The sequence below is a fragment of the Xiphophorus couchianus genome, chromosome 21 (assembly GCF_001444195.1).
Source record: "Xiphophorus couchianus chromosome 21, X_couchianus-1.0, whole genome shotgun sequence".
Classification (NCBI taxonomy): domain Eukaryota; kingdom Metazoa; phylum Chordata; class Actinopteri; order Cyprinodontiformes; family Poeciliidae; genus Xiphophorus; species Xiphophorus couchianus.
Genome location: NC_040248.1, coordinates 21,420,213 through 21,522,282, shown reverse-complemented (window position 1 = coordinate 21,522,282; position 102,070 = coordinate 21,420,213). Strand labels below are relative to the sequence as shown.

The 102,070-nt window shown below is 42.5% G+C and overlaps 1 protein-coding gene across 1 annotated transcript; it reads right to left on the bottom strand.

Annotated features, from left to right (window-relative positions):
- Window positions 1-18,345: 18,345 nt before the first annotated feature.
- Window positions 18,346-79,412, bottom strand: zeb1b (zinc finger E-box binding homeobox 1b). The gene is made up of 8 exons (XM_028005284.1): window positions 79,286-79,412; window positions 35,711-35,866; window positions 29,430-29,591; window positions 28,420-28,622; window positions 26,958-27,063; window positions 24,760-26,453; window positions 23,280-23,460; window positions 18,346-21,320 (listed from the first exon to the last, which is right to left on the bottom strand). The coding sequence occupies exons 1-8, from the start codon at window positions 79,341-79,343 to the stop codon at window positions 20,626-20,628; spliced, it is 3,255 nt and encodes a 1,084-aa protein (XP_027861085.1). The 5' UTR covers window positions 79,344-79,412; the 3' UTR covers window positions 18,346-20,625.
- Window positions 79,413-102,070: the final 22,658 nt, after the last annotated feature.

Here is a 102,070-nt window from a genome sequence, read left to right as displayed (position 1 = left end):
ATATCGTGTTGCAGTTGAAGAGAAATTTGAGTTTTGCCAAAATATCAGCAGCTCTCCCCTCAGACCAGAAATGGATGCAAATGTCTTGACGGGTTTCATCGCTGCGTTCGACGGCAGCAGCAGAGGAAGTGTTGAACCCTCAGTCAGCTCTGCAGCTCTCTCCCTCCGCTTTAATTACATAATTGAAATAATCCACTCAACATGGAGATCCTGCTTATTGAATTGACTGATTAATCTTTCACATCCTAATCGATAATTTCCTCTACCTGTTAATTATGAAAATGAACTGCAATTCATTTCTGGAGATTTTCTGAAAAGCAGCCCGACCTCTGACCCCCTGGACTTCCATCAACGTGCCGCCGTCGGTTTCGCCGGAGCTTCTGTCTCTGGTCTGCGGGTCAGTGTGGCCGTGGAGCTGACGCCTGACGATTAATTGATGTCTAATTAGGTAATTGCCACGGTGACAGGTTTGATTAAGAAGCATGAGGCGAAGTGAGCGCTGAGCGAAGCTGTTAGCTTGGAGCCAAATGCTGCTGTTTGTGTTTTCTGTTGGCCTGCCGACAATGGAAGACCAGGAACAAGCCGTCTGCTGATGTTTATAACAGTAGTTTAAAAATGTCATTTATATTTTCCACATTATTGTCTTTTGTTGTATAACGAAAGAAAATAATGTGGAAAATATAAATTACATATTTATAGTTGCTACATTATAAATATGTAGAAATTATACATATTTACATTTGCGAGTCCTCTGTTGATTGGCTAATGTTTTGTGGGTGGGGTCAAACCAAAGCCAACATTTCTATATTGAATTGGCATCATGTCAACAGCTGGTTTATTCCTAGTTTCACCACATGGGGGAGCTAAAGTCTGAACATCATTAGAACTATAAATGGGCTTCTGTGCTGCACCAATATGCTTTAAGACTATTCTGTAAATATTATATCCTAAGACGTTTGTAAGAGGAAATTCAAAATTTTCTATCTTTCAGATTTTTGTAGTGGACAGAAATTCTTGATTCAGCAAAGTTAAGGGAGAGTGTGTGATAATCTGCAGTGTGTGCCAATCTGACTCCACCAGTAATTATATCTGTGTTCTGTTTAAATGTCTCACTTCAGCTCACTAAAGATCAAGTTAGATCAGTTCCTCTGTTTTTTGGGGGGGAGGGTTTCTGAGTATCTCTTTTCTCAAACCTCCAGTCGGTCGTGGCAGATGACCGCTCATGCTCCGCCAGGCTCAGGTTCTGCTGGAGGTTTCTTCCTGTGAAGGGTGAGTTTTTCCTCTCCACTGTTGCTGCATGCTTTAATAAACATAAAATAAACTGGATTGAAGGAAGGAAGTTGAAAGGAAAAGAACTTGAAATGTTTTAAAATGAAAAACAACACCTTGAAGAAAATGGAAACCTGTCGTGGATCTGAACACCTACAACGCCTCAGACTCGGCTAATAATGAACTGCAGGGCGTCCAGTGAAGGTCTGCTGTTTTCTGGAACTATTAGCAGACACTGTTGTAAAGCCAAGCTAACAGCAAATAGCTCTGGTGAAGTCTCACCGTTGCCATAGTGATGTAACTGCACGGCCATGTTCAGAGAAGTTGATCCAGGATCCTTTCTGCTCTGCCAGAAAAGATCTGACTGAACCAGACTGTGTTTGTGAAACAAACTACATTAATCCCTGATGAGATGTTACCATGTAGCTTCAGTTTAATATTTGTTTAATATTATCATTCAAACACAATGAACATCAAGTTATTAGCACTGATTTGGTGTAGCAGGTAAAATCTCTAGCCTTCCCTCCACATCCATATCCTTCAGAACGTTCTCAGTCTACTTTAGATGTTCCCCTTTAATCAGACCCCCCCAGCCCAAACCCACCTCCCCATCTGTTAATTTACTCCAGCAGCTTCGCCTTGCCGCCTCAGCTGCAGGTCCGCTCTGACAGGACGGACCACCTTGGATTCAACAACCGTGTTGGAGGCAGCCGGCACTGAATGGCGCTCCCCTCTGAAAATAAAAACCGCAGGCTGTTAAAGCTCTGAGAGAGAGGGGAGGGTGAGCCCCCCCCCCCAACCCCCCTTAACCTCTCTCCAAATGAGAAAACAATTAGATCATTTCTATAATTCATGGGTGCGACCGCAGCTCGGGGCCCGGCGAGGCCCTGAATGTTTGAAGCGCTCCATATGCTCACAGCGGGCCTGACCGGCTCAGCGGCGGCCCGGTGCCGCTCCGTGGAGGCCGAGGTGTGGGCAGGTAATGTGAGCGAGCCATTATGGAGCATGAAAGATTTATGGATCCGCAGCACTCCTGCTGCAGGTGGGCTGTGGGCGAAGCGGCCGGCCGGACGGGGAGCCTCCACCACTTTGTGGTGAACATCTTTGTGTTTTAGACGCCACTTTCTACCCTCAGCCCAGCCAGCGCCTGATTGGCTGGGAGGCCGGTTATGAAACTCGGTTCATCTCCACTGTAAGCTGATCACGATGCAGCAGCTTCCAGAATCTAAAAGCAACAAACTCGTCACAGAGCTTCAAATGAGCCTTCGCCTCAAATTGTTCACTTTGCATTTTGACGTCCTCTAATGGTAACATGTAATCATTTAGTTTCCTCCTCAACTCACTGTTACATACTTTATTCATACAATAGAAAATGCTAGAAATTAAATTGTGTTCAGAAATAGCACAAAAAATGTCAAGTTTAATAGGAAATCTGTACACATATTGCTTTAAGGTTGAAACCAAATTATATTTAAGGTAAGAAAAGTCGAGGAATGATATATGACTATGACTCTTACATCCAACTAAATTCAAAGAACTCAGTAACAGGTTTCCGAAATGACCTTTAAGAAAATAGTAACACAAAGTGATTTCGATAAGTAACTGTAGTCTGACTACTGGATTTAAATAGCAACGCGTTCGATTACTGGTTACTGAAAACAGTGTTCTGACGTCAGTAACACGTTACTGACATCACTGTAAACAGCACACAGTTTTTCCCTAATTCCAACCCCTAAAAATGTGATTTTGCAACATCTTAAAGAAAATGAGCTGGAATATTAGTTCATAAAAATCACAGTTAACCAAACTTCATTCACCACTAGTGAGCTGATGTTCTTTCTTGCTTGTTTAAGTTTTCCAGTTGTTCTAAACAGAATGACTCTAACATTACTTCATCAGAAATTCCAAAGTTCTTTGTGGTCATCACTCGAGTTTAGGTACTATAAACGGTATCACATTTATAGAACTAATAGTTAACTAATTTAGACAAAAAAAATCTGGCTCTATAATGAAGTCACCCCTCATTGGCCAACCAGGAGGGTATTGTGTTATTTGGCAAATTAGAAATGAAAACACGGAACAGTCACGTGGGATTCCTCTAGGCTCCGTCCTGAGACCTCTGTTGCTCAATATGAACATGCTACATGCTACTGTTTTGTTTGTTTTTTCCATGGTGAGGATGAACACGGGAAAAACCATAAAGGTCGAATGCAGAGTATTCCTACGTCTCTATGCTGATGACACAATTTTCTATTTTAATCATCAAATGACTGCAGTAGATTTGACTCCTTGACTGGGTCTGCATAATCCAAAAACACAGAAATCATTGTTTTAGATTGTCAAAGCAAAGTTAGCAATCACAACTGAGCTGAAAATACAGAAACTTCACCTTTATCACTCTTTCTTTTCATTACAATCCTTTTGTACTTTTTTTAGGAAGTATTCCATGTATCAGAATGTTTCGCTACTATCAGGTCAGGTGCATGGAATTGGTGAAGCCTCTTGAGCCAACACCTGACGGCTCACACACTTCCTGTCCTTCCATCTTAACATAGTTACAGACTGAACAAACACACCTGAACGTCACCCTGAGTGAGAAGAAGCAGCACTTCCTGTCGAAGGCGGTGAGTTGTCGGACTGCGCTCTCATCCTTCCTCCAAATGTGCTGTCAGAGCTGTGTTCCTGCATGCATGGCGATGCTAAGCAAGCGTGTAAGTATTCCAAATGTCAGACCGGCTCGTCGTCGTTATTAATGAGCTTTAGGCAGCCGGAGTGGATCATTTTCCATGGAAATTCAATGCATTTTAAATAGCAGTGGATCAACATTCCGGGCCAGGATTTACATAAGGTAATTGCAGGATGCTGAAAGCACCTTCTAGCTGGCAGGGATTTCTCCCCCCTCCCTCCCCTCCCTCTCCTTTACCTTCAGTAATACAATCAGGTCCATTAAGTAGGCAATAAATACAAGGTAAGACTGTATCAGCGGTCCGTGACAGATAATGGCCTTTCTCCAGAATATCTATTTATTTAGCCGTGGACAGCTCTGCACACCTCAACAGTCAGAGGGGCCTCCTCTTCCTCACCTGCTCCTCCTGCTGTCTGGGAGAATTAAAATGAGTCTTTCTGATTTAACATAAATAAATAAATAAATAAAATAAAAAAGCAGGTGGGGTGGAGGGATGAGACCATGATGCACCTCTCTGAGGTCTACCTGCTGCAGCTGCTATGAGGATCTGGGGAAATTAACAGTCAGACAATAATTTGCAGTGTGTATGTCTGCATTCACAGAGCCGGAGAGGAAGTTTGGAATTTTAAAACCTTTTCCTGCTGATTTAAATATCAACACTGGCTTACCCCAAGGCAGCACTACGATCCTGGTGGTAGTCGAAAACTGTCATTTGAATTGAGTTTTGGGACTTCTTGTTACACAATGATTACACTTTGATAACATTCGGGATTCAGCTTCTTTAATTTTTTAAAAGGAAGTGTTGTTTTTTTTGAGGCCTGGATGAAGATGTGAGCTGGAAGCTGACGGTGACACAAAGTGAAACTAGGTGCTCTGATTAATCTACGGGTGTGTGTGTGTGTGTGTGTGTGTGTGTGTGTGTGTGTGTGTGTGTCTCATTAACACCGTTGGCTCTAGAATCTGTTAGCTAACAGCGCATGTACTCCCCTGCTGCAGCCGGGCTCCGCCGAGGCTGTAATTAGGACATTTCATCCGTAGCCTTTTCAACACAGCTGTCTGATTGGAAGAGACCCCCCCCCCCTACCCCCGCCCCGCTCGCCCCCCTCCACAACACACACCTCCTCCTGTAATTACAGAGGCCCCGGACCCCTGACGCTGTCGCAAACAAGAATTCAATTAAGGGATCAACAGCCACACACACGCGCGCGGCCATCTGCATTTGATGTGATCACGCGGGCCTCTGACGGGGGAACTTTTCCCTCCCTCGCGCCTTCCAACAGGTTCCACCTTCAGAGCGAGGCCCGGCCCGGTTTGCCAGCTCTCTCATAAGCCTATTGGATTTGCTCCCGTGCCAACGTCTTACTTAATTAGCCTGCACATTTTTACGGGCATAAATCGCTTTTACATCACTGCCAGCGGAGCGCACCGCAAAGTGGGTCGATCATATATTATGTTGATCCTCCGCTGGCGCAGTCAAAGCCATACATTACATTTGAATTTGTCGAAGAGCCCAGGGCCCCTAGCATCATTCTTCTTTGTTGTGCTGTCAGTGATAATCTCTCCCCAGGGGGTCTCGGCTCCTGCTCTAGCTTTCTTTTCTGCTCGCTGCCCCCAGATGGGATGAGTAAAGGGACGTGGGGGACCGGGGCCGAGCCAGGAGGGAACCCACTCATATCTCCCCGTCGCCCCCGCGGCCCCTCCCGCTGCTCGAGGAAGCTGCCCACCTTCACGACTTCCACGGACATGGACCCGGAGGAACCAGGATGAGGCCTGTCATAAGCTCTATTTTTTTGTATTTTTGTTGTTCTTCATTGGTTTCTGCCCAAATATGTTTAAATATTTAAACATATTTGTATGATATGTTCATGACTTACTCTCCTCATTTGTTTAATATTAAGACTTTATAGGGTCTAAAATTAAAAACTCTAACTTGGGTTTAAATATATTAATCACAGGTCTTACATTTTATATATGTCAGGTTTTTTTTGGTTTTTTTCCCTGCAGGCTTTTCTGTCAGGCAAAAGTTTAAGACATCTTCACTGCATTCTGTGACTCCAGGGGTTTGAGGCTACTGCTAATATATTCTTGCTAGCTAATTTTTTTTCTTTAGGTCTAAAGTGCACATTTCTTGCCAGTTGACTGGATAATGTCCGTTTTCACCACTGGCTCACTTCTGTTGCTAACTTAAACAATGCCCGGTACAATTTGTGCAAACAAAAAACTTTGGAGCTTAGAGAGCCATATGAAGTGTGAGAAACGCAAAGTGGCATTAAAAAGTCATTAAAAGTCTTAAGTATGACCCAACCAAAAGCAAATTCAATTCAATTCTTGCCATCTTTTTCTAATCAGTGAACGTATCATGCTAAGTGCTACAGGGTCATGCTAATGACGCTCCTCAATATAGAAGTTATCACTGCAGGAAGAAGGCTTTACACCGTGTTCCAAATTATTAGGCAAATTGGATTTAAGTGTCATAAAGATTAAATATTTTTGTTGTGCTATTAAATTTATAGATGGTATTGTGTGTCAGGGCTCTTTGAATCACTATAATTAATTTCAGAAAGCTGGTTGATTAGTTTGTCTGGTGAGCTCAATTAAAGGAAATCTACTTAAGAAGGATGTTCCACATTATTAAGTAGGCCACAGGTTTCAAGCAATATGGGAAAGAGAAAGGATCTCTCTGCTGATGAAAATCATCAGATAGTGTAGTGCCGTATGACAAGGTATTAAAACATTAGATATTTAACTAAAACTGAAGAGTTATCGTACTGTGAAGAGATTTGTGAACAAAGATGGGTTTGTGCAGATAAAGGCATAATGAGGAAGGTTTCTGTTAGACAAATTCATCGGATTAAGGGAGCAACTGTTAAAATGGCTTTACAAAGCAGCAAACAGTTATTTGAAGCTGCTGGAGCCTCTGGAAGCTCAAGGTGGAGGATCCTCTAGAGGCTTGCGGTGCAGGAACCTACTATTGGCCCCCTAACCAGAGCTCACAAGCAGAAACGGTCGCAGAGGGCCCAGCCATACATGAAGATTAATTTTCAAATAGACTTGTTCACTGATGACCGCTGTGCAACCCTGGATGGTCCAGATGGACGCAGTAGTGGATTGGTGGTGGATGGCCACCAATCCAATGACAATTTAATGCTGCACATTCAAAGAATGACTGTTTGCAGTTCTTTATAATCCATAAAATGTTTAGAAAATCTGCTGTGTATAATAATTTGGAACAGTGCATTTTGAGTTTTTTATTTTTGAAAAAAAAAATACTGTTCATGGGGAGTTTTGTTCAGTAATAGTTCATGACTTGAAAATTATACTGACCATCATTTGCATTGACCACTTAGGAAAATCTGAGAAAATATCACTTGCATAATGATTTTGAACACGGTGTATATTAGCTAATTTGAGCTTCTAATATGTTCAAAATTCCACCAGTGAAAGTGCAGAGATATAAGAAGTTATTTAAAACCAAACCATATTTTCTACATGTAGACTTGTCTTTCTTTCAGGCTGCGAAAGAACTTAACACACGAGAGTCAGACATTCAACAGACAACAGGAAGGCTGAACAGAAAGCATTCACATTAGTCACATGATCAACAAGAGGATGTTACCACTGGTACAAACCATGAAGAAGACAACAGGAAGTAGTTGGCACATTTGTAATTGAAACTGAGCTATAGAGAGAAAAAACAACCCTGTGCACACACACAATTTAGAGACCTAACTCTAACTCTGACGTTTTTGGACTGTGGGAGGAAGTCAGAGTATCCATATAGAATCCAAGCATGCACCAGGAGAACACACAGACTCAATGCCCACCCCAGGTTGGAATTCAAACCCGTGCGGCCTTCTTGCTGCAAGGCGGGTAAGAAAGTTACATGATGGGAAGTAATAGTAAAGTTTTGTAGAGCTGAGTTGATTCTGATAGGGAATCTGTGGAGGGAGCCAAAGTTTACGATGATGCAAGGAGAGCCTCAAACAATTGAAGCTAATTGCCAATAAATCCACAAAATAGAAGGTCATACATGTAGGTTAGTAATTACAAGAAGGCTTTGATTGCTGTAATGTCAATGAAAATTTTAGGAAGGGTTTTCTTATGCCTTCCTGAAGAAAATGTAGCTAACACTGATCAGTGATTTAGTTGTATTCCTGTCTCATTTATTGTCAGAAGTAAAATCCTTGGATGAATAAGAATAATTTGAAATCTTCATCTGCCAGGGATTTCAATAATTTTGTCCTACACTCTATGTTGATAGAATGTTGATGTTTAGTCTATTCCAACCACGGTTTTTTTGCTTCCAGATTTTGGAAGTGACTCAGAGTGTCCCCGCTCCGTCTGTCCCTGTCCCAGCAGTGTCTCTCCTTTCCCACTAGGGTGTAGTGAAGAACGCGGATTCATCCTCCGCTGAGCGACCTAGATGCATTCCACCTTCAGGCAGGATTAGCTTCCCCAGCCGTCCACCCTCCCTCCTCTTCATCTTCCTCCTCCACAGCGGAGGGAAAAACAACTAGAGATGTTTGGCTTTAAACACGAGGCAAATCAGCTCTCACTGAGCCCCTAAACACACACACACACACACACACACACACACACACACACACACACACACACACACACACACACACACACTGACGAAATCAAGCTTTTCCACAATTTCTCTCCGGTCCTTTTTGTATTAGCATGGAAGTCATCCATATTGATGCTAGGTGATTCATGTCCCGCCAGCCTCTTTGTTTTATCATTTCTTTCCTTACCCCCTTCATTCATGCTAAGCTTTCTGGGGCTTGGGTGTTGGGGGCAGGGGGGTGATTAAGGCAGGAGAGGTTAGCCCAGGAGTCCATGATGATGGGGCGGAGGCTGGCAGGCAGGCAGGTTCCTCCTCGGGTCCCCCTTGTGACGAGGTGGGGCCTAATTGATTTGTCAATCTAGAACCATCTGGCACAGAAAGATGAAGCTCAACCTGGTGGTAGTGGTTGGGGGTGGGGGGCAGGTTAGGTTGGATTACACTCTTATGTGACACATGTCTTCTTCTTGGGGGTTTTGTCTGATTTTTTCCGGTTGTACATTTGATCCAGGGTCGGTTCCCGCTGCTGTCCCTACACAGTAAAGGGCTAGAGAAAGATGACTGAGACAAAAAGGGGGTTCCGTTTACCCATTGGGGAAAGAAAAAAACTCTCTTCTCCGATTAGCAGAGGGTGGGGGTCCAGCAGGCACGGATCAAAAGGTCAGCCGCCGTTGTCTTAATGAAAACAGCTTGAAAAAACAGGGACAGACAGAGACAGATGGAGAGAATGGAGAGTGCCAGAAATGATTAGTACCTCCCCTCATCATCTCCACCTCTTCATCACCCCACCCTCAGTCTCACCACTTCGTCTTCCTCCTGTCATTTTCTGGTTTTGACCTAAAACTTGGGAGATTTGGAGGGACCTCAACCGTATCCACAGATTGCAGTGACTCTGGAATGTGTCACATGGATTTCTTTGTGTGTGTGTGTGCCACTCTTCACTTCTGTGTAAGCAACAGAGGCGAGATGAGCCACTTTAGCATCCTCGGGGCGAGATGATGTCTCCAAGTGGAAGTCTGCACGTTATTGCTAAAATTAACACTTTCAAGTTGCGCTAGATGACTGGGAAGTGTGGGCGAATCTTAACTTCACAGGAGGCGCTGAAGTGTTGGAGGCTTTATTTCTGCTGGAGATGCACAGTCAGGTAAATGTTTCCATGCTTCCTACACCACCTACTAAAACTGGAGCGTCACCCAGGCTGCACCTAGATACATAGATGCAGTTTTCCTTTTGAACATCTAACCCTTAGTTTTTGTCGTCCACTGGGCTTTACTCTCCATTTCTAGATCGCTTCTCAGATTTCTTAGTTGATGTAGTGATAAATAGTGACAAGGTCTTCATGTTGACACTGAACGTAATTGTCCACAGGAGGCTGGTCCTCTGGCTTAATTTGCCTAATTTAATGACACACTTGGTCCTGTCTTTCAGTAGTTGTGTCTTCATTACAAATGTGTGCAAAACTTTGTCTTCGTTGCCGACATGTAAAAAAAAAACGCAATTGTGGTGTTTACAGGAAATAAGAAACACAATTAAAATCACATTTCAATATATTTCTTTATGTGATAAGTCATTAAAAAACACACATCCTACCACTTCCTGTCGTCATCTTCATGTTTTCTGCCAGTAGCAGCGTGAATCGGCGAAGGTTTGATATCTAAGAAAGACTTAAAAGTGATACTGTTATAGAATCTGTAAGTTATTGTCTTTAATAATGTCCAGAATCAATATTTTTAGATCAGATCAGGACGTCCCTAAACATTAGCATTTAGCATTCCTGATCACCCTAGATTTAAATTATCGTTATTGGAGTCTGATTAAGATCAATACCTGATTATTCCTGTACTACAGTATTTGATTTCATGTCTGCCACACCCTTAGGCATTTTTTTAAAAAGTTACACAATATTTTTGTGCACATTCCTTCATTTATTTTTTATCTGACCAGAAGCACTCTGCTGTACATGTTCGTTACTCAGAATTCGTTTCAAACAGGAAGATAATTGGTGGCGCACCACATCCGACCTACATTTCCTGCAGGAATAATCCTCAATGATTTGCAAATCCTTAAATGCGATAATGGTTTAATTTAAACAACATTCACATAAATACCTGAAATTTCTAAGCTTGGAGTTGTTGCTGTCAGCCTCTCAAGCTAGCTGTTAGCTTTAGCCTCTCATTCCAGCTAATTTTATTTCTGCTAAATGAGTTTGTGTTCTTGTTCATCTGCTATTCAAGCGCGTTTTAGTACAATTAACAAACATTATGAAAAGCCTTTAATAAGGAATCCCAATTCTAAGTCTGGAACTTTCTTTATTGCAGCTTTCAGCTAAAAAAGCAACAATGTTTAACGGCCAAAATGTGACTATTTTCTTTATGCTTTTTTCTGCAGTTAGCCTGCACATTTCACACTGCTGCAAATAAAAGTAGAAACCTGTTGAGGCTGAATCTCAGACACAACAGCAGCTCAGTTGGAGCTGCTGGTCTCTGCTGGTTGCAGAGGGAGGAAGACCGAAACTGTTGATAACTGGTCTATTCAAAACAACAGGTGCTCCTCTTGGCCCAAAGGAGAGGCAGCAGAACATGGTTACTGTAAGGGAGAGGAGGGAATGGACAGACTGACAGGGAACAAAACTGTGAGAGGTGTGAGTAACCAACGGCGTTCTAGAAAAGCTGAGGTTAAAGGTCATTTCTGCTGGGGGCGCCACACTTTGGAGGGAGCAGGAGATCAGGCGCAGCAGGACGAACACGGCGTGGAGACATTCCTACCAGGAGCCGTGGAGGAAGGTGAAGCTGACGGATTTGAGTCAGGCTGCTGACGGCTGTTTCTCTGCAGGGTTTGTTGCTACAGTCAACAGAGAAGGTCCACACCTGAAGAACCGTGGCTGTAACTGTCGAGGTCCGCCGTCTGTCCATTTATAACCATAGACACAATGATGATATGAAACTTCATGAAGGTTTGATTTTAAAAAGTTTGTCATCAAAGCCACATTCATATAGAGCAGCGCTCCTCAACTCCAGTCCTCAGGCCGCCCTGCTCTGCATGTTTTAGATGTGCCTCTATTTCAGAACAGCTGATCCAAATGATTGCATCACCTCTTCTGCAGGCATCAAGTACTGCAGAAGCCTGTTAATCACCCACAGATTCAATCCAAGTGTGTGGCAGCAGGGAAACACCTAAAACATGCAGGGCAGGGAGGCCTGAGGAACGGAATTGAGAAGCACTGATATAGAGCAACATGGTGGACAGGTCACCTGCTGCGTTTCACTGGAATGACCAAAATAAATTTCCTTAAGTGGGTTGTTGTATCAAATTTCCAGACCTCTCAGGCCTCCTGGTTCTGGTTCTCCTCTGCATCAACAGAACCAGCACCAAACATGGAGAAGCAGCTTGTATGAAATGTGCTGTACAAATAAACTTGATTGACTGATTAAAGCTGCATTATGCAGCATTTACAAAAATATGCCTTTTGTATACTTGTTAAAAGTGTCACCTTGTCATAACGGTATAACATGAGAGATCTGTGAAAAGATTGAGCTCCTCCACTTCCTCCCTGAGCTACTATTGCTGTTTGAGAAGGTATAAAAACATCCAATCAGAGCCAGGAGGAGGGTCTTGAAGCTGTCAGTCAACCTTGTGAACACGCTGCTAAAGGTGGAGAAACAACTTACTGTTACAAGAAAACTGTTTATCTGCTCTCTTCAGTGGCTAGGCTAACTAGCTTCAGCATTCATGGCAAGCTCTACTATCAGGAAGAAGCTGTAGTATAGCAGAAAGGGTGTGAGTAACATGTGCACTAGATTGATTGACAGCGCTAACACTCTCCTCCTGTCTCTGATTGGTTGTTCTCACCGAGTCTTGTATTTCTGTGGTTAGCAGTGAGAAAAGGCAGATAAGCTTGATTTTTTTAATTTTATTTTTTCAGATTATGTCTCATACCATACTGTCACGACAAAGAGACAATTTTAACAAATATTTAAAAACCATTGTCTTAAAAAAAAGGGACATACTGCAACTTTGACACTTTCCCATAAACAGCCCTGATGTTTCTCAGGTTGGAGTTCAGGAATTCCTCTTTGGTCCTCAGCAATCCTGGAGGGAAAAAACCACCTGCACTTTAAAAATCCCAAACTATTTCCTGTCCTGAAGGGCTTCTCCAGTTGGAGCGCTAGATTTTTCTACATAAACATTGTTCAGTTTACTGGCGTCACGATGGACTCAGATCTTATTTGCTCCACCAAATAAAGAAAAGCGCTACAATGAGAGGCTCTGTTGTCCTTCAGGCTCACTGGCGCTCTGAGGACAGAAAGGTGAACTTTAAGGACGTGTAAAGAGCCGTCACTCGTCTTTATGAGCTAATCCACTGACCTCCAGGAGCCAATCAGACTTCAGCCCTGGAAACGGCTCATGAAAAGGAAACGGGCTCTTCTGAGGAGGACACTACAATGGGATTACACACACATCGGAGAATCAGGAGAGGGGAAAATCGGATATTTCCTCATGCATGTGTGGGACGACCAAAGCACACAGGAGTGGGTAGCTGTGTGGAGATGTGCTACAGCCGATGATGGTTTGCGTGCGTGTGTGTGTGTCTGTGCACACACACAGGCAGGTGGGTGGTAGCTTTTCAAAGAGCAGAACGTTTAATTGAATTCTGTGCCTCTCCTTGTTATTCCAGTCATGACTGAGAGCCGTTCCGTGTTGTCCCGGCAGTGTGGGAGGGCCAGTCGTACCTGCAAACACCGGATGGTTTACACTCAGTGTGGGGGCGTGTGTGTGTGTGTGCAAAGAGCCAAGGCTTGTGAGGTGGTTGTGGGTGAGCTGGTGTTTTTCTAGCGCAACTGGAGTCCCAATGTGGTAATGAGGAAGGGAAGTGGTGAAAGTCAGCCCTGAACCTCACCCTTAAAAGAAAGCATGAAACTGCCACAGTTATAGTGCTTTATGTACGCGTGTGTGTTGGTGTGTGTATGTGAGATCGAGAGTCAGATTTTGAGAATGCGTTCATGTAGACTGTGTAAAGATCGTCCTTGTTATAAAGCCGGTTAAACAGGACAAAAAAAACACACATTCTGTTTGGCAATTACAAGGACGATAGCTGCCTAATAAAACGAACAGGGTTTCTAAGCAATTACAAGCTTAAACAATGATGCATAAATTTCATTTATAGATAGATTTCACTGAGGCTTATCTTTGAGAAGCACTGTAATGGGATTCAGTCAGGAGGCAAGAGGGGGGAAAAATGACTGTGTGCTCAGGGGGAGGAACGCCTGATTAGGGTGATTGGGGGGGAAAAGGTGACCAGGATTCAGGATAGCTACTCCTTCCTAAACAAGGACACTGAAAACCTTCACAGATGTCAACATGGTTAACGATTGGTTTCACATTACTGAGGCTGAAGGGTAATTCTGGAGGGAGATGTTAAAGCAGCAAGATAAGTACAGGACGATCCAATCAGAGCTGCGCGACACACATACACGCCTTTACTGGCGACCCTACAGTCCTCTGACTGCCAATCAGGTACCAAAGACAACGATATACAGAAAGAAAGGAGGATTAGGCAGATCAAGCACCTCATAGTCTGAGCCAACTGTCAGTGCCTATGGAGCAGGTTGTTCTCCATCACTTTTCTATGCTTGTCTATGTCTGGCCTGTGTGTGGTCCTGAGGCCAGAGGAAACATACCGCCATGTTTAACTAACCACTTTTATATCATACAAGTTGATCCACTGAGATCTACGGCTAGTGAGCTTTTAGAGTGTGTGGCTGGGATGTATGGAACTAAATGGTGGGGCTACAAGGCCCCAATTGGTCTGAATTCTCTGCTACAGTCTTCCTGCAGCCTGTCCAAATGCATTCATTGTATTTTAATGCCAGTAAAGTCATTGTACTCCATCTTCAGTATGTCTTTATCTGCATCACATTCTGCTGAGCTATAGACTTCTCAAATCAGACGGTTACTGGAAGATCACATGGTGCCTTTGGTCTGAATGCACTGGCAGACTCTCTACTACCAAGGTGACATAATACTCATAATTTGGAACACTTTGCAAAAGTTTTGCTTCTGTGTTGAGTGTTAAAGATGGCCTCTCTGCCATTATGGTTAACTCTTATGTCTGTATGCTGATGGGCGTTGATGGACAGCTGATGGTTCGGAGCTCCGGTTAGCTCTCTCTCTTTGGGAACTTCTGCTTGAGGGTTTTCATCAGCTGGAGGTGATTCTAAAGGTTTCTGCTAAACTTTACTTATGACTCTAACCAAGCAATGAGAGTTAAATATTGCCAAAAAATCACTGCAAGCCAGCTAAAGCGGCTCACAAAATCTTACGGTGGCAGAATCCAGTTTTGTGATTGTGACTTGAATGTGTAATTAATTGTTTGACAGTTCTTTTCGGCTGTAAGGACCATAAATTTATCCAGAATGTCTGCCTCGGCGTGTCATTGGTTATTTACTGCAGACGGGTAAACAGATTTTCTGTTATGTATGAGCTTCTGCTGACCGCTGTGCTAAAGCGAAGCTCTGAAACAGTCATTTGTCACACGAATTGACATATTAACCTGCCCCTTTACACATAACCCACACATAACGCCGCCGCGTTCGCGCTGCTATTTAATGCTTGAGTAAATGAACATGATATTTAAGTGACTGCTATTTCCTGAGCTCTGTTTTTTTTTTCTCCCTTCCCCTACTCCTCCTCCAACAGGCTTTTCTCTAAATTTCCCCGGGGAGCCTGAGCCCCCGGGGCTTGGCTCGGTGTCACAGCCCCGGCAGCCATGATACTTCATCAGGCTTTCGTGCCGTTATTGGCAACGGCACCGCATATCCTCTTAGCAGTTATAGCTTTTCAATTTTCCTTTGAAATGCTGAGCCTAGCAGAACATATGGCAGTATCTTGGCTTAAAGTCTTGGATTGAGCCAAAAGCTTGTAAAACAGCCCTGCATTGTGAGCGCACGTGAAGCCACAGGCTGCACACTGTTGACCTTTGTGGAGTTTGTGCGCAGAGCATCAGCTCTTCCCTTACAATTGTTAAAGACATTTATAATGGCTACAATTACAAGAAGCTGTTGGATGCTGTAATGTCACAGTGTACGCTCCGCTATAAAGTATTATTTCACCACCATCCCCCTCCTGTAGATAACTCAAGGGGCCCATTTACCATGATGACAACGTGAACCTCTGCCAGATTGTTCTATCATTCTCTGTCAAGCAGTCTTTCCCCAACACACGTTAGCATAAACTCCTGTAAATGCAGTTGTGTTATCTGGATTTGTTCCACTCGATCAATGGCTGAAGAAGCCTCCACCCTCCCCCACCTGTCATGTGGTAAAACAAATGCACTGAGTCAGCAGCAGCAGCAGCATCAAAGAAAAACATGGAGCTTCTGCCAAAAATTCCTACAGGGGGTTCTTGTGGACAGAACATAGGCTGAAACTGGACTGAGACGGCAAAACAGCGATGGCAATTATAATAAAATATGTTCTCCAACTATTGTATCATTTTCCTATTCTTCCACAAACTATGGATTTTTGGTCCATTCCATTATTAATTCATGGTGGTGGGGGTGCAGGAGGGTTGTTGGGGGCAGGGTGGCCTGCCCTTCTGGAAACCTGATCTGGATCGATGGAGTTGACCTTGGGCTGAGCTGCTACCCACCAGGCTGGACTGGAAGGGTCTGCCTCGTCAGAGGCCTGCAGGTAATTTATTTACATTTGTCTATATTGAAATTAGTTTGACTTTACAAAGTATGGAAACCGATATGATGCTTTGAATGGAAAAGGAGAAGCTATTAACACAATCACGTAGGATCACGTTACTGTCAAAACCACTGAAGGAAACAATAGGACTGATTTTAAAGGGTTAGCTTGATTTTTTTGTTTTTTTAAGTGAAGTTCTACTTTTCTGTAGAAGGATGTTACTGTATTTTGTAGCGGTTCAAATCAATGGGAACTAACAATATGTTAGATAATTATTTTGTTTTAAGTGTGATTATGTTGGTCGAGTCTTTTGGCTGGGCCATTCCAGCTGATTGAGACTCGTCAGGCTCCTCTAGCTACGCCAAGAACGGAGAAAACTTTTGGATTACAGACGGTAATTGTGCAACAGCATCAAAGATGGAATGTTCTTCTGTTTTCCAGGTCTCTGTTTGAAACTTCCCTCTAATTCACCAAGGCCTCCAAACCAGCTGATGAAGTGGAGTGATAGAGCAAACATCTGGCTAGCTTGTTAGCTCCCACTAGCTTCCAAAGAGTTCATGGTAAACTAACATCTTTCTACTTTAAGTAAAGGTAGTTATAACTGATAACACCTTAACAGAACCTCACTTCAAAATAAGTGAGGTTCACCATCTTAAGTTGTCTTCAGGGGCTGTAGGAAAAGTTTCTTAAAAACAAGCTAATTTAACATTTATGTCAGTAGTTAAGTGGTAGTGCTTTAGGTTTTATCATGTTACATTTCGGTGTACATTTGAACTCACATACTGCTGGAAGAACCTTTATTCTAGAAGGTTCTACCCAAATCAGTAATTAAATAAACAGATAGCATGTTGCTGTATCGACCTCAAGGCGCCTGCTGGATTCTCTTTGCTAAGCTAACCAGCTAATCAGCCTGTTAAAGGAAACAAACATTGGTGGCGAACAGAGCAGCATACAAGATTATATGGCTATTGATTTTTATAAAACAACTCTCATGGGAAGAGCTTGGTCGACGGGCAATGATCCAAGATGTAAGGTCAAGAGCTGCTTTTCAAACCTGCTTCGTTCAGAAATATTTACACTTCTGAAAAAAACTATGCATGGCTGAAGTCCAGTAATCCATCCATCAGACTCAACAAATTTGTGTTTAAGACACCAGTTGACATTTGTTATTTAGTGGGTTGCAGTGAAGTGCTCCAAATGGTTGTTCCCATTTAAATCACCCAGGCAGATGTAATAATTAGCTTACTTTGTACCATAAGGTGAGAAGCCACAAGTGGATAAAGTATGTTGATATAAATTGCACATTCTAAATGTTTCAGCAGTTTATGCAAAACTATTTTTACTGAGCCTTTACAACATTTCCATTAAAAAGGTTGTAGTTAATTACCATGAGCCTCCATTATCTGAACTAATATCTATATACTTCTATGTAAAAAAAGAAAAGAAGTTAAGAAAAGAAAAAGGAACATTCAAAGTTTTACAGAAATTTTGAATGAACTACTGCAACCTTCTTGGGGATTGGAGTTTTTTATTTTTAGGAAGCTGGAGGTCAGCTTTGTATTTCTAATCTCTGAAAACTAATCTCTGTTATATGAAGTCTACAGAGTTAGATAATGACTGCTAACAGTCACTGAGGAGAACCCCACTTCAAAAAAATCTGAATTATTTTAAGAGATATTCATTTTTGTAAGTACCAGTAACTTGAACACTCTAGATAGTTGTTCAAATGAGAAAAAAAATAGTTTTTAAAGATTGATAATGTAATATTCAAAGTAATATGTTTAGAAATATATGACTCATTTATTTAAAAGCAGCAATTTTAGTTTGCAAAAGTTTTATGAACAAACAGTATGCTTTTTAAAAGAAAAGTGAATGAAATAAATGTTAAAATGGAGTGCTCATCTTAAACATATAGCTATGGAAGCTTTCAGACATTTTATTTTGAAAAGTAAGAAATGAATATATATTTTAGAATATGTTTTGTTTTCATTATTTAGTCAGTCAAATCATTTTAAATATGTTGCAAAATAAATCGACAAAATATAATTGCAATTATATTTAAATTGTTTTTCTAGCTGTAAATGTTGAATTTTAATTTTAAAATTTTGAACATCATCATGACAAAGCGAGCATGTAATTGATGCATTTTATTGTGACATGGGGAATCATGAAAAAAAAAAGAAGAAATAAAAGAAACAAAAACATTCATTATAAAAAAGATGAGGTTGTTAAAAGGGGGGCATATAAAACTGGGTATGGTTGTGACACTGATGTAAAGGAACAAATTGGCACAAATAAAAACATAAGAACATACGGCAATATTATTTTGGCTTGGCAAAGTCTATGTGGTTAAGGATCATCGTTCAATATGACGGCACACACTCATGCTATTAGACATACAATTAGTTTTCAAAGTTCAGTAGCTTCATATCAGGAGAGGAGAAAGAAAACTAACATGAGAGTAGATGCAGAGAGGTCACAGGTTCCAAATTTTCTGGCTTGCATGGTGAGAGATTTTTTTTTTTCCACCCAGAAGAAGAAGAAGAAAAAAACATTTGTTCAAAAAACATACTTCAGTATGCCGGAGTCTTGTTTTCCAGAGTTGCAGTTATTCACCTTTTCTTCTTTTGTCCATACTAAAATATATTATCGCATTAATACAAACTACAGTATTGTACACTACACTGTGTAATAAATAAGCGTAAAGAAACGTAAAAAAAAAAAATCCGACACATAAATATAAAAGTTCTCTACAACTTAACAGACATACCCATCTTCTCGGGGGGGTTTGGGATAATACTGCCACTGTGGGACATGTACAGAACGCACACAGAAACAGAACGTAAACCAACATGAGGGACGAAAATAATACTGACAGGTAAAAAAAAAACCCCAAACACACACACACAAAAAAAACGTGGTTAAATTAAACTTCATTTTGTCACCTGAAGAGACTGAGGATTTCATGAAGTGTGAAACAAGTGCGCTGAACGAGTTCAGGGAAGGCAGGAGGCGGTCACGATGAGAAACCAATCGTCTTTGTTAAAACAACAGGCTTGCTGATTATTAGTCACTCAGATCAGGAAAAAGAAATCGTCTAAAATCTAACGCATGAATTTGCAGGCTAAGCTCTCCTCTGTCTGCAACAGTGTTTCGGTTTATTGTTTGATTGGGACCCGGCGTTGGCTGGAAGCTTCAACAGCAACGTTCAATGGCACTTCTGATATAAGCATGCTCTCTCATTTGATTTATTTATCTATTCACAATTATTTTTGCATAAGGCTCCAAGTTTGCGGATGAGATCAGAGGTGGTGAGTAAAAAGGCAGACATTTTGGCTTTTCAGTTTCCTTTTCGTGAACGACTAGTTGGCTATTTAAAAAGAAAAAAAAAAAAGAGACAAAATGCAGTTTTTGGGAGCTAATGTGCCAAACTGTTTTAGTGTCCAGATTCTACTAACAAGAAGACCAAGAAAATTCATTAGTGGTTTTTAGTGATGAATTTAGTTGAGGGTTCCTATGCAGTCTGGAAGTTGATACAAGTATTTTCCACATCCATTCATCCATCCCTCATCCATTCATCCATCCCTCATCCATTCATCCTTCCTTCCATTCATTATTTTACATTTATACTAATGAGCCAACAACGGCTTTGGGTTTTGTTTGGGAAGAGTTTAGAATCTTTTCAGGAACCCTCTCTAGTGATGCTCACTTTTTATCACTCAGAAATGGAATTGATCATGATTCGGCCAAGCTTGACTAACAAAAATAAAGAACATCAATACTGCCTGGTTCTAAAACACGTTAGCTCTCAGACATTTCTCTCCTTAAGGCTCTCAGTCCGACCCCAACAACAGAAATCTGAACTGTAATGCTAAACGGTGTGATGGCGCGGCGCGATAATAATACTGAGGGGTTCAACAAAACTCAGCCTGTAGGTAAACTGAGCCACTTGTAGTGCACAGGATTTGTCTTTTTTTTTTCTTCCAACTTAACAAAATACTGACTTTTTTTGTTCATTGGCAATAAAAAGATATAGAAATATCTCCCAACTGTACAGCTTTTAAAGGTTAAAATATGAGTGATAAAATTAGTAACACTGATAAAAAGAAAGGACCCAAGGTGTTTTAGTAATAAAACATTATCTAAAACGTGTCGGCTCTAGCTTCCAAAGTCTGTATAATGCATGTCTTTTGTTCGTTAAAATTCCTCTTCTTCGTCATCGTCTTTCTGTTTTACTAATGGTTCTTCAAACAGAGGGAGACGTTCTCCTGTGGGGAAAAGTCACTAGTATTTTTTCAGGCACACCTGGATTTCTACACAGTAGTGATGTGTCAGAGTGAGCGGACGCCGATCCTCGGCGCGGGGCGAGGAGGGAGTCTGATTGTGTCGCACGGAGAAGCCTACTTCCTGCTTCAGTCTGTGTCTGCTTTCTCCTCTGGCGTCTCCTCCTCGTCCTGAGAAATCCCGCTCTGGTTCGTTTCGCCTCTGCTCTCCTCCTGGACCTCCCCGTCCTCCCCGTCCTCCTCCTCGGCTGCACCTCCCTCCTTATCCGTCACCTCATCTTTGTCGGCGTCGCTTTCCTCCTCCTCCTCCTGAACGCTCTGCCTCATCTCCTCCTGCCTCGTGTCGACTTCCTCTTTCTCCTCCATCTCTAATGTTCCGTCCTCTATCTCAGCCTCCATCTGCTCCTCCTTTCTCTCCTCTTTGTCCTCTTCCTCCTCGTCCTCTATCTGAACCACCTGGATGTCATTCATGTCCACCACTCCCTCCTCCTCCTCCTCGCTCTCTTCGTCCTCCCTGGTGCTGCTCCCTCGCTCGTCTGAGTCCAGTAGGGAGGGCGCCGTGTCCTGCCTCTGCCGCTCTGTGGGGACCTCGCCGTCCTCCTCCGCGGGGCTCTCCCGTCCTCCAGCCTGGCTCTGCGTCTCCTTCTTGCAGTAGGAGTAGCGGTGGTTCATGTGCTGGGAGTAGGAGCCCGAGTGGGAGAAGCGCTTGCCGCACTTGTCGCACTGGTACGGCTTCTCCCCCGAGTGGAGGCGCATGTGTTCGATCAGGTGGTGTTTGTGTTTGAAGGCCTTGCTGCAGATGCTGCACTCGTGAGGTCGCTTCCCTGCCGAGAGAGGAAATAAAATCTGCGTCAGCATGTTCAGATCATTAAAAACAAGCGTAACTTTAAAATTGTCTCAGTTTGCCCCCAAACTGCTTCTGCACTCACACTGAAGCTGAATGATGTGCATTCAACACAAGCCAATGATCCTACTGGAAGCACTTTGTCGCCCTCCGGTGGTGCTACTTTACTGTTACCTTTACCTGTTGTGGTCATTCTGTGTCCACTATCTAGAACACAGCTGTTAAACTCCAGTCCTGCATTGCCGCTGTCCTGCAGTTTTTAGATGTGCCACAGGTACAAAACACTAAAATGAAATAGCTTCATTACCTCCTTGTGTAGATCAGTTCTCCAGAGCCTTAATGACCTAATTATTCTATTCAGGTGGTGCAGCAGAGGCACATCTAGAAGTTGCAGGACAGTGGCCCTCCAGGACTGGAGTTTGACACCTCTGATCTAGAACAAGCCGCCTGAAATGCTGTTGATACATAATTTTTACTCCATGGAATCCTTATCAGTAAAAAACACCGACGTTTTTGTTCCAAGTCTGGATATTTTTTTACCAGTAGATATCAGAACACTGTATAGGAAGGTGATTTTCCTCTCATATCCAATCTGTTAAGCTAAACAACTAAACCTATAGAGTATGTAGCTAAAAAAATGAATCGGCTGAATCTCAGTCAAGTTATTGTCTGAATAATGGAGTAGGTGAAGTTTTTAATGGATCTGTTACAGAAGCACCAGCAGACCTGCTGAAGGCTCAGCTGGAAGCTCTCTCTGAGACATGCAACATGTTCAATTCAATTCAGCTCAGTAATGCTTTACTTAGCCCACAAGGAAATTAAATGTCATGACTCATATCGTACTAATGTCTTCAAAAAGTTGTTGTGGATGGTGACAATGTGGGAAGGAAGGTTCTCTGGTAGCAGTCAGTTTCACAATGACTCTGAAGATGCCTCTGACTGAAGATTGTTTCTGTATGACAGTCTCACTTCGCACTGCTAATCCACCTCATTTGCTTTTGCAGCTCATCTTGAACTCAGTCCTGCTGTATGGTGAGAGATGTTGGAGTAGGGGATGTGACTATTGCTCATAATGATGTATGGAACTTCTTTTACAACTTTGGGGTCATAGTTCAAGTATCATTTTAGTTCTTGAGTTGCTAGTCAGCTGCTCCCGTTTGTAAAAAAAAACAACCCAAAAAACAAACAAAAAACCCACATTGTTGCTACGGTTACGTATCATAACAACTGTCTGAAAGGGAAAACTTAAAGTAGAGGTTTATGTGCATGTTAAACTACTAACTGATTTGAGAACTCAAACAAGTCAAAATACTGTTAAAATAGAATATGCACCAACATATTTAGAAAAAACAATTTCTACTAAATGGAGGGATGAGTGGAAAACAAAAAACAGTCCTCAGGTCCCCCGCATTGTTGCATAAAACGCTTCTACACCCTGAATGCTGAAAGTGTGCTCCATCATCAGTGTATCTAAGGAGAACATTTCAACACAAGCAGCTAGTTTCACCTAAGATGAGGTCACTTGGAGCTGAAAACTGGGCTTTGGAGCCAGGTATCAGTAATAAAGAAAAAGAAAACGCCTCTGAGAGCGCTGACCTGCGCTTGGCCACGGAATCATCATCTTCTAGTGCTCCAAATCACTACCAGAGATCGCTTCTTGCAACACACGGAGCTGTACATGAGAAACTGGCAGTGCAGAGGTGGGGAGTTGGTGGAAATAAATTCTCAGACCTCTTCTGTGAGTGTTGAGTAATGCCTGCTGGAATGGAGGTGTCCACCCTTCTTCCAGCTCAAAATCCCCCTTCGCATGCTCTCTGACTCATGTTTCCAAGCACAACAGTGAGTGGTGATGAGATGGGTTCCGGTTCTGAGGGACCTTTTGTTTTTCTCAGTTTTTTTGCTGGGTTTGTGCTCTGAGTGTGATTTCTGTCACGTTTACCTGTGTGTTCGTATTTGTGTCTCAGTAGCGAACTGCTCTTTTGGAAGATCTTGTCACACAGGTCGCAGGCGTACATGCCGCTGTCCGTCTTCTTCATCTTCTTCCTCGCTGGGCCCGAGTCGGAGTCGTTCAGCTCGTCCACGACCGAGAATCCCTCTGAGCCCAGATCCAGCCTCTCCTCCTGGGAAATGAGACATCGCATTAAGATGCTGATTATCGTTTGGTTTTCCTTTTTTTCCTCACAACACAGTGATTCACATCAGCAGTGAAACTTTGCATGGAGTGATGCTGAGTCATCAGCTAGACACAGCTCAGTCGGAGGAACAGCAACAAGCCCTTCCTGTTCCGGTGGAGCCAAAGGATGACTGGCGTCGCTTGTGTTCTGTTTTACACGGCAGATCTATGCCAACCCATTTAACACTAAAGTATAATACAACAACAGGAAATCAATGCAGCAGGCAGAGGTGCTGCCTTCAAACTGATTCAACAGATCAATATGCTGTATGCAACAAAGAGTAGAACGTGTCCTCTGAGTGGCAGCAAACACACAGTCATGTTTATAGCCATCCTGACTAGTCTCATTAAGTCTCTGGGCTAGAAAGTGCTGTAAAGTTTCAATATATAGTTCCTTGTAAAGGCCTTCATACCTTTTTTTTTTTTGTCATTAATAGCAACTTTCTTATTGGCCAAAATGTCTTACATCCTACATGGATTGTGCGATGGTAGACAATGGTTGTAATGAGACAAAATGTGAAAGAACTGCTATTTTTTGGTCGATACTGATTGTTTTTTGGGGGGTTTTTTTGCTTTAATATAGCAAAATATAGCAACTTTGTTGCAAAATGTATTGACAAAGTTGCTAAGTTGGCAACAGCAGGGTGACCATTGCTAACCGTGAACATGCAGACGTGATATTGTGTGTCTGTCAGTCACACCTCTCTCACTGCAGAGCAAAAGGAGACAGTGGATGACGTTCAGACCTTTGCAGAGGTAGAAAAGATCAATTTCTATTCAGATGATTTTCAATTTTGCAAAATTAAGGAAATCTGGAGCAATTTATTTATGTACCCTTAGTGAAGCGGGTTAAGAGGTGGAGATAGTTGTGAAAGACTCTATCACCTGTTGATGTTGGGTGTTTGTGGCTCTGAACAATGAGAAGAGCTCTGGACTGCATTGCTTGACTGTGTTTTATAATATTTAAATCTAAATTGAACTCTCCTAGTTGCTAAATTCCACATAGAAAATCTCTCTGCACAATCTCTAAGTCACATGTTTGTAAAGCAGCAGCCATACAGTAATAGTAGATTCTAAATAAATGTAATTTGTCTTCAAGGAAAATATAGAACTGCAACTTAAACCTGATTTATTTCCTTTGGAGCCATGCTAAGCTAGCCACTAGCTTAATGTGCCTAATATTCTAAGCACAGTGTAGTTTATAAAACTTTTTTATTAAGACTGGGGGCTATTTAAGGGTACGCACCTTGATTCCATTGAGGTGGATGGTTTCGTGCGTCTCTGTCCCTGCAGGGCTGTTAGCTGTAGTGGTGTATGTGTAAGCCAGCTGGGGGATCAGAATAGTCTGTTTGCTGCTGTTGTTGGTCAGTGCTCGGAGGCATTGCATTGTGGTTACAATATCGAGGGGTTTGGCACTTGGCTGGTTGGCGTACAGTGCGAGGGGGCTTCCCCCCATGGCTGAGAGTGGTGACGTGTCCTTCTTTGTGCAAGTTAAGTTCAGAGGTTCCTCCTCAGTGGTCTGGCGGGAGGAAGCAGAGGGGTAAACTCGGGCTGCAGGCACCATGCTCTCTGCTTCTTCTCTGGCTGGCTTTGGCAGCGACAGGTCCAGGGGTCCCTCAGTGCTCTCAGGGGTGTCGGCTTGGGTGGGACCGCCAGCTGTAAGGTTAAGTGGCGAGGGCGAGGCCGGTGAGCTGTGAGTGCCGTTGACCTCTGCTGGCGTAGCCTCTGTGGGGCTATCCTGACTCACAGATCTGCTTATAGTGGCTGTGTCCTTCCCTGGGACCAGTGATACCACACTGTGAGATTCAGAGGAGTCCTCCTCTTCTGATGGGGGTGTTGGGGCGCCCAGGGATATCTGACCCTGCTGCATTTTGCTAAACCACTTCTTTACCACATGGATCGGCAGACTGACTGAGTCAGAGATCTTGACCAGCTCATCCTTGGAGGGCTCTGCATTTAAGGCGAAATAGGCCTTGAGAAGGGACAGGAGGTTCTTGGGGTGGTTGCAGAGTCCTCCATCTGACAGCAAGGCAGCAACTGCCTCAGATTTATCTAAACTTGCTCCGTTCAATCTGAGATCCTCTTTCTTGCAGTGCTTGAGAGCATGGAGTGCTTCCAGGCCCCCTGGACAGTTCTCACACAGTAGACAGGTTGTAGTGGTCTTTTCCTCTTTTTGCTGAGCCTGGTCCCTGTTGCCTCTGACTGAAAGATCCTCGGGGAGTTTCTGGGACTTGATAGAGTCAACGGCACTCTGAGCCGGAGACACTGGCTCTTTCTTTAGGTTATGGGGTGTGAGCTGGCCCTGGTTGGGGTCCAGACTGTAATTTATAATAAGTTTCGCATTCCCATCCTGGCCTACGATTGGCAGACTGATGGCTGAGATGAGCTGCTGCTGAGGGGGGTGCAGGGTTTGAGTGGTGAGGCCTGAGTTCACCTGGCCTTTGGCGTTGTTTTCCAGCACCTGCCGTATAACGTTACCGTCCACTGCCACCTTGAGGGCATTCTGTAGGTCTGCCAGGTTGATGCTGATGGGGGACACCAACCCCACTGTGGGCAGAACCACCGCCTGTACAGTACCCTGCAGAGGGGCAGCAGCACCTCCGCTGAAAACTCCGCCATTCATAGCGGCCATGGCCGGAGGCGTTATTACCGCCGGCTTGTACTCGTAATCCACGGGCTCCGTCTTGATCTGGTTGAGAGGCAGCTGCTCCTGGAGGGGCTTGCTGTGCTCCAGTTTCTCCCTGATCTGTCCGCAGTGGACTGAAGGGGATGTGGGCAGCCCCGGTGGTGAACCCTGGGCCTGGTTTCTGCTGCCCCCCAGGCGCTGTCTGCTGTTCACTGAGATGACGCTGATGCACTTCTTACTGCTGATGTGGGAACTGTAGGAGCCTGAGTGGGAGAAGCGCTTCTTGCAGTGGGAGCACTCATAGGGTTTCTCTCCTGAATAAAGCCACAGTTTGTGAAACAGAGAGAGGGAAAGCAGAGTCGGCCGGGAGGTGGGGTGGGGGGTGGGAGGGGAAGAGAACAATTTCCATTAGTGAATGAAGCTAAATGAGCAAGCTAGGCTATAAGCGGTGCAGCAGGAAAAAGCTCTAATGCATTTCGATGATGCTTAAACGTTCGTGTAATGGCACCACTGGGAAATGCCCGTCTCTAATTGCTGTCCCATAATGCCAAAAGAAACATGATTACGGCACATTAAGGAGGAGAACCAACACACCGAAACATGATGAAGGAGATCTAAACGCAGGGAAACATAAATAAAACATAAAGCCTGCTTCAACCGAGATTGAAGCATCTGTGGCTAGCAGAGGGGCATGAAAACAACACACTGAACATGACCTGCTCACACACACACACACACACCCACACACACACACACCCACCCCACCCCACCCACACACACACAGATAGCATGCTTATTTGACAGGGCTGTGCTCTCACCACTGTGAATCCGGAGATGCTCCTTCAGATGGTGCTTGTACTTGAATGCTTTGCCGCATTCGGGGCACTTGAATTTCCGGTTGCCTCCGGACTGCGTGATGTGCCTCTGCGAGATAAAAGGTGAGCGGGTCGATCAGTCACACAAGCTATGACGGTGTGACCTTTGAACTCTGATAATTCACATCACAATGCCGTTAATCAATCAAGGGCAAGAGTTCATGTTTATTTGTCGTGCTCGGAAACCAGAGGGCTTTTATGTCAAGTTTTTTTTTAGAAACCTGTTTCTGCAGCAGCTACAGAAGATTTTACAACCATTTATGAAATAAAGATATCAATATTACAGGAAGTTTTGCTAAATAATCTTAAGCCGCTCCTTCTTCTTGTGGTTTGCATTTAAAGAACCAACTTCTGTTTTGTTTTTTGTAATTTAGAATAGTTCTCCAATGTTTTAAGTATTTCTACAAAGATTGCTTGTCTCTGATTTAGGGTAGAGACATCTAACTCCTGCTGTGAAGATACAAGACAATGGATCTTCAATTACTTTTCTGTTGTAAAGTTTTTGATTAATAACCAGCAGAGAAGCATAGTGGATATGCGCTATATGCACTGTGCTGCCGGTAAAAGAGGATCTCATGGAAATTTCACAATATCAAGAAGATGGTTTAGTTTAAAAAATTATCAGGAGATCTGGAAACTTAAAACTCTGATTCATGATTGGGACTCTTATTTTGAAGTGTGACAGGAAGCAGTTCTTTAGTTGTCCCGTTGTATGAGTCATGTAGCAAGGCCTTCTCCTGGCTGTGCCTGAAAGTTCTCTGTTATGAAAGCTTTCAAGATTCCTACACCACTTTTAATGGGTTCATGTAAATAATTTTTTTTCTACTTCATAGAAATATAAATAAATAAATGGAGACAAAGTGACAGAAAATAACGACACAAAAGCTTTGTATCTACTTAGTAAATTTCTGCTGTCTCTAAAGTATCTTTTGAGAATCTGGTGCTACAGTTGTAGAAAAAAAATCTCTAAAATACTTAGATTGATCAAATATAATCTACACTGAACATTGATTCTTTGACATTCCATTTAATAAAAAACAAACATGAACATGTTCAAGACCATGTTAGATTGGTGTATGGACTGAACAAACCATGTCTGAATTATTTTTACTACTTACTAAGTCTTTTATTCAAGGTTTTCAATGTGATTATAGAATTTTTTTTCTCAAATTGTTAAAATATCAACTCAATACTGTATATTTTTTGCCTCATGGGCTGAATGGATTGTTTAAACTCATAACTGAGGAAATCAAAACATTAAATCTGTCCTGTGACTTATTGTGGCTTTCAGAAAGCCTAGAAAACTATTAAAAAAACAGCTTTAAAATATTTCTACAAACTCTCTCCTTGGAAACAAGATACAAAATTAGCTTTCGGCATCTAAGTGCCAAACAGAACTTTTTACCTGATCTCGTCCTCCCTTATGAACGCTCATATGACGCTCCAACTGAGCGCGGTATGCGAAGCTGTAGCTGCACTCTGGGCAGCTGAAGCTCTCCTCTGTCTTCTCATGCCGGTACTTGATGTGCTCCTTCAGGGAGCTGTAGCGCTTGTAGCCCCGCGCGCAGTACGGGCATGTGAGCAGCTGGGAGAACGAATCAGGGGTTCCTGGATGAAAGAAGAGAATAGGAGGAGGAGACAGCGTTAAAAACACATGTTGGGAAACTCTTTGATGTTGCGCCTGAGCGGCCACAGTAACGCTGCTCTGTGATTTCGCCGATCACTGAGAGATCCTCCCCTACAGGTAAACAGCAGCCAGGTAACCAAGCAGATCAAAGCTGGTGTTTGCTGTCCTTGGCTGCACTTTGATTTCTCTTCATGTTGTTTCCACATATTCTGACAAGGAAAATAAATTACAGTTTTAGACTCTTGAGATGTAGCCATGTGATTGCCTATTGTGCATCAGGAGTGTGTGTAAGAAAAAATGAGGCTGGTAAACATGTCGCCCACCTGCACCTGAGCTCCAGACCAACAGAGGGTTTAAGTTGTTCTCTTCCCACACAGGTAAAGCATTACCTTGTTAACAAGTGATGTATTAAGCCCCCCACCTCTTCTTGGGGTCCAGGTGAGAGCTGTGGCTGGGAATGCACACACATTATCACCCAGGTAGCTGTGAGTCAGAGTTCGCATGAACGTGACAAATTTACTCAGGTGTTGCCATTTCTGACACTCCACTCCCTCCAACCCCCTCAGTGGAAGCAGGTAAAAGTTAAAAGCCCAGGAGCCGTAGGGGCTGTAATGATGTCAGAGGCTGGTGCTAATGGGGGGAGTTAACACCTGAGGTGTAACAGGCAGCAGGTAGAGCCATCCCCTCTAGAGGGGGTAATTACTAGATAGTTGTAACAGCGCGAGAGCTCAGCAGTGCAAACAGTGAAGTGTGACTGAGGACAGTGCCTACGGCGTGATGTCTGGTACCGTTCTCGTCATGGACGCTGGCATCGGGGGTGCCCTGGCGCTGGAGGTCATCGTCTGGGGCCTCTGGGTAGATGATGGCCGTGTCTCCTTGCTGGAGCATCTCTTCCACCAGGGCGTCCGTGCTCACGTCATCCTCGCCATCTGAAGCGCAGTCCTCCTTCACTGCAAAGGAACAAACACACACACTCGTTACAGACTAGCCTTCATTGATCGCTAGAGCAGAACGGTTTTGGCTCTTGACACATGCCATATGTGATCATGTCGTAAAATCACAGAGTATGCCATGGTTGGAGCAGCTCCTACAGTCTGGGCTCTTGATCATCCCATGTTCAGCAGACTGGAAAGAGGCATGCAGCGTCAGGAAGAAGAAGAAGAAAAAACATCCCGACATTCACAAAGGGATGAGAAAACTCATTAGCATCAAAGGCCAGGGGCGACGGTGAGCATGGCGTTCTTTGTAAGAACTGAATGGCAAATCTCTATTAACAGTGTTAGATAAGGTACTTGTTGTGGCTGGAACTGATAATTAGGTGACGAATCTCCTCCTCCAACGTTGCAGCAGACAGAGACGAAGCGGGAACGCTCACACGATCTGTGCTCTCAGGTGAGGCTCGGCCTTCAGACCAACTTTGGCAAATGAGCCGAGCGTGTTCTTCCTCCGCATCACACGAGTTCAGCTTGGAAGCGGCGCACACGCTCATTATCGGAGCGTAACCTGAGGACTGAGTTTAGTAGGCATGAAAGCTTCCTTCCTTTCTCTTGATCTCGGTTCTCCCCAATGTTACCTGAGGTGGATGCAGAAACCAGGTACAGCACGTCAGCAATTAAACAGAGCACCGCTCCTCTGTGGATGTGTTAGTTTGCCTCTGTGGATCATTACGGAGAATAATTACAGGGGTGAGCTCACAGCTAAAAGCAAAGTTAGCCTGCTGTGGATACAACAGTGCTGTTTACTGGGCAGATGTTTCATGAACTCCCTCTGCTCAGCGGAGATTGGAGAATTGTGTTTGGAGAACTGCGTACAGTGTGTGTGTGTGTGTGTTCATGTGTGTGTGTGTGTGTGCGTGTGTGTGTGTGTGTGTGTGTGGAGAGACGGGGCCAGCTGTGTTCTCCTCAGAGATGGGAACAGGTGTAGCACTTCATGACTCACCGACGCACAGCGAATACCAGTACTCTTACAAACAAGTCTCGGTCCAGCTTCCTCTGCGGCGCCTTGACAAAGCCACAGAACAATGCAACGGCAGTCATTTGTTGCTATGGTTATAGAGGACTGCTGGAAGAAGCCTGCTGGCCTGTTGCAGACCTCGGAGAGATCATGAGGACAAAGAGGCCGTCTTTTTATGAACATGTCAGCGTGGGTGTGTAAAGTAGGAGAAAGCAGCAGGTGCTCAGAAAGGCCCATCTTGGAATTTGTATCCTGTACTCGGGATACACACAGCTTTCCTCCCACGACCCGAGCAACATCACTAATACCCCGAGACACATTTAACACATTCCACCTAACATGTTAAGGGAAACACTCTGGCAGTCTGGGAAACACTCCCTGGTTGTCAAGTTAAGGCTTACAGAGGATTAGCAACAAGTAAATGCAGAGCTTCGAAAAAGTATTCATACCCTGCCAACCTGTCATAAATCAGAGCTTTGGAAAAGTATTCATACACTTAGAATGTTATGTTTTTGTTTTATTACAACCACAAACATTTGTACAAAAGGCCCATGGTAACTCTGGAGGAGCTGTTCAAATCCACAGCTCAGTTTGTTGACAGCTGTTGTGCAATTTATAAATCTGACATTAAGAGAAGACTGGAAGGAAAAAAATCTGTAAGAAGTGATGTCTTGTGGCACACATGAGAACGGTTTTGGTGATGGAAGATCTCTGGGTACGCCACCCCATGGTAACATATGGTGGTGGCAGGATGATGGTGTGGGGATGCTTTTGTTTGGCAGGGACAAGGATTTTTGTTAATGCGGAGATGAATGCATTTCTGCCAGAAAACCTGCCTGTGGCTGTAAAAGACTTAAGACTGTTTCTGGCAGGACAGCGACCCAAAGCATACAGCCAGCAGAAGCATGTCCAAAAGTTAAAATGGCCCAGTCAAATTCAGACATAAATACAACTGATGATCTGTGGCACAACTTGAAAAAGTCATGAGTCTCCCAAGTAGGATTGTGCAAAGAAGAATTGGTAAGACAGTCATTTTCTAGGAGGGAAGCGGCAATAAGTCGTTTCTCATTTCTTCAGTTTTTCTGAGATCGGCTATCAGTCGATACTTACATGAGAAACTGATCTTATCCAACAATCTTGTCTACCACCGCAGAGGTCTGAAAATGGATTGAAACGCAGATGTAACCACCAGGTTACGGCTGCAGGTGTGCAGTTAAAAATAGTCACTCCATTTTCCTGCTATAGTTAGCGACTTTTCAGACAAAATGAATCACTATTGGTCAAAATTGGAATTGGCATATGTGACGTTTTATAGATTGTGATTGGGCAGAAAGCTGTTACCTACCCCAAAACACTTGAAACTTTCAATTCAGAGTTATGCACTACTTCCCCAAATACAAGTAAAATACACTGAAGATTGATGTTTTAACATAGCAGAATGAGACATAAGGTATGAATACTTTTCACAAAGTATTACATCCTTCCATCGAAGCTCTCCATCCATTTCTAAATAATGTTAGCGAGTGACGTGGTGCTAAAAATGTCAGGAAGTGCTGATCAGGCTGGGATTTGCTCCCTCGGCCGCATTCAGACACACCGATTCACCTCAAGGCTGCAAAATGTTGAGCCTGTGTATGTGTGTGAAGTGAAGTGAAGTCCCGTTTGGGGCTCTGTGGTGCAAAGGCATGACAGGCTGTTGTTTTCACTCCTCGCCTCTGTGATTCGTTTGCCTCACTCGGCTCTTTTTCAAGTACAGAAGAGGGCCAGGAGGCGTTGCAGCCTTGCTGAGGTGGCTGTGTGTTATCAGGCTGCTCCCCCTGACATGAAACATCACGCAGGCCGCTTACATGCTGACGCAGGGATGTGAATGCACCGCTGCACACGTGGAAGATCAGTTAAAAGAGCTCCATAGAAGGTTCAAGAGAGAATGTCAGCGCATGTTCTTGTGAAAAAAAACAGCAGACCACCAAGTTTCTTTTCTTTTTCTCTTGCTTTCGTCTCTTCCCACTCTCCCTACATCTCTGCAAAATGGCCAGCCCATGATGCATTTCCTGTCCTGTCCAACCCATGACCTCACTATTTCCTGTAGCAGTACATCCACAACATCTCATAGATTCTGTCTGGTGGGGCAGACAAACAAGACAAAGCCTTGTGAAAAAGAATCTAAAATATTCAACAGTGGTGGGGGGAACAAATGCTTTACTTTATCTCCAGCCATTGGGAGACATGAAGAATTGTGAAGACATGAGGTATTCCAGAATCAGGAGAGGAATGATTTGCTCATCCTTGGCTGTGTGCTATCAAACATGCATCTCTTTCCAACCCTTCTGAAAATTGTGTATTCCAGTGTCTTTCTGACATCATGGTAACACAACAATAGACACCGTCAATCCTTGAAATGGTTTGTCACGTAAAATCCCAATAAAAAGCAATGAGATTTGTATCAAAATGTGAAAGAGTACAAGGGGGAGGGATACGTTTGCAGGCACAGAGAGAAACTGCCTGTATATCCAGACTTTCTCCATCATTTGGTGCCTCTGCTCTCCAGCTCCACCCTGCTCTTTCACTCAGATGTAATCATTCTCTCCTACTCATTAAATGTAAAGGAGAAGCCCTCCTGGGTCAGCGCTCCGTCTACCTGTCCCTCCCCCAAGCGTAGTCATACCCCAACGGTGGGCTGCTCCGCCTCTACATAATCACTTAGGAGTCAATGAGTAATGACAGTGAGGTGGGGGCCTTTCATACCCTTTAATCAAGAAGAATCATTCAGAACAAGAAGAATAGTCAGTAAGGATATTAAAAAAAGAAAGAAAATGATTTGAGGTAAACAAAGTTAAAGTGCTGAAAAACCACCTTTCTGGTTTTGGAGAGCTGAAGTCTCGTGAGAAGGGGTGTCAAGGCTTTAATTTGAAGCAAACCGAGCTGTGTGAAGAAGAAGATTGCTGGGTGGTGGTCAGATTTTCAAGGCCACACCAGAGAGTCTGTTCTCCCAACAGATTAGACGAAAGACGTGTTTGCTTAAAGAGCCGAGGCTTTCCCCGCGTTTCATCAGTCCGATCTGCGGAGAAGGCTGGACAGTTAGGAAGAGCAGTGAGAAGACCAGATCAGGCACAAACATGGAGCGCCGCCAGCTCACTGAGCTGTTTCAGTGCAGCTCATGCTTTTGAAGTGTTTAATGTGCTCCATCCTGAGCCAAAACCAATGACATTATTCTTCCTCCAACTTTCCTCTTATGCAAGGAGGTGTAGCTGGGGGAGTCGAGCCGAGGATGACAGCAGAGTCTGGGGAGTAGGTGGCTGCTCTGTGCGCAGGTCTGTGGTTTGACTGTGCACGTACAGCGTGTGTGCCAGCGCAACTGAAACCATGATGCTCGAAACCGAAGCAAATTCATCTGAGTGGAATTTCTAAAACTCTGCTCAGACCAAAAGTGAGATGTCACTGGTTATTTTCAGATGTGTTGGCTTGAACTTTCCCCACCCTGTTGCCCATGTTTACATTCATGTACATCTGTTGCTAAGAAAAGTATAGTCGACATCTTCAAAAAGAGAACTTTGAGATTTTTGTACCTGATTACCTGCCATATGTGCAAGTCACAGTTGTTGGCACCCGTCTGTAGCTACCTAGGTGACCTCATGCAATGGAGAGGCCTTGAGCCCGTGCCGACATCCTTCAGCACCCGCAATTGTTTTGGAGACGACAGAAAGGGAGGGAATGACGGGCTGAGGGGGGAACTTGACATCAGCGCTTCCTGTGGTAGTGAGCTGCTTCTGATGCCACTTCCACTTGGTTCGAGGTAAAAAGGAGTTCATGGCGGTTCCCTGTATGCCCACCAGTGCTGTAAAGCTTTCCACCAACACTTGGCTTGAAAGGCTATTTTGTGTGCCTGAAGGTCTCTCTGTGTGTTGGCATTGTCTTTGTTTAATATCATACTTCCTGCCTTAGTTTCAACCCCTCTGCATGTAGTACCTGTTTCCTTACTCTCTGTTTCACAATGAGACAAAGACCGCTATATAACTATGTGCAGATGTTAGGGTGGCATTTCTCAACTTAGACTGTATCTCTTCAGCTGAGATCATAATTGGATCAAAACCCACCTGCAGAAAATAATCCAATCCTCCAGGGATCCCCCAGGTGTATGATAATCCTGGCAGCCTGCCAGGCTGCTTTACATGCTCCCGCCAGGTTTATAGTTGACACACTGAACTTGAGGGTGAGCTCACCAGTCACACCGTACGCGCCCTTGCGCACTGTCGCAGTGCCGGGTATGACGGCTCGTTCTCGGAGAACACAACACGTGTACACATCAAGTTCAGACACACTGCTTGCTTGGCTCGAGAGTGCTCAACGGGAACTTTTAAAAACGCAACTATAACTCAGCCTGTGGTGTGTTCTCAGAAAAAAAGTCAATTTTCAGTGAAAGGTGGCAGACATTTAAACAGACTGGTTATAATACAATAAACACTTGAATTTTGCACCCTTCAAATATGTTGTTAAAAATATAATTGTTGTAACACCAAGCTGATTAGGTTGGGAGTTGGCGTAACCCGTCTTAAGGACGCACAATGTAACTGCTGCTCTGGTTCCACACTGATGGGTGTGCAGTGGCTGCCTTGTTGGAGAAGAACTGGGCTAAACAACGAACTCATCAAACTTGGAAAATGAAATCATTTATCATGAGAACTGTAGGAAATTGATGCGCTTGACTATGAACTCTCAGCTGTCCATGGGCAGACTCCGGGCTGTACGCCATTGTATCGGGGAGCTTTTTACACTGTACATGAACCTGAACACGTCGTTCACTGTGGAACTCTGTAGTGGAAGCATCATAGTGTGGGGATGAAAGCTGGGAAGATGGATGAAGCTAACTACAAGCCAATCCAGAAGGAAACTGATTAGAGATTACAGAAGAAATTGAGACTGTGGTGGAGGTCTATGATCAGAACTACATTGAAATTTGTGGTTGTAACATGACACAAGGTGGAAAAGTTCAAAGGGTGGAAATAACTTTGCAAGTCACTGTAAGAGCCATGGCATTATGACCACCTACCGTAATAGTTAGCAGAAACGACAGCTCTATTCACTTTTCAGCGGTCAGAGAATAACAAGAGGTTCTCACCTGGGTCCCAACTCGGCACGCTCGGGTGCTCTTCATCCGGCAGGGTGCTGTCGCAGTCTGCCCCGTCTGCGAGGCTGCCTTCCTCCTCCACGATGTGCAGCTTGTCCTCATCGTCTGAGTCTGAGCCTGCCTCCAGCACATTGTTGTAGTTGGTCACTGCACAAGGAGAAACAAGATCACAGCTTGGAAAGAGTACCATGGTTCCTGACTCTAATTCGAGTGCTTCATAAACATGATGAGATGTGTGTGGTCTTTAATTATGAGTGCTGGGAGTGAAAGGTTAAAAGCTGGCTAGGTTAAATATATGTACCATGTCGTTTTAATGTCAAAACTATTAAAGGGACTGGTTGTGGAAGCAGAGGGGGCAGGGAGCTGGAAACACCAATTAAACAGAACGTGGTCGGCCTTAGACAGATGAGATGAAACTTGAAATGACCTCCACAGGGAAAAGATTTGGATTAAACAGCTAAGACACTGACAACCTGCTGAACAGGGGCCTCTTTTAGGTGTGACAACCAACCCTGCAGCAACAGGCGAGCAGAGAAAATTCACACTTGGACATGCAGACACACATGCACATGTGTGTGAGATCACTGGATTGCAGGCTGAAGTGGTTTCAGGGCTGTGTGGGAGTCGGTGTGATGTGGTCGCCTGTGTTATGGGCTGAAGGAGCCAGGAGGCGCGCAGAGAGGCGGCCAGAGGAGCGAGAGAGAGAGAGGGTTATTACAGGGAGTAAATTTTCCTCACACACCCCATCCGTTTCAGCAGCATGTGTGTTTGTGTGTGCGCCGAGCGTGTTGCTCCGGCATCGTCTTTTCATTTCCACAGTGTTCCTCCATCTCTCAATTCCTCCTGGGCTTCCATTCGCCCCCCCATACACACACACACACACACACACACCCTCCTCCTGCTGCTGCCCTCCAGCCTCCCTCTGTTCCGCTGAGAGAGCTACAGATCCTCTCGGAGGCCAAATCAATTCTCCAGTGAGAGCAGCTCAGTCAGCAGAGGGCCTGGGCTGCAAGCGCTCCAACTACCTCTCATATCAACACTCGCACCGCACGCAGCGCTGGCACATCCACACACCACCTGCATTCACTCACTGAATGCGGACTGCCAGTACAAAGCACCTGAGCGTAGTGGAGTTTTTTTTCTCTCTCCATCTATCTCCTCTCTCCCTCTTCGCCCACCTCTTTCTGAAGTGGCTGAAGGAGGAGGCGTATCAGGTGGAATCGCGAGCCTACGTTTCAATCAATGAGAATTGTTCCGGCGAGCTCTCTCGCTCTCTCCCATCGCCAAGCGGGTCATTATGGCCGTCCGGCGTTCGCAGAGGCTCGCTGGAAGGTTCAGGCTGAGGGGGAGGCGTGGGGGCGAGGAGGAGGGAGATGTGCTGTTGTTTGTCGAGCGGTTCGTAAGGGTCGTCGCCGCTGTGCTGCAGCTGCGAAATCCTGTCAGGTTCATCAGGACGGCCGTTTCATTCTCAAACTCTTTACTGTCGTTCATTCAATATTCACCTTTTCCTTGTGATATGGATACTTTTGGTGTCATGAGAGAGATGAAAGATTTCAAAATATTTTACAAACTCAAAAACTGGGTTGTGTGTTTGTGTTCAGCCTTTTACTATGACAACCTCAAAGAAAATTAATTAAAAGTCACCAGATCAGCAATTCAAACTTAGTCCATAATAAAGAGTTAGGTTTAAACACAGAATCCAGAGCCTAGAACATCTCACAGAGCTCTGTTATCTAGCGTATTGTTCTATGCTTTGCTTCATACAGAGGGTCTGAATCCTCAGCTGTCAATAAACTATTGCTTGCTGAAGGTGTTTACTCCGTTGAAATTTGAAATGACCAGATTTTATTTTACCCAATCACTAATGTTTGGCCGTAACATATGTAATGTGGCAGCTCGACTTTGAAGAAGACATTCTGAAATGGGAAATTGTGTGTGCTGCAAACAACCTCATAAGAGTAGGGCCAAGACTTTTTTGCCAGCAATAACATGTCTTATGCATTCCTCTTGTTGCGACTTTAATTGCACAATATTTGGCCAAAACGAACTGAACAACTTCATTCACTTTTTCCGCTGCCATTGCCAAACTAGAACCCTGTATTGGCAAACTACAATTTTAAAGCAGTGCAGAAACCACCCAGGATTAAATATTTACTGAGAAATCAAGCTCAATGGGAGAAATCCCAGACTGAGCACTAAAGGGAGATGAGAATGAGAAGTTGCATAAGAAGCCAATGGTCAGGCTAAATACGAGGTGATCCTGGTAAAAAATCAGTGAGACTGTAAAAGACCTTAGACTGGGGTGGAGGTTATTTCATACATACAGCCAGAGCTGCACCTTTGAGTGGTCCAGTCAAAGTCCAGTCCTAAATTCAATTGAGTACTTATGGCAAGCCTGAAAAGAAAGTGCTATTCATAGATTTTCTGTTTAGTCTGAGTATATTTTGGTTATTTTACACAAAAAGAAACTTGTTTGTAAAAATGCACAGCTGATAGAGGGATACACCAAAACACCAGCTGATGTATCTGGTGCAAACGGTTTCTCTAAGTAAAGCACAACAGGTCTAGTGTTTCTCATTTTTGACACAGTTCCTTCACTAACATTCTGTAACAAACTGTACCTAATAATTAGGTGGCTTCTACTTTTGCAAGGCCATCTATCTCTTGACCATGTATTACTAGACATATTTTACATCTCTATTGGAGAACTCAAGAGCCACAGAGGAGGATGCCACACACACAAACTGGTTTTACACAGCATCATGTGACACTTGTCCATAATCCTCCTTTCTCCCTCTCTTGGTGCCTTCCACTATCTCCTTTCCCCCTCTGCCCACTTTCCCCCCGGAGCGATTCTGCCAGGTGATGTATTGTCTGTTCAGCAGCCCCAACAGGGTGCAACACTTCACTTTGAGACAGAAGGTACTTTAGGATGATTCTGAGAGGCTGTTTAGGGCCACAGCCACTCAGGTATGGAGCTGAGGTCAGCGATTACAAAGGCAACAGTCCCCAGCAGCAGCAGTGGCGAGAGAAAATGACCAACTATAAACTGTAGAGAGAAAAATCAATTCGCTGGTGTTTGCAGCAGCAGCAAGCGGGACAATAAAGGCGGGAGCCTCGAAGTGCGGCAAAGAGACTGAGTAAAAGAGTCAAAGGATGGTGGTGTGTGTATGAGATGAAGGGGAGGGGTGTCTTCCTGTGCCAAATGGTCGGCCTCGTTGAAACAAAAGTGTGTGTTCCTGCACGAGATGTAACACCTTGCATCAACAAAGGCTGCGGTCCCTTTTGGCTGACCGGCTGAGCGTTTGGACAGCTGGTCTCATTAGCGCTAACATGCTAGCACGCAACAGGAGGATGACTCCTACGCATCTGAGAGAAGGCATTGGGAGGTGGAGGAGGTGATGAGCTTACTTTCTGAAAAAGTTTGCTTTTCTACATAGGCTGCAATGTGTTTAACACCTGAGAAAATAGCACGGCTCAGATCCCAGCTTCACAACACCCACACGCAAAAAGATCACATCCTGTAGGTCTGGGTAATAAGCCACTATCAACACAAACTCAGCACTAAACATCCACCGATAGGCTCAGATTTTGGCTCATTAATAACTCGACTTATGAACTGGTAAGACATGTACCAGACTGTCCATGTCAGACACACCTAAATAAGCCAGCTGTAGGGGGAGGAGGGACATGTTGTTATGACACCTGCCAGGCTGTATCAGTTACCAGCACCAGAATGGGTGACTGGCTGGTCCAAAAACAGGTCCAACATTACTCTGGTGGGAACTGGGGGGGACACCTTGGCAAACTGTCAGCAATACAGCACATGAAATGCCATATGTCCATTACTGCAGGTTCCCTTGTTGGTTCTGCCTGACTCCCCCTAATTGTGTAAACTCTCCCGTTCTTATTTTAGTTTCTCGTTATGTGATCCGTTCCTGATTGGTGAATCATTTCAGGAATTAAAAACCTCTGCAGACGAGGTCTCCAACTGCAGCAGATTGCTCAGTTTAGACTTTCCAACACTGAGACATGCCAGATAAGATAGGAATATCTCAACCTCTGTGGGAGGAAACAAATCTCATGTTTGGAGAAGTGTGAATGACTGGCCTAATAATTTGGACAAAGGATAACACATACAGATTGTGAAGACACATATTAGTGTCTGAAAACAGATTGTTCCTTGATTCATTACCTTTAAGGACATCTGTTAGCAACTTGAAACCTACACCTCGTCTGTGCAGCCTGATGGTCCTGAACCAGAATGTGTACGAGGAATGTCTGGAATGTCCAACCAAAACACTTTTCTCTGAGTTTGGCTCTTAAAGCCACATATCAAAGCATGTGCTTTCTTCCTCCGCCTAATGTCATTCAACTGACTGACACATATTGCAAGGTCTGCTGTTGCCCTGCCTGTGATTAGACAGATTGACTCATTGTAAACGGCAGTGACTGCTTGCTTGCCCTTCTACCTTTCCTCTGTGTCTATATTTAGCCTCGGTACAGGCTCCCTCGTTGAGGTACTCCACTTATCTCATTCTGAGCTCAGGGCCAGGCAGACAGTGGTAAAACGACCACAGGCATCCTCATAGAGGACAGAGTCTGCCGTCACAGAGTCTGCCCTTGCGGCTCTGCAATGCCATTTTCTCAGGAAAGGCAACCACTACAATAAACCCAACTCCTAACCAGAACAAAACAAAGCAGTGCCATTCAAAACCCTCAAGTATGCCGTCTCAAGGTAAGGCGCCTCACTCAGCGCAGAGGTAAAGGCTGATGGTTGTTGTTGAAACAACAGCCTTTCTCTTGCCGAGTCAGGAAGGTCAGCTCAAGAACCAATAATAACAGAACAAAAGAAGTGGGGATTTTCGTAGTTAGCTAGTTCAAAGGCTCCTTTAGACTTACGGTACCAAGTCCCTACACACTGCCAGACAGAGGGCGCTAGATGGTTTCCTGCAAAGATCAGCAGGATCAAAGGTCACAAAGTGAACAGTATGGCCTTCATTGTAACAACCCTATAGATAAATCTCTAAGACTTCCCCAGGCAACATCAAGTGATTCTTACTCATCAGGCTGAGATGGTAAAAAGCAGAACCTTGACAGTGAAAATAGCCCTTGGCACTCCTGAGTATTAGTCACTCTTTTATTAAGCATGTACCTGCTCTCCAATGTTTCTAAACAAGTCAAATGCTCTCTTGATATTCACTAATAAACAAATGGTAAGTCAAAATCAACAACCTGCGGAGATGAGCCCTCAGTAGGAAGCTTTTCAGAGGTGATCAGGAAGACAATGGACCCTTGTCTTCCTAATGAAGCTGATCAAAGTTTCAGCATGTGAGCTAATGAGCCTCCATGGGTCACTCGACCACCATCTGATGAGCACTTTTTTATGATAACACTAATGCTAATGGTAGCTATTGTTCTCTTAATCTGCATGATGATACCTGGAGCTGTGAAGAAAGTCAGTGGGTGTTAATGAGTGGAAGGGAACGAGAAAAAGACTGAATTGTGCCTCAGAGTTTTTCAGATTAAAGAAGGAGCCTGTTAACCTGGCCTATTGCGTTACTCTGCCAGTCAGGCCACGTGTTTTATTGCTCAGGTTACTCCCAATAATGCTGCTGTAGCTAAATGGCACCCAGGCTGTAGTTCTACTGGAAGGAGGTGGGTGTGAATGATTGTGGCTGCTGATGGTTTTCTCTTTCAGAAGCTAATGAGCACACACACACATACACACACCAACATTCTGTTCAACTGGGTGTCCTCTGAGGGTTTCTGCTTCTGGCTCCTCGTTGCTTTTCTAAATAAGGCCAGGTGGGCTGGTAGAGACCGACGGGTGTCTTCACACACACACACATAACACACACACACACACACACACACACACACACACACACACACACACACGCACACAATCCACAGCAATGCCTCGGCCACCAAGTTTACTCTTTGTTTATGTTGGAGGTGAGACAGCCCCATCCAAGGTAATAACTCTGCTACACCTAAGTCAGAGTGTGTGGTCTGGATGTTAAGCTAGTAAGAGGCATGGCATGTAGAAGGTTCCCGATCATAATGGGTGATCACATGATCCAGGCCGCAATCACACTGATGTCTTTACAAACTGGTGCAACCCAAAACTTTACATAAAAAATGGCAAATTTCAAACCTGATCAACCAAACCATTTTTTTAAACAAGCTCTACCTGATGGCACCACCTGTGTCTCCATATTTAGTGTATTTTGAAGTATTGCATTAGAAAAGGTTCACGGAAATTGCATGGAAGGGTTTGAAATGACTTTCTCAATTTCACAAAAAAACGTTTTTAAGCTCGCTTGGTGGTTTTGGGCTTTCAGGAAAGAGAGTTAATGCTCTAAAGGGTTGATGGAAACACATTTTCCGAACAAGTTCTGATGTAATAAATGATCCCATCCTCTGGTGGGTCTGTACCTTTCTGGAGACACTAAACCTGGAAAAACATTCGAAGTCAAAACCTCTAGCACAGAGGAGAGAACTGTTGGCCTGGAGTGGCCAACCAGCGGCACCACACATTGTGAGATGTGTGAGTCCATGCTAGTTTGCAAGCTCTATTTCCTGTTTATTACAGCTCTATATAATGTCAACATCTGACAAAATTCAGCTCGGGCTAGCCTGGTCGATTTGCTCTAATTGAGAATGGAGACATGCCTAATTAGCTTTTTTTCTATTTGCATGACAGTTTGATGGAAACATAGCTACTGACATCAACACTCTTAGGAGTGAACAGGATTGAGCTGGATATTTCTTCAGCATCAGTGAGGTGTCTGAAAATGACCAAAGGTGGTCTAAGCTTAAAATGCAAATTTTCTCATTTCCAGAAATAGTAAAGGAATGATCTGATTCTATTCCTCATAGCAGCAAATCAGAGCTTATTCCTCTAAAATATTAGGTTGCCTGTTATTTTGAAAATATTATCCCATGATATTGCGTACATTACAGCTGTAATCTGTCTGGTAAAGGCGATGTAATGGGGTTTATTTTTAGATTCCTTTTAGATTTTCAGAACACTGAAGCGTTGCAACAGTTGAAATCTCAATACATCCAGGAAGCAAAAACACTTCTGGCTTTTTATAGCTTTAAGGAGAAGATTGTAATCAACTGAAATGTGTATCGACAAGTCAGACCTCTATAAAATCCTACCATCTCTACACGAAACGCACAAACACACACGCAAATCTAAACTCGGTGCTGGCGTCTCACACCATCTATAGATCCTCCGCCCATCAGCGGACAGGCCTGCTCCAGTTCTCAAACACTCAGCAGCTTTGTGGTGAAAGAATGCCCATCTCTTCCGCCAGCCGAGCCGTATATAGCGTAGCCAGGTGAGTGAGGAAGAAGTGTTGCAGGAGGTGGGGGAGCAGCGGGGGGTGTGGAGGTCAGAGAGGTGAGGAGAGGAAACATCTGTTACAGATTCTGGTAAGGCCAGAAAACCTGCGGTCACACTTCCGCAAACCACCTTCCTTCTGCTCTCTCTTTACTCTGCTCCTCTGCTCAATCTGTCGCTGTCACTTTCATTCACAAAATAAAGCAGGCCAGGTCCTTGTATGTGCTAAATAAAAATATGGCACGTTAGCTGAGCTGTCCCTCTGCACATGAAGCAGAGAAACAACAGCACAGAAAACCTTTGGCACACACCTGGGTAAACAGTTGCTTCCCTCCTGCCAGCGGCTGCTTCCACTTAAGCCCGGCTCATCTGCAGGAGCGGGAAGAAGAACCAGAACCCAGACCTGGCTGCTGCTGCGTTAACCTCCATCAGATCTCATTTGAGAGTCGTCGGCAACACAAAATGTCCCTGCCACCTCTGCTGTCAGACTCCATTCATATTGATGGCTTTTGAAAGCTCCACAGTAGTAGAACGCTGCTCTTGTCCTTTGATTTTGCCAGTTTGTGTTTAGCCGTGACATTTTAAGTGGAGTGGTTATTATTAGAACGAGAGCCGAAAGGTATCCGGCCTGTTTTAAATGTGGTCGCTTTACATCAGCAGCATCGAACTTCATTAAAGGGCTTGTTCCTCTTTTTTTTTTGTGCTTTTTTCTGCAGTCACTTCGGTTGTAATGTCAACAGCGAGGCTGGGTCAGCAGGTGCTGTCTAAGGGCGGATGTGTGAAAACCTTCCACTTCAGGGTAGAGGAATGCTTCCAAGGTGAAGAGTATCCTGGTGGAGTCAGTCCTGTTTCGATTGTTGACTGTATAGAAGCATTAAAAACTATTGAATGTTTTGTCGAAGGATCTGCATGTGAAGTGTGAAACCTGCCTGTTTTCACCCCCCAGCCTAATGATATCACCTAATTTCACACAGAAATAGTTAGGGATGCCCCGATATGAAAATTTGGTCCGATATCAATATCCGATATCGCTGTAAATATAACCAAAATCTATCAACGTTATATATATTTCGCTACACCTTCAACACCTTGAAAAAACACCACCACCACTGATGTCACCACTTCTTCCCTGCTTCAGTTAAACTGCCCACAATGCTTTGCTGCATCACCATCACTTTCACATGACCAAACAAACACCACACGACCATCACCCTCCCCTCTCAAAGCAAATGCCAACAAGATGTACCTAAGTATCGGTTGTTATCGGCCCAGTTTGGTTTAACGGACCAAAACTGATATGTTAAAATTTTTTTTACTAAAATCAACCAATATCAATGTTAGTACTAATATATTGTGAATCCCAACAAGTTCAACAATTGTTTTTTATTATCTTGTTAGAGTTGTGAAGTACATAAGCAATAGCTGTACTGTTGACAGTTCTAGCAGATCTAAGTTACACAGGACTTTATTTACGTGCATCAGAGTCTACCCTTTTCAAACTTACATGCCATTTGTCTCTACAAGATAAACTCTTGTCAAATTAAGTCTTCACAAATTTGGGTATAAACTAAAATCTATCCTCAATAAGTGGTAGACCCAAATGCTGAAGCATCTTTATGAAATATAAGGAAGTAGAGGAGAAATGTCTGAAAATACCCCCTATTTTAGAAAAATAAAATAAGCAGAATTCCACAGAACTGAACGATTTAAAACTCTTGTTTTCTTCTTGTAAAGACATTCTGCTGACCAGCAGAACTGGATCACAGTGAGGTGCGTGTTTAAATATATGCAATGAGCAATAACACTGTTATCCAACCAGGTTGTGCAGTGCACATCTATATTAGGTTAGTGTAGCACAGGGCTGTTGCATTTTAGGAGCAGGTGACTGGACATTCCTGCCTGTATTAGGTCTGACAATTTACTGTGGGGGAGTAGCAGACCGGGAGAGCTGCACTGGCCTATGAAGAGGGAGGCAGGGAGTGAGCTACATGTCTAAACAGCTCCAACCAGCAAAATCTCATTAAATCCTGTTACCTGTACGCATACCTTGCTCTCGCTAACATCACCAAGGCAAACTTTATCTAATCAAGGAGGCCGAACGTCACAGCCTTCAGCTGTCGCATATTTATACACTCCATTCTTCATTTAATAATGTGTTTGTCGGGTAGATTAATGGAGATTTTGCCAGTCAGCAGCGAGGCGTGTTCACACACAGACTACGGAAAAAGAGAACAGAAGAGACAAACGGTAAAGGGGGAAAGATGACAAAGGTGGGAGGGAAGGAACTGCTAATGGCCTAAAAAGACTAAGCTGACCTGTCACATAAGATGCTCATCTGAACTGATGGCTGCCCCAGGGAGGGAGTGTCACTAACTGTCAGCCTGACTGAGGGAAGAAAAAGGAGAGAATATTGTTGGGAGACAGAGGTAGACATTAAAGGTTGAAATGAGGATGGATGTTGCAGGAGGAATGATTAACGGAGTAACAGCAAAAATGCAAATACGACCTATTAGGGAGTGGTAGGTTGAGGGTGGAAGACAGGTAAAACATTTATACAGGAGTAGTTTCTGTCTTAGGCTAAGTTCACACACCAGGTTTTGATGCTCAAATCCCATTTTTTTATTATTAGTTCATGTTACTAAATGATGCAACCACAGTCAGACTTTGGTTTGGACGGTTTATGACCCCAAAGCATGCACAGAAGAAGAACGCCGCCGTCTGTGGACCAATGTTAACGTTACTGTGCAATAGGAGTCGACGGTATTCTCACAAGAGCAGAGAAGAGGACGAAGGAAAAAAGCACAACTAATTGCAACGGACTTTCTGTGAAGCATTGACTGCAACTTTATCACTTTATCACTTAAAAAAAAGAGAAAAATAACATCAGGAAGTCAGAGGTTTAGAAAAACAGTGATCAGGAATTAGCCTTGATGTCTAGCATTGACCTGGAGAGGCGTGGCCAACCCAGGGATCCTTTTTTTGTTCAGTTTTACACTTTACACCGTTGCAAGTTCCACAGCAATCAGCAAGTCAGCTCACTTCAGTGCAGCCATGGCCAAGATCTCTGTTGACAGCCTACTGTGGCTTCACTAATTCCGACACTAAAACACAAAAGTGGACCCTTTTCTGCGTTCTCTGCTCTTTGTGGGACTCAGACAACAAATGAACGCTCCTCTGGCTTCCAAAATGTCAGCTCTGTCACAAGACTCCAGAGGCCAGACGTCCTGCGCAACCCCTGACTCGCACGGCACATAATCAAACACGCTGCCCCCGGGGGCTGCTGCTCGCTTTGTCACACTTGCTTTCTTGTTATTCACGTGAAGCAGGAAGAGAAAGGGGTTAACACAGTAAACTTACATCCACAAAGGCGCCTTTGTCACCTTGCTCCTCCACTCCTTCACCTCACCCCCCTCACCCCTCCCAGGGGAAAATAGCCTTTTCCCTGTGTGATCGAGAATAGTTAGCACCCCCACCACATCTCCCTCCAGGGGGACTTCCAGCTGAAGAGGCGGTCAAGCGGCGCTGCTCACACCATTACCCTGCTGTTAAATGACCATGAGGCTGGACTCCCTGTCCAATGGACAGCTATGAAAATCTGTCCGGCTAAATCAGGCGAGGAGAAGTATGTGTGTGTACACATGTTAGTGGACCTCATCTAAAGGGGTCAGGTGGGTGTACAGTGGCTGTACTCACCAACTCGTAAACTGTGATTTGTAGAGCAGAAGAAGGAGCTGTTAATGCCGCGCTGATTGCAACAGGTAAAAGCATTGACGACAAAAGGTGACGATTGATCACCTTTCAGTGCATTACACCTGTAGGTGTGTAGGCCAGGGTTTTAATACTTTCAGACTTTTCATTAAAGTTCAGCTTTATTTTGTTGTGACTTTTGTTCATCTAATTGAAGTGGTTTTTTTATTAGTTTGGCCAGTTTTCTATTAGTCAAACAAACCAGAACCAAACATGGAGAAGCAGCGTTCAGCTTCTATACACTTCAAGTTTGGAACGAACTTCCAGAAAACTGCAAAACAGCTGAAACACTGAGTTCCTTTAAATCAAGGCTAAAACCCCAGCTGTTTAAAGTTACTTTCAACCCATATTTACTGGAACATTGACCAACAAATTTGATGTGTATTGATGATTTTAACGATGGTCCTTGAAAAAAAAGCGAAGTCTGTTTCTGGTTTTCACAGTTGTTGACTGTAAGATGTGTTTATGATGTTTCAATGTTTTCTTGATGTGAAGTGCTTTGAACTGCCTTGTTGATAAAAAAGTGCTAAACAAATAAACTTGATCAAAACTTGATTGAAATGTATGGTTTTAGTTTAGTTTTTCTTAGTTATACTAGTAGTTTTATTTTTTTTTGTACTTTAGTTCATTTTTTTGGTGCCGAATTCAAAAAGGTCAGAGTATTATATTGTTATTATGTACATATATTGGGTAATGAATACATAACAGAAGATTCCATTTTTTAAAAAAATAGTTTAATTATTGTTAAACAACCAACTGGCTGATGTTTTCTTCCAACCTTTGCTGTTGCCATTTTGTGGACTTGCGTGAACTGAGTGTGTGGGGAATAAAACAATTTCATATCAGTACTAAAAGATAAAAACAGATTCATAAACAGAAAATAAGGATATTATAGATCTAATTCCAGCATGTTTTAGTTAGTTTTATACAAGCATGACATAGTTCCAGTTAGTTATAGTTTTTCTCCATTATTTACCGTTTTTATTTATTTCAGTTAACAGACATGTTTTCTCAGTTTCAGTTTTTGTAATTTTATTCATTTTAGTTGACTATGATAACCCTGGTATTGGGCGTGTGTGGGGGTGTGTAGGGGCGTGGGGGCGGGTGTGTGTGTGTGTGTGTGTGGTTGCCAGCAGCGCTGAGAGGCCATTAGTTCAGTGTGTCAGGATTGGATAGGAGAGCATCGACAGTCGGGCCGGGATAATCGATAGCAGCAGATCTCTCATTCCCCTCTGCCATCTGCAGTAATGGACCCACAGTCCAACACGGCTCTTCTGCAGCTCTGCATGCCAGAATAAAATGAAGAGAGGAAGGCAGTAGAATGGAACAGCAACCTACTGCTGGTACTTTCTGCCTTGTTTCCTCTCTGTCTCAGCTTTTCTTTGCTGTTGTGGTCAGATGCTGGTTTCTGCTCCCTGTGGGACAAAAGATGGAGGCCAGAGTGGAGTTTGTTCACAGCCAGCAGCCAGCAGGGTGGGGCCTTGATTACTCAGGCATGGTGCAACTGGACCGCGCTCCCGGGACTATCCCATCTGATGTCACCCTGAATGGGAAATCATTGAAACACTTGAACGTTTCAAGGAGAGCGTTTCTGTTTTTCCTCATTCGCCTTCGGCTGAGTAGAGACGTTTAGTACCTCTTCATAAAAACAGCTTTTGGTAAACATTTAGCCAATATGTCAGTAAGTGAGTCTTCCTTGAGTGAAAATACCAAGCTATAACAGTAATAACTCAATGATTTCAACTGAAGTTTAACAGGACAAGACATTCATAAAAACAACATGAGATGGAGCTGTAGCAAAGTTTGAGGGAACACTCAGAAGTTTCACAAACCCCAACATGAGGTTTGAAGAATCTGATAGAAGAAGCTAAGTCTTCACTGTAGGTAAATGTAGACCTAATATAACTTCTTGAGCCCATATGTGAACCAAATCTGAACTTCTATGACATTCTCAACTAGGGGAGCGCCGATAAATTCCCAAATTTTCTTAATTCCGGGTGATCAGCGTTAAACCTGTTGCAATAAATCAGTTAATGGCATGATACACCTCCAGATATTGAATAGTAAACTATTTGAAATAAATTGTGTAAATTATTTAAAATAGTTTACTATTCGTTACATGCCTTAAATGTAAACAAACAATACAAACATGGCAGCCATTGTGAGGGCTGATCTATTGAGAATCTGGATTCTAACTGGTCTGGGTTGCAGATCTCAGCCTCATCACTCTATTCATGCTCTGCTTGTTACAAACTAATCACATCAACATACCACTTTCTGATCCTGCAGTAGTTCTCCTTCAAAATAAAAGTCTTTCTACAACAACATAAACAAAAATAACATCAGACACACCTCATCACATTTTTTTCTGCTCAGGTTGCACATTAGATTTAAAATGTGAAGCTAAACATGTACTGCTGTAGCTTTGTAGGTTGCAAGTGTAGATTTCAAACTTAATGGGTGGGGCTTTGTTGGCTACAAAGCCATAAATGGTCATTAATAACCAGATATATTTCCAAAAAGACAGATTTTCTTTTCTTGTAAATGAGAGGAAAGTGACTTCTTCAAGCCAGCTGAGCGGCAGTGTGCAGCAACTCTCTGGTATCCCCTCTCCAATCCAATTAAACAGATTTTCAAGCAGAGGAACAGCATAGTGAACGATGTATCTGCTTTGAAACGTAGGAACTGCGGGGGTATTTTCCATTTCCTGCCTCGTGTCTGCTAAACAATTTCTTCCAGCTCATAGTTGTGCGTGCTGATATGATTTGGTTGGACGGACATAAAGAAAAAATTTTTAAAAAGACAGAGTCTGTTCTTTGTGACCACCTTGGGTCACACAGTTCTGTGTTTTGACTGTGAGTGGGTCCCTGCTGTGTCTGGGGGAATTCCATTGGCCAGAGGCTGACCCTGAACACTGGCCTTCCTGTTGCACAGGGGCCATGTGCCGATGAAGCCGGACGAAAACCGGTTCGGTCCGACGACTGGCTCTTCTGTCAGCCTTACGGCCCGGTCTGTGTGTACGGAGATGTGTGTGTGGCTGGGTGTTTATGTGAGACGGATCAGCGATGACACCCGGCCTTTTAATAAGCTCAGCAGCGAGTGTGGCTGGCTGAAAGCTGCTGTGATTGATGCAGGCCTTAGCGCGGTAAACGCACGCACATGCTGATGAGTGCAGGAAGTGATGATCATATGTAAGCCTGATGCAATAAACAATTATTAAATTAATCACATGATAAATTAAAGTGAGCTTGGCAATTTCCATTCTGATAATGAATATTTTTTTGAAGGGCAGTTTAATAATAAAACAAATAATTTTTTTTTGTTTGTGTTTTTTTTATTATTTTGGATATTTGAAATGTTTTCCAGTTCCAGTGTAGAATGTTCTGTGCAAAATTAAAGCATATCTGTCTTTGACAGAGCGAACTAGCACTTAGGACTGAAACAATTAATTGGATTAATTGCAATTAATCGATCAATAATCGTCAAGTGACCTAGTTGTTTGTATGAGACATTAACGCAAAGAAAGACAATTTTCTGAAAAATCCCAACAAATTCAGAGCAGTAATAAAGTCAAAACTGTACAAAATATATAAATATAGATAAAAACACTTCTTTTTCAATGTGTTTTACCCAAAATTCCTCAAATTGCAGTTTTTTTGTATATTGATCCTTTTATGGAACAAAATGTTTATTTTCTTATTAAAAAATTGAAACATTTATTTATTTCCAACTATTAACATATTTATAATATTGTATAGAAAAGACTCAAGTAATAATAATAATAATCATAATAGTAATAATACATCTAATTTATATAGCACTCACGCTTAGTCTTTGAGCATCTAAATAATGTCTGAGAAAGGTCAGAAATTAAAGTAGTTTAATAAAAAAACTACAGAAGGGCCTTTTAAAAAATCTGATTAATTTATTAATCGTCAGAATAATCAATTGATTGATCTATTATTAAAATAATCCACAATTGCATCCCTACTTATATTATGATGTCATTATCATTGTATTAGTTTAAACTACTGACAAAATAACATTAGTGTTATTGCAATAACACAATCTCAACCTACATCTGCTTCCTCCCAGATGCTTGGACTGGACATAAACAACAACAACAACAAAAAGAAGGGAATTGTGGAAATACTTTTGGACCAGAGGAGCCGGCTCTTTGCCTTGTTAGCAGTTAGCTAGCTGTTGCTGTAATAGCTGGCTTTTCCACAGCAAGCAGACGGCAGAGCGCTTCCACGGGTTTCCTCTGGCTGAGCCTTCGCAGGCGAGGAGGAAGTGCTGTCTAAGGAAGGACAGGAAGTAGAGGGGGCTATCATGGAGCTGACACAACACTTCCAGAGGAGACAGAACGGTGATTACCTTCAACAGACGCAGGTCTGACTGAACTCTGACAAAAGCACCTGATTCACCCAGACATACAATGACTCATAATTAATCATCTCAGTTCATTTTAGTATGTTTGTTCCAGTTCTTATTTATTTAGCTCAAGAACAGCAAAGGCATTTATGTTAAATATCAGAGTAACAAACCCATAATTCAGGTGGCTCTGTCATACTTTTCAAAAGTATTCACATCCCTAGAGCTTTTTCCACACTAATCACATTACAGCCACAAACTGTAGAACACTGAAGTGAGGTTTTATGAGAAAAAAACCATTTATTTTTAATTTTCCTAAATAACAATCTGGAGAGACATTTGTATTAATCCCCCTTAGTCAAAACTTTCTAAAACAACCTTTTAATGTCAGCTGCAGGTGTTTTGGAGTACATCTCTACCAGCCTTGCAATTCTGGAAGCAGATTATTTTTTGTTCATTCTGCTTTACAAAATAGTGACACCAGTCAGATTGGAAACTTAACTTTCACAAGCTGCTACAGATTCTCATCTTCATTAAAGAGGCAGTATTATGTATGTTCCAGGCACAAAGTGTCATTTTACGGCAGAATCGGGTAACTGTTACCATCAGTTGTTATAAAAATGCTGACCATATAAAATATGACTTAAAAGTTATTGACTTCAAAAGTTGACGCTTTCAAATTGGGCCTCTGTCTCTTTAAGAAGCTTTGAAACTCCGCCTTCAGGAAGCCAACACAACAACACTCTATTAACCCTTTAACAACATTTATACCAGTGTTTCACTGAGACGTAGCTACTATAAAGAGCTCAGCAGAAATGCATGTGAACCAGGTGTTTGCTAAATGCTGCTGCCAGTAGTATAATGCTGCCACCACCGTTCTTCACTGTGGGGCTGGTGCTTTAATTTTCAGCTGGACAAATTAATAAAATTTTTGTTCACAAAGTTTAGTACTGTTGCATTGCCAGAGCACCTTCAACGTGTTTGCTATGTTAGGGTGCATTCACACCAGTCCTGTTTAGTAAGTTTTAATCGAACTGTAGTTTTTGTCTTGAAAGCCCGGTTCGTTTGGGGAGGTGTGAATGTGTTACCGAGTTTAATTGAACTCTGATGTGGACCAAAAATTGAACTTTGGTGCTCCTACAACAATAGGTCTCTGTTTGGTTGAGCTGAACTCTGGCGCGGTTTCCATGCATAAGCGAACACCAAGCAAACTGGAGACCGCTCCAAAAGCAGGAAGAGGACTACAGCACTGGGCATTCTGGGTAAAAACAACCAAATTCAAGGAGTGCGTCTAGAACAAGAGGGAAAAACAGTTTGTGGTCTATTTCCAGAGACAAAAACAAAATCCTACCACCTCTAAAATCCGATGTTACTTCATTTTTGTTTACATTTTGTGAAGAAAGAAGTTATGCTCATGTCTTCTTCACCAGTTTTGTTTCGTTTCCTTTAGTAATTTTTGATACAGCGCCACCAAAAGTGAAGAGTGGGACAGGTTTTTCAATTAGTTTAGATGATTTCACACAGTGCAGTGTGAAAGTGAACTGCATCAGCTGAAAATGTAGCAAATGTTACTGAGTTTACTGGACTATCAGGTGTGCTGGTCTGATACCCATAAAAAGTGGTTTGGAATTTGTGGTCAAAAAAGCAAAAACTGGAACAGTTTAGGGGTACTTACTTTTGTAAGTCACTGTACTTGCCAATGTTAATCTAATCACTGAATATTGTTATTCCAGCCAGTGTGCTTCACCCCAAGACCAGGTAGTGAACTGGTGCGGGCTGCCAGAACAATTTGGACACAGAATTTGACTGTGGAACATAACTCAACTACCACTAAATACACAAACGCTTTATAAATAACAACACGTATTATTACCACATGGGCTCCAAATGCTAAGGGTGTGAGGCATGTTTCAGAAATCCTCAACCGCGGTGCGGGAACCCACCCAGTGGCCGCACCCAGCCCCAGTCAGACTGGAGGTATTGCCGTGTGCAGCGGGAGACGCCACGAGGGAACACATCAGTGCTGTGGTTCAGACGCCTTGCAGCCCAACTGTCCCCGTCTCTCTTCAGCGCTGCTCTTCTGTTCTGCACCAACAGGGAATCCATATGGAAGGCTGCGGGCGCGTCTGCAGCCTTCCTGGAGTTATTCACCAATAAAAGCAGCTGGCGCCACGGGAACCATGCACGTCACCGCTGACACACCCACACACATCTGAACAGCCAGAGCAGGGATGTACAAATTATGGCCCGGGGGCCGTTTGTGGCCGTTGAAATGATTTTGTTCGGCCCCTGACTACAGGTCAAAAACGGTGAAAACTTGGTTAGCAAGATAAAAAACAATTAATGTCCACAAAAGAAAATTGGTAATTGTCTTTTTCTTTCAATAAGGCAACGGTCCAAAACCCTTTTTATGTTTTTGATATTTGATAATATACAGATTTCATAGACATTTAGTTTATTGTCGAGCAGGTGCATTTAAAGACAAAAAACAGACCCAGTAAAACTCAATTTTTAGAATAAAATAAGATCTTAGTCAGTGTGACAATGAAACCTTGAACAACAAATGCACAATTCTCTACAAAAAACCATGTTGAACTTTAGGAAAGACTATAAATAATGACTTATGTTATTCTTATCCCTTGTAAAATAAAAAAAAAGTTAACTGAAAACTAAAATAGATGAGGTCAAATTGACCACTCACCGACCAGCAAAACAAATATCCTTTTAAAAAACTAAAATCACCAAAAATGTGGATTCTTTTTAATTCCAACTCAACAATAAACTAAGCATAAACTATTTGAATGAAATTAATTTTTAATTTTTTTTCTGTGGAAACAGAATCGTGGATCTAAAACCTCAAATGGTTTTTGCAGGTTTTCCTTGTTAAATGAAAGGCATCCAGTTGGCTTATTATTTTGGTCTTGATTGAAGAAAACCAAATTTTTAAAAGATCCTTTCTCAGAAACATAAATTACATTTAGGCCAGTCTACATTTGAAAACATTTACTGTATTTAGCCAAGCTTTAATACAGCATTTAAAAGCAGATTTGTTTGCACCATTTGGACTTTAGAATGCAAGTCAATGAGTAGTCATTACCATAACGATAGAAGGAAACCAGAAAACTTGGAAAAGATTAAATCTATTTATAGCATATAACATTTTTGTGAGAATATTTTAACTTAAAAGTGATGGATTTAAATTTCTTGAATTGTGGTTCAAATGGCCCTCGGAGCTCACATTAAACACCCTCCTTCTAAACATGTGTGCACTGTTTTACTGTTCTTCAATAAAATAAGATTAGAACATTGAAGGTGTATTATCACCTGATGGTGTCTGTTACCATAATAAAATTGGCCCAAAATAAGAATGGGTCAGGCTTTTTAAAGATCGGTTTTGGGCCGAAAAACTGCAATCGGTGCATCGCAATGCTAAACAATCTGATTAATAAAACACCCAGATTCTCACCCAGAAATCCCTGATAAATCCACCAGTCTGTTTATGTGTGAACCAAAAACCTACCTGCAATAAAAAAACATATCAAAACAAAACAAGACAAGACAGCGGAGCTGGACAAACAAGTGGAGGTTAAGCTGGCAGATCTGTGGTCCTGTTAAAAGCAGCACTTCCAGCCTGGCCAAACAAAAGCTGGCTGATAAGCCAGCCACATCAAAGCCTTCCAGATTATAGATTACCATCAACTGAGCGGCGGCTGTGCAGGGGGCACCTGCTACTTTACTGTAACGCCCCCGAATCGGCGGGGCTGGGGAGTCACTGCCTACCTGACCTGCACACAAAAGCTTTAATAAAACAGGTGGAATGAAGGTGATATCTGATTACACTGGGTATTTTTAAGGTCTTTGGTGATGACTGATTTTTTTATTAATATTATTTCTAAACACATTAAATGAATTCATGCCTGATCCTCAATCAGTTGCTGTGTGTTTACAAAGTCAGACCAGTTCTGTTTTAATTGGCTTTAATTAGTGTCTGGGGTTTTGTGTGTGTGAATGTGTGTGTGGGGGTGTGCTGGGGTGTGTGTGTGTGTGTGTCTAAACAGAGAGGTGATGGCACAGTGCCAGGATGATCGCGCCCGACGACTCTGTGGTGTTACAGTAAAGCGTCTTCCCAGCAGCCGTGTGAGGATTAAAGGTAAATCCAAACCGTCTCTAAAGCCTGTGCTCGCTTTAAAAGGCTCCTCCCAAGGTATTAGCTTGGATTACGCCACAACTGTTCCCCTCTGTCCCAGTCCCACCTCAGCAGGACATAAACACCTATAGGACACACTTGGACTGGTTGATAGCTGCCTGTCCAGTCTGGTTCACAGGATATTCAGTTTACAGTGTGTGGGCGTGTGTGTGTGTGTGTGTGTGTGGGGGGGGATGTGTGTGTGTGTGTTAACCGAAACGCTCGCTGATGCCCCGTCTCCTGGTTGGACTCGCTGGTAAAGCATTTTTTTAGTATTATTAATTTTTTATTTCGTTTTCATCGTAACCTTTAGCTTCATCCCCTCCTTCTATTGTCTCCTCTTCCTTTTTATCCAAAAACAGACTCCTTTGGAAGTAATCCCAGTTGTTAAGGTGCAACATGCTGATGCTGTTCTTTCTTTTTTTTGTTCCACGTAGGATAAATAATTCACTATGAAGGCAAAATTTTGGAAGATTAATATTCTGTTTCCAACAACTTTTTGTGCCAAAGTTGAGGCAGCTCAGGGCCAAATGTGATGATCTCTTTTAGAGTCTGTTAGACAGCCATGTGTTGGTACTGATTCAAGTTTTGTGATGTTCAAAGTTTGATAACCAAACCGTGCATTAAGTCTCCCCAGAACATTCTCCGTTACACTGAGATGGAATTACACACAGATGAGTCGCACTGGATTTTATGAGAGGAAACAGGAATGATGACAAATGCATGCCACACTTTTTAGATTTTCAACAGTAAAAATCATGTATTGTTTTCCTACTTGACAATTAAGAGTTTCCACCCACCCACCCATCCATCCCCAGTCAATCCCTCTAAATCCTAATAAAACACACTGCGGTTTCTGTTTATAACGTGACACAATGTGAAATCGTTCTCCAGGTATGAATACTTATGTGCGGCATATTAACATCATATTTCCAGCAGTGCCATAAAGCCTGTGTTGTCACACAGTGTCAGAGGGCGTGTTTTATCCACGGCTTCTCATTGGTTATGTATGGAGGACTGTGTCCCTGCAGCCGTTTATCTCTGGAATGGAAGGATGAATAAAGGATGAGGGTGGAGGTTCTGTTCAGCACCTCTGGCTCTCTGCCTGGCGCTGGAGAACAGGAGGGGCAGACGATGAGGGGGGGGAGCAGAAGAAGACATCAACACTGAACGATGAGCTGTTGTTTGGACACTCCAGATTCTACCGAGTACCTTAAGTATACATGCAGCAGATGAGGGGGATTTTTCTGAGACGCTGAACAACAACAAAAAAAAAACTACTTGTTGACTTGGAGTCTGGTTCCATACGCCTCCGCAGACCTCGTCCCTTTGATCCACCTCAGAAGAAAATGAAAGGCAGTGGAAAAAACGAGAGAGAAAAAAGAAAAAACAGAGAGGAACAGCAACCTGGGAAAAAGAAGAAAGAAAAAAAAGAGGGGGATCTAAGAAACAAGTTTGAGAGCTAGCGCTCTGAGGGAGAAGGATCCAAGGTAGCCATGGTTAGTGAGGCACTGTGACAGTTGTCAGTTGGCACATATAGAGGATTGGGAACAGATGCTGAACTCCTGACGCTGCCAGTCTGCTGTACCTCCAAGGCAGCCGTAATGGCTTCCACCTGCCCCGACTTCCAGCAGCCAGAGAGAGCTGGTGGTGGCAGCAGCCAGCAGCACCTGTGCTCAACAGTCAGGTCACCACATCAAACCACGCCTGGAGGAGCAGGAGGAGGGGCTCAAGAAACCACCAGTGGAACAAAAAAACAAAACAAAAAAAAAAGATTTTCTTTCTTTGCTCTTGGATCATTACAATGAAAAAGCTGCGGAGAAGCCTGAAGCTTTCTTGAAGTGTGGTCATTAGATCATCTTCAGCATTAGAGTGGTGTGTCTGCCTTTCAGCAGGCAAGGCTTCACACTAGCGGTGCACAGATTGCAGTTTTCTGGCCAATTGCTGATCTTTAAAAGCCTGACTTACTGATTTCGATTTTGGGGTGCTAGGATCAGTCCACTGGCGGCCAACCATGTTTTTTTTCTTTTCTTTTATTTTTTGAAGGATTTTTTTGGCTCTACTGACCAAAAAAATCCCCCAAAATTGAAGCAAGACAGTGGGTTGTATGAGAAGGGGTAGACATGTGGGAAAGGTCAACAGGCCGGGAACCTGTGACAGCCGTGTCTGGAAGAGAGGCCGTTGCTCATGAGTCGCTTGCATTACACCCGGCTCACCATGCTTTTGTGTGTAAAAAATGTGAAAAACAACTAAAATTCCGAGGTGCACGAGCGGGCACCATAATTTAGAAATAATAGTGCATGAGTATAATGGATAGGTGCAAAAGCAGTTAAATGTATCAACTATAAACCTATCTTAATCAGTCTTTACTGTCACTGTTATGAAAAACTTTTCTCAAAATAAACAAAGTGTGTTTAGACTGGTGGAGGGGCAAGTAAAGCCTGGTGGCCCGCCAGGCTTATAATACACTGGGAGAAGCTGGATTTATTTGCCTCAAAAGTCACTAAATATAGCAATAAATTTGTTAAGTTAGGAACTATGCAGTGACTATAGTTAACCGCTGATATGCAGTCGTGACCACGAGGACAGGTCTGAATATCAGCAGTCACACACTGCATTGCAGTAAAAATAGTAAAAAAACAGTAAAAGCAATAAAAACCACAAATAAAGAGACGTGAGACTGAAATGGAGTGTCAACAACTCAAAACCTACAGGCAAAGCTAGAATCGAATATCTATGTGTTAAAATGACCTAGTCAAAGGTCAGACCCAAATACAATTGAGAATATATTGTAAGATTTGAAATTTGATGTTTGTGCATTTTGATTGAGATTGAGCTGTTTTGATAGGAAGAAGAAGATTTTATTTTGGTAGAGCTATGTCCAAAAAGACCAGAGGTGGTCTTACAAAGTATTGGCTCGATACATAAATAGTCTTGGAACTAGACTTCAAATTTATGTAGCACTTTTTAAATTTGTACTAGTAAAACAATGCATTAATAAAAGTTATGCATCCAGTGGAATCCCCTAAATAATCTGTCAGTTTATGGTTCCGATGTGACCGAATGTGAAGAAGCTCCAGCAACACAGTGAGTGTTTGCTGACAGTGGCAGTGATTGTGATGAGGCAGCACTTTTTTTTGTCTTTAAAGAAAATAAAGAGAATAATAAAAGCAGAGCCACATTCCGAGTGTGGAGATGCTGAGGTATTTGAGGAGCCGGTGCTGGTGCCATGTGACCCGCTGTGAAAGCATCTTGTATTAGAGTGGAGATAAGGTGTTGCCGAGAGAGGGAGGGTGGACATGGTAGACCTCCGCTCCTTTCCCTGGCCTGCCTCTCCGATCCAAACCACAACAACAATCCTCATCAGAACATCCTGATTCAGAACATTTACTGTCCTCCTGTTTCTGCACCTCTCTCTTTCTACCACACACACACACAGCAGTTTATTTAGCTGCCATGTTTACATTCCTGCTCAGTCAGCCTCTCCTAGGAGAAGCTGACTGGCCCTGAGCCCGTGGCCAAGCCGCTCGCTCTCACATGGCCAGGGTCAGACGGACGGCGGCAGCTACACATGTGTGAAACATGAACATGTGAGTGCAGTCACGCAAAAATCGTCCCTGATGTAAAATACGAGATCTTTAGATCAGGGATGAAATGATCCAGGGTTGGTAAGAGAGGAGCGATGACGAGGCGGGGCCGGAGGTCCCTAATTGGACGGGGCCGTAGTAGGACGTCCTGAGCGCTCACTGGCCTCATCATTAGACTGACTGGCTCCTGCGGCCTCCGGCAGAGTGCTGTCTGCGAGCCCTAATGACCTGCTGAGTCACTCGCCACATTAGCCCGGCCCAGAATAGGCTCAAATAAAGAGAGATGAGAGGAGGGCGGGGACGTTTGGCGCCCCTGCCGTCATGGAAGACATAACTCTGTGCTGGCTGTGGACGATACACGTAGTTCTAGCTTAATTAGATTAAAACCTCTGTTTTATTAACCTGAGCAAGTCCAGCCAACCAGGCAGTGGCTGAAAGTGCTGCTTAATCAAGACGTAAGGAGTCATAATGAGCTGCGTTTCCATTACTGATGTGCGCAAATATTTATGTTTTCTGCTAATGTTGAAAGAAGACAATTTTGCCTTAGTGGTGTTTCCATTACATAAGAAATTAAATTAAAACAAGCTAGTCACGTGATAAGTCATTAAAAATAATGGCAGCGATGGATGTAAAAAGTCACATGAATATATTAATAGTTCAGTTGCGACACTAACGCTCATCATCTATCAGCCAATCAGAAGAGACGTTGGCGTCTTAGTCAGGCATTGGAGCGACAAGCTCCGCCTACTTGGGAGCGGCGTTTTGAGAAAATTAACGTCTATGAATTTGCAGAAGAGCAGTGGATTCAAGGTGACAACTTTTTATGAACTGTATGATGCTATGAGAGCTCTGGTGGAGCCAGATGCACATTGTCCAAAATCCCCCCCCAAAACAAGCATCATCCTGCTACTTTCTGTCGTCTTCTTCGTCTTTTCCACCAGTAGTAACATCCAGTTGTTAAGCTCACGTGACTGGTGTGATGCAAACAAAGTTTCCATTGCAGTTTTATCAAATACATCTATTTCATTGCAGCCAAAGAACCACCTTATTCTAGCACAGAAACTTTTTATCAAAAACCCAAGGGGTTTTTTTTTCCTCCAAATTGGCATGTCTCCACCACACAAATTTATTTTAGTAATTTCAATTTGCGCAATTATTTTGGTTAATGGAAACTCAGTTACTGCCATCATAACCGCTTACAGGTTAAAAGGGACTTCCCAAAATTGCTTCCCTGTTGTTGAGGATAAATTTCATAGCAGGTTTTGTGAGTGAAGACCCTGCCTGGAACAACATGAAGAGCCTGCTGGAGGAGATAGCTGAGGGTTAACAGGGCTGTAAAACCCACATGATGGCCGAACAGAGGACAGCTCTGTTCACTGACCACAGAAGGTAGGAGGAAGCAGCGGAGTGGGACAAGGACAGGGAGCGTTTTTGTGCTGCTACCCCCACCCCCCTGCACTCACACACACACCACCAGCAGACAGGAGATAGCAGTAAATCTCCTCCATCAACACAGCTTCTACAACTAACAAGTGTCCAGGTCACACTGCAGGTGGGGACATAAGACTGGGTAAAATAACTTAGAATTCCTACAATTTTCCTCTTCAAAATTTTGTATTTTATATTTTTCTGGCAGTTTGCAAAACATTCTGGATATTTCACCGCATACTTCTGACATTACAATCCATGTACAGTTGCTGCACTTTATTATGTGTAGTATTTGTAAGCATACAAAAACAGAACTCTGAGCTCTGTTCGGTTTCTAAAAAAAAATTCAATGTGCATTTATCTGTCATTACCTCAAAGGCCAATATCATAAATGAGTCACTGGAAAAAGAGTTGGGATTTATGAAAGCAAATGAATAAAGGAAATCATTTAAATATGAAGTAGAGAATAAAAACACATTGTACCTAAGGGGCACCAGGCATCCAAACAACAGCACTGTTACTGTGTTTAAAAGAATCAAAGTCAGGTTGCACAGGAATGTTGTAAGATTCTTAAAAGCAAACTGTATTTCCTACGGTATGCCTGTGATTCAACCAGGCTGCAAGAGAGTAAGACTTTCAGTAGATAACATAAAGGCCAAATGAATTGCACCAAGAGTCCCTGTTCTGTGCTGTGGCCCAGTAGGTTAACAAAATACAATATCAACAAGACAACAACAAAACGTCACAACGCAACAAAGTCAACTTTGTACAACAATAAGCCATGACAACACAACAGCAAAAGTCACAACAAAAAGAGCTACAACAAACCAACAACAGACGCTATGCTAAAATAGAAGCTATGCTGACAAGTTTAGCATATTTTCTATTTTAGCATAAATTCTGTTGCTGCTTTTGCATTTTATTGACCACTCTGCGCCACTATCAATCCCTAATAAAATATTTTAAAGACAGCTAAAAATGTCAACTCAACATCAGTTTGTTTGTTTTAGAATAGTAAAGTTTAATTTATGAGTTCACTAATCTAATTAATATATTTAAAATGCTATTTGAAAGCTGTTGTTTGGTTTCGACTTATTTCTCTAACAGAAAATTTGCAATTTGCTGAAATTATTACTGAAAGACCAAAAACTGCAGATCAGCTACAAATGTTTAGTCAGTGCATCTCTAATTGAAAAGCCATTTCCATAATACACATTTTTACATTATATACATTTTTATATTTTCCACCCTTATCCATAGTTGGAAAATGATTCAATCAAATCACATACTTTTCAGGGCTACATAGGAAGCATGATACCTGCCAGTCTTACCAACCAAAACAGCTGAGACAAACAGAGAAAGCAAGAAATAAACAGAAACGTGTTGTACGTAAAGTAAGTGCAGTATCAGCCAGAACTACTCCTACCAAATCAATGCTGCATATTGATTACTTGTGCACAGAGCTTATGCAACTACACCACTTCAGAGTACAATTATGGTGTAATCACAATCCTCCAGGGCTCTGCCCAGCAACGTGATTGTCCTGTGGAGAAAGAAAATTCAAAGCCTTATGAGTCTACAATTGAAACTCTGGGAGAACTGTCCTCACAGAGACACAGCCGTGTTAAATGTTAGCACAGCCCTGTGAAGGAGAGGTGGGTGATGAGGAGAGGTGGGTTTGGGACAACAAGTCATAAATCTGAAAGTAATTCACGGCAACGTGGAGATGAACAAAATGTTTACTTAAGGCGGAAATGGAGACACAATCATCTTTCTTCCTCTGCTACTCCTTTTTCTCCTGACCCCCCTCCTCTCCCTGAAACCCAACCCACAGCCATTTCCACCAGGACCATGACGTGAGCTCGGAGACGGCCGTGCTTAATCGATAGTGCCAGGTTGCCAAGACGACGTTGATTTCCTGTCGCCGGTTTTGCCGAGCGCCGGTGATTGCACCGGGTGTCTGTTGCACCTGCCGCCCTCTCCTCACCCCCCTCTCCTGCTCTCCCACCGTCTCATTGAGCTCTCCTCATTCCCCGCCTCCCCACCTAACAGCATATAGCCACCACACACAAAGGGGGAAGACAGATTTACAAAGGCCAAAGCAGGTCACACCCCAGATGTTGGCTCTGAACGGTCCAAAACGGGTACAGAGACAGGGCATCCTCAATGAACGCCAATGTCTCGTCGTTCCTTGACAAAGGCGTGCTTTGACAGCTATCACGTCCACCTTGCAAGATGATGTCAGTGCACCTGGGGAGCATTTACTCTTAGCACCCTCCCTGTCCCTCCTCTAGGAGGGGCTGGCACCTCCAGTTTTTTTTCATTAATGGAGAGCTCATTAATCGTGTCTGATAACGAGGATGTGGGACAGGGACATGATTAAGGGGATCTCTCTCCTTTAGCTGGGCGCCCTTGGGGATAAGCAGCCCTGCATTTGAAAATGTGCGCAGGCGTGTGTGCGTGTGTGTTTGCGTGCGCTGCATGTTAAAAGAGGTAAAGGACACACACACCAGCCACTATCTATAGGACATCTGCAGGATAGGATACTACACATGTTTTCCTTTCTGCAGCCAGGGTTGGTTTTATTCACTTCTGTGCCCGCTGAAGGTTTGCTCAGGCCTGTGTGTTCATTCACCTTTACTTCAGCCACTCAGTTTGGACTTAGTTTGTCATAAAGCTATGGGTTAACAGTAGAGGCAAATGGAGAGGAAGTTTGGATGGAAAACAAACCTCTATCAGAGATCTGCTCTGGAGAGTTTATCAACTAATCCTTGTAGAAATTGACAACTTTCATCAGACCAATGTGTTTTATGGTGAAGTCTGATGTTTGTATCTAAATTTGTATAACTGGATTGTGCTGAAATGAATTGGACTGAGTTGGACTGAACAACATTCCATGAAACAGGACTGTTTGTCTTAGAAAGTACCTTGACATCACAGTTGTTGCGAATTGTTACTATATTCAAAATTTTGGATGTAAAGGTTTACATTCACATAATAAATAAATGTTTATTAGAGTTGTTAAACTGCATGTAGGTTTGATTTAGACCTGAAATATAAATCAAACCAAAGAGAGGTCAATTAAGTAAGCTATGAGATTGTTATTATCAAACAGGCCTCAGGTTAAAAAGTTGTTCCCATATCAAAAAGGTTAAGAACCCTTGTTCTAAAGGCCTCCATACCAAAGCAGAGCAATATTCAATTTGTTGAATTTTTTACACTGGGAAATTCAGTTATGACTGTGTTTTATGGTCAAGTCTGATGGGTTAACCCTAACCCTTTGTTTTGCTTAAAATTTAAGACAGCTTAACATAAACCAACTCATTTTATGTTATTTCTTTAATACGCATTTTATGACATTGTCAATGTTAAGCTGTTGACAAATCCTGGGTTGTTCTATGCAGACTGCTACCTCAGAGCTTCCTTGGCAACAAGAGCGGTTTTCTTGTCAGTGATGGTTATTTTCTATTCAAAGCAAGCAAAGAAAAAAAAAACTAGCATTTGTTCCCTTTTTCTGTACTCCTGAAAATGTACCAAAATGTGATCCAAAACCAAGGTATGTAGTGGACTGTGGTTTATGTGGACCATGTCATTAAGGGTGCAGCGGTTGTAGAACTGTGAGCTGGCAGTGATTGTGTTATTCATTTATTTTTCCTTTGATCTCAGCAAAGATGATCAAATTTGTGCCCTTTATCACAAGTTTCCAAAAGCGTGACATAAAACCTTCCATCTCAGTACAAATAAGTTTAACAAGATTATTTTTAGCTATGTTGCTTTGTGACTTTTTGATGTTAACCTATCCATGGAAAATAAATCTTGTTGGTTTTACACTAACCTTTTACAACAGGAGGATCTGTGTCAGTGTCACTGGTTGATGTTATCCTGTTTGCTGATTCAATGACAAAGGCTCAGTGTCAGAAAGGTTAGACTAGTATCCCAGCAAATCCACATTCTATTCATTGTAATTTGTTGTTTGAAAGAGACATTTTGAAGCATCCATGGTATGGGACAAATTCATACATGGATGAACTTGGTTCAATATCGATACTGCTAAAGTTTTTCTTTGTACTAGTCCTACAATTTAAAGGAATTTATTAAAATGCCAGACAAAGTGCTGCTGTTTACTTCTTTTTTTCCCCAGTATGTCAAACATAGAGCTGGCTGAAAACACAACACTATTCCCTCATTTAAAATGCAGCAACTTTTTTGAAGACAAACTCATCAGAACTTTAGGGTAACTTTAGGATGTCTGACTGCAGTCTGGCTACCTCAGCTGATAGTGTGACTAATTAACCAGCTAATTTCAGCTTGTCACACTTCTGCTGATACCCTCTAGTGAGCAGGAATATACCATTGTATATTCCGCAAAAGAAACACATCAAGCTAACTATAAAATTATTTAATCGTTACGCTATAGTCTATACTTCTAAGTATCAAACTCAGAGTCACAATAGGTCATAGATAACATCATAGTATATCAACTTCACTTCTATAGAACCTATTACAGACATTAAAATCACAAAAAGCCTCACAAGGACACAAATATAAGATTGAGAATATACAAAAGCTGATATAAAATTTTGCAGTCTAGTTAAAAGCCTGTGATATAACAATAACTTTATCTGCTTCTTTAAGGGGTATGATGTATTTTCCAGGCTCATTTTATAGTACAATCAGGTAACTCTGTTACCTTCAGTTATTATAAAGGAAATTTTACTTTGTAATTTAATGCCTTGAAATTGGCATTATGTGAATGTAAACCTTTACTGTCTCTTTGACAACTTCTGCTGTTTCTGAAGCTCCGCCCTCAGGAAGTCATCAAACATAGTTCCTCTATTAACCCTTTTAACAACATTTTTACCAATGTTGTCCTGACAAATTGCTCCTATATAATTAGCTTAGCAGTTCCACCAGGTGTTTTTCTAATTGCTGCTGGCTAGTCTGAAGGAGTTCCAAGGAGGAGTTGCGTCTCGAAGGCGTCTGAATGTCTGCTATGGGAGATGAAAGGATTTCTCAAACAGAATTGAAGCCACAATCAAGGGATGTTTTTGATGAGGGAATAACATAACATGGTGTAAAGCTCAAAAAAGTTGATTTTACTTAATATTGCATGTTTAAAAGAGTCAGTGACTGTAATAATCAATCACCTTTTCTTTCTGTAAACACTGAGATGATTTTCTGAAGGTTATTATCTCCTCAATAATTACCATGCAACAAAAAGCAGGATTTTTGCCACAGCTGACCCCCACCGGTGCGCCATTGCTGGATGTAACTGATCCACAAACACAAACAGGATGCGACTGCATCAGAGCCAGAGAGCAGAGATCAGCCTGTACATACATGAGGGCTTTGTGGCGCTGCCATCGTTTAGTCTTACACTCACATTAAATCCAATCTGTCTGGACCAGGACCCTAATCCCCTCTCCACGGCCACGCAGACAGCAGACACTAATCCTCCATATTTGTATATTAATAGCAAACAACCACTGAGGGGCCTCCCTATATGTTGTGATGTATGTTTTATTAATCAGTTAATCTGCTTGTTGATCACAGGGCTCGTCTGTTTGAATGCTGGCTTTAATAAAATGCAGCCAGCCCTGCCTGAGGGATAAGCTCCCTAAGGACGGTGCATGCCTCAATCATCAACAATAAACAGCTTTACATCTACGTTATCTGTCATGGGACAATACAGTTATTAGTCCTCTCAGCCAAGAGGACGTAAAGCTTTCCTCAAATAAGACCCAGTTGCTTGTTACGTCTTGATGAACCTGAGAGTCTTCTCTGGCTCTGGTTGAGATTCCTTGGCACTGGAATCACGTACGGAGACGTCCGTCTAGACGCTGTGTCACTGCCACCGTCCCGATTCCACCTAACAGCCAGGGGGCCGCTCGTTTAGAAGGACATTAGCTGCCCGAGTCGGACAGAATGATGGTGGTTGGTTAGACGTTACCACGGAGGCAACCTCACTGCAAAAACACAAAATCTTACTACGTTTTTTGTGTCCAGTCTGTTGTGTAAATACCTTAGTACACTTTAAATAACACCAAACTAATTTACAAGCAACTTTTCAGCAGGATTTAGAAGCTTGTTTTAAGTAAATAACTCCTTAATATCGATGAAAAAGTACTAGTTCCACTGGCAAGTTATTTTACAGGTTTTAATTTAATTTGAAGTTATGTTTTTATTTGCTTAAGACATTTTTCCCAAGTTATAAGTGATATTTTCTGCCAGTGGAACTAGCACTGTTTCATCAATATTAAGGAATTATTGACTTAAAACAAGCTCTTATATCTTGCTGATAAGCTACTTGTACATTAGTTTTGTCTTATTTTTACTTGGGGGTTGCCATTTATTGTTTTGTTTAACATTTATTGTGGTAATGTTTGAAACTGCCCAAAACTGTCCGTATTGTTGGTGTTACTTTTGCTGTTTTCTCCGCTGTTTGTTCAATGAGAGCATCAATAGATATCAGTCAATTTGAAAATATTATTAAATGCAGTTGCTGGGTGCTGTGATACAAATCACACTTCTTAATGTGCCTGCTGCCCTAAAGCAGTATATTACATAGGTTTGTTTTTCAAGAAAAGTATTTGTGCTTGTGGGGCTATGGTTGCTGTGCCATGCAGTTACCTAGAAAAGTAGCAATAAATAGTTCTTACTGTCATGTTTATTGTTATCACAAAAGTACCACAAAATATCATAAAACTTATAGTTCATATCACCAACCCCTATTTGCACTAGAAACTAGACAAGAAATACAGTGTTTTTGCAGTGTTCCTCTCCATTGTACTTGAATGCAACTTCAGTTTATATTATTCTGTGCTGTAGTAGAGACATGTGGCGTAGCAGCCAGAGTTTTATGGTTGCATCAATCAAAATGGCTTCCATGGGGTAAACAAACAAATAGCTTTTAAACATCTGGTTAGGAGAGATAGAGGGAGAATGATAGGGGCCCCCCAGGGAGACTGGAGGTTTTCCTTGGAGATCTCTGGATCAGAACAGAGGGAAGGAAACTCATCCCCCCCAAAAATAAAATAAATAATGAGTGAAAGTTCACGTTCGGGTCGGAGTTAAAGTAAAGATTAGCAACATTCTCAGCAAACTACATTTGACAAACCGAGTCACCGCTGGATGAAAAAAGGAAATAAATAGAGACAAACAAAGTCTCCAACCATGTGACTCTCACGGGGTAATCTCATGGGAGCATCCACCCCTCTCAACCCCACCCCCTAGAGCTCCCCTGATGGACTGTAACAACAGGAAGTCGGCTAGGCCTGCATCATCCCACCACACCCACAGATAACTGCCCCCCCTCCCTCACACTTTCTACCTTCTAACACAAACACATGGAAGCCGTCCTGGTCACAGATACCTCACTGGTCCCGGGTTAATCCCTCGGATTGCATCCGGTGTGTGGCAGAGTTAGTGATGGCACAGAGCCCGCCTGCGACAGGGAGGTGTGGGGGGGCGAGGTTGAAGGCTGGCAGTGAAACAAGAAGAGGCCGAGGCAGGCAGGAGGGAACTGAATGGCCCTTGTTTATCTAGGTCCCTATGGGAAGTCAGGACACTGCAGTGAATAGGAGCCAGTTAGCAGCTATGGCATAATAAGAGCAGGGGGGGAGGATGGGAGTGATTGGGGTGATGGGGGCTGGGGTGGGTGGGGTAATTGAAATTCAAGGCAGACTACTGTCGAGACAAACCACCCCTGCCAGCTGGGGCAGAAACTTAAAGGAGAAGGAAAGTGTTTCCAGACGCTAACAACAACAAAAGAAAAACTAGCTAACAAGGTTTATGGGTCATGAAGGTAATGTAAAGTAGTTTACAACCCTAAACTGAAGTGATCTGTTTCAGACATCATCGGTCATGAAAAGTTATTAAGTAGTGCTCATCAGTTGTCCTTCACAGTGGGGAAACTTTGTTCAACAATAGTGTGTCTGAGCCGGTTATCGCTATCCTTTTGTACCATAATTTTAAACAGTTATTGTTTTTAGTAAAGCTTTTTTCACTTTGTGCAAAGCATAGAGTAAGGTATTATCTGTCAGCATGGAGTTTGCATATTCTCCCAGAGCATATGTGGGTTCTCACTGGGCACTCTTGACATCTTCCCAAAGTCCAAAACAATGTCATCCTGTGACAATCTGGATGAATTGATGATTTCTCTTGAAGATATACAACAAAAAGATGGAATTCAAAATAGATTTTTCTAGTCTTTTTGTTATGAGCAACTACTAATTATTAATATTATACTATATCCACTCAGCAGGCAAGTATGCCCCATATCTGATTTTTTTTCTTTTGTCAGTATGTGACCTGTGTCTGACTTCTTCGTAGCAGTTTGAACAGCCCAATTCTGATCTCTTCATCCCCAATCTTATCTGACTTTTACACCACCTGACTACACATCCAGACAGACTCCTCTACACACAAGTTGCAGTCAATGTTCCACAAAATGCCATTGCTTTTAGTTGTGCTTTCTTTTTTCTTAGCTTTCTTTGTCTTGTTATGATCTGGTGATGACAATGTTGGCTACCATTGCTCAACAATTTCAAAATCGATCCATAGACGGCAGCGTCCATTATTAATTATTTATGTACACAAAGCACTGCTGTATGAAGTTCATACGTTTAATCAGTAGTACGGAACGCCCATACAAAATTAAAAAAAATTAATTTCAGTGAAAAATTGGAATTGTGTTAATGTTGCCTTGGACGCAAAGGTGATACGACACTTCTGTGCAAGAGGTGACAATCAGTAAGAGATTTCTGAGTTTAAACTAGCTTTAGCATCTTAAATTGGGGATTAGCATGTGTGTTAGCTAGCAGCTAGCATTACTACAATGGTTCATGTATGTATTCCTTAAAACCTGAAACTCTAACGCTAAGATTTACAGGATACCACCATTTCCAATTCCAGATTGTTCTAATAGAGTTGCTGAAAAGTCCAAAAGGTGAAACAGAACAACTTTGCTTTTCTCTGTTTAGCTCATTTTTTCTGGGCCTGAATGAATCTAAGCTATGTCTTGACGAGAAAAAGAACTCAGGTTTTCATCACTCCATAATAATCAGAGATACACAACATATAGGCAATAACATAGGTATCAGCTGATATCAGTCATTTTTAATATGGTTATCAGTTCAATAAAGAAAGCTAGGTTGATACTAATAACTGATGTAATTCCAACTTGTGACTGTTTGTTTTGGAGGCGGAGTGCCATCCATCCATCCATTTTCCGTTCACCCTTGTCCCTAATGGGGTCGGGAGGGTTGCTGGTGCCTATCTCCAGCTACATTCCGGGCGAGAGGCGGGGTACACCCCGGACAGGTCGCCAGTCTGTCGCAGGGCAACACAGAGAAATACAGGACAAACAACCATTCACACACACACTCACACCTAGGGAGAATTTAGAGAAACCAATTGACCTGACAGTCATGTTTTTGGACTGTGGGAGGAAGCCGGAGTACCCGGAGAGAACCCACGCATGCACAGGGAGAACATGCAAACTCCATGCAGAAAGACCCCGGCCGGGAATCGAACCCAGGACCTTCTTGCTGCAAGGCAACAGTGCTACCAACTGCGCCACTGTGCAGCCCGGAGGCGGAGTGGTCATGTGGTATTTATTTGGTCATCCGATAGTGATAGTGATGCAGCACAGGATTGTGGGTATTTTAACTGAAGCAGGTCAAGTCAGCGAAGTGGTGTTTTTTCAAGGTGTCAAAAGGGTATTAAAATATATGAGAAATATATTTTTGGTAATTATCGATTATCAACCATAACAGCAATTGTATTATTGAATATTGATAAAGGCCCAAATTTTGATATTATTCATTTCTAGCAATATTATTCATAAAGAGTGTAGTTGTCTATTGTAGCAAATTGCAATCAGTTAAGTGCCGTTCATGGAATGCAGACAGATTAGATCAAGTGGCTCTTGATTCAAAGCCTGTCAATAAAATACAGTTAATATAATTAATAATGGAAGATAACTTTACACACACTGGGAATAATAGGTTGGTTAAACACGAGTTGAACCAACAATTTTGTTTTCATTTTGACTTATTACCACGAAACTGTAGTATTTCCTTTACCATAACTGTGGAGGCAGCCTACATCTAAAAGGACAAGTTCTTTTTTCAAGGCTTTCATGTTTTGTGGTTTCCACAGCCCCTGATCCCTGATGAGGATCCCTAAATAGGCTGCCACAGGTGCCGGGGGGCCAGCCGGGTGAAGGAAGGGGTCAGTGAGGGGATCGGAGGGGGGTGTCCTGGATGGGAGCAGGTCTGCAGGAAGCCTCTTGTTTTCACAGAGATAAAGGGCTTTCAGGTTGCATCCTGGGCCGTAATCTCTCACGCGCTTCCTGGTTTTGTTCACGGTGAGGTAAGAGAAAATGACAAACTAACCTTCGCCCCGAGAGGCTGATCGATAGCTTCTGATGAGGCAGGATGTCTGCGTGCGTGTGTGTGTATGTGTATGTGTGTGTATTTGAGGAGCAGAAAATGACAGATACAAAGCGCCGGTTTCATTTTGAGCTTTGTTCATTAACGGGCCTTGATCAGAGGAAGATTTATGGCTTCATTTATTCTGAGTGCTGCTTCATTACTGATGAGGATTGTAAAGGTGTGCATAGAAATTCTTCTCTGACCTCTTCAACTGCTTTTAGAACACAATTAACATTGTTCCAAGCTCTTACATCTTAATTACAGAAAAGATAACACTCCTTCCTTCAAATATAAATCCCCACTTAACCAGTCACTTAGAGCTGGCCTTGGGTTTCATAGAGATCCACTTAGTAAAAAAAATTTGCATAGACGTTTTATGGATAAGTTAGCCTTGAGAATAGTGGGAACCTCAGAAGGACAGCATTCACATTTTTTAGTGTTTTACTGTTCTGAACATCTACCCCACCCAGCTGGGATGAAACTTTCAATCGTTGCCCGTCTCTCCTCGTTGTGGCTGCAGTGCTGGCTCGCTCATATTTTTTGTCAGGTGTTATTTATGAGTGCTGTATAGCTGAGTTGCTGCATGCCTTCAGCACCTGCTGCAGCCGGAGAGCAGGGGCCCAGGCAACTGCCGAGTAGAGAAATGACGGGACTCCGGAGGTGGAAACGCAGAGGCATAGTGGGAATTCATACTGGGAGAAATGCATATTTTTACTGGCTGCACCACCGGCGATCAGTGTAGTGTAATGTCGCCAGGCAACATCGTTAAGGATCTTGTCTGACCCTGGACATGATGGCCGTGCTTCAACGACCTGTTAGGAAACGTTTTGAGAAAGAGGAAGTAAAGAAGGTGTTGGTGTGTTTTGCCTGGAAACACCTGAATGTTGGTAGGGGTGAGTTAAGCCAGGACAGGTGTGCTAAGAGGAGTTGAAGGTTGCTGACTCAGTGCCAGTTTCCACAGTCTCCCTGTGAACAAACACCTGCATTGATACACAGCATCTTCCCACAGAGGTTTATGACATAAGACCTACATATGGAGACAACACATCACAATCTAAAAGGCATAACTGTGACAAAAGGTATGTAATAACCAATAAGTTTTATTCTGAAAATACCCCCACACCAAAAAAGAGTATGACACAACTGCAAACCAACTAAGACATGGACATCCAGTTCAGGTGACAGTAGCAAATGCTAACTCTGAACTCAATTTGAACCCGTCATCACTAAGATGGAAACATGGTAGTGGCAGCGTCATGCTGTGGGGTACTCTCACTCTGTAACCAGTATTGCCAACCGTGTCTAATTAATTTCTATAACCATACTTCCAAATAGGGGTGCACCGATTGCAGTTTTCTGGCTGATCACTGATCTTTAAAAAGCCTGACCTGGTGTAGTTAAAAAAAAAAGTACACTTGAAATGACAGAAGACTAACTCACAAGTAACTTTCCAGCAAGACAGGAGCTTGTTTTAAGAAAATAATTCCTTTAATATTGATTTCATTGGCAAATTATTTCACTTATAACAAAATATTTTCCCATAAGTGAAAATACTGCCAGTGGAACTAGTACTTTTTCTTTACAATATTAAGGAATTATTTACTTAAAACAAGCTCTTATATTTGCAGAAAAGTTACTTGTAAATTAGTTTTCCCTTAATTCTAATGTCCTAAGACATTTGAAGTAGAAACTAGATTTTGTGTTTGTGTAGTGTTCACAGCAGAGCAAAAGGTGATTTTCAGACCTTTGTGGGGTAGACGAGATTGATTTCTCATGTTAAGTTTGGCCGATTGCCGATCACTGAAAATTAGGGAAATCGAACCGATTTATTAGCAGACAGACTTGTCGGTGCACCTCCACTATCTAAACATCATCACATTAATCCAAAAGTATCTTGCTGATTTAATGAGTTGTATAATTCTAGGTCTAACTATAGTATGTTTTCTGGGGTGCCTCCATTATTCTCCCTCTACCTTTGTGTAGTTCCATGCGTGGGGGACCTCAACGAATCATTCATGGGTTAAATGGGGCAAAGTGGATGCTGCATGCTCCCCTCCCTCTTGGTTTAGCCTGTCCATTCTTCTCTCATTAATCCTGTGTGGATGTTTATCCATGTTGACATTCAGCGTCGCAGTCGGCGTTCTCTCTGTCTACGAAACACGGTGACTAAGGGTTTTCTGTTTTCTCCTGCAGCAGCTATCATTAGGCCTGGCTTGTTCAATAAGTTTCCAGGACAGAGTAGTGAATCTGTTAGTTACTGTGGCCCCTGGGACGTCACGGCAACGCTGTGCAACTGGGATCGGGATGTGAATATGAATGTGTGGCCCCTCAGGAGGGCCATTATCAGTTCTGTGTGCTATGGAGAGGAAAATCAATACGGTCATCATAAAGGGCTGGCAAAACGCCAGGCTAGGCTGTTTTCAAAGCGCCAGGCATGACAGTGGATTAGTCTTCATCTCCTGTCATCTCGTTTCATCGACGTAGACAAACACGCCGTGAGACCACCGTAAGGTCAAGCCCATCTAAAAGGCATGAGACATCCAGCATGTAGTGGAGGTAAGAAGACTAAAGCAATCAGATTGTCTGAGCTAGAGCTACAGCAGAGGGTTGTGATGGGAAAAGCCCCTCGCCGTGCCCGCCTTCTGCCTATTGTATCGGTCCGGTCTTTTTCATTAACCGCTCCACTGAGGACCCCGAGCAGGGAGGAGACAGAGGGGGTGGTCATGACGTGGGGACAAGGAGGGGTGTGCAGACAGACCCGGAGGGGCCACCAAACACATGATTAAAACACACATCAACACACTGCGCACACAGTATTTACCTCTGCATGGATGGCAATTTGAACGTAATCTCTCCCTCAAGTACACATGCTACTGAGAGTATCTGTCAGGGAAGAACTGAGGGAGGGAGCTGGTGACTAATATTGGTTTATGGAAAACAGACAAGAATAAAAAGATGTTGTCTCGCTTGTCTCCTCAGTAAGGAGTCCTTGCTGCTCATTTGGTTTAGATTACACAGCTAACTGAGCGAGGATCTGTGTTTAGGGGTCAGCACGTCTTTCTGGACCACCAGAAGCATGTCGACATGTAGATGTTGTGTCGCGCCAGGCAGGCAGCTCCGATTTCTACGCCACTAAGATGATCTTTTGAACTGTGAGGGGGGTGGGCTATTTACGTGGCTATTATGGAGTGACTGTGTGAGTGTAAAAAGGGGAGGAGGATTGGGGCCAACGGTTAGAAATATGGGCTGTTCAGAGAGCTGAGGAAGCACAGGAAGCCTCACATGTACAAGCACTAATCATAAACATTAGTTTTGCTAATGCTAAACAAAAACCTTTGAAGAAGTCTTTGTTTAGGAAAACCCTTTCATAAAGAAGAGTTACTCTAACCCTTCTTTATGAAATGTAAGCAAAATTGGAGTGGTGTCAAATTTGAGCAGTTGTAGGATTACTCTTTTGTCTTTGGCTACGTGCCATTTCTCCCGCTAGCGCTAGACAGGCGTCTTTGTTTTGGTTGTATTTACCCAGAATGCCTTGCTCTGTAATTCATTTCCTGCTTTTGGAGTGGTCTTTGGTTTGCTTGTCATTCACAAATGCATTTTAGTCCATTTCAAGCTGAGATATATGTTTTTAAACAAACCAGAGATAGCTTTTTTGGTTCAGCACAGAGTTCAAAGATATATTCACACCTCTTCAAACAAACCGGACGTTCTAGACAAATGAACTAGAGTTTGATTAAAGTGAACTAAATGGGGCTGTGTGAATGCACCTTAAATCGAATTCAGAATCTTGATTTGGCCAGTCTTGAAAACACATGTTCAGATGTTTCCATCTGAATGAGTTTTTAGGAGAAAGGACTGGGAAAAACTGTCAGTCTTGCAAAACTGTTGTCGCTTGAGAAGATGTTCAAATGGTGTGAATGCTTCTGCATGGCCATGTAAACGGGACAGATTAAGAGCCCTGGATGGGACTGTGTTGATATTCAGGTGGAAGCCACAGTCACATTGAGCCCTGCAATGCAAGTCCTCAAGAGGCCTGGAGATTGCGTGAGAGAAGGATTTAAAAAATTCTGCAAACGTTCCATGGATTCCACCCTCACAGGGACCTTTGCAGAAAGAATGGGTCATATGCAAATTGCGTACACAGTGTGGTGGAGAAGTTTCCCACAAGCTGAGTGTGAAAAGGGCTCTCCCTCCCCATGCCGGGCCTGCTGAATGGTCCTTTTCTTCTGCCGCTCAAAGTGTATGAGGTAGAGCAGGCGAACTGCAAAGGTAACTAGGCTCTTTCTCCTCAGGCTCCCCCCTTTACCAAAGCCCCCCAACTCACAATGGTTCATTTAGCCATTCAGCCACACAAACCCCAATAAAGCACATCCGAGCGCAGTTAAGGGGGTTACTGAAACTGACTCGAGGTTTAAACCTCCCTCTTTATGAAGGGAGAGCACCTTTTTATAGGCTAATGCTCTCCTCCTCCATGGGTTAGCTAATCATTAAGCTGCCTCTGCAGAGATGCCCGTCTGCTCGTCCATCACCCGGTTTGACCAGGATACCTTTTCCCATCTTCATGGATTGACAAGAAACAACTTAGAGGCAACACATAAGAGTGGATGGCTTTGACAACGAGATGCAATGAGTTGCATATCATACGTCGCATCTGCCAAAGCAGACGCTTCCCCACTTGTCACCTGTTGTACCCCCCTCCCTTCCATTCTCCCCCAGCCCCTGTTCTTCTGCAGGGCACAGGGAGCTCCCACTTTAAAAGAGGAGGGGTCAGAGTGGAAAGGAAGGGAGCGCAGAATCCCCCCGTCATTGAACAGACTTAAACACAAACACAATTGGACATGCTGGAAGCCACACAATGGCACAGAGGGGGGAAAGTGAAGTCATACTCTAAGAACGCATGGGTGCCCAGGTCAGGGGGCAATCAGCCACTCCCCACCTGCCCCCCTTAGCTACTGTGTCTTAACCTTCCCTCCTTGCCCACCGCCCCTCTCTATTCTCCAAAAATAAAGCCCTTGCTCTGGAAGGAGGGAAGCAAAAGAGAGAGACGGAGCGAGCGCTGAGGCACGGTGGGGGATTTTCTTCTTACTTGGCACTTTCTGATGCGGCTCACTGAGGAAGCCGCTGAAAAGCTGAGAGATAAATGAAAAATTTCCTCCTCTGCCAAACTCCTCACATGACGGGGGTGGACCCCTTAAATGTAAACAGATGTCTTTTAGAAGGCAGGAGTGGGCAACGTCCTCCTCCAAAGTCCTAAATGTTCCCCCTGACCAAGAATACACCACTGTCTCTCACCGTCCTCCCTAAAGCTGACATCAACCTGACGCTTAAGTGGAGCAGAGTTTCACCACTGGTAACCATGCTCCACACCGTTACATAAGTTTTCTTTTTTTAAGTGCCAGTAAGTTTTCACTGTGTGCGTAGATGTCAGGAAGAGATAAACGTGTACCTACATTCTTCTAGGCAAAACTCTGTAACTCGTCAATTACAAGAACGACATGCAGATAAAAATGTCCCCTGAACAGATGCTTGTTACCTGAAAAGTAGATTTGCAATTAAGGTCCCACATCAATATTTGGTGTTTCATTTGGGAAGATTTTTATGTTTTCCGCAACATTTCATAGTTTTCCAGACTCAAAGTCCTAGAGTTCTCATCAGTCTGTCAGACAATTTGTGAAGCAGAAATCGAGAACTACATTAGGAATGTTTTTAGGGGTGCACTGTAGTTTCCTGCCCAATCACCAATTTATGAAAAGCCTGACATGTCTGTTCCTATTTTAGGCAATTCTTTTTATGTGAAAAGTTGCTAAGTTGGCAACTGTTTGACGACTATTGTTAACCTCGTCTGGATAAGTGCAGACGAGACCTGGTGGGCGGGTCTGTCTCTCTTCCAGCAGAGCAAAAGGGACAGTGGCTGATTTTCAGACCTTTGCGGAGGTAGATAAGACAGGTGGATAAGATTGGTTTCTTACATGAGATAACCCAAGATAAGCTAAACCGGGGCCAATTTATTGGTGGAGCTGTAGAAGGCATGGCAAGTATTCCTAAAGTGGTCAGATTTCAAAATGAAAACCACAGAAAACAAGGAAGAGGGATAGATAATTAGATGGATTGAAGGTAGGATGTATGGATGGATGCACTGCTTAGAAAATGGGATGAGAATCAAAATATTTTCAAAGTTCAGTTTTCTCTTTTCTTCTCCAGCTTGGAAGAAATAAGTCAAACTCCACATTTTTCCAGAATCTCGTACCTGGCTGCATAAAAGTGTGGAGAGCTCTCTAAAAGAGAGCATTCCAGCCTTGTTTATTTTTGCAAAGGATGTTAATGCAGGGTGCATTCCTCTATTCCCAAATCGCTGCATTAAATTACCGTCGCAGAGGATGGTTGCTGCTCCCCATGGAGGTTGGGATGGGAGGGGAGGCCCGACTGGGCGATGAAAGGGGAGGCGACTGGAAACACCTGTCGTCCTGCAGGCTGTTAACACCTCTCTGTTTACAGTCCGGGAATGGAGCTCACCTTGATCTCAGCCCCTTTGCGTCCCCCCTTTTGCCAGGCAGGAACCTGACTGAGTCACTGCCTGTAAGGACCAAGGCCCGGACTAGTGGCATATACAAAACAAGACGCTTAAAAATGGATGAAATGCCAAAAAGGACCAGAACAACTTCACTTAAATGCAGGGAAGTTGATCTACATGACAGATTGTCAGCCCCTCACAGGGGAGGGGGAAAGTCCTAACAGCTCTTTGAAGCAAAAAAGGGCAAAGCAACAGAAAAAGGCATCTGTTTGGTCAAAAAAGGGGGACTTTGCATATCAATAGAGCTCTGTCGATAATCTGAAAGGTTTAATAAAACACAGTTAACTTAAAGAAAGGAGGCCAATAAAGAAGATCTAATAAAAAGTTTAAAAAGACTCCGTAAGATGAACAAAAGATAGTTTTAAAGCCCCCATTAAGAGAGACAGAAATAGTCAAATATGACAAGAAAGGAGTAAAAACAGAGCAGAAAAACAATCCTAAGTCTTCTGCTGCTGCTGTCCACAGAAAACTCCCAGGACAGCCAAGCCCGCAACACACAACACCACGCGGTCGCATTTTTCCCTACCCACGGATTACTGTTATAGCAACATGGGCTCACAGTGAGTGAAACAACACCGAAACAGCTGCGTTACCTCAGTTCCTGTGAGTTACACCCGGCGATACAGGCCAACGCATGCCGGACAGAAAGATAGTGAACCCCCTCGATAAAAACAACTTCCTCCGTCAAGTAAATTCACGGGTAATAAAGAGCAAACAATGGAAATTTTACATTTATAACACTTATTTTAATATTTAACACTGGTGTTATAGAGAGATAACAACTTAAAATCCCCCAAAGCTCCTAATATCGCACCTTTTAGGTTAAGCGTAGTCACGTAGAGCTTCACAAATACATAAATCAGCGACATGTAGCGACAACAGAAAAGGGAAAACTGAGCGCATGTATAGGTTCGCTCGCGTCCGTGGTCCTACGAGAATCAGGATTCCCGTCGCGCGACAGGAGAGGATCCGCTCTCCTTATATGGGCTGAGCTCAAACAGCGCGTGAGATATCCCTCGCTCTCCGGAACCCCGGTCACCCCGTCCGTGTTTTCTGCTGAGCTTTCACTCCATACTTTATCATTTCAACAATAAAATAAAAGTCACTGAACGAAAACACTTTTACGAAACAACGTGAGCAAAAATGCAAATGAGTTGGAAACAATGACAGCTCAAATCCAGCTTTAACACTAAAAAGGTTTATTTTCTCTTAATTTTGTTTTATTTAAAACGCAACTGTGGTGTCGTGAATAGGACTAATATAAAGCAGCCGAATGGAAGGCAGAAACGAGGGAGTTTGTCCGCCCCTTGTAGCTCAGCAACAAGCCTGTACCTGCTCGGAGTGGACTAAATAAGAGCGGACTAAACAGTTGTATTCCTATTTATTCCGGCACAACAAATTTCAAAAGCGTTCCAAAACAAACACCTGGCAAAATGTAATGCTGTTTCTTCACCAAAACTGTTTTAAGATAACCATTGAGGATCGACCAGGTAGCGTTTTATCCCGTTTCCCAACAGAAACAGGTCCGAGTTTTACGGTGGGCTTTCTAACTCGACAAAACACGGTTAAAATCAATGAATGCTCCCGGGTTTCTGGTGCTAAATGTGTATTCGGCTGAATAAATGAGAGTAAAGTGAGCAGAAAGAGCTGCTGCGCTCCCAGCGCGGTGAGGTGCGCGTATAACGGTCCCCAGTGCGGCGGACCGCTAGGCGGAGGGGAGAGTCGCGACCCAGGTATAACGGTACACCACACCGCTACTTCGCACCACTTTCAGCGTCAGAAAAGCAGCGCTCACACACTGCTGAACTTTTCGGCCAAATTAGCCGGCGACAGAAGAGCCGCCGGGGAGGGAAAACTCCTCGTAGGAAGTAGTTTTTACTCACCGTTGGTCCTCCTCGGGTTCGCCTGCTTTCTGCGCTTACACCTGGGGCCATCCGCCATGATCCTTTCGTTGTGTCTAAATGCTGCCGGAGAGTCACCTCCTCTCTCACCCCCTCTCCCCCTCCTCCTCCACCACCACCTCCCTCGCTGCCTTCACCTCCCCTTCTTCTCCGCACCTGGTTTACGACAAAAAGGCTTTACGGCATTACCTTCCCCTATCTCCCCAGAAACACGCTGAATGTGGGAGAGGAGAGGGGCTGGCTGTTTACTCTGTTACCTGCCTTACTCTCAGTATACGTCCTGTGTGTATAAAACACAATGTAGCAGTTTGTTTCAAGGTGTAGTTCCGCTACCTAGTGGTGGTAATAGTTTTGAATTGTTAGAATTAAAAAAAAAGGGAAAAAAAAAAAAAAAAACCCTGCCAAACAGAGCCGGCCAAAAGTTGTATGGGGCCCTAAGAAGAAATGAATTTGGGGCCACCCCTCAGCTAAGTGCACCTTTCACCAAAGTCATGTTACATTTCCAGTGCTTCATTTGTTTTTCACATTTTGGACAATCCAGATGATTGTTTGTCTAAATACCAAGTTTTTACTTAACATTGTGATTTGGAAAAAAAACTGTGATTACTCAAGTGCATCTAGTCAGTAGAGATTTGTTGGTCCTCCCCAGTTCTGTCAAAACTGAAGTAAACCTTTGGAAGATCAGTTGTAAAGCAACTTCGAAGATGATACATTAATGTGTTTCCAGGGTTTTGTAGGTGTTTGAAAATTATCCCAAAAGATGCATGGTTAACTGGTGTGGTGAAATGATACAACCGGCAGACTCGAGCAAAGTTTCTAGACTTCAATTATTGAACATTAAACCGAACAGCATTAAATGTAGTCTGTTGTGAAATTGCATATTGATAATACCCAAAAACTCATTGTTCTAGTCAACTCACATGAGATGTTTGAGAGGTTCTAAATTGCTAAGTTCAGCTAAAACAACCAATAGTGATTCATGTTAGCTCCTACCATTGATTTATTTTTCATTTGTTGTTGTATCTCTACGTAATATCACTAAGTTACGCAAACTAAGTCTTTAAGCATCAATATATTTTGAATACTATGGCCTACTATGACTTCTCCAAGTGATGCACACTAGCTGTGTTTCCACTGCAAATGTGTGCAACATTTTTTTGTTTGTCCGCTAATGTCGAAAAAACACAATTGCGCAATTGCAGCGTTTCCATTAAATAAGAAATGCTATCAAAATCACACACAAATAAGTTTGTTCACGTGATAAGTTATTCAAAAACATGCAGTCATCCTTCTCCTCCTACTTCCTGTTGTCTTCTTTGTCTTTTCTGGCAGTAGTAACATCCAGTGACTGATCACATGACTTGTGAGATGTGGAAAAAGTGTTTCCTTTGCAATTTTGTGAAAAGCATTAATGTCAATACAACCACAAAATAAAAACGCCTCATCCAAGCGCAAAAAAGTGAATTTTTTGGAAATTGCCGTGTTCCCACAATTTACTTTTGTAATTCAAATACGTGCAATTATATTGTCAATGGAAATGCAGCTACTATTAGAACCAACTGACTGGGATGAATAATTGTGCAGTCAATTATTTGATGTTTCATATTTTTCGTTAATATCATATTTTGCGAAAATCAGTTTTAACTTTGACATTAACATGACTTTTTTGTATATTTTTTGTCAAAAACAAATTATGTTGATCTTCTGAAAAAAATCAATAAAAGGTGTAAAACATTTAAAGAGGTGAATATTTTATGTAAGCATTCAAAATAAGTTTTGACATGCCATTTTTAAAAGAAATATAATCAAAACAAGATTTGTTTTATAGTGGCTCAATTGTGTCTTAACTGATTTTGATCAGAGCCATAATAATTCTATATTTCATTTCCTTTTATGTTTTATGCCTATTTTCTACTTGTTCCCTTAGTAACCAATTAATTTTATTGTTAAAAGGGTGCTATTTTTTTTTTTTTACTAGTAGATACAATGTGCATAAAAAGTTTTCTCATCTTAGACTGAAACAGCAGAACTGATTTAAGGAGTTTTAAAAGATCACCCAATCCAGCAAGGAAGTCCTAAACCTTCACAAACTGCGTTTCCATTATCCATGAAATTGTGCAAAATGAAATTCTGAAAATAAATTACCTTGGCAGAAGCAAGACGATTTTGAAAAAAACAGTAAAAAATTAAAGTTTTCCGATTAAACGTTTTTGCGCTAGGATGAGGTGATGAGCGCTAGCGCCATGACTGAATTATGATTATATTTCATATAGCTATTCACATCCATCGCTTCCATAATTTTAAATGACTTGTTGCGTGCACAGGCTTATTCACAAGTAATTTTAATTTCATTTCTTATTTAATGGAAACACCGAAATTGTGTTTTTTGACATTAGCAGAATATCGCACATTTGTAATGAAAACACAGCTACTGTTTGCTAATGCCTTTGGCCAGCCACAGTAGACTTTTCTTCCCGTGGATAGAAGTAAAAAAAAAAAAAGTTTTTAAGTGATAATTAACCATTGCAGATATAAAGTAATTGTATCTAGTTATCTAAACAATGTATTTTCCCCTCCAGCCTAACCTGGCAACCTGTTTGTGTTTGTATGTGTGTGTGATGCGCAGTGGGGGGAAGAAGGCAGCAGACGGAGCACATGTGCGTTAATGGAGAAAGAGGTCATGAGACTGTCATCAGTGATTCCATCCTCCTCGTGAAGAAAGACCCCGCTGTTCTGCCCAGCCACGCTCACAGGCGCAGCGATGAAGAGGACAGCGATGTGCGAGCCCAGGTTCAGGCTGCGTCCAATCGCAGTCCAATCTCATACCTTCACCCGCGCGTTATCACAGCGCTCTCTGTGTCGGTGGAGGAAAAAAAAAAAAAAAAACACACACACACAGGATCACATGTTTTGAGGTGAATTCCTGTGGATGCTAGCACTGATGAGGGCACTTAGTTCACAAACTCACTGCAGAAGGAAATGATGCTTGAGGTCCCATGACTTGTAACAAAAGGAAAGAGGAGTCACAGTTGCTGCCTAGCTTCAGCTCTTCTAGAAGCTGATGATGGTTAATATTAGCGAAGAGGAACAACAACCACAGCGCATAGCCTTACACTCAGTCTGACATTCTCACTATAAGAACCTAAAGACTTCTACAGCATGACTCGTGTTTTTCATGAGCAGAGAATTTGACAAATAGCCAAGCTTACTTTTCTTATTAACAGTAGTAGCCTTTACTGTATCCAGTTGACCAGCAGTGCACAGCAACAAGTAGAGGAGGGACAAAGCAGTGCAACTCTATGCTACAGAAAACAGGAAAGAAACCAGTCACTTTCTCTGACAGCTTAGTAAAAACCCATAAAAGCCTGTCCTGTTACATCTGATGTGCTAACTAACAAACATTTGGGAAAAGCAACATCAGACTGACAGTCAAACATGGTGGTGGTAGTGTGATGATCTGGGGCTACTTTGCTGTTGCAGGAACTTAATGTCTTGCTATAACAGATGGATCTGTTATAGCAAGACAGAATCTGTTATAGCAAAATCTCGATTTTCTGGCAGAAAATCTTGAAGGATCTTGTGAAAATGGTCATATAACTGAAAATTTCTGTGCAGCTATACAAATTCGCTGTTTGAGTATTTACTTACTTTTCAGTTTTTTCTATGTTTATGTTCATCGTTCTATCATTTTCTCTTACATTGTTTTTGCTGCCATAATAAACCTGAAGTATCATACCATAAAATTACATAAAGTAGCAAAGTGTAAAGTAAAGTAAAGAAAAGTAATGCAACATAACGTACAGTAGCATATTGTAAAGTAGCGTGTCATCATGTAATGTATCATAGCATAAAGTTGCATAACAAAGTAGCGTAATGTAAGCAGCGTAACATAACAAAAAGTAGCATATTGTAGTGTATTTCAAAGTATTGTAACAAAAAGTAGCGTAACATAACATAAAGTATCGTAATGTAGCATAATGTAGCATAATGTAGCGTAGCGTAACAACGTAACATTAACTAGAGTAACATAAAGTAATGATTAATAATTTGGAGCATACCTGAAAGCCACTTCTGAATTCCTAAAAAGAAAAAATGGAGGAAAAAAAACCAGCTAAATGAAAGCTTAAATGTCCTAGTCACAGTCCGGATCAAAAATCCTCTCATCGGATAAATTGAAACAACTTTTCAAAGTAAAGTGGACCAGAGCTCCTCGACTGTGATGTAAGATACTCATTACCAGTTCCCCAACACTTGGTGAAAGTTGTTTTTTGCCAAGTATTGCCACAGCCAGTTATTCGATTTATGGTTTCAATTACTTGATTTGGGTAGACTCAGAAAATCAATTAAAGCTTGATTTTTTTTAAATTTCATTTGTGTGGCAATCTGAAACAATAAACTGCATCAAAAATCAAACAACAGAAACCTGTGAGCTGGGGAAAATACATTTCCACGGCAGTGTCGGCTGCATTTCTCCGATAGCTAAGCAGCCTCAATAAAAAAGATGAGATCTGAATGGAAGTGGAAGAGCTTTCAGAAAGAAGTGAACGGTAGTTATCTTGTGCGCGGAAATATTTGGACTCCCTTTGTCAGACTCTGTGATTTAAGAACTCACACATTCCCTTATGACATAACATCAGCTTGATATAAATTTAGCATTCAGAGGGACAATACAACAAAAGCCCTCATTGCCGGACAATCAGCTTATCATTCAGCTACATGTGACAGCGTGTATACAGAGGATGGCAGATCTCCTGGGTGAATAATTCAGTAGCAGCAGAGCGAGCGCTCCAGCTCTCAGGGCAGCCTGCCCAGACACAGAGTAATAGCTTTAGCATAAACAACACATCCAAACTTGCTCCAGGTGGCCTCTCCCACCAGAGCAGCCTGCCTGTGAGACACGGAGAGCTGGGTCGGGGAGGGTTTGCCCGGCTCTCTCGCTCGGCAACTTTGCAGATGAGAGAGAAATAAAAGAAGGAGAAAAGAAGGCCCCAGAAACTGCGTGCATCAGCAAAGATCAATGATGAGACGGCCAGCTAACCGTGCGGTCGAAGCGGCGCTTCGCCCAGTGCACGGAGACCTGGAAAAAGTGGGCGGCATGTCATCCAGTGGAAACGAGCATCTTTCCCATTTTCCCTGGATCAAAGCGCTATTAACATGAAGTCATTTTCGTTGCCTCTGTGGAAAACAAAGAGTGACGATTCCAGTGATTCGCGAAAGGATCCAAAACCCTTCAGCCTTTCATGTGTAGTCACTTTACGAAAGAAACAAATACAAAATGAGATTTAAGTTTGAGAATGAATGATGCTAAAGAAGCTGGAACTGAAACTGAAGCCACAAACCAACTCTACTAAAACATTTGTGTGTGTGTGTGTGTTATTTTTATTTTATTTTTTAACTAGAATAAAACACCTGGAGCATCAAGGAGCTAGCTATGGTTCCCATCGCTGCCCTGTGACCCCTCTCTTATCTGGATGAATGGGAGTGCACAGAGGGCAATTACAAGACATGGATCTGATTTTGTAAAACCAGCCACCTCACACTAAAGCAAATACCTCGGCTAATGAAGATGGAGGCCATTTTTATCAGGAGTCCAGCTGCAGAGGCGCTGTTCACCTCAGTAATGACATCTGTAATAAAAGCCAGATATTGTTTTAACTAAAGTGGGCCATGAAATGAAATGAAGGGCTGACTCTTGCTCCTCCGACAGGGAGTTAAAGCAGAGAGGAGCGGAATGGAGGGGGCCAAAAAGTGAGGGCTGAGCAGCCATCCTCCACTACATTAAGGGATCATGCTGCTCCCTGAAAATGAGTATTGATCCTCTTAGGTCCGGGATCGTTTAGGAGATTAATGTGAGTGGTGGCTGAGCTCCACGGCGCTCCACACGGGATCGGCGGGGATCAGAGAGCGGGGCTGCTGGGGCTGGGCGGCCATAACTCCACGCCATCTGGGCTGTAAGCTGAGAGAACCAGCTGGATGTCCTGCAGAAGGCGTGGCCACAGGGTCAGCTCAGGTGGGGGGGGAATCTGATTGGCCACCCACACCTGAGCTGTCAATCACTCTTCATAGTGCACATAGATCAGCATTTCAAATCGAAACCTTCAGACTGAAAAAAATATTTATAAATAATGATGCAAAATAGCTTTCCCCCTTCTTGTAGCTACAAATTTGGGAACGCAGTTCATTGCCTTTGCAATGAACTGGCAAAGGCCGTAACACACTCAGACGGACTTCAGTCCACAGAGATCCGCACGGACTCAAAGCAGGACGTCTGCGCAGAGGTCCATTTTTATGAGCTTGTACCTCAAGTCGCACAGTAAACTTCTTGGACAGAAACAGTGTCGCATACTAAGCGGTTTGTAAGCGACACCTTCTCCAGTCACAAGAGCAGGAATCAGCCACATCACCACTCTCTGTCGCTCTAACAGGTGTGTTTATTAACCATGGTTTTGGTGACGTACAGACAGGAGGAGCATGATCCCACAGAATGGCAGCCGGTGCAGTTAGCGAGAGGTTGCGCAATCCCAGGTGAGGCTCAGCTTGCTGCTGCCTCACCGGCTTCGCTTCCGAGCATTTGGATCGGAAATTAAGAAAATTCAGCAATTTTGAAGAAAAAATAATCAATATTGGTTAAGGTTAATGAAAAATAAATACTTAATAGTACAAAACACAGGGTGAAAATAGAAATCTAAATTATTTTATCAATATATATTATTTTTCCATGATGACAGGTGACCACACGTCACTGATTGACAGCGCTAAGACTCTCCTCCTCGCTCTGATTGGTTGTTTCCAGTTAGCACTGGGAAAAGGCAGAAGAGATTATATGTCTCATGCCATACTATCACAACATAGAGCCAGTTTTAACAAATATTTAAAACTGGAGAGAAGTTAAAGAAAATTGCGTTGTTAGTGTGTCTGTGCCCCCACGAGCCCAAGAAGAAACTACTAGACACGCCCCTGTTGTCCTGAATACATCAGAGTCCCAAACTGTGTCACAAGCAGGATGGAGGGGAGAATGGATGAGTTGGAGGATCGGGGGGAAACGAGAGCGAAAGAGAGGAACAGAAAGTGCAAGAGACGGTTCAGAGGACGGAGCAGCAGGCGGTGGCAGTGATCGAGAGAGACTGAACTGCGTAATCTCTCCCAAGAGACGGCAGCTAAATGTGAGGTCCTCCTCCCCTCCTCACACCACCAGACCAACCAACCAACCAACCAACCCCCAACGAGGCAGGATCCCAGCCAGGCCTCTCCTCCGGATAAAAGATACAGACCAAAGCTCTCTACTTGGGGGGGCTGTCGGTGCAACGGATACCGTAGCGATGAGAAAAGATCATTTTTAGGGTGAAGGGACGATGTTGGGCCCTTCGCCCTCCAATCCCAACCCTACAACAATATGCAAATAAACACCTCCCGATGCAAGCCTGAGAGTTTTCTCTCTGCGTTCTCCTGAGGTCAGGCCGGCCCCACGGGGGGAAGGCGGCTAAAATAAATATCAGCTCAAGCATTCAGCTGCAGCTGAATGCAAGTTGTCAAGACTCTGAATCCCAACAATGCCAATGTTTTGGGGACTAGACGTCAGTCTAAAGACACGGTATTCTTCGCTCGCTTCCGGCGTTTTTTTTTGTTTTTCTTTTTCCCCCGCCTCCTTATGACAGGAAGTAGCCAACATGTTCTTCTGAGTTTAGCCACTCCTAAAACAACCTATTTTCAGAAAAAAGTTGGGAACAAAAACACGACTCAGACGTTCTCTGCTGCGTTTAGAAGTCTCCTCAAATAACAGAGCCCTCAAACAGTCACAGAGGACATTTATCCTGTATGGAAACACTCACACTGGATAGGAAGGAAAAAGATAAATGGTTCATGAAATGTTTTGCTTCTGAGAATCTGAAAAGACTAACATGTATTTCCATCTCCCCTTTACTAATAGCAGCTAAAAATGTACAGGGATGAGGCCTCAGTCTGTAGAATTCTAGAATTGCGCCGCTAACGCTCATTGAGATTTTTTACTTTTTTCAAACTTTCATTCCTTGGAGGGAAACTGCATTCTTTTTTGGACTACTGTTCCTCTTGGTTTTGGGTGAATTGTAGCTGGGCTGATTTTTGCCAATACTTTTCATACTTCTTCTCTTTTGTTATGATGCGTAACCATAGAAACAGGGTGGCATACAGCGGGGAGCAGCTGGTTAACATTGCAAAAGCTAAAATAAAATCACAGCTGAAGCCAGAAATCCCTCACCATCCTCTTCATGAGATTGTCTTAGAAAAACGCAGTGTCTTCAGTCAGAGGCCTCTTTAAAATCGCTGTAACACAGACTGCTACACGCATCTCCATCTATAATAACTTATTGAAGAATTTTAAATTAATATGAGTTACAAGAACATTTAATTTCCATTTGGGATCAATAAAGCATTTTTGTATTGCATTGAGTTTTAGGAATGCCAGCCTCTTTAACTTTTCTTCTACCATTAGTTGTTGAATACCAGCAGATGTTATCTGCAGCGCCATCTAAGGTTTAGAACAGGAAGTGCAGTTTTAGGTGTTTCTCACGTCCAGTCCTGTAACTTTTAAACGCACCACTGCTTCTCCATCACACCTGAATCAAAAGAATGGCTCATTACTAGGCCTCAGCAGGGCTGAATAACTGGACACTGACAAGGGAATTCAAGCCATTTGAGAAGCTGCAGGATGGCAGCTCTCCTGCACTGGGGTCAGCCACCCCTGGTCAAACTGTCTGCCTTCGCTCTGTCACTCTTCTTTCTCCACTTCCTGTTTCTCTTTAACTTCTGTTGCTGCTGAAGTTGAAGCTACAGCAAATATATGTGTGATTTATGCACATTTGGCAGTGTATGGAGCTATTCTTCTGTATTCTGTATTTAGTGAAGTGAGAGTAGTTACCAATTCTGTAAGTGGTAGCATTAGCTAAACAGTGAGGGAGAAAGTCACTGTGGGACAAAAGTAGGTCCTAATTTTTTTTTAAGCATGTTTACTAAGTCAGAATTTGTTTTCTAATTTTGTTTTTTAAAGGGGCAGCATTATGTAAAATCGACCTTTGTGAACTTTACATCATGTTATAAAGTCATTCCCTCATCAACAACACACATGCAGTGTTCCTTTCATTCTTTCATGCATATTAGAGAAATCTTTTAATCTCCCGTGGCAACCATTTAGCTGTGCAAAACGCCCGAGTGGAAAAAAATTATGTTAATTTTTCAAATCAAATTTTCATCGTCATTGTTCCAAACTGAATATTTAATTAATAGGGAAAATATTTATATTAAAACTAAATATATAGCTTACAGATGAAAGATTTTGTTAGATATATAAATATTTAGTTTGCAAACAAAATAATTAGTTCCCGACTAAATGTATAATTCTGAGCTAAATATATAGTTTAAATACAGAATATGTTTAAACTAAACATTTAAATCCCAAAGTAAACATTTTCAAACTAAATGTTTATTTTCTAAACTAAATATTTAACTTGGAACTACCTTTTTACCTTTGTTAACTAAATAATTTAGGCTGCTAGCTAAATCTTTCGTTAGCAAGCTAAATATTTAGCTAATGAACAAATTAGCTTGCCAATTAGTGGAAGTGGACTGTCAAAATTTTGCAGACGTATATATATATATATATATATATATATATATACTGTATAAACTCATTCATCATGATGAGACTGAATTGTCCCAGTTGTCACTCAAGTAACTGTTTTTAAATCATCAATTCTTTTTGTCTTGATGTGTCCAGCTAGTTAGCTAGTTAGGATGTGCCATTTTAGCAGCATTTAACATTTAGTTTGGAAACTAAATATAGCTTCCTATCGTCAACTAAATATCTAGTTTGGAACTATGATCTTTGAATGACAGGATAAAAATATGACTTTGAAAAATGAACAGCCAGTTTTTTTCTCTGTCAGGCTCGATGAATAAAAATATTTCTGTTATTTTTATTTTATTTTATAGTTTTACTAACGCCAACCCATAAATCCTACTGAGTGAAAAAGCATTGAAATGGACCTGATGGTATTTCATCATTCATCATAATGTAACAGAGACATAAACCGCCTCAAATGAGGTACATCGTGTACTAACAAAATTTCATTATCAGTATTCATATAAAAGACAAACATTATTATAGCATGGCACATGCATCAATGACAAAACCAAATTTTATCCCATATAGTTTGTTGCACCAGTAAATAATGAACAAACTAAATGTCATTTGTTAAAGCTAAAATAAACAGGATGTTTTTCATATCTTACATAAGGAGTTTCCATGTACAAAAAACTATTTAAATTATTTAATTTAGTTTGAACCACAAGCTTTATTTCATGTTTTATGTTTTCTTAAGGAAGCTGCTTGCCATCTTACATATTTATGAGGATCATCTGCAGAGATTGTGTCTGAGCAGAAAGGAAATTCCTAAATGCTTTTCAAACATTCATTTCAAATAGCAATCTGAATGGTGTGGCATGCATTTGTTTTGGCTTACATGTTTGGCCTGTACGCAAAACTCTGGTTCACAGAAAACTGAATGGAATGGTTTAGATCAAAGCGTGATTGCATGTCAGAACGGTCCAGTTAAAGCGTGTCGCATAAAAACCCAATAAAACACAGACTTCAGGCTTGTGGTAAAATGCCAAAATGAAAATTTTTTTTTATTTTATTTTTTAAGGGGATGTATTTCTGTTCTTTATTGCAAAATGAAAGCCTGGGGACATGAATCCCTTGGAACACTGGGTTACCTGAAACCGCTTTGAAACATTCCAAACAGTGAGAACAGGCTGGAGTAATAAAAATGTCCCTCTTTGCTTCCCGTTCCCCTGGTTTTTGATTTTATTTTATTTTTATTTTGCGGTGAGCCACCAATCAGGATCCGGTAGCCCCCTCGGGGTTAAGGTGGGTGTCAGCACTGAAGACTGTAATGGAGACAAAGCCTCACACTCCCATGATTCCTCAGGGGTGGGTGGCCTTTTGACCTGTAGGCTGCCGTAACACTGCCTGTCCAAATAGCACGCCAACATATATACTTGTTTTGGCTATGGATACGTGTGTGTGTGTGTGTTGGATGTGTCCACACACACACACACACACACACACACACACTGGAGCGGGCTCTGCAGACGGACCCGCTCCAGTCCAGAGGCAGACAGCAGCCCTCTGGAAAGCCCAGTTTAGATTTATGCTGTATTTATTGGAGCCTCTGTTGCGTTTTACTGCTCGTTTGTCCTGGCTGGAACAGAGTCCGTACTCCTGTGAACACGTCAAACTTAGTCTCCAAGGGTGTTATTCCTGGACCTGTCTTCCAGCTGTCTGCAGCGAATTAATGAGGGTCAAGCGTGGAGTACGGCAGCAATCAGATGATCTGGTTAGCCGGGCTGACGTGGCGAACGCGTGTTCTCTAGAAAAGATCCAGCGGTTCTCACATCTATCAAGCTCAGACATACGACGGCGAATCATGGGCATCAGAGATAGGACAAAAAAGAGGAGTAAATTTCCCCTGAACAACTCAGAAATTTTGAGCATAAAGCTCAGATGTTTTCTAGAAAAAGCAAGGACATTTCTCAACTTCAAAATGGAAATTTTTCCAAGAAAAAAACCTCTGAAATTTTGAGATTGATCTAAAAAAAGGTTTTAAGAAAAACATTGGAAATTTCTGAGTTAAACTTTTCAAATTCAGAAAAATTCAGAAAGTCAAAGATTTTCCAGTTTTCAAACTTGGATATTTCAACATTTTTTTTCTGGAACGTTTCAGAGATGAATCTCAAAATTTCTGAGTTGTTTGGCTGAAATTTGTACAGACATGACATGAGGAGGCTGCACATATACTATATATGTAGCTATATATATATATATATATATATATATATATATATATATATATATAAAAAAAAAATATATATATATATATATATATATATATTTTTTTTTTTTATTATTTTTATTTTATATTTATTTAGTCTTATTGTATCTTTTATTGTATTCAGCCTGGGATGTTTTAGTTAAAGCTCAATTATTTTTTAAATGATTTTTTCCCCTTTTTTAGCCACTGGATAGGGTTATGTTGTGACAACTTTCTGAGGGCGAAGTTTTAGAAAGACCAGGACTTTTTAAAGAGACAGAGGCCCAATTTCAAGGCGTTAAATTACAATTTCAAATTTCTTTTAAGTCATATTTGATATACACAGCCTTTTTATGACAACTGAAGGCAACATAGTTGTTGTTGTGCTATAAAATTGCACTACATACGTGGAAAATACATCACACCGCCCCTTGAAGGCGACCCTTTGACAAGTTTTTAAAAATTCTGTTATGCAAAAACCTTTTTATAGCATGTTTACTCTGTTTTGACTTCAAAAATAACTTGATCTCCATTCCCTTTTAAAGCCAACAACTCGCCAAAACAATCAGAGAATTCTTCATTGCGTCTCTACCTATAAATGACGTTTGACTTCTCAGTACAAAGCGGATCTGATGATACGAATCTCTTTATCAGGTCACTGTTACAGTGAAACCCGCCGGGGCGTTTGTGCGCCGTATGAGCAAATGGTGTGTGGGTGGTTTATGTTTGTGTGTGTCCTTATGTCTCGATCTGTGAGAGCCCACTGCTGTTTTCACTGGATGAATGTGAATGCCGCACACCTACTCCTTTCCCACATGCACTCGCAGAACGTCGGAACATTTTTCTTTTCGCATAGAAAAAAAAAAAAAAGAAGAACGAAGAAGCGCTATAAACGAACATCCAAAATACCAGCAATTACCACGGTGTCCCTTAACTCAACCTCTCCGAATTAAGCCCTGCTTGTCAAACAGATTGTCTCCACTGCAGCGAGCAGCCTTCGCTGTGAAACGCTTTTTCATTAAGAGAGGATTGCCTCGGGCCTTAGGCTGGTGGCTTCGTGTAATTTCACAGCTCGGCGTCTGAGCGACCGGTTCAGGACCAGTCCAAGGCCACCCACACCTTCACAAGAACCGGCAGGAGGTTCTGAAAAAGGGTAGCTGGTGAGTCTTTGGGAGGCTTGACATGAAAATCCAGCACAGGAAATGACTGATAATGTCACAGCAACCAGAGAGGCTTTAGAGGTAAATATTTTTAAAGATAGAACCCATTGAGAAACGTTGTTCTCTCTAAAAAAAGACGGGTTTAAAAAGCTTTTGGGGACGCTTAGTTATTTTATGGAAATTAGAAGTGCAGCATTTACATAAACGTGGAGGATTTTTGAGCAAAAAAGGGTCAGTTTAGTCTAATTTGTCAGGACTTTGACTAGGCCATTTCAAAACCCTGAAATTATTTAAGCAGTTCACATCATTGTTCCTGTGTATAACCAAAGATAAGAGCAATTTATTTTTTGCTGAAGTAAGATCCATGACTCCATTTTTTCTTTTTTAACCCCAAAAACGGCTATAAACCAGACTTACCATCATGCTACCATTACCATGTTTGGCTGTCAATGTAATGTTTGTTTTTCAGCCTAAATGCTTAGTTAGGTTTATAGCAGATGTAATATGTTGCTTTCATTACGAAAAGTTTCACTTCTGTCTCGTTAATCCACAGAATAGTTTTCCAAAAAGTCTTCCAAGTTATCAAGATGTTATTTTTGGCCGTTGTGTTCTTTTTTTCTGCTGTGGTTTTGGCCCTGGAGCTCTACTTCACACGGCCTGGTTTTGGATTAAAAACCAAATTTTTCATTAAATAATAGAACTGAAAACTCTGGGCTGCCTTCGCCAGATAAAACAACTTGTTTGTCTATCTGAAACATTTTGCCGGTACAAAAGAAATCGGTGCCGTGTTGAACTGACCACTGCTTCCTTCCAGACACACACAGGTTTAAACGTCACCTGAGCGTCTCCTCACGCCGAACGTCTCAAGAGCGTTCAACCTCCACGGTTGTGAGCTGAGAGCGCAGCGGAGGTTCCCATTCAAAACCTGACGTGATAAAGGCAGCACCTTGTAAATCAAAACGTCGTCTGACATCTGGAGAAAAGTGAAAGTGAGATGGATTCGTGTTTGATTTTCATGTTTTACGGTTTTGGAAGGAGCGCAAGGGCTTGACTTCAGTGTGTTGGAATGGTGATGAGCTGCAGTCACAAGATATGGTTTTAAAAGTCTGACAGGCAAAACACATGTGTAATATGGAGCTAATATAAGGCAGATCCACTAACAAAATAAGTAATCTGGACCTTCTGAAGGATTCCGAGGTGAATGAATATCTCACTTTCAGATATCGCAGATTGTTGATTAGTAGAGGAAATTTTTAATTGGTTGTTGGGCGTGCCAAAAAGAGAAGCTTGCCTTTCATGCAAGAACTGCTACTGTGAACAAGTGTAAGCAGATTTTGTTAACTTTTGAAGAAATATATAGAGAATGTTTAGCTTGTTGGTTGTGAAGCTATTCGGAGGCCTGTAGGGTGGACCCCTCTCTAAATAATGACATATTTGTGATTGACCATGTTTTTTGGTTTATGTCATGAGAATAGCCTGACCGCTGCCTTCCTGTGTGATTCCTGCCGGTTCTCATCTCCTTTCAGTTCTCTGTCATGCCTCCTGGGAAAGAAAACACAGCAATGTCAAAAAAACAAATTTATTGACAAAAGGGTTTTGTACTAGTTGTAGGTGGTTTTTCGGCAGTCTCAAAATTGGTATATTTTGCAAAACTCCAATGGAAACACTTTTTTTGCATCACACTGGTTTGCAAACAGCAGCAACACTTTCATTTGGAGGCGCTGGCCTCCTTGGACAGCGTGCCACTGGCTCCACCAGAACTCTCACAACATCGTACAGTCCATCCAAATTTGACTTTGTCACTCGAACATATTGAATCCGTCGCTCTTCTGTAAAATCACAGACCATCATGTTCCCAACATGCAGCATACGCAGCCGTCCCCAAGCCGCTTGTCGCTCCACCGCCTGAGTAGGACGCCGACGTCTCCTCTGATTGGCTGATAGATGGTTGCCAGTGCTGCGGCTGAATCATTTAAATCTCATGTAAGTGTTCACATCCATTGCTGCCGTACTTTTTTAATGACTGATCCTGTGAGAAGACTTACCCACATGTGATTTTAATTGCATATCTTACTTCATGGAAATACTGCAATTGGTCAATTTTGGACGTCAACAGAATATCGACAAAGTTTTGAACATATTTCTAATGGAAACGCAAATATAAACATCTTTCAGTCTGGAAAAGGTTACAACCTCCAAGGCTCTCTGACTCCACCGAACCGCAGTGAGGACCACTGGTCCATCTAATGGAGGAAACAAGGACTACTGGACTATTATTTTTTTCAAACGCTTTGCCCCCCATTAGTAAATAAATTAATCATTTTAAGCTGTTTTTTAAATTTTTTTTATAAAGTCTTATCATTTTTCTAATCTGAACATCAATGTTTCACAGAAAACCAAAAGCAGAACCAAATCTATAGGGGGAAATTACCATTCCACACCAACCTCGTCGTGTTTCTAGTCACTTGAGAAACAAACTGAAGACTAATCAGTCCTTTTTGATTTTTAAAAAAATTTACAAGTTTTTATCGGCCATTGAAGCAGTGGCCGATAAAATGTAAGAATCAAACAACAATCCGCCCAATATTCCCCGCATGAGTCAGGAACAAGAGACACTCATGCTTATTCAGCGTGTCCACTGAGGTGTGCAGCTCCTTCATTTAATATTTCCATAAGGTTGCATACGAGAGCATGCCAGGAACTCGCTGTAATAAGGACGTGATGTATTCTGGGCCAATGGCGACGAGGCACGCCGGGAACACGCCTCACCGGAGCGGCGGCTTTTCCAACCCGACAGTGGACACATACATAATTAAGCCAACTAAAGAGAATGAATATTTCATCTCAAAGCATTTTCATCTCCAAAACATCAAAACACCTCAACGTCTCACATAATGAGCAAGGTAGGTTACTTTTATTCACAGAGGGAATACGAAAAGAGGAGCGCTCGCTCTGAGAACTCAGCTTAAAAAATGCATCAGCTGGAAGGGAGGCGAAGCGCTCGCACCATTTATTTTGCATTTTGCCTGAATTTGTTTTGCTGTTGAAGGGACTTCATCAACTTTGCCTTTTGTGGAGGCTCGATTCTTTCCAACAGACATTTCCCTCCAGGCTTTATCTAACCTGTAACTGTTCTATTCCGATGTTTACCTTCATGCACTGAAGGCCCAGTGACCTGTAACCAATGACATGTCGCGCACATGGGCCGCCTCCGGACCTCTGGGTACAGCCGCATGGGGAGAGGATGAACTGCTCCACAGTGTTGCAGGAGCGGAAAGTGGATCAGTGCCGTCTATTTTTGTGAAGCCCTAACCAGAATTTCTTCACCTCTGGATGGCCGAGCATCCAATGAACGGGTCATAAGTCACTTTGCAGCGCTTTCATAAGTGGGGAGAGTGGCTGCTGAGCGTACACAGAGCCAGAGCACCAGCAGCACTCTGTAGAGAATCACTCTGACCATCCAACCTGACTCAGACTGTACACCTTCATAGAAGGGAATTAACCTGCCACAGCTAGAAACGCTTTGCTGAGCGCCGGTCGATACTGCCATTATCCGAAAGCAATTCTTAATTCTATTTGGCCCTGAGCTAAAGATCCTCGTATTGATCACACGTAGGGATGCCACAACTACTTCTCCCTGTGCTGAAGACCACCTTGTGTTGCTAAAAAAAAAAATAAAGCAAAAAAGAAAAGCTATTCGCACCATGAAGACACTCATGAACCTCAAACTTTTCCAAAACGGCACCATGTTTTAATTGAGCGTTGATAGCAAGTGACACACAGTTGTGAAGTGAAATGAAAATACTACATGGTTTTGAGTCTTTAAGTTCTTGGGTTGCAGGAAATTGAGACCGAAACACATCATCCGAGAGCTTTTCTTTAGTCAGAGAAAAAACTGAAAATGATGGAAAGATGGATGGAATTCAGTCCTGTGAGAAGCCTGTTAGGAGGTAGAGTGAGTAGAGGTCCCAGGAGTTTTACTCAATTCCAGGTTCACAGTGGCAAGATTTAAAAAATTGTTAGCTGATTTTCAAAATCTGAGATCACACACACAACGATAAAAAATCTCAGGTATAGCAGACTTGGTCGTACAGCGTGTGGTGTCCAGACAACACACCACCAACAAAAGAACAGATCTCACTCACCAACATTCAGATGCAAAATGGACATTCTCGCAAAACCCTTCGAGGCCAAACATGAGTTTTAGAGAAAACAAACATGACTGACTGGAAAGAAACACTGGAGATAATTTGTGGACCACATTTAACAGAGAAAATGGGGTCATGAGGAACTGTGGCTCTGTGAGGCAGCTTCAAGCTTCAAGGAGGAGCTGCATCTTGATTATTATTCAAACCTACATGTAAGAATTAAAGCAAAACTCTAGGTATGGTTTAGATGATGGACTAACAAAATGATTTTACATGTTACTGCCCCTTTAACAACAGGCCATGATGTTGTCTTGAAGATTCTCAGAAGAGGGAAATTGGTACTAAAATTGGCAAAAAAATAAAAATTTTACTGTGTGATCTCGGCATTACAATAGTGATACTTGCTTACTCAAGTAAAAGGATATATGCTGCAGTAAAACTACTCTTAAAAGTATATTGCTTCCAAAAAGCTGCTTAAGTAAATTTAGCTGAGTAAATGTAACTGGCTGCTGCCCACCTCTGATGACACAGTGTGAAAAAGTGCAGGAACGGTATCTTGTGTTTCAGAGCGATACCTGAGGAGGTGATCAAAGGTTACTGGCATGATGAGACGCAGTCATAATGAGAGGGACTTCAGTGTTTTGGCGAGGGCTGCAGAAAAAGGCAGCTCTCGTTCATTTCCTGTTTCGTGAGATGACAAATATTGATATTGGTCTCTGAGCGCTATCAGCATGAAACAGGGGCTGTCAGAAAAAAACACCTGTACCGAAGCATGACTCTGTTCCCCACTTTTCAGTTTCTAGGTGTGGGGGGTGATGGGCACACAGAAATCCTAAGCAGCGTGTTGGTGAATGCATCTCTTTCTGTTTCTTAGTCACACACACACACACACACACACACACACACACACACACACACACACTCACACACGCCCACACACACACACACACACACACGCACACACACAAAAAGGGAGCATCATCACCTGCCACAGACTATACACTGTGGCCCATGACAGTGGTTAACAAAACGGGACATGTGTAGCCCCAGGTGACTCAAACTGCAAAACTAACAACGCCATGCTTCAATGCACCACGAATTCGGCGTGAAACACCAGCAGAAAGGTTTTGTGTTTGTGTGTCAATGCTCATGTGTGTCTGTAGGTGTGCGTGTTAATGGTTATGCATTTGTGTCACAAGAGATTCATCCTACATTTGCGATGTCGCAATTAGTATGGACTTCATTTGGGAATCTCAAAGCAGCCTGCAGGGATAAACAAATAGGTTAGCTAGGCTAGGCTGAAATAGTAATATTATTGCTGCTTTAGAGTGCAACTCTATTGAGCTATCCCTCCATCGTTGTAAACTGTTGAGCGTATGTAATTGCTAAAGCAAAACAAAACTCTGTATCCTTTAGATTTATGCTACAAGTGCTTCTGCTTACAGAGAATGTTACACAAAACATCCAGGAAGTAAGAGCAGTGTTAACATTTTTTCACAATTTGTTATCTTAGGACTTTTTTCCATAAGGACTTGCAATCAAATAGTCTTCAGAAAAAAAAAGACCTTAACCACAGAGGTGACCAAAAAAAAGTGCTTCCACTGCCTGTTAGACTCTCACTGGACAGGGAGGGTTAAACCCAAATGCCTAACGTGGCATCATACTAGCGTGACGATTTTGTGCTGGTCAACGAAAGGGGCCTAGGAATGTTGGGCCGCTTTTACAATGGAAAATAGCACACCGATCCGCACCGACTTGTGCCATACTGTTCATCCATCCATCCTAGAGAGGTCAGGAGGGGGGCTGGTGCCTCCTGACGTTAACGTTCTGGGCAAGAGGCAGGGTACACCCTGGACAGATCGCCAGTCTGTCGCAGAGCAACACAGAGACAGACAGAACAAACAACCACACACACACACACACACCCTCACACCAAGGGAAATTTAGAGAGACCTATTAACCTAAATCATGCTTTTGGACTGTGGGAGGAAGCTGGAGAACCCATGCATGCACAGGGAGAACATGCAAACTCAGAAAGACCCCGGGCCGGGAATCGAACCCAGGACCTTCTTGCTGCAAGGCAACAGTGCTACTTACTGCGCCACTGTGCAGCCCCCATACTGTTCAGTGGAAATTAATAAAAAAAAAAAAAAAGCAAACCGCAACATTAATGTCACAATCAGCTTTTGGCCAAGACTGTTCCAGGTGGACCTTGGTGGAATGCCCCTTTATCTTCACCTTTCATTAATTGCGGCTTGCGTCGCAGGATGCTGCCATGGTTGCCCATGTCATCCATATCAGAAACTGCCACGGATTGCAGGTGCATTGATGGTTCACCATTCCCATCAGTATGACATATTCTCTGCAAATATGGATGTGCATTACTTGATTGCATGTTTTATGATAACAAGAAATGTACACTCAAATTTTCTATTTTTTTCTGTGAGTGGGGAGGTATTACATTTTGGTTGTTATATTTGGTTATATTTGATACTAATTATCAAATACAGTATAACCAAATATTCCGTAATTAAATCGTAATTTATAATGTATTTATTGTTTATTATTATTGTGTTTCAGTGAGGCGAAGAGGTATGCTGGTTCAGTACACGACATATAAAAAAAAAACCATACCCTTTCATAAACTACATTTTCTATTAACCCATTTAAACCCAAATGTTTCCCAAACATGAAAATATTAAAATCAGATGTCATTTATAGCCCTTTGAACTAATCAAGGGGAAATCATTAAAATAAATTGTGGAAAAATATATGAAAAAGTGTGTTTTATGATCGGTCATAATTGTGACCGGTGGGATAATATGGCGTTCTTACTAAGATGAGCTAAAAGTGCTTGTTCCAAATAGAAAAGATCATAAAAGGTGAACATTGTTTCTTTATTTGAATATATTTTCCACAACATTACTTTAGTGAAACATTTACTCTGTAAAGTACAAATTTGACTATCTGTATATTCTAAACCAAGGTAAATTTGAATGTTTGAGAATTTATGCATAGTTATATTGAACTTCAGTCTGTTGTAGTGTTATGTTATCCCATTAACATAGATCATAAAGATAACATTGTCAGGATCTGTGTTTTTCTGTGTTTATTTAGAGTTTTCTGTGTCCTTGAGTCTCTTCGTTGTCCTGTCCTCCCCTTGATTGTTCCCAGGTGTGTCTCGTTTCTGTGATTACCCGCCCATGTATTTAACTCCACCTGTGTTCCTTGTTCCTTGTCGGGTCCTTGTCGTTGTATGTCGTTGTCAATGTCTAGTCGTCGTGTCCATCTGCCTGCTGCTCGTTGTTTGGACTGTGTTCCCGTCATTAAAATCATCATTTTCATTTCTACCTGGGTCTCAAGCGTCTGCCTCACCACCTCACACCGCACCGCTTCATGACAAACATCTATAGTAGAGGCCTTCATTTATATTATTGGAAATCATGAACATTTGTCAGTCAGACTGTCATACAGTAATAAACTTAGTCCAGGGGCCTTCAACTCCAGGGATCCAGGGCCCGGGTCAGGCATCTTTTCCATCCGCCTCCTCTTCAATACACCTGAATCAGGGACAGGGACCAGAGACACACCTGAAAGTTACAGGAGACCGGACCCCAAGGCCTGGCATCAGAGGCCAGTTGTTTGGCTCCTTCTCACCATTTGGTGACTTTGGTATTCTTCAGTTTTGGGTTATTTCATCCCCTCCTTACTTTCCACGATCTTTCTTGAAGCAATATGCAATAAAGCCTTGAATTTGTCCCAGGCATGAGTGGTGCAAAAGCAACATCTCTTTGGACTGTGGGGCCAGCGATTCTTTCATTGACTGACCAATAAGTGTCTTGGTCACATCTTGAAGCAAAGTGTCCATTTGAGATCTATTTCCATGACCTACGGACCTTATGCCAAACCTTTGTATAAGATAGTAAGCCACAATCTGAGAAGGTCGGTGAATCAGTCGTCCCTCCTATGACACATTTTTAAAATAATATCTAAAAGGTAAATGGCCTGTACTTGTATAGTTCTTTATCAAGTCCAAATGACCTGAAAGTGCTTTTCTCCACATTCACAGTCATTCACCCATTCACACACACATTCACACACTGATAATAACAGTAAGCTACAATATTTAGCAGTAAGCTATATATTGTAGCTACAGCTTCTCTGGCACAGTTTGACAGCAGTTAGGCAGTCATATCCTGGCAACACCAGGTCTTCTGACTACCACCGGCAGGCATGGCGGGTGAATTGGTCTCTTGATCAAGGTCACAGTGACTGACACAGACAAAGTGGGGGTTCCTGCAGACAACCCACCAGTTACAAGATAAACTGACCAACTCAGAACTTAACAAGAAAAAGAAACACAAAACTTTTACAAACAATTGAGTTTTAAAAAACACACAGTCATCTATTAGAAAACGATTAACAGAGTTACAGGTGCACTTTTAAGATGGGCCACCATCACTTCTTGGACCTGATCAAGATTCTGTACCTTGAGTGGTTTAGGTCATGAAGGTCTACACCTCTCATGTGCTCATTGACCTATTTGACATCAGTCTCTGTGTAGTTCTTTCTCATCTTTGTTTCTACTATGAAAATATTGCTGTCTTTCTAGTGGACCAGCAGTTTCTCCAAATGAGGTCATGAGAACCTCATGATTTTCAACCTCCTCTTAGTTTTAAAGGGTACATCAAAGAGTCAGTAGTCCCCTCGTCATAAACGTTTGCAGGTGGTAACAGAGTGCCACATGTGGAAGGGGAGATCATCCTCTTTTCCCATGAACTGATCATATGCATTCAAAATCAGGCATAGAAAATGACCTATTTTCCCCTTATAGTCCATGTCTAAGCCACCACTACCAAAATCAGTAAGGATTCCATTTTTCTCACAACTACATTGTTGTATATTTTGTCTGGCCATCATTAAGTCCAACAGATCAAGAACCACACTCAACATTAATCTTAAAAAGGAAGAAATTTGGAATTGGACGAATGTGGTATGTATTTAAATAAGCACACCTAGATAAAATGTATTGTCCCACCGGTCACTATTGTGACCGTCAACATGTTTACACATCCTGCTCACACAACAAACCAATTTTTGTAAATGCAAAGGTGAATATCATAACTAGACACTATAAAGATTATGTGCACCAAAAATATTTGTCATATGTTTATTTAAACCTACATTGCTAGCCTCTTCTTTGGGAGGTTTGAGGCAATCTTCTTCTCACCAAGGTGCAACCAAGATATAAACAGCTCTATTCATGTGATCATTTATTCTAAACATGTGATGCTGCATGAGTATTGTCCAAACAATCTAAACTTTCAATATTTGCTGAACATTAACTGAAAATTTAATCAGTAAGCTTTTTGGAGTCCTTGAAAGTGAAATAAATTGCTTGGTCACTATTGTGACCGGTGGGTTTAAATGGGTTTTAAACACCTATTAAAACAGAACACCCCCTTCACAAACGTCAGTATGCTGTTGCGATAACGTGTCCAAGTAGGACTTCCGGCATACTATTCGTATAGGATAGGACAGGTTTGCCAAACTGACAGAACACCGTCACTGAAACGTCGTCCAGAAGTCACTCTTTCCTGTCACTCTGCGTGT

Coding starts and splice junctions, on each gene's coding strand:
- zeb1b (XM_028005284.1), bottom strand. CDS start 79,343: ATGGCGGATGGCCCCAGGTGTAAGCGCAGAAAGCAGGCGAACCCGAGG. Junction 29,592..35,710: donor CGTGCCGAGTTGGGACCCAG/GTGAGAACCTCT, acceptor GTTCCTTTGCAG/TGAAGGAGGACTGCGCTTCA. Junction 23,461..24,759: donor TCCACCTCAATGGAATCAAG/GTGCGTACCCTT, acceptor CTCATTTCCCAG/GAGGAGAGGCTGGATCTGGG.